The sequence below is a fragment of the Varroa jacobsoni genome, unplaced genomic scaffold, assembly GCF_002532875.2.
Source record: "Varroa jacobsoni isolate VJ856 unplaced genomic scaffold, vjacob_1.0 contig00628, whole genome shotgun sequence".
NCBI lineage: Eukaryota > Metazoa > Arthropoda > Arachnida > Mesostigmata > Varroidae > Varroa > Varroa jacobsoni.
The window spans coordinates 1-132,500 of record NW_019214503.1 but is presented as its reverse complement, the minus strand read 5'-3'; the positions used below and the strand labels follow the sequence as shown (position 1 = coordinate 132,500).

The 132,500-nt window shown below is 44.1% G+C and overlaps 3 protein-coding genes and 1 long non-coding RNA gene across 4 annotated transcripts; 3 read left to right on the top strand and 1 right to left on the bottom strand.

The window, feature by feature from the left end:
* Window positions 1-20,374: 20,374 nt before the first annotated feature.
* On the top strand, window positions 20,375-22,065 carry LOC147751992 (uncharacterized). The gene is made up of 2 exons (XR_015315322.1): window positions 20,375-20,571; window positions 21,380-22,065. It is a non-coding gene; the product is annotated as an uncharacterized LOC147751992 (long non-coding RNA).
* A 9,792-nt stretch (window positions 22,066-31,857) lies between these two features.
* On the top strand, window positions 31,858-93,081 carry LOC111271453 (uncharacterized). The gene is made up of 2 exons (XM_022852253.2): window positions 31,858-33,377; window positions 87,355-93,081. The coding sequence occupies exons 1-2, from the start codon at window positions 32,624-32,626 to the stop codon at window positions 88,353-88,355; spliced, it is 1,755 nt and encodes a 584-aa protein (XP_022707988.1). The 5' UTR covers window positions 31,858-32,623; the 3' UTR covers window positions 88,356-93,081.
* A 19,076-nt stretch (window positions 93,082-112,157) lies between these two features.
* On the bottom strand, window positions 112,158-118,824 carry LOC111271454 (RNA helicase aquarius). The gene is made up of 7 exons (XM_022852254.2): window positions 118,112-118,824; window positions 117,496-117,744; window positions 115,626-117,327; window positions 115,021-115,215; window positions 114,552-114,724; window positions 112,992-114,335; window positions 112,158-112,524 (listed from the first exon to the last, which is right to left on the bottom strand). Exons 1-7 carry the CDS (start codon window positions 118,532-118,534, stop codon window positions 112,327-112,329), a joined length of 4,284 nt encoding a protein of 1,427 aa, XP_022707989.1. The 5' UTR covers window positions 118,535-118,824; the 3' UTR covers window positions 112,158-112,326.
* A 215-nt stretch (window positions 118,825-119,039) lies between these two features.
* Window positions 119,040-132,493, top strand: LOC111271455 (phosphatidylserine lipase ABHD16A). Its single transcript, XM_022852255.2, has 13 exons — window positions 119,040-119,613; window positions 119,825-120,037; window positions 120,763-120,831; window positions 123,266-123,369; window positions 123,880-124,071; window positions 125,049-125,262; window positions 125,537-125,755; window positions 126,378-126,537; window positions 126,672-126,859; window positions 127,179-127,439; window positions 127,766-128,009; window positions 128,366-128,571; window positions 131,981-132,493. Exons 2-12 carry the CDS (start codon window positions 119,963-119,965, stop codon window positions 128,374-128,376), a joined length of 1,737 nt encoding a protein of 578 aa, XP_022707990.1. The 5' UTR covers window positions 119,040-119,613; window positions 119,825-119,962; the 3' UTR covers window positions 128,377-128,571; window positions 131,981-132,493.
* Window positions 132,494-132,500: the final 7 nt, after the last annotated feature.

Here is a 132,500-nt window from a genome sequence, read left to right as displayed (position 1 = left end):
GTCAGTACATGCTTATGTAATAGCCCCAAAGGAATCTCTGCCTCCCTCAGATGACCTGACCCCCACATGTTCAGCCTCATCTCTTCATCTTTTGTAGTTTTCCAGCTTCGTGAAATAACCACGATTCGGAAACGACGCCAGTGTTTGGGTCATCGTATAATTCTAAGACAAGCTGAAAGAAAATGACAGCTTTAATCGAAGTAGTCCATTACGTTGACTGGCCAAACGGACTCAGTCGGCCTTTTGCATAGCCACACACATACACCCAACTACACGTTCCCTTTTGCGTCAACTTCCCCTCAATGATCTCCCGGCCTTATAGCCTTTTGCTGTCACACTACACATTCATCAATAGGAGTACCGCTGAGCATAAGAGCGTCGTCTGCCAAAATGTCATCTTGTGCATGCAAGAGGATTCGGACATCGTTCAGACATCATAGCCGAGGCGTGGGCGTGTGAGACACCGGAAAGGGAAATGATGATTTCATCTACATCTGTCGACAGCATGGGATAGACATCGCACGCTGGCCGTCGTCAAGCCTACAGCAAACGCACGCCCTTCGAGAAGCAGCGGCAGCAGTTGTAGCAGCATCAGCAAGCTTCCAGGAACTGCACGAAGCAGATATATCCAGGACCATTGGTCGTCGAAATCAACGGTGCTTGACGCTCGTTGGCGTAATACTTGACCCCTGGTAAAGAGAAGTTTGCGAGATGGCGGGAAAAAAGCGGCAACGCTTCGGCAACACCCATATACAAATCATCCTAGATCATTTCCCCAAATGTTTCTTCGGCCTGTGGCCACACAGCCTAATGTCATTGTAGTTCTATATGGAACTCGTTCGTCAGTAAGGGCAAATTATGCGAGAATGCAATGTACATGTGCATGTCCGGGGGGCAAGGCACACGAACTAAAATCGATGAATGGATACAATCTTGAGAAGTTATATTCGATCGCGATATTCATTTGTGAACTGGCGGTAAATTAAGATCAGTCGTTTACCTAATTCCAAATTCACAGCTTTAATCATTGCTATATGAAACATGATAACGGGGACGCATTTGAAGTATAAGTAACATACTGTGTTGTCCAACGTAATGCCGAACGTGCAGTACCAGCCAGTAGGCATAAACCTATTATACCTACTGGTTATAGACCTACCTATATATCAGATCGATACACCACGCGTCTTCCAAAATATGGTGCTCAAGAAGCCGGAGATGAGACCCACGATAACCGCATTAACATATATTAATTAAACTTAGCGCAATCGTTAAGTTTGCGGGAACTTTCTTACGACATATGTATGGGTACATTGGCCGTACAGTATCCAACAAAGACGTGAAAATTGCGCTAATGATTTACAAAACGATACCCACCTTGTATCAGGACGCGCTGCTAACCATCGAATGATCGTTATCTTTCGTTACATTATCGTTCGTTTTGCAGTTGTCGCTAATGTACATAAATCTAAAAGCTTTAATGTCATTACTATGGAACCTTGTACAGAACATTTCTGCTCCATGACTAGTGACAAAGCACCGATATCCAGAATTTACTTTGCTATCTAATTACAAATCACACCGCCCGAATTTCCACCAGACTCTAGCAGCACATGTAGCTCGGCACCAGATAAGGCGTCAATGCAAATGTTTTCCACAGGTTTAATTTTTCCCGCCAAGTCGTTCGAGGCGGCTCGATCGGATAATGACAGCCGCCTATGCACGCCTCGTGCTAATGACAACCTGCTGCTTCCTAGTCTGTCCTCTGGGGCACGGGTCAACCGCAATTTGATTAACTCATTGCGCTTGATTCTACGGGAGCGCAAAACGAGAAGGGCGGGGCCCTCTGCAGGTATTACTATCGCTTGTATCTCCTCGTTCCACTTAGAACGCGCACCGGGCGCCCTGTTATCAGTAAATTCGACCCCGATTCGATTGTGTCTGCTTTGGCCATCCTCGCTCTCTGCAAGATCTTCGCCAATCAGCAGCCGCATGGAGGGTTAATATAACTTAGTACGCGTCTTCCATACGACTAGAGAAGACACTCAAAGATTGTTCCGTCGTGTATCTGTGTAACTTTGAGTAGGAACTCCCTCAAATGTTGCTTGCTAAACAGGCAGCTCGCAGGCTCAGAGGGTTTCGGACTCACTTGTAATGATAACAGTGCTCGTGCTTTCTAACAAATGGCAAAAAAGGGGGACAAGTAGAACGCTGACAGTGCCAGCAGTTATTCTGCCTAGCCGTTACCCTAACCACTATCCGTCATAATACCTGTATTGTATCATGCCATCTGCGTTAAAGCTTCGGTGACGGCATTAGAGACACAACGATAAGTGTATCTTCTCTCCAAGAACAAACCTTCTGTTATAAGTGATTGATTATGTTGTCTAACGTTACTCTAACGCTATACCCGCAGGTACCGCGATAATGTACTTATTATTAATGCTATTATTACGTATGGTCGCCTTGTACCCCTTAGCACATATCTTTCTCCCTCTATCCTTTCCCACCGCTGATGTGCCCCATCTGCACCAAGCACAATACACTCAACCTACAAGTACGCTATGAAACCCAGAAATTTTAAGTCAGCTATCGGTAGGGTAGTAGCTATAATATGACTAAGGCTGAACTAGGTACAAGATATGACTGCCTAGGTGTTTGTGGTCCACGATCTGGTCCAATACACAAAACCACAGAATGTAGCAGTAAAAATACGATTCAACGATAGAAACTGAGCGAGACACGCAAGCAGAGACATAAAGAGGAAGAGCAAGTAAGAAACGAAAACGGGTATAACTGTAGACTCGTCGCTGAAGTGAAGTGAACTAGCCTGAACTAACGCTGAGCAAACGGGGCCTATGTAGGGATAATATGGGACAGCCGGCCACGGGTCATGAGCTAAACCTATGGTTTGCACGCACAGCGGGCTTTTAGTCTAACAAACCCGTCTCCAATGGTCTCCTGAACAGAACCCCTGACACCCCTTTTGGCTTATTTTTTTCACGCCTGGCTCGCCCTCGTATCTCCCCTCGTGGGGCTTTCCAGGGGCCTTATTCGTCGATTCGACCTGCCCAGCGCTCCCAACCTACCCGTGGTGCCGTCATGGCCATCGTCAACCCGATAGCCCTGAGGGCCGGGTGGAGAAAGGACGTTATAGCTAAAGGTCCCTCCCTTTCCTCTATGGCACTCTTGACTGGCCTGCTCTGATCGCCAGCGTCTAGTACGGCAGGAGCAGTAGCAGTAATAGCAGCGAGAGTAGCAGGCGCCGAACAAGGAAATATGCTGAGAATAGGAAATAGACAGAACGGCGATGGGGAGAAAAGCGAGCTCTGCGCGGGTGACCCTGCTCAAACGGCCAATAGGGAAAAGCGACTGGGTTATGTAGGCCTCGCGTCGAACATTCGCTTGCGCTCGCAGTTTTCATTGTATCAGAGTGCTTTTTGCTGTTTGACTTCAGCCCGAGTCGGACCTGCCTTTAGGACTGGCTGTCGTGGACGCGGCGAAAAAAGCAAAGGGAAACAGTAACTACAGTAAGCGGGAGGACGGTTTGCGTGTGGGTTTGTGTTTGCGAGTCAGTGGCCATAGGATTAAAACAGGAAGGGCAAGCTAAGAAGGGATCCCGAAACGGGCTGGCTAAAAGTTGCTACAGACAGGAGTTCGTGCCACTGGCTGATAGGATGCGTGTGTGTATGTGTGATGGAGAGACCTCGTTCCTAACACAATATTAAATGGCGACGGGCATAAGTTGGTTGGCGGAGCACGATGCACAGCAATTGTACATGTGTATCGCATTTGCATAGCAACGCCCCCATATATACATATTTACATACGAGTGATCATATGTGTGGTTAAATATAGTTGAACGGTTTTAAAAGAAGATTTCGTGCAAGTTACTTTATTCTATGTCATGCAAATGCATAGAATTGGGTTTTTTTTTCTTTATTTTACGGCAAAAATCGAGCGCAAACTATACGGAAACATTGTCTTTAAACTGCATAAAAGTTTGGTCTAAATGAATTAAGAAATTTCAGCCAGTAGCTTCCTTTATCTCATTTTAAGATAGATTTAATTATCTGAAATCTATAGTTTGTCTAATAGTTTCTTTTTGGACCGCATAGCTTATAATTATAGCTAAATAGAGTAAATAGAAATCTCACTAAGAGCTTAACAAAACAGTGGTCGTAGTGTAGTAAACATAATCCAAATAAAACTCTAGCGTTGAAGGATACTTTCAACAAAAGTCGTCATCCAGCGGGAATATCATCAAAATCAAATTTACGCGCCACAGTCTAGTAATAAATAAACTATTCCTTCAATAGCAATTGAATACACTTCGTAACGTTATTAATCATTAAATGTTATTTAATAGGCACATCGTATATTTCTACTATTGGTATTATCACACGACCACAGAATGCCGTTTAACACAAATTATAATCGTTTTTTGTCGTACGACAGAGGTTCACATATGCCGGCTTGTACGATTTGTTTTTTTCGTTTCGCTTTATATGAGCTTTAACTGGCGCTACCGAAACCTAGGGACGACGAAAAACCTGGAAGCTGTTAGGTCTTTGTCGTTTGCTGGCAAATCTAGGCGCTAGACGCTTACGCGCACGCCAAGCCAAACGCATTAGCGTTGGCGTAATAGAATGTCAGCTACTCCAACGATAGTTAATAATGATTCGTGTTAGACGTAACAGAGCAAACTGGACTCGCATGGAAAGGAAAGTGAGGCACGATGGGAACAGCTAATTAAACTACAGATCTTTGTGCAGAAGAGGTATCCGCATGAAGACGGAATGTGTATCTTGTATGTCTTCAGGTCGTTTGACGATTCGATAACAAATCTGTGTTAGATTCCGTTACTATATAATAATAATATTTATATGGTATACGATGACCGCTTGAAAGCGGTATTCGAGTACTAAATCCAAGTCATCCTGGTTCGAGTTCGTCTACGTGCGTATATTCGCATCAAGGCTCAGTGAAACAATGGAAACGAGAGAGTGCATAGACCCAGTGCTGAATCTATCCAAGACATTTAGCGCGATACAACTCACCACTGCCCAACTCCAGCCTTCTTTTCTGCTTAGGTGCAGGCCTATTTTACCATACTATAACCGGCTAAGGCTATAGAAAAAAATAATAGCAATTCAATTTCGACGAACCCCCTTCGATTCGGGTGCCCACCGTTCGAGATTTCTCGTCGATCAGACTACACGCAGCCACTGCTCCGGCCGCGATGAAAACCGCAAAAGTTTATCCTTCTAAGTGCTGAACTAGAGCAGTTAGTCAACGCGGCCAGCAAAAACTACCTCACCGTTGCTTGGCTAATCCACCGAAAAAACAATAGTGCGTTCGTGACGCATGAAGAGAGGCGCGTTTGTGAAAAGACCAATAGAACAAACCTGCCTGCAAAATGTTTTTGTTATTGTTGTTTCTTGGGTCAGATTCATGTGTGGATATTCTCGCAGGTGGAAGCAGTAAATCAAGATAAGCAGCTGCAGGAAGACAAGACCAGGCAGCCCATGTAATTGTTTAGCAAGCCGTGTTTCTGCCCTTCGTAACGAAGCCAGCCACAATTTACTTGCCATACGATTTCACTCAAATGTTTCATACTTAACGAAATATGTGCACTTCAGCGCTTAGTAGCTAGTTGTATCTAGAGGAAAAAAGACTTTTATCAGACATGACTGTTTTTACCGTGCGAGGTAGTAGCTGATCGGTCTGATGTCCAGTGTCACCTTTGAATTTTATGGAATATTTGCATTGGGAATTATTTAGGGTTATTTTAGATCCTATGTATATACATTACCTTTATTGACGATAAATGTATTTATTATGCATTTCATTTGTTAACTACGGTATGCGTTTGGACCAGTTACTAAATGCTCCTATCTCCATGAACTCTTCAAACAAAATATCTCGACTACCTTAAGTCCAATCCACGAGTTTCGATATCTCCTACCATCCGATACGTACTACTGAACCCGGGTAAACAAGCCCGTTGCTAGTATCTAGTTTCCCATGAATTTTTGCGCCTATTCAATAATCAACCATGCAAGTGCTTTAGTCAACGTCGTCAACGATATTCATATATTAGATGATTCGCGCCTCATTTCCACTTACCTCCAACCTCATCCACCCCTTTAAAACTTCTTCATCAGGAAGCAATTCCTCCTTCCGCTATCGTTCCCCATCCGTACCGTTGACTTGGCTTCTCTATTTCTGCCCACCCGTTACTCAGGCAACTATTGCCACTCATCGACTACTCCTCCATTACTCCAGCGACAGCTCAGAACGGTTCGTGGCTCCCAGCCAGAGGACGTGGGTTCGACTATCCCTTCCTCTTAGCATTACGCTACCCCACTCGAGTCTTCCTCAGTTTCCCTTGGCTCCGCTCACCGGCTTTTGTCAATGGGCTTGAGCAGCGGCAGGAGCAGTAACAGCAGGCAGACAGACAAAGTCGGGAAAGTCAAGCAGCACGAGACCGGACCGGAGCGTGACTTGACGGTTTCGCACGACTCGTTGTGACTTGGCGGCAATACGCAGTACCGGATGTGCCGCCCCGGAAGTGCCGTTTCGTGGATCGGATAATCTCACGTCGACGCTAGAGCTCGCGTTAGTTGGAGAAGGTCACGTGACCTTCTTTGTCGTAAATTGGAAACAAAGCAGTAAGATGCTTCGTGTAGAAGTCAGACGGGCGAAAGACCGCGAGTGGAGCACCTCATCGTCGCGTTTCAATGGAAACGCCCGCCGATTCGAGCAGTCTTCTCGTTTCTAGTGATTAGTGTATGTGGGCGTTCGATCGTGTAGATAGAATGACGACTTCGGCAGGATAATAAATTGATACTTAACTTTATTATACATATGTGTTGTTGCTTGTTGTGGTGGCAGTAGCTTAGTTGACTGTCTTACGCTGACATAACGAATTGGAAAGCTTCGCATTGAGTAGTACTGGGCGATCCGTTCTCGATGTCTAAGTCCGTCACAAATTTTCCAGCTACAATGCAACGTCACACGAGTCGTGTGCGTGAGCACCGAAAAAGGAGAGCGGCAGCAGGCTTCGAATTTGAAATTTTTTGAAAGGCAAGGTGCCCACAATGACGAGCTAGCACAGCAGCTACTCAAAATATAAAAAAAATAAAAATGCATATTATTCGAACCGCAACGTCGCCGAAGTAGTTGAAGGCCAACGTCTTCTAGGAGGCAAGTGCCATCGGCACTCCCCAGCCCCTAACACTCAGGCGTTGAAGCTGAGTTAAAAATTGTTTCTGGCAGTATATTTTAGCGCCTGTAATGCGTCCTAGCTGTGTGAGAAAAATCATAGCAGTAGACGTCGTTTTGAGTCATCTACTTTTATAAAGCATTGCGAATTCTGTTATCGAAAATAGATCAAATTATTCTCGCATTGGACGCCATATTGAGCCAACTTTATAAAAATCCTTAAACCCTCAGATTCATGTACAACATCAAACTGTCTGAAAATGATACTACTCGCTGCTTGACCAAACATAAGCGTAGTCCTGGTAATCAAATGCCACACGCCCAATTCGTAGGCACGATTGTAACGTGCCGCTTTTCGTCTCGCTATCCAGTCTTCCTCCGTGACTGAATGTAGCTATTAAGGCAGCCCTTTCTTTCCGTGGTAGCAATCCTTTCAGCTGCTAAATATATTGTTACAATAAGGCTGAGCGGCAAATCATTTGCTACCCGTCCTGTGATAGCAAACTAATTTTATCCTTTTTATGAACACATAAAAAAAAAACTACCGTTATTTCAGTTATGTCACAGTCCTATAGTTTTATGTTTCTAGTGGCGTTCAGCCATCCATTCGTCTTCTTGGTAGGCCAAAAATTGTTGGACCAATATAACGCAGTTGTTTCGTATTATTGACATGTTGGAAACATGTTCCCCTCCACTTCTCGCTCGCGGATGTTAACTCATCTCCGATCACACTTACTAGATAATGTATTATACGTGCATAGGCAGATCGATAAAACTGTCAGCTCGCATAAGCCACTTCACTGCTAAGCCGGAATCCCTATTGAAGCTAATGTCCATTTGATCCCAATTGATAATCTACAACTCAGCTTATCAGAGTTCGCTGATTATCTATATCGTTGGCTCTTCGATTTTGCATCGCACCTTATTGAAAGCTACCTGTACTTTCTTGTACGTGTGTATGTGGGTTCGTGGACCCCCGATCCGCCGGGATATCGCGACCTGCAAAGTGAACCATGTATGACTTGTCTTCGGGTATGACGTCGAGGCTCGGGCCCACTTCGGTGACAGTGAGCACGATACGATCGGTAATCGACAATTTCGATCATCGTTTTGTGTTCTATCGAAATTTCAATAACGGTCGAAAAGCACACCTCAAATTCGATAAATGGGCCTCGTCAGAAGAGGGGGGGGGGATCTACGATGCACCCCGCTGTGGATGAGCCAATTGATTTGCATGTTCAAGACTATCAAGTGAGATTTCTTGGGAATTTTTAAAAATGTTGGCCGATCGCTACGCAACGTGTGGTGCGTAACAAGCTTCATTACAACCACCCAGTGAAACTGGCTTTAATTCGTAGACACTTTTTACTAAAATATACTGGCCAGAGTAATTTTATAACACCTTCTTGATACGATTGTCGTCATCTATCTAGCATCAATATGACAATTGCGGTTTATCTTATTAGTTACAGGGTGCTACGTTAACATGAGGTCGAGCTAAGTTCGCTTCTAATGTTCGCGATACCCTGTATAATTAGTAATCCCTTCGGTATTTAGATAGACAACTAGGAGCCAGTACGCATATAAACTGGAAGCTCGTACATTTACAAAAATAAAGATGATTTTGACAAATTCAACTGAAAACAGAAGTAAGAGAGAACATTTTCTATTTCGGTACTTGTATTTTCAGGAAACATCATACTCAAATATGATTTCTCTTCAAGACTAACTAACTGTATGATGCACGATTTTGCACGATCGTATACTAACATGAGGTTGAGCTAACAATCGCGCATCTGAGTTGACCATTACCTGTCCACATACGCAATTGCATGTTTTATGTACGACGTGGCAGATGGTCCATGAGACTGGCATTAGCTCTGATCAATGGCTTGTCCGTACTGTGATTTTGAGAAAGGACAATGTCACCTTCTTTCATTTTGTCTAAGAAAAGACACTGGAAAACATTTTCTGTGCTTTCCCATTCGCGTTCTCCGACGCTCTCTCAATATCACGCGCTTCCTCTTTAACGCAAAAAGGTGTAATTACTTGTCCTCTAGCAAGGCACGCACGTGCTTATGAAGAATGAACTGGTGCACAAAAGTCATATTATGAACGCCACTAGTTGTCTGACATGATGTCGACTCAAACAAGCAAAATGAGGTTAACAGTGGCTCCCTGCCTCCGGTATCAGGGAAACGATTCGTATTTACCGGCATCAAAGAAGTCGTTGCCCTTTGCTAGCGGTTCTGTGCGCGGTGAAATGCGGTCCCACATACATAATTCACAGCGACTGAATAAGGTATCAGCGAGTCGACCGAGACCGCCAGCTCATCATCTCCTTATGACTAATCAAAGAACTGCCATACCGCCAGAAGCGTAGAGCTGAGGGTGCCAAGTGTGTAAGCGACATCCGTGTCACGGCGCGATGGGAAACTCACTTGTATTTAGTGGCGATCAGTATTGACTGGACTCGTGCTGCTATCAGTGCCATTGCCGCGCCATCAACACTTATTGCGGTAGGAGATCTGCGGGAGGTTTTGGCTAGTCTGGGGTCAGGTGGGTTCCGAGCGTGCGAGTCGACTTTGCAGGGAGACCCCTAAGAACGTTCTCGTCAGAGACAATTGCTCCTTCGTTGTAAGCGGGGCAGGAATACGTCTTTAATCGGAAGAGATAGAAAAAAATGGCGATGTTTGCCATCGCAACGCCGATTCGTCTAAGCGTAGGTAATATTATTTGAATTTTTTTATGTTTGTATATATTGACCTTGTTGGCAGTGTCTATGTACAAGGTATCACGTTAAGACCAAAGTTATCGGCGCATTCTTATCTCAGTTGTTTCAAGTACCTTAGCGGTACTTGCAGGCCATTCTAGGGACGTGTTTCACATTTTGCATAATGAGACCGACGCCTTAATTGCCTTAGTGTTCGCCACAGCACGCTTCTCCTTGTGCGCGGATAAATAAAATACATTTTGAAAAAAACTGCTAGAACAAACATGCCTCCCTCTTCAATTATCGCTGAATTCATTCAATGGTCATCACGATCAGGCAACTGGACAGATTGCTAGACGCTTTTTGTTCATCAGTTTGTGTTTTTATTAACGAAATGAACTTCATGCACATGTTGAGGGGCACTGGCGAGGTAGTAACAGTAAATAGAATGAATCGAGTGCCATGTAAAGGAGATCACGTCATTATTATTGATGTTGCTCACCGTACGAAGTTGGCGCTCCGTTCCGAATGAATCGGGGACCGCTAAATCGGATGCCTATTAAGGATTTCACCAAACAATTATGCCTCTTATTGTGCCTGTCCATATGCGTCAGCGGTGTCGAAGCTGTAACTGTGAGCATTATATGCATTATAGCCTTTATAAATGTATCTGTTTATGTATGCGTGTGTGTCTCGATTGTCAAAATTTCATCTGAAGTTTGCCGATAGCTAGGTTAGGTCAAAAACCTTGTTCGTTCATTAATCCTCTGCACCGAATTTCTCTAAGCAGAAGAAAGAGATTCCACTTCAGAGTGCGTACACATTGGCGCTATACTCGCGGGCGCTATAGGTGTCCACATTGTCCAGAGACATCGCTTTTACTATTTGTACTGTTATAGCCAAGTGGTGATAATGGTCATAGTAAAAGTAAGAGTTTACGCGCTAATCTACTCGATCGAGCCGTATTCTTTAGGATCTTTGCGATTCCTTCTCACCCCACTCTGCTTCTATCAGCTATCATTGTGTTTCCACCTCTGACTCACCCCGGACCGCCAATAACAGCCCAGTCGCTTTGTCGTCGTCGGTCGTGGGCGCGAGCTCTAGATATGGACAAAAAACCCCCGCTAGCAGCCTATGGCAGCGGGTTGAACACCATAAAACGAATCACCGCCGGTGAACCAATTCAAATAGCAGACGCGACTGCTGCTGTAGATGATGCACAGTAATCAGCGCGCCTGTTTTGTGTAAACATGGCCGACAACGTTATTGTCGACGACGGCAGCTTATTGGTGTCGCCTTTACGAGCAGACTAGGTATTCTCTGCGCGTTTAGGCTTAGTTGTACACGGCGAGCAAAACATCGTTGATAGCCATAGACACAACAGGCAGATCAGTTAATGGAACTGGCGCCAAATTTCAAGCGTCTTTCTTGACCGTCACAGGGACAGAACGGGAGCGATGCACTGCAGGGGGACGAAAAAGGCCGAGCGGAAATTAAAGTCTGATCGTCGCCAGCAACATCATGTCAGGACGCTGCTTTCTCGATAATATGTATGTATGTATATGCGTGTATATGTGAACTTCTATATTTAGGCTGCAGAATGATGTAGACAGAAAATCGAACTTTTGACCCGCGTCCATTGGCTAAGATCCCGAGCAGGTGCCGGCAAAAACTTCTTGAAAGCACCTTTGTCGGAGGCCGACAATTTTGAGATCTCGTCCGAAAATTGAAACGAATGCATTGGACCGTGTTTATACTATAGCGTGTGGAGGCAAAAAAAATTAAAAACCAGCTTAATTTAGCTTAAACACTCTAGCGACAACGAAGGAAAAAGCTGTGTTAATTATTTTTTTTTTTCTTTTGATTAGTTAGCTTTATTGAAAGATATTGCGACGAAACTAAGCATATGCTTCATACACAACCTAGTTATTACTATTATTATAAGATTGTTATCTTGCAAAGAGCTTGGTTCGTTGGGGTTGGCTTATAGCTGAATCAAGCAGCGGACTTTTACATTATTTAATTTCATGGGCTAATTTCTTTTTCAAAATGCTTCCAGGTTAAATGCTTAGTGTCAGCTTGTTGATAACGACGTTTCCAGGAACAGGACTCGATGTGCGCATTGAGGTTTTAGTTTATCACCAGACGAATCCCGAGTTGTTAAAATAGGCTCACTCAAAAAACCAGTACATATCCACCATGTTTGGGGTTCAAACAGCGGAATCAATGGCTGTGAAACGATTAATTGGGCTGATCGTTTATCTGTTGCACAGATCCCACAACGTACGTGTGAAGATAGTGTAGCATAACCATGTAATTGTAAAGGTAAATGTGGCATTATGTAAGCATCATGCTCCGCAGTCCCATATACGATACCTGAAAGCCTCTGTGCCTGAGCATTTTTCCACCAGCTGGGACGAAACGTGAGATTATTCAACGCATTGAAAATCTTGATTGCAAAACAAAATAGAAAATATGGCCTCGCTAGACTAGATATAAAAAGAACGAGCGATAAACGTCCTATTTCGTCGACGCTGTCCTGTCGGCGCTGACTTGTCGAGCTTGGGAAAAGTTCCAGGTGAAACTTGAAGCCGGCCACGGTGCATTTATATGCAATCGTATGGGATCGCGTCGCTTCGAAATTTATTCAGGTCAGATGGATGAGTTCTCCACTTTTTAGCAGTTAAATGCTGTAGGAATATGGCAAGATACGAATATGTCCACACCCGTTTAGTCTGGCTTCTGCGACCAGCACCAGGCCGACAAAAGATGACCCGCTGGGTCGTGTATAGTGATTCACTTTCACTATTAGATCATCTCATCGTTGTATCTTTGCAATCGGCTTCTCCCCTGCGGTGCCGCGCAGTGTTCACAAGCGAGTCGTATCACAACTTCGAGCAAGGGCAACCGGGTGCGGTCTCACCTAATGGAAGCCTTAGTTCACTCACTTCTAGCCCCACTCTTCCATGCTGTTTTGTCTTTGTGCTGAGCAAACAAGCACCTATCATGTGCTTCATGTGCAGTGTCCTCTTGTGCATGTCCGACTGACGATCTGTGTTTTTTTACGTTGCCATATATATAGCGATTGCTAGTTTTATTCGATAGTCCTGAGAAGGGACATAGTCGAGTTAGGGGCAAGGTAGTCGTCTCCAGACCGCACACACACACGCACTTAAACGAAAGGGACTTTCAGGAAAACTTTCGTAAGCTGTTGGCTGTATGATGGGTACTTGAACTAAGGCTTCATGACGCGGGCGACTCATGCTTGCTGCGGTCGTTATTTCGTCGGTGTTAGCCGTCGCTGTTAGTATATAGCGTAGATGTTATGGAGGAAGATCACTTCTCGTGGAATAGAGAAAAGCATTAGCGTCGACAGAGAAGTGACTACTTCAAAGGTGTTGTTTTGTTGCAACTCTAGATCTCACTTTACACCGCGTACGGAGGCATACAGGGTCTAGATATCGTTAAGGGTATCCGTGTCAGCGTGAGCGGGGTGCACAATCCATTGTTCAAGTTGCCATTGTATTCGTCGGAGCGAATCCACGAAAACATTGATTCGCCACCACCACAGCAGCTTAAAAGATAGCAGTAACTTGAAGTTCGGCCATCACTGCCACCTCTCTAGCGAAGGCAGATCGAGCGCAACCTCTCAAGAAACAACTCTCTCGAAAAGAGAAAAACAAGGCCAGCCAGAAGGCGAAAAGCTACACGAGAATTTTCGAACAATGAAATTGTGTAGTTTTTCCCGTGAAGTGATTTCGTATTTTGTTTTGTACTTTTCAAATGAATGCCCTTCGCGCAGGCCACGATTCCCCCATTTCTCATCATCTACACTTGCTGACTACCCGCAAGGTACTTGCCTGCGTCAGGTTTTCACCTTAAGTACAAGCCTGTCGACTCGGCCTGATCGAAGACGATCGCTTCGCCGCTGAACGAAATCAACGTTGAAAAATGCAAGCAAAAGGGATAGTTCACGAAAATTGGTAGAATTATTCTGACTTTACTATTTCCTGCGAACAAGTATCAAGCACAGCATATATGAATTGATGCAGTGAATATACGTGTTAGCTCGAAAATTAGATGCATTTAGTGAAGGGTTCTTATACAATCTTATTTTAATTTGAAACATAATCTTTGTTTGTTTGTTTATTTCGGTAAATTTGCTAAATCGACCTAACGCGCATGAAGAAAAATGGGTAAAAATACTATTATTACTATTAATATTGGGTTTTTTTTAATCAGTGTTATTAAATGCAGAGACCGTGTTTGCTGGTTAACGAAATTGCAAAAGCAGTAGAATAGATCGTTTAAAAAATATCCGCATCTTATAATAAATCTAACATCTATCTAACCATAAGCGAAGCTTGTAGTCTTCCACAGTTTTTAGGTGCCTGAACGTCTCTAACGATGCTACATAGCGTGTACTCTCTATACTGTAACATCGATCCATGTGTAAAAAATGTGTTATAATAAAAATATAATAAGGTGGCACACTACCATTATAATGGGGTAAATGCGATCGGGTGAACGGGGCTATCCAAGCTGAGAAAGATCTTCGGTGAGTGCAAGAACATAGACCTAGATAGGTTAGTTTCATCTTGGACACGAAATGAACCGAATAATATCTCAAGCCAAAAAAAGGTGTCAATCACACAAAAATTTACATTACAAACAAACGTAGAGTACATAATTGCGCGAATTCGTTAGCTGTTTCCCCCTTCCCCTTCCCCTTAACCTCCTGTAAAACCCTCTTTCATTTACCTTCAGCGGGTAGTTAAAGGTGACAACAACAACAACAACAACAATGACTCAAAGCACCGCCGATATTATCAAGATCTTCTAACCTCCTATCAGCTAACCATGAACGCCTGTTGCATACGTAAAGGTCAACGAAATGATGATTGCGTCGAGTGCATTCCGAGATACCCCCCATTCAGGGGGGTAATATTTATGAGGTTGCTGGCACCATTGCGTTTCGTTTCGCCAACGCCGCCGGCCTCAGGCCAACAGCGCGAATGGCAGCAAACCGAGAACAGGCTGAAGGTCGAAACGATATGCTAGCTGGTGGCAGTAGCAGCACGATGTGGGTGATAATGATCTATGTAACTTGTATTGTCCTCTCGAAAGGCTATTGGCTTTTGTTCAAGCGGGCTGTGTTCAAACCTCCACCGCTAAGACCTAGACCTGAGTCGAAGTCCTCATCGCACTCGTTCCGAGAAGAGCCGTAACGCTGACGGTGGATAGCGAACTTGGCCATTTCAGGTTCGACGTCTATACGGCGGTGACGAGCGCGACCCATTACGAAGATGCAAGCGAGAGCCACAAGGTGAGATGGAGCAGGATTATTTTAGATGCTGTTGAATTTGATGTTCCTTTCCTTGGTGCGTTACCTGTTTCGAGAGGCGTCTGGTACTTAAAGCCTTCGTTTCTAAAATGCTCAAATTTATTTCATCTAGGCTATAATAGCCATACCAAATAACGGCTAAAAGATAGAATTCGCGACGCACCATCCACAACTTTGAATGCAAGTGTCTACTTGTCGCTAGCCAAGTCCCCCTTCGGATGAGACTAGTTTATTTGAGACGGCGACTAAACGATTGCATTTACGTTAGTTTCCTACCTGAGCTTCACAAGCGGTACCAGAGAATCAGCATGATGCCTTCAGTAAGAGGTAATACTATTTTGCTTTAAAGTTGTAGAACTTTACGCCTCAAATAGATTCGAGTGTTTTTGCTTTTTCTCGAAAGGCTTGACTTTCATTTTCTATTCGATCCGACGTGCCAAATCAGTTGTCTAATAGAACCCTATCAAGAACACGGAAGAACGAGCGCATAATTTAAGGGTAAACAGGCAGTCTGCCGAGCAGAGATTGCGGTAATATTCCTTGACACAAAATAACCGTACCTAGTACGCGTCCATGTATATGTTGGACATATATTCGCTTGCAGCAAGTTCGAGTAATGTATCAAAACGATAGAGATGTGACAACGATTAGCCTGGAAAATGTGTCCGGAACAGGAAGCTACATTGTGTTTGCCTTCGTAGCAGCCCATCTTCAGGGGTTTGTTTCAAACCCGTGGGTGATATTTTTATAGTGACTATTTTGCCCTAGCCGTATCAAAGTCACAGCATCGTGGCACAGTCTCTATGTAACTTTTGTCATGTGTATGTTGCAATGGGAAACGAAAGATGCCCGTTCTAAACTGGTTAGACTTGCTAATCGAATCTGTTATACCACACTTTTACGTAGTCGCCGTTTTATCCCATGAGCAACTGGCCATTTTTATAGCAAAATCCATATTTGAACGAATACGTTGCCGTCAGTATTGAAAGCCATCATTGGCGCCGCTGGGTAGATCCGATAAATTGGCTCAGCCCTTCAATCCCTGTTGGTTCGTTGTAGTTTTTTTTTTCTTTATGCGTTTGCACTACCTTTAACATCGACAGCTCCGCTTTCCAGATTAAAATGTTATCGAATGTTCATGCTGAGGTTATCTTTGTCGTAGTTGTAGCTACCATTAATAGTGGTGCCATCTAACTCGGCCACAATGGAAAGCCTCAACGAGCCTCGACCAAATAAATACAGCTTTAGGTTCTAACAACTTTTACAAATAACTTTCTTCTCTCGCGTTTTTCATAGACGTTTAGCAGCAGTCCACTGCATTCTGCATTAGCTGCGCAAACACCGCTGCAGAAACAGAAATATAAAAATTGAAGGAGCATAACATGAAGACGACAGCAGCAGGAAGTCTTTTACTGGTGCCTATGCAGTACTTATGCCGATTACTGATGGAGAACCGTGAGGTGTGCGATAGTATTGGCGATCGTCTGTCTGTCTACTGTACCTCGGCGAGTCGGTGCCTGCCCCATTGGGTTGGATAACGAAAGAACCCATACTCAGTTAGATATATCGATCGGACGAATCGGTTGGCGATGGATCGGCACGAGACAACTCGGCAGCCGCTGGCAGCCAACGTGAGTCGCCAGCATCGACCGTTCCGAAACGGCAGCAACTCTTCTTCATTTTCGACGTCGCTACGAGAACGCGCAGCGACAAACGACAAGAAGCGGTCGCGTGCTCAGCAGATTACGTCTCCCAGCGAGATAAACTCCCGGATGCGGTCTGCTTCGACGACAAAGAGCACATCGTTGAGCAGCGGCCGATAGTGGTGCTGCAACAGCTTATTCGGCAAACGGACAAGACGATGGACAGCAAACAGGGTTGGAGAGAGACAGACAGAAGTAACGAACTTAGACATGGGAAGGTCAGCGCACGACGAAATGGCGAACCTTCGAAACACGACGTTGGAAGGCAGCGACAAACGCATCGAGGCGTAGAGATTGCGTAGAGTAGGTCTTCGTGCTGGCCTCTGATGGCTCGCTGTCGCTTGTACAGAATCGGCGTTGCTGGACATCTTGCGCCGAGGTAGAGACCCTGATATTGTCAGTGGTGGTGATGATGATGATGGTGGTGGTAGTATTAGCATGAACTGATCGTGGCCATTGGTGGTACGCTTTCTTTCGTCGTCAGCGCAGGCTATCGTTTTGGTCGGTATCATTGTGGTCGTGATCGCGACTGAATGTATCAGTGACGAATATGTTTGATACAAAGTTCACATCGCATTGCATAACGACGACACGAAGGGGTTGCGGTAATGTGGTCGACGTCCCCCTTGTGTCAATGAAAATAGGTAGGCTACTAACGATAATGGAGTATCGGCGGTATTTAACAAGGCCTTGGTCGATACTGCAATACTACATATCTTTTTCAGTATCTACTATGTACGTTCTTTTGCGCTGTTGTTGAAACCTCTTCTTTTTTTTTTTCTGTCAGTACGAGCTAATGCTGTCGACCTGTGCGTGTGCTGTGTTCCCTGCTTTTACTTATAATGGAAGACGTTGGTTGTTCTCTTTTTTCGTCGCCTCAAATCATTGAGCGAGAAGAATTAGGAGACATAATTCAAACGGCAAAAAAGGCCATCGTGACACGGGGGACACAACGAGAGCGGGCGGGAAGAAGGGGAGAGAACCAGTTCTACGTGGAGCGTCTAGGCGTAGCATATATTAACTAACGGCATTATGTTGCTCGTCTTAGAGCAGCAGGCCTGTCTGGCAATGAGCGGCGTTTCATTTAACGGAACTTGTCCCGCATGACCACATCGTGTCACGTTGGCGTGTAGGGACTATGCACGCTTTTTAGGATTTTGTTCGTTTCGAAGACTGTGAAAAAGTGAGCTAGATGCTCGAAGGAAGAATAATTAATAAACTGACGGTCATTTGTCTTTTCAGTTGGTTCGTATAGGCCGAGGCTGTTACGATAAACCCAGGTAGTAGTACTGGTACAAGAGCGGGGATCCATAGCCATCAGATTTCTCTTCTTTTTATTCGCCTCAGGGATGTCTCTAAAGGTTTTGTTTAGGCATTCGGAGATTTGTAAAGAATATGGTACAACCGTATTCTTTCGTATTCGAAAAGCCGCTCATCAAGCTCGATAACATGCAGAGGTACTCGGTTGTTGATTTAGTTCATTGGAATCTTGATTTCCTATTGCAATGATCTGTCGTAGCCGTGCGTTGTGAGGAACGTTGACGCAATACCGATTATTACATTGACTAATCAATTTTAGCCGAAGTTTGTATTAGACATATATAGCTTTTTTGTGGAAGTCATGCAGGTCTCGAAGTTCCGATGCTTCATGATGTGAGTTCTTATCTTATCTTAAAATGTTAAATATTATCGATTCATTATTATTATTATTATTACATAACTTTGCACTCAGCTACAATGATGATGAGTTCATGAATTATTAAATTCATGTATAGTTTTTTTTTTTTCTATAAATCTTTAGGCCGGTCCTCTATTTTTTATTAGTCGAACAGTGGTACGGTTATCACTGCTCACAGATAAAACAGTGTCGATATTCTCACTTTACTTTTTGTCTGGCAAAAACAATTTGAGCAAAAATTACTTACCCCACGAGACGAGTTGGGTTTTTTTTTTACAAAATACGTAAAATTAAATCAATCGCAAAACGAGTCAGGCTTCCGATAGAGATCGAACAGTGCTAAATTGTAGCGATCATGTTGAGCACATGTTTCAGAAAATCAATAAAAATATCTCTTTCGAAGTATCTGGCGTACAACCTCGATGTCGATTTCAATCGGCCTCATTCGTTCTTTTTTTTACCTCCACCCTTTTCTACACGTCATTCACGTAGATCAACAACAGATCTACATGTGGGTTATATAGAAATATGCTGCTCACTTTGTTTTTCTCTCGCATAAACATTGAACGGGATCTTCACGAGCGGCGTTAGCGTTAGCGACGATTTCGTTGCTGGCTGTCATTATCGTGTCCGATCGGTTCAACCGATGGGGCACACTGTCGCTAGCGAAAACGCTGTCGTCACCGGCCTGAGCCGCGTTAGTCTGCATCACCAGAACCATCCATATCTCTCGGCACCGCTGTAACCACACTTGTGGTTCTCATGCTTTGCGACTAATAATTTTATATCTACTACGATTGGTCATAAAAATCGTTAAGTTCTACACGCTACGCATCAACAGCAGCAGCAGCAGCAGCAGAAAAACAACTGAAGTAAAAGCACTTCGATAAACGTCTGATGAACGCAGTCGGCTTTATCAGCGGTGGTGGCCAGGAATCACCGGTCCGTTGACGCCCGTCGCCATTTAATCATCGCTAAACTGTCGCTGATGAGTTACACAGCAACTCGTAAATTATCGACTGCGAACGACTGTCTACACATAGCGACGTGTGCTAGCGTGTTCCTGAGTACGTAAACATTTGTTGGTTAGGCGGCTGACGTTGTCGTGCCCGGAACGGTGCCAGTTACACGCGGGCTATGCGATGTGTCAGTGCTCGTTGGAGAGCCAAGTCTAGCATCGATCCGAATTTCGTTTGTTTACTTTTTCTATTGTCAGCCGTTCGCCGACGATGGCCGAAGTGGCTATCACTGAGTGTCTTTCGTCTGCGCGAATTTAGGCCACAGCGTTGCATGGCGATAGGAAATATCGCATCGTATGACAAGCCCTTTGCTGCTTGCCTCGATGGTCCTGCATTCGCTGTTAGCTATCTGGATCTGGACGCGTGTGATGATCAATGAAAATACGAATATTTAACTGCACCGTGCTTACATTTTTGACAACGTCAGTGTCCATACAAGGGATAGTAAACACACGAAATTATACTACTCGCCAGCGAGCGTCCTTATCTCAGGCAGAAAACTCGTTATAGCGTCATGCAGTCCACCATCATCACTAAAAGCAACAACAATTTTAATGTCAGTGACTGCATACAACGACTGGACGGCTGTTTAGTCGAGTGTCGGATACACACGTACTCCAAAAGGCAATAATCGCGGTACAGCCGAACTTCTGCTCGAACGGGTGTCAAACACTGTAACTAAAGTTTTTTTTTCAATATGGCGCTAACAACGAAATGACGATGAGCCAATTGGTCGTGATCGCCAATGGGTCGTAATTTCGGCAACGCGATTACCAGCTTGCCTTACGAGGCGAGAGTTGGATAGATGCAAGGGGAAACAAGTGAGCTAGATGACTCGTGTGAAAGACAGACGATTCGGCAAGAAATGATCTTGAAAGCTTCCAAACGTGAGTTAGAAGAGTTTTTCTAAGAGTTGCTAGGAATATTATCCTCGTGGAAACTAATTCCAGTAGGTTTCGTCTGCAATAACATCAGCTTCAGCAGTATCTACTAACAGTGAATAATTATTCCTCCATAAATTGTACCACCACAAATGTATCCAAGTTGACATTCTTGCCAGACAATCGTATCATGGCCGTTTCCATGGCGGGCATGAAAGGCCCTTTAACAGACGCTTATGGCTGTACGGGTCTGAGGTTGTGGGGTTTAAGTAGAGTCTTTTCAATTATAGAACTTCGTGGATAGAAGGTAATCCGGGCGTAGGAACATGATCCAGCAACAGATGCATAAGAGAACTGACTTATTGATGATTTGTTTCAATATATCGCTATGAAGACCCTACATGTAGGACAAAAGGCGACACATGTGCAAGTGACTGCCGAAATTATAGTGTATTTCACGTAGATGAGCACGTATCTAACCCTAAGATCTCTCTATAAGCACCCGTAATAATGTTTTTGTAGTTGAGTCCTATTGTAAGGATCTTTCTGTTCACTTTTTGCGTATACGTACAAGCAGTCAAACGAACTCCCTTAATAATCATGTTACTATATGTTATATAGATGTCATATAGATGTTTTAGGTATTAACAGATGCCCAGTTGTAGCAGTATTTAACGATGACTCAATAGTTAGGCGGTATGATAAGCTATCTGCACAAACTACGTAGTATTTACGAGTTGGATGGTTTGACCGAAGTATAAAAAGGTAAAATTGATAATGGTATTGAACAGTAAATTCTAGCTCGCTTTTTTAGATTTATTGCCCTCCGCTCCCGTATTCACTGCAGCGTAACGTCTACGGGCTCTTGGCCTACTCTATCAGTTTGTATTGCTTTTGCGGAGAAGAAGATGGACATTCTAGGAAAAAAAACAAAGTGCTCCTTAGCACTCTGAGTTTGTATTCTATTCAAGACAGCAGTCCTCTGCCTTACACACGAGAAGTATCATGTTGAAGAGGATTGCCCAATGACGTTTTGCGGATTCTCAAAATGGCTGTTTAGAATTGGAGGATGCACCCCCGACAAATACCCGAGTTTGGCGATAATGCTGCTAAGATGGGTCGCTCTCAGGCGGCAATCCTTGTTCAATGTGGAATATACGCATAAAACGGGTTGTTGGGTGTTCCACGTTACAACCGGAAACAAAAAGAAAGGGATGCCAAGTGACGTCTCCAGCTGACAAAGGCTATAGCATAGAGCACTGTTTCTATATAATCTATCAGTTTCTATACAATGATCAGATTAACTTAATAGATAAAATCAGGCCACCCTTTACCATGTTATTATAATTAGGCATCCGTTACAGAACAAACGATGGTTAAAGCAGCGCTCCAAGCAATAAGTTGTCTTATACCTGCCGTACTGATTTACTTTTCCTGTTTATTATCAAAAGTTTACTTGGTAATATCTTGGCCGCTGAATAAAATCAAAACTTGAAGTTAGGTTGGAGAACTATTGCAAACGGTTGCATCTCACCACACCAATAAGACGCCACGCGTAGCACCATCAGGCTAAATGCCAGCCTACACGATTGTTTCGAAGATGCGCGATTCTAGCCAAATCTTCATCATCGATCAGATAAAAGTAACACAGAATAATTTCCATTGTACCGGAACAGCTGTCGCTCGGCATATTGTATCGTTGTTTCTTCGGCAGTCTATTAAAAACTGTCTGAAGTTATGTCATAAATAGCCAAATGAACTTCTCTTGATCGGTAAAGCCGTGCGGCGACAATCTCTAACTTCGATTCTATAATCGTGATAAATTAACCGTATATTTATTTTAGTTCAATATTAAATCTACCCGTACACAACCCGTATTATTTTCGAAAGCGTAACAGATTAGACTCACGGCTCATTGTTTTTCGTATTAACTTTTCATAAGAAGTTACATATAAACACAGCATATTTAGTATGACCCTAAAGACGCCATGCGCCCTATAAATACTATTCGAATAAATAAGGGAATTCGTTTTCTAAATTATCACGCGCTGTTGTACAGTTCCGTGAAGTAAGATTCGGACCAATTAGATAAATAACTGTACAAAATGCTGGATGGCTTTATCTTGCAGCTATCGAAAATCCTCGATTATTACGCTCGCTACTAGGCACGAGCCGGTTGTCGGCCGGACAGATAGATTTAGCAGAGCTTTTATAGACCCAACTCACACGACTGTTCGCAGGCTTAAGCGATGCTAGTATAATCAAATCGTTTTAGCCGAACGAGTGCCTATTCAAGTAACTCTACCAACTTTAGTTTAGACAACTTCGATAAATTGCAGCAGGTCCAGATTTTAACTCACCTATAAATTCACTGGCGGAAAAAAGTTCATACTGTCTTACTTAGGGACTAGCTCTGCGAAAGGTCAGTTCCTACCAAACAGCGACTGTCTTTGTCGTCGTTGTGAGGATCTGGTATTGACGCATGAATGAGATCTACGAGAGAATCTGGACAAAGACAAAAACATAAATTTGATCAAACGTAGTGTCAGTGGCGCGGACGACGGCGACGGCAGCGGCCGACCCAGAATGTCTTCTTCCTGCAGTGTTGTAGCAAAGGGCTCTGCTAACCGTTTATCGAATTCATGATGCCTTCACCATGTCGTCCGTATGATGCTGCCATTAGAAGAGTTTCTACAGTTCGAGAGAGACACCATGCGAAGAAGACGATGAGACGAGTTATCGTTCTGGTCAGCAAGTCAATGGGGCTAACGGGCAGACCAACAAAAAACCGCATACGCATGCTATAATGTGATGCAATGCAATGTTTTATTCTACTATAGTCTAGTAGAAGAAAGTTCAATCTGATCGACTCCCTGCCGGTCACTGACCGATGGCAGCGAGAAATCCCGACGATGAGCCGACGGACCCCCCGCCAATACGCATGACGCCGATCGGGGATATCTCACCCGATAGCAAAACGATGCTACTATTACACTTTCACCAAGGTTCGGTACGTTCGCCGCAGCGGTGATACAAACAACGACAACTTTCTCAGTTGGTGACATTTTTATTCGCTTTTGAAAGGAGATTCAGAGAAAAGACGAAGCCACCCCTTCTCATTAACTGCGGCAGAAGAGCCCAGATTGAGAGAAGTCTATGAGTGTGGGTGTGGGCCTGAGCGTGGGTAAGTACACACCTATTTACAGTTTAATAGCTTCCGTTGGATTCATGGGGGAATATCATCAATACACACCATAGACAAGCGTATTATTACAGATACGCACTACAACACCGCAGTTATCGTTGATACTGAAAAACTCGACTTTTATATATATATATTGAGATTATGATACAACCGGCAACGGTTTTGCGGAAAAATAATTATCGACTTGACGCATTTTGGGGATCTATCGAGAAATGCTGCGCTTAACAAACGTTCGAAAGTATAATAACTATAACATGTGTAATGCTTAGGGCCCATTACATAAAGACAAAATATATATGCATTTGACTGAATCTTATGATTATGTATTTCACACGTAAAAATCAAGTTACCTAAGACTCTTCAGTTGGAAGTGTTTATCAATATAGAAAGTTCCAAATTCGTCGGCTGCTTTTCCATAGTTTACTATCCGAAGGAGGGGACGAAGGTCAGAGGAGAACTTTTTCTTAACGTAAACTGCATCACCAAGTTAGAATTTTGAAGCTGGTGCCATTTTTTCTATGAACCGTAAAAATTCGATTATTTGTGTTTAGCTTATGCGATATTATTTTTCTTTTTAGGAAGGCTTACATGTACAAAATCCGAACCGTGAATCCCTTAAAGACGTCGTGTCAGTGACCGGCCATCAAAAACGGAACGTAATTCGCGTATTAACGTAGTGAATTTATGATACGCAAGGCAAAATTTTCTTAGTATTGTAAGTAATTTAATTATTTTAAAAGTATATTAAATCACATGAGTAATTTAATTAATTAAGTATACATAATTACCTAGGCAATCAAATATCTGGATCATTTCATAAATATGTCTAGGTATGAGAAGGCCAGTCACTCTCAATCATTTTTTTTCTATAGTCGTAAGAAACATAGTACTTCGGAAACGACCCTCTACAACGGTAGCTGTTCGCCATTTTCATGCAGTATTCAGAAAAACTCAATTATAAACAATATATATATATATAGTGTGAAGCTGCGAAGCTGAGTAGCTTTTCAAAAATTGAAGCCATGTTGTAGAAAAACATGAGTTCGCTGTGGGTCAGGATCTGATATTCTCAAATGTACAATCGAGACAATTTAATACGTAGATATCTAATCGTAACGTATACTATTATAATGAGACAGACTAAACTCCTAACTAGGAAACGGGAAGCATCTGAAAAATACTCATCATGAGCGTAAAAAAACGTACTGGATGTACAAATAGCAAAAGGAGCCTGAGGTCGAATTGACTTATTGCATTTAGGTAGGTGTTGTATAGTTGGTGTGGTGGCTGATCTATTAACGTGCACGTACGCAGAGCAAGATTTCGACCCGTACGAACGACGCTCATTTATTTTGTTAGTCATCATTTCCTATTTTGCTAGATGATATACAGCTCCTCACTTACCGATAGCGACAGCAGCAACAACAACAACAACAATGGGATAACCTTTGTCCCGAACCTTTTTTTTTTTCGAAATTCTTCTGATCTCTACGCATTTTTCCTAGACTACGACTGATGAACTGAGATAACCGTTTGCCTTCTATTTAGGTTCGTTCACTAAACCTGTGTATATAGAAGCGCAATCAGAGTGACTCGATATGTCAGCGAGCGTGCCACCCTGGTCCCGTGTTGAAGCCGCCGACGCAGACAATAAATACTAAATAACGAATGCTATACACTTGGTCAGCTATATCGAAGACTAGGTATTACTAGTATTTCATTGGATGAACAGTGACCCTGCCAAAGCTCTATAAGATAGTTAAGTCAGTACCAAGTACGCAGGCCGTATCGCACCCAGCCGAATGGCTAGTCCACGATCCTGTACGAAACTTGGGAATGTTCGGTATGTGTCAACGCGCTAAGCTTTAACCGTCTCTGCTTTTGACGTGGTTATCGTCTTGGTTTCTGTTGTGCTGACTTCGGTATTATTGCTCAGGGGACGCTATTTAGTGCTATGATTCTTCTAGTTGAAGAAGCTAACCGTGTCCTTTGAGGACAGTGGGCTCGGGAGAACGAGGAGGTGCCGACTAGAGGGGGAGGTCGCAGGGAAAGTCATAGGCTTCTTGGCCATTTCGTCAGCATTGACTTCGTCTCGCTTCTCTGTCACAACGTAGAATGGTCTACCTATATATGTTAAACAGAGCCTGCTACTGCTGCTTCATCATGCCGTTGGCCTCGTCTTTTTTTTTTTATTTTTTCTCCAAATTTTTTTCACTAATTAAATTGGGAACGCCTCTTCTCTGAACTCTGCGGTTGAGAGGCGCCCGTCGAATGATGATACAAACGTAATAGTTAGCAAGCATGGATTGACGGCCGGACGATAAGGGTCCTTAATTGAAATGCGCATATCTTTCAATAGGACATATCTGCATATGAGAAATACTTGTGAACTGATCAATCGAAGAATGCGTAACAAATTCTCGTGCATATGTTATAGTAGGGATTCGTATCACGTGCAGAACTTAAGCCGAAGTGAACATTCTACATTTATTGTTTTGCTGCACAGTCTTTATCGCATACAAGTTCATTAACTTTGCCCGTCACTATAAAAATAATTTAATCGGGTTAGTTCAAATGACGAAGCGGTTACCTGGCCAGTTGGGTGCCTGTCTCTATTTGACTAGACACGACCCTGACCAGGTTCACTTATGGACACACGGCTTCATGTGTCTATTTTTCTCCGGACTATAATCCAGGCTACATACACAGGAACGAACGCTATCAGACTAGCCTTCCCAGTCTAGCCTATGGCAAAGCTCTCGTTGCGGTTCATTTCTTACCTTATCGCGCTGTTTACCTTATTCCCTCACAATTATCTATGTTGTTTTAGTTCAATGCATTTGTGAGTCTCTCTAACTTAGGAAACTTGCCTGTTAGCTTCTTGCCGCTTATTACACGTACTCCGGTACTATTCTACGTTAATGTCTTACCTTATCTCAGAGATTCGACTCTTTGTATCAAATGTTATTCAGCTATCTTCATCAACTGATTGATTGATGATGTTGTGAACGTAGCTGTTTGATCCGTTTGTCTAGTCAGTCCTTTAGTTTGCAGTCATTGTACTGCCGCTTACCATCATTATGCCCTAAGAGTCATTCCGCTTTCAAAAAACTGGAACCGGCCTAAACTTTAAAATGATTAGGCCTAGTGAAAAACTATTATATAAAAACTATTAAAAAATATATTTTACCATCTTACCCTTTAATTTTTCCTCGCAGTAGATTAGGCGAACTTCTATCCGTTCAGTCGACGGTGACGTTTATGAGACGTAGTGGGTGAAGCCTATATTGGCTCTAAACCGGATAGTAAGCAATGCCTTTCCCGCAACGATGCGCTCTCGAAGGTGTTCATAATTTCCCCTGCTACTCTCTGATCCGGGGTCACATAATATCAACTTCAACACTGAATTGGCGGTACAAGATAAAAAAAAATTGCGTACATAACTCAAATGTTTCTGACATTAGATGCTATCCGAAACAATGGTATTGTTACTTTTGAATAATACTTTTGAATTAATTTATGATTAGAGTGAATATCTGTTACCTTTCCCTTGTATTGAAGAAGGAAGGGCTCAGTAGACTGGCGGCCGCCCGCAGGGTGTCTGATCGGCGCCATGTCCTGCATCTCACCGAAGGCTGAGCGCATCAAATCGGAATAAGTTATTCGTACGAGCACAGACAATTACGTTCCTCACAGTGGCGCGCCATTTCGAACTGCTTTAGGCAATCATAGGTGAATCATGTAAAAATTGGCACCAATTAATGCTCTTACTAAATTTACATGTAACAACAAATAGAAACGAATTACCTTATCATACTGTTGTATGTACGTTCTTTATGCACGCCAGCAGTACGGGTGTTGGAAGTGGCGGTTGTCGTAAGCGTATCAGTGATTTGATGTTATTACAGATCAGCTGATTTTAACAATGATGTTAAATCATTTCATCATACTCGGAGTTGCTGTTTTGCGCCCCGTTATACCGCTACGTAGCCCTTGTTAGTTATTCTTTTTCCGTGGGTGATGCCGCCCCTCTCGCGAACGTTAACGCCAACTCAAACAGACATGGAGCTGGTAATAACGCTCATTCTTTATTTATTTACTAGCACAGCTAAGTAGAAGGACCATGTTACGGCCTATGATCTAGGGACGGGCGATCGTTTGTGGCAATCTTTTCATGTAATAAATACACTTTTGGCTTCATGAAGACGAAATTGGATTGGACGCAGAGAACGTGTGGGCGGATGTAGTGGGACCGGCTGAGAGTTCGAGACCGAAAAGACAAGGCGTTGACGACGAAACTGGATGCAGTCTATTTAGTGCAGTCTATTTAGCACAGGTTGTCTATGTTGAGCGCCGTAGGAGACATCGATTTACCTGCGACGGAGAGAAATTTAACCGACTGGGGAAAAGACAAATGGGTTCGTCTGTCGAAATATTACATCAATTCAATATAATGGTGGTAAGCTATAGTTATGTTCCGGCGGATAGTTGACAATTGCCGAACGATTATAACGGGCTTAAATTCGAATCAGATCTAGAACTTGTTCGACTCTGTAGTGTAAAATAGTCCCACATGTCAGTAGACGATAATGTTTCAAGTCGGACCTTTTTTTCTTATTAACCTATCCAAATGCAATACTCGTATTGGCACCTTTTTACACTTCAAGTGTTAGATATAATAGATACATGATAACGGTAATAAACGAACGAGATTTGCACGATTCTGAGCGTATCTGAGTAAAGGATACTGCCATATTGCGTAGGCAACAACATCGACCTTGCTCGTGCTGGTAAAGCTACTGACTAAATCGAAAACTGCCCCCTGGCATCGACAATTCCGAATCCTATGAACGCCGCAGATATGTTCGAGACACAACGCAAGTCGATCGGGAACTTACCACTAAGTTCCCGATCAACAATAGTCAAACGATAAGGCAGATGTAATTGAAAAAAACAAAAACTCAAGTTTCAATGAAACAACCATTTGATTAGTACCTGCCCGTCTCAAAGCACCGATTATTAACAACATCGCCTGTCTATGACGCGCACAACATATTAATCTAGACGGTCGACCAATGCTCGCTCGCCTCGTGTTAAGTTCATAACAAACGAAAGTTAGCTTGTATTTTCGCTACTAGATGGCGGCGGCGTCGCCGGCTCGTTCCTTACCCATTGGTCATCAGTTGCGGCCGTTGACTGGCTCCTGTGCGCGCACAGTAAGAGACCTGTGTAAAAGTTGCTTTGTTTGGGCTGGGCACCCCGGTGACGTAAAAAAGCAGACGATATATCAAGAACAAGATGGTCAACAGTCGAGATGGTGGTTGCAAGGATTCCTGCTGTCACAGCTATACGCCCCCACTTACGTATACGCAGACATGGCTGTGTCACCTCTCTTGTCAATTGGCACATTATCCTACTTCGACCCTGTCACGTCACCCTGATCTTTTTGTCCTGTTTCGTCTCTTTGAATAAAGCAGCTCTATAGAGCATGCGTTACATGACCGCGATTGCTGGCAGACGTTATTTGGGTAACATTATTTGATGAATAATAGGACAGAGACTTGGCGTCGTTTACGTAATCGCGTCATTCAACGGTACGATGTAGAGTTGCTTAATGCTAGCCGGCAAACGTGTGAAAGCATCTAATTACGAGGACAGCTATTCTATTCCGAAGAAACATTTGGCCGACTGTACGGATTCAAAACGTCAACTAAGTTATTGACCGGTTAGTTATATTTTTAAGTTAAATGGACTAATCAATCAGGATGTCTCTGATTTTTTTCTAACCATTACTTTTTTCAATCACGCCGTGTATGTACTCTGGGACTCAAAGAATCTTTCAGACGCTCTATGATAGTCAAAACATAATTTGTGTTTAAAGGCATCATTACAAGCGCGAGCTTTGAGTAACTAGGATCTGATTTGAAGAACTGTTTATCTACTACCTCTCTTTTGCAATAGATTTTTTGTAATCTAATTTCCCAATTGAAAAGCTAGTTACGATTGTTGACTAGCACATATTAAAATCCGTTAATTACGACAAAGGATCCCAGGTCGGAGCAATCAAAACGAAAATGGTGCTTGGGAAAGTGTTTCACTTCACCTATGATCTTTGTTCAGTAGCTGTTGCGCGTAGCACGTCTCCCATCGAAGTGAACCCGTCTGACTTACAACCTGTGCCCATCCTTTACTTTAGCGGCGACCTAAGCATTAGTCACCTAGACAAGGTCACTTCCGTCATACGGAAACGATAGTGTCTTTCCTTACCCGCACGCAAATCGACGCTATCACAGCGTTCGGTCCCAGTAGGCCAGCGTCCCTTATTTTCTGTTATAGGTGTCGACGTCCTTGTTCACAAGAGGTCTCGTTTGCCGCCGCCCATGGCGACATGCCGAGTGCATGCTTCTCGGGTCCGTAGCTCTATTACAGTCTTTACGAGACAACAGGAGAAAAAGCTGATTCCATTTACCCCCATGATCCTACGACCGACTGATCATTCTGTTTGCTGCCGCGCCACGAACAACTGACTGACAACTTTACGGCATGGTGGACTACGGGGGAGAGACTGGAAGGCCAACGATAAGGAGAACGTCTATTTACCTATCCATCCACGTAGTGCTCACCCACCACCACCACCACCACCATCACAGTTACCCCTCTCAACAGTTTCATTGTTCCGGCACGGAGCGGCGCCGACGGCCGCCGCTGGCGTGCCGTTCCCGATGTTGCTTCATTGTTGTTCTTTATGACGATCGTGTCGGTGTTGATTTGCGCGCGATCGCGCGTCTGCATTGATCGCCATCGCCGTCCAAGTCCCTGATTCGGGCCAGCACCCCGCCGTCAGGAACAACCACCGGGGGTACCAGTGTCCAACAGTGGAGAAGCACAGGCCCGTTTTATTCGTTCGCTCAGTGATCACAACTCGATCGCTGATGCATCTCTACGACTGGTCACAGCCCAGACGCCGCCGCCGCCGCCGCTGCCGCCGCCATAGCTGTCGTGGTTGTTCTCGTTATCGTTCGGAGCAGCAGCGTTCTCTGGCTCAACGCTGTCGTCGTTGTTGGTGCCGGTGTCTCTTCAGCTAGCTGCACGAGCGCCACAGCACAGCCGCCGCGTCGCCCGTTGTAACTGCTGCGCATAGCTCGAAGGGTGCCGTTTGAGCAGAGTTCTTCTTAGTCCAATCATCTTTGATAGTGCCGTCGAGCTCCTCCTACCTAGGGGCGGTCGGCTGGCCAGACTCCACCCACGGGAGAAGGTCACATCGGCTGCGAGAGCAGAATACAGCGCCGAGCTGAGAGGAACTGACCCCCCGAAGCGAGGTACATAGATTCGCCCTGTGTGCTTCATTCAGTGTGCGGAACATTGGCAGCATCGTTGTGGTTCGTGCTGTGTTGCTGCGGCGTCTCGATAGCGATAGGTTTTTGCCGTCTACTACTGAACTGTTGTCGCTACGGCGGCTATTACAGACTGTGGCTTTTCGCAAAATGCTACGGATGCTGGCTGCCCAACACTGCGTCGGTGGTAGCTACAGCTGCCGCAAGACCATACGGCTGCTATAAGCTTAGCACAAAATTGACAACAATAGCAATCCAACCGGTATTGGCTAGATACACAGCCATTGCTGGCAAACCTATAAAACTGACATAGCCTGCGGGTAGAAATCCTGTTATTTTGATGGGCCGAAAATGCCCACATGATCGGTGACGATGCGATCGGTACTAATGACAATTTGGTATTACCCTACTGTGTGTTTTAATTTGTGCGATTGTTGAAAGTGGCGACAAGACGACACACAGGAACAACCAGTTCTTACCATAAAACCGATCAACGTTTGTAAACGATCCCTCCGTTACATTACCTTGTCACTTAGTTCCGGTGGCCGGAACATATCCGGCAGCGCGATCAGCAAATCAATTCATAATCAATCAACATCACTATTGTCTTCGTACGTCGTTTTAGGCATACGAAAAGGTGTTCGAGTGATAACGTGATTATTGTGACGCTTCTCTTAACGGTCGATTTTCAGCCTGCATACGGACATTGTAAGAGGGAACAAGCTGCGCTGACACTTTTTGAGTGCGGCTGAAAGTCGGTCAGTGTCAGCCGTGATATGACCTGTCGCCACTTGGCGATGTGGCGGAGGCCGACGGTGGTGTAAATTGTGAGTGTTGAAGCGCGCGCGTGTTCGAAGACACGTTATGTCATCAAGGACAAGTTAAGCAGGACACGTTATGTGATTAGTAACCTCAACGAGTCAGTGATAGGTGGCCGTTTCTGGGTTCGCGATTTTTCACGCTACGCGCGCAGTGTGCAGTTATCTTCAAAGCAGTTTGTGTGTATGTGAGGCAAGTGAACGACGTATATTCTTTGTATTCTTTCACTGATCTACTTATAACTATCACTGAAAGAAAAGACATCAGAGTATCAGAACCAGCTTCAACCAGGATAACAATAACATTATGTATCAACATGTGTCTTCAGTAAGTCGACAACAAACAAGGCGTTTGACCCACACCCAGTGCAGGTGATATACTATCATTTTTCGATAGACGCCCTAGAATTCATCCGCCTGTTTGAATTGACGAGCAACCCATATATGTTTCATCTTCTCAACAAACTCAGAGGATCAGCTGAGCTTCGACCGACCCGCCTCGACACCCACGTCGATAACAGGCCGTAATATCTCGGAAGCTGTAAGCCGCTGCTGGTGTTGAGCAGGCAGATCGGGTTGGCTTTAGAGGCCTCGTCTTGGCTTAGTTTTGCATATGTCCATATCCAGATTCACGCATCGGTCACACCCAGTAATCTAGATCCACGCGACTGATTTCTGTTCGGAAATCTTTTGCCGCAAAGATGTTGTTTCACGTGGACGCGCCCCATCCACATCAGCTGAAGCTGTCACAGGATCAGTATCAGCCACAGTCTTTCGCCATGCCCTCAATGTATCCACATCCTCTACGGCGAGAAGACGCTAGCTGCTACGAATCCTCATTCTTCCCTGTCGATCAGGTGGGCGTCGGCGGGGGCGGCGGCACGAATCTTGGCGGGGGTGTGGGCTCCCACCGGGGGATGTCTGGTCTTGATCGAGACTATCGACCGACGCCGACCGAAGCGACGACGTTCGAGTACGAATCGCCATCGAGCGGTGCGTTCATGCGCTATACCCCACATAGTCCATCGGGGTCGTCCTGCTCGGCGACATCACCGTCGAGCGGAACGGGCAAAAGTGAATACGCCTGCATGTGGGTCGAGCCCGAAACGGCCACGTTCAACCCGGGCTACCCGCTCAGCAGTGTATCATCCTCTAGTCAACGAAGTGCGAGTGGCGCGGGCGGAACTCGCGGTCCCTGCGGGAAGACATTCCTCTCGATGCCCGAGATAGTCAATCACCTGACCGTCGATCACGTGGGCGGTCCCGAGTGCACGAACCATACCTGCTACTGGGAAGACTGTCCACGAAACGGGAAGCCATTTAAGGCCAAATACAAACTGGTCAATCATATTCGAGTACACACTGGCGAGAAACCATTTCCCTGCATGTTCCCCGGCTGCGGCAAGGTGTTCGCGCGAAGCGAGAACTTAAAGATTCATAAACGGACGCATACGGGTAAGTTAAATGAAGGTCTATTTCGCCTAGGTACATTACTGCCACAGCTAACGCACTAACAAAAGCGTTAAAAACTAATAGGTTAGTGAGTTTGTGCGACACGACGAGCAAGCGTAGGCCTCACGCCCTTGTCCAAGAGAGCGTTTGGTCATTCGTAGAATTGGATCCTGCAAGACCTAGAAAAAGGATTTCATTCTGTTTCTTTGCATGTCAGACCAGTCGCACGCTAGCGGTTTACGGAAAAATCTGTTTTCTCCTTTAATAGAGGCGAGTACAAGATATCAGTAATGATAACGCCAGTCGTTAAAGGACGAGTTCACATGACGGTTCAATGGTAACATATCTATCTATAAACGTACGGAACACGTATGATTTGTACGTTACATGTTAATCCTGCAAGTGGACATACTCGTGCTTTGGGGAACAACTCCTAACTGTAGCGTCCGACGGCCGCTTCGGACGATAAACTCGGGGCATTTTGTTTAAACCGGTGTGATGAATAGGTGTGTAAGTATATAGCTACTGCTCTCTCCTGCGTTCTGCACGAACGCTTGCCGGACAGCAAAACACTGCAAAAGCTGGGATTGAAGAGTCGCTCGCAAATCACCAGCGATCTATCTTCTTTATGTATTCTTCGTTGCTACTGCTGGGTCAGCTTGGAAGCTTGACAAATTGAATGTGAAAGCAAGCATTCAAAGCCATCGATTCATAAGCTACAATACAATTTTTTCAGGTTAGTAATATTGAGTTAATGAAATGGTATTCAGGTACACAGACAAGCGGGTGAAGTCAGACAATACATATGAAGCGCAATATATTGATGAACCGTCTGCGGTACTGCAGCACAGGAAGACTTGCCTTGGACAGAAAATAAATCTCTGATTACATGGGCAAACATTCAATCGATCAGCATTAGCTTCATAAACTATTGAAGACCTTCTATATATTTACATTGTTTAGACAATCGCCTGTAATTCGTTCACATACACAGATGCTCGCAGACGTTACTTCTATACAAACGTTCGATGCGTTCCGGCATAGTCTATCATGTCAAGCAAAAACAGATCGATCCAATTAGTAAATACCAGCTTTTGTAGTTCTTGCTGTTGATGCCATCTTTATTTAGCTAATACTATATTATCACATAAGTGTTTTCTATCATAGTTGGCTCACTGTTTATTTAGGACGTCTTGGAAAGGGCCTGTTTTCCTTGTTCTGCACTGTGCAAACAAGCAGCGAGCCAGTACGAACACAATAATTCAATTGAAATATATAATGATCGACATATATTCGTTGCCGGTGGTCTGAGAGGTTGCCATGCAAATCAGCGAAAGACGAAGAAACTGGGATGAACCAAGAATTGAAGTAATCTACCCTGTCAGGCACTCCGAGAGTCGCCGTTGTTGCTACTGCCTCGCTCGTCCTCTATGGCCTATTGTGACGCTCACAAATGGAGGTACATCCTAACAATGCCATCGCTAGGCTTATAGACCACGGAGCGCGCTCTCGTGGCGTCTGCTATACTCATCTTATTGTTGCCGTGTACTAAAGTTGGCCGCCTGCACCTGCAATGGCAGCTTTAGTTGTATAGCCGTCCGACTTTTGACTTCTACAGCGTAGCGTTTAGCTTTTTCAACCGTTTTTTTTTTCTCTATTTCTATTCCTCCCCCGCTCTGTGTCCAGTTTGTTCTTCCTGTAATCGCTATCGCCATGTTTCTCATTCGCCACTGCTGATAGTTCCTTGAGTTGAACAGGACGTATCGAGCTTGTTACACTCGAAGCCTAGCTCTGCTTTCTGTTGTAGACTGTCCCCACCTTTTCTCTAGATCTCTCAATAGTCAGCGGTTACCTTACAAAATTGGCGTTGCTGGTGCAACGCCACTGTAGCAGGGTAATCGTGATCGAGCGAGGTTCTGTGAAGTCGACTCTACCGCTTTCGTTGGCTGCTCTCGGAAGTAGAACTGTCTGTCGTCTCAACAGGTAACAGCCTCCAGCTACCGGAAAAGCGAGTCTACCCTATCCGGAGGCATGGTGCTGGTCGTACGTCGACGCTCAAGGTAGCCACTTAAAATATCGCGCGCAATAGCCCACATCCTGCAGCAGACCTGATCGAAGTCGTTATCGTTGATTGTTTGCTTTCCCATGTTCATCTGGGCCGCTGCATACGGGTAGGTGGATACTATAGGTGAGTTCTTCACTTCACTCTTCGGAGAATGACCGAACGGCAAAATACGTGCGTAGTATTTTTGCGATGTATCTATATGTGGTGGCTATACCAAAAATAGGCAGTACCCTGTCTGGCACTCGTACCTCAACACCGTGGTTTTCTAACATAATACCTAGCGGAACCTACGAAGCGCGAGTAAGGAGCATCGCTTTAAGTATGTGTGTGTGAACTTCGAAGTGCACTTTCGAGTGGATAAACACTCTACAAAAGAAGAGCTTCAAAGCTCTTAGCGCTTAAGGGTACTTAATACGACATTGTCGCCTTCGGAAAACTCATATTGAATATATTGTAGGTCTGTATTCGTGTAACATCTAAGCTATACAAGATTCTGTATGTAAGTGCTGTTCTGAATTCATATTTATAAACTACTGAGCCTTAAACGGCGTTCTCTCCGACGCTCGCATCACTTACACACCCGACGACTGAGGTGTCCTTATATACAGGGGTATTGTTCCAACAAGCATTCGCTAACTCCGGTGGTTCTCGAGATTGTCATACTTGCGACTGGCTCGCTCTTTAACATCGCAAGGATCTTCATGTAGTAGACTGATGCTCATTTTTTTGTAGCAACTAACATGGGTAGACAAATAGAAAGACCGATCGTAAGAGAGTACAAGATAGGTGTAGTAATCAAGCACTCATTGATCGATACGACATTCTAATCTCGCCTGTGGTTGATCCTTATTGTATCGTAGGTATAAAAGTCGCAGTATGCGCCGATAGTAACAACAGATAGTGCAATTAACTCTGCACTAATGTTGAGTAGCTTTGGCTGACGACTGCGGTAATAAGTAATAAATGAAAAAAAAAAAAGCAATAAAATAATAGTCGAATTATTACAATTCGCGCATAATGTTGAAATGGTAAAATATTCTGATAATGTATGCAGCTACGAACACGTCGCATGCACAGACGATTACATAGATCAACGGAGATGAGATTTCTACTAGTAAATCCAACATGTGGATCTTATCGCATTTCGATATCCTTAACGCTTCGTTCGGTCTCCAAAGTTTTGCTTTCTGGTGTCGATCGGGGCTGGGGAAATGGGGTAAACTGAAGGGAACTCTGGCAGGTCCGCACCTGCGTACCCGCGAAATATGTTTCGAAGGTGAAAACGAAAAACGAGAAAATATTGCCCCTTGAATGGCTGCTGTTTGGGGTACGAATCGGCGGTTTAAATCTCCACAGATACACAAACAGATCTCTGCTCGTTAGCTTGCTTGCAGCCTTACGATGTTGCACCGCCTTCGCCACACCGCATCCTCGGCACAATGTTTTAATCCTTGTAAGCTGTCAAAGATTAACTCGTTCAGATACGGATACATATAAACACGAGTATGCAAGGTGACACGAAAATACCAAATAGTAAATAGAGAAAGACGATGCGCTCTCTAAGTAGTAGCTCATTTAATGTAGGGAAGTTACTGAAGCTCGCCGTAAGAGACTGCCTCGCTGTTTCTTCTTCTTCGACTGGGTTGATTGTATTATAATTTGGTTCGTCATAACCTGCTGAAATGTAGGTGTCCATCATCAGGCGAGACGAAACGATCCTTCCAACAGCGATCGTGTGAAAAGATCATCCCGTTGATCTATCCAATAAGGTATCGCTGCGGAGGCTGCCGTATCGACTATTACAACGATACGACAGGCAAGTAAGCAAGCAAGCAAGCAAGCAAGCCAGCCTCTATCTATTTGAATGTGGTTGTTGTTAAGTGTGTGCCTGCTGATGTGTATCTAGCGCAAATGTGGTAGAACATCGATAAAATACATAATATTCAGTTATGGGACTTCAATTCATCCGACTGTTATTCAGTGCGTCCTTAGTTAAGAACTCCCCTCTGTTGACGTTGGACAATCTGCGAACCTGTGGCTTAACACTGTTTTTGCCGGAGACACAGAGAATCAAAATGAGCCCCGAAAGCCATGCCATTTTGATTACCACCAGCACCAGTGTCATTACGAACGCTATTCCTGGTGGCCCCCCCCCGAGACTTGGGAGTGGAAAAATCATCTCACCTTTACCCCGCCTTGGAGACGCGCACGCACAAACGCTCACAAAGCGCCATAACCACTATACGATTGAAAGCTAGGCAGAAACAAGATGCACTTGCTTACTTACGCACAGAGACACATACATAAACTGTGCCGAACGGGCATACATACAGATACCTACACGCCCTTGATGGCGGCCGAAGGGGGCGACTCCCGAAGCTTTTTCGTTCTTCTCAAAAGGCTTCTACTGCACTGTTTCGCTCAACACGTACAGGCATATTGCCGTCTCCTCGATAGCTGCGCTATTTCGAAGGAGCGACGACGATGACGACGACGACGACAAGGGATTTCGCCCGTCTGTGCGTTCGGCCGTCAACCGACCGACCGACCTGCATAGTCAATCCCGTCGCGCGTTTCGTACGTTTTTCTTCGTTAACGAAACTCTCTATGCGCTCCTGAACTTGCGTCGCTTTCATTCGGTGGCATTTTTTATTCCGGTGATATCGGCGTCTTCCCCCCTCGTTCTCTGTATCTTTCCTGCGTTCGCTCTATCCCTCTGTTTGGTGTGGTCAATAATTAAACAACGACCAGTTTTTCATTACGACTTCATTCGATTGCGTCTGACGCAAACGTTCTAACTACGGCGAGTTGCCGATGAGGCTATGCGCCAGCCAGTGGTTGAGCTAAACCGCATTTGTTGCTAAGTTGAAATTTCTGAATCGACCGACGACCGGGAGCAGAGATATATCGATGGGGAAATATCTCTCGAGTTGTGTGAGCTCGTACGTGCCCGTAAATGTGCGTGCTTTCTTCAACCGCTGTCAAGTAGCAAACATCAGCTGCGATTTGTTGCTCGGCTGCATTTCCTGACTGGTAACGATGGCTGAATTTCTGTCGCCGCCACCGCCGCTGCTGCTGCAGTTGTAGATCTTCTATCAACAGTGGAGTTTCATACGAGCAAGCCTCAGCAACGGGCTGGCCAAAGACTTCAAACATCCGAACGAAACCATCACCGATCGGCGTGAGATCGGCGGTGGTGAATCGATCGCCCATTGCTATTTCTGCGGTGGAACCTGGGAGGGAGATACAACACACAGTTGAAATGGGTCCGTAATGCCATTGGTTGTTGCTGTCGTCGTCATCGAAGAAGTAGAAACGAAGTGAATAAGTGGGTAGGAGTGGACGGGGGAAGGCGGTAGGGTGAAATATCATCGACTTCAGTCATCCAACAGCATCGTTCCCCATCGTCGTCGACGTCCTCTTCGTTCTCGATCGGTGGTAGCGGTGGAGTCGACCGCAATTCAGCGTCGCGCATAGGGATCTTCGTCTGAGGCAACAACGAATAGTCGAAATAAGAATACAACCAACATAAACAGAGAATTATATAACAAGCAGCTGTAACGTAGCAATATTTGTATGTACGTGCACCATTCAGGAAACGCGTTTCGTTTCGGTTGTAGAGTTTATATATTGCTTTACCAGCTCTGATTTTTTTGTCACCTCTCATTTGCCGTTTGCTTATTTCTCGTTGTAATCAGTATCAACATTGATTCGTTCAGGCGTTAGTTAGTCGTCGCTTCCATACGAGTAATTGGTGCTAATCATCGTTATTTTATAAGATGATGAAGTAATGAGATAGCTAAAATGCAGTAGACGAGTAAAGAGTAACAAGCCATAATGGAACAAGAGCCGAAGAGAACGCTCCGTTGAAATCTGTCGAATACGGTGATTGACGCCATATACAGCTGCAGGCATCATCATCTAAACTACTGCCTATGGTCCTACTGTGCAGAGCAATACAATCGATGTGTGATATAAGAGTTGCGTAGGTAAGTCAGCGGTCGTGAAGCTTTCCGCAATCATCAAAAAGAAAAAAGGCTTACTCCGAGACACGGTGCGAACAACGGGCGTCGAGATACAACACGCCGAAAATATCCGCTTGCTTATCCGAGTTTCGAAGCAAACGTGCCATAAACACAAATACATTTTGTCTACTATATTCTATTGCTGTTTTGTTGCCCAAACGAAGGACACTAGTAGAAACACCTACAACAACAAAGGACATCCCTAAATAATCGTAGAAATGCTATGATTTTTTTTTCGGTGTTACAGCAGCAGATCGATTGATAATACATATCTAGGCTTCTAATCTTGTCTCCCGCATCTATCCGCCGTAGCTATCGTTACATTGAAGTTATCCCGCCTAAAGGACGACGATGCTTGCCTATACCGTGTATTCTGTATTGTATTCAATACATTACGTTGTACGATGCCCAATCCATTCTTGTCGTCAGGACGGTTGCGACCTAAGCACGCTAGATTCTATGGGCTCTACAACCAGACGTAAATTGGTCGATCCATCTATCTCTGTAACGACAGTGTTCGGCGGGTGTAGAAGTTCGAACGCGTGAACGGATCATTCGGACCCACTGCGAATTCCACGGATCGCGTGCTGATAGTAAGACAAAGAAGAAACGACGACTAGCAGCCTGAATGCCGAAGAAACGAAGCGACAATTCACGATGATTTTTTGCCACCGAAGGCTTGACATCAGCTTGGCCGATCCGCACTGTATTTTCAGTCAGAGTTAAATCAGCCACAGCAATAGCTACAGTTGCAGCAACGGCAGCCTGCCTCATTGCTTCTTCACAGTAAACGCTTCCCCGTCGGACGGATCCGCGTCCAGAGCAATAGATGTCTACAAGGTGCAGCGACAAAAAAAAAGGACACGATACGCTCATATAAGATTTGTAGCCAAAAAGAAAAACAGACAGACAGAACAGTCGGAAGTCGTTCATAGAACTTCCAGAGATACAAGAGAGGCACTCATGGTTAGGTTGGGAGAGGGCGGCAAAAGTGAACAGTCGTCACTTACCAGCTGCACGTGAAATGTCTCTTTTTTCAATGAAGCCAAGTGAACCGTCAACCGTCCGTATGACGAGGGGGAGGGCCGGCTCAGGACAACGAAATGAGCAGGGGAATATGGCCAACAGAAAACGTTTAGTCACCCCCGCAGACGGCTACACAATAACATGCAACAACAGCACGCAACGTTGCACAGAATGGAACTCAAAAGTACCTGGCACTATTTCCTGCCCGGGTACACACACACGTACACAGTAATATGCCTACATATATATGCACTCGTATTTTTCTCAAGGTAATCGCCCAGAGAATAAGCTGATACGTATTCGCTAGATGTGCATTCTTACTTGTAAACTTCATAGGAGCCTAATGAATATAATATAACTTGAGTCCAATGATTGATCGACAGACGTCACGATCAAGCGGCTACGACATACGTCGGCTGTGATTCGACTCTAGCGGCTCTATGAGGAAATATTGCAAGACGTCAACTGAACATGGCTAATTCGTCTAACGAGACGTTCCATGCCAGCTTTGTTTGAACCGCTACATCATCATATTTATAGTGAGAACAATATTTGTCTTTTACTGTCTAATTGTACAGCACATCCAAGCTTTCATACGTGTCAGTATCCATATAAATGATTCCGTCATTCACGACTGCGTTCGCTTTATGACTCGTGAGTAAAGTTGCAAGAGTTCAGGCACGAGAGCTTCTTTTTTTTACTATAGAACAGATTCATTAGCGAAATCTATGGGCGAAAGCCAGTTCTTAAGATGGCTTGATCGCGGCTAATTCGTGATTCTGAAAAGAAAAAGGTCTCTGGAGCAACGATTCGTCTTTCTTGGGCATTTCCTTTGGCATTTTGGTGCCCAACATCGACCAAGTGCTGCTATTGCTGTTTAGTCTGAAAGACAGTTTTTATTCAGGTTTAAAAAGAAAACAGAATTTTCGACCCGCCGCGATCGTTTTAGGGCTTCGATTCTGCTAGACTTGTTGTTGTTTCAGTTAGAGTTGACGCCGTCATCACTGTCGCGTTGACCGACTCTCCGTTCCGTATCGTATCGTCGTTCAAATAAAAGCGCGTTTTCGTCGCGAGCCCGCTTCTTACGTCTGTTGTTTTTCTTTTCCTTTCTCGCGCTGCTTCGCCTTTTCCTCAGTTTCTGATTGTATTCGAGCGGAGGCCGTTCGATGATGAAGAGCATCGCACAATGCCATCTATTGAGCATTCGTCGCGGAAATAAATTTGTAGAAGGACCAACCATTCAGCATCAGCAACATCAACGCTAAAATGGCGGGCAAGTGAAGCTCGTCGCTATCACAGAACGCTTCCATTCACTAGTTGACCCAAAACGTTCGCCGCCGCCGCCGCCGCCGCCGCTACTGGTGGAGTTGCAGCGACCGGCCGCCCAATAAATGGATTCACGACCAGAGTCGCAGCAAAGACAACAACTAGAAAAAAGATGACGACGTCGACAACGGCGGAAACAAATGAAGCGATGACCGGCTGGAGCGACCCTGTCGAGCTCTGTATTGCCGTTTCGCTGATCCCCCTATAGTGGCTGCTCATACCATTTACCAATTGTGTTATCGAAAGGATCAACATCGTGCTGAGGGCGCGAAGAAGCACGTTTGCCTTTCTGCACTGACGTCGTCTGCTGGAGGTCAGCTTGCGACACGGTCGTCCTTTGAAATAGGAAATGTGACATTTCGCACATTTCTTTTTCTTCTTTATGAAATAGACATTGTGGACACGATGAAGCTGGGTTTCTTCGCCCATGCAAAAGACAACAGGTCGAATGAGTGCTAGCTCATAGCTGACATTATTTTAGAGGTGTATATATATATGGAAAACGCGATCCAGTTGCGATATTTCTTCGTTTTAAAACTAAGAAAAACAGGTAAAAACAACCGAATTAGAATATAGAAAAGCTAGATTCGTTTCGTACACACGATTTCGCGCGGCACGTAGTTGGATACTTCCCTAAACAACGCTACAACTACACCCTGTCAAATATGCTACTAGCTTGTTAAAAGGATAATAAGGGAACGTCTGTGACAGATTAAACAGCTCCTGTATTTCATATGCCTACGTTTTAACTACTATTCAGTCTAGGAGGTTGTGGTTAGCGATGGATACGTATCACAAAGGAACGTACATAAGTCACTGGTAAAATGAAGATACTTAGATGGCAATGACAACGTTCGTAAATTAGCAGGTGCTGCGACGTTGATGGTCACTGGTCTTCCCGAAAGCGAGTCAGGTTCCTGGGAGGATACGCTCGGTGCTTGCCGCCATAAGACAGTTGGCATAAGACACACAGCGTTCGAATGAGCTCTTCGTACCCCAGCTTAGTTTTAGTTTCCTAGCTTTTCCTTCTTTTCGAATCTCACAGAATCAAGGGAAACTAAGAAAGGACCAAACTACTCGTACCTGTAAGGCAGTTACGGCTAAATAGTTAAATCGTCCTCTCGCCTTCTACCGCCAGTGATGACTGAGGTTATATTGTCCATAACGACGCGCGGCTGCCAAGCAAACGGACAGCGGTAACCGCAAACAACAACAAGCGAATACTTTCGAACGATATCCCTCCTTCCAATTTGTTGTTAGCGGTAGTCGCTTCGCTGAATTATCTCTCTTAACTCCCCTTCAGTATTTCGCTTGTAATACGTCGGTGTGTCAGTGTGTCTCCACGCCGCACGTTTCTGACTCGGCCGTCGCAGACTTCGACGCGGTGTCTTCGCCTCTTTCTGTCTTCCCGCTTCGCTGCTGTTTAGGCAACCGCTGCCGTGGCTGTTCATAAGTTTTAAATTTTATGGTCGGTAACATGTGTTCTTCGACAGGTTATCAGGACTTTCTCGTTGTCTTCTCGGCACCTATGCGCTTTCTGGCAGAATCGTAGCAACTTCTGGCATGATAGTTACTGTCTTGGTTCGTTCAGCTTTGCTTGCTGGCTCAAGTGGACATGCAGACGGATAGAGAGACAAACAGACCGGTAAACCAACAGACTCCTGGCTACGGTGTGGTCGCCGACTGCTGATAACTGGCTCCGCGGTGCTCACATCAGCCAGACGAGTCACTCGGTTATTGTAGTGTTGTATATAGTAACAAAACGAGGACAAAAGGAAAACAATTTTCAAGTTGTCGCCAGGTCAGCTGCTGTAGCTACCGTCTCCGTCAACCAGTGCTTTTTGTAGGTCCACTTGTCAGCCCTCACTCCTAGCGGCTCCTTATTGGCCTTTGAGAATCAACTCATTGACTGTTCAGGAACAACTGCAGCTTGTCACGCGCTCCAGCTCTGTCTGAAGCAAACACAACAGCAAACAGCACGAAGAATGTAGGACCGGTTGACTTGGCACCTCAGTGTTATGTTGCCACTTCATGGACAGCATCGCATCACATTGCTGCTTCGCAGCCATTGCTGCTACAGCGTTTGCTGTTATTACGACCACAACCACACCGACGTATCGTACCCATAACGTGCATGGATGGCCGGGCTCTGCTGCCTGCGGTCGTTTTACCCAGCCGATATCATTAATTTTTGACACTCGCAAACAGACATCACGGATACCTCTGCGGCTAGAGATTAGAAGTCAGCGTGCAGACAGAAGCTGCCTGGTAGATAACCTGGCTGCAAGTCGGCATCCTATGATGAACTATGACGTTCGTTGGCCAGCCAAATCTAACAGCGCGAGCTTTCGTATGTAGCAGTCCGTCGGGCTGAATTATACCATTCGGGCAGGACTGTCTTAATGTGCCTATACGTTTGTGTGCGCGTTTCGATTCGTTCGTGTGTCTCTTTCTCTCGTTGTGTCTTTTATAGTGTATGTGCGCGTTGTGTAACATGGACGGTCGCGTGGACAGCAGTGACCCAGCGAATAGGACTGCTGGAATCAGTCGGCCAGCAGACATCAGCCAGTCACCCCAACGACAAAGCCAATCCGCGCCCAGCTCTTTTCTGGTGTGGCCATGTCATCACTGTGCATCCTGCATCAGTTGCTTGTCGCTAAGTTCCGATTATTGTGATTATATCGCCATAGTAGCCGTAATGGACAGTGCCACCGAGACCATATATGATCTGGTGGTACGGATATCTATACACCCTATCTTACAAATATCATTGACACTGTGCCATTGTCATCGTCATCGACATGGGCAGCATCCGTTTCACCGGCAAGTCGTCGCTATTATGCAAAACCGATAAACTAGGACAGTAAAAAGCCTATTTATTTTTTGATCCTTGGTTTTTGGTAATCCCATTACGATGCTGTGGCATAAATGTACATATAAACGATGACAACAACGTCGAAGTGAAGGTCAAATTTCGTTATTATCTTGCCAATCAACGTCTACTATTGTTATTATTTTCGTACAAGAAGAAAGGAAGATTTTAATCTGATTGATGCATAGCTAACGTCCCATTGCCTCTACTGAATATTATATCCAGTTTAGCTGGCCTTTACAACTTCGGGCTATCTTTTTCCGAAGTCAATCAATTCTTCCGTAATATTCAGTTAGGAGCAACATACTGAAAATAAAGGCTGGTTATCGTATTGGTCAAATCATGTCGAAATAAAGCGTGTCTTGTGCTTGTATCGAAACGTTATACATCGATTGGGGTATTGCACGCGCTGATGGTGCACGTCAGGCCGTCGGCATATCACAGGTATTTGGTGGGTGCGACCAACATCCTATAGAGACGAATCGAAAAATGAGAAGCATCCCGTGCGCCTCTTGCGTCGGCCTCGTATCGAGGTCTCGTACAAGCCCTTACCGTATGTTTCCTTACCATGATCTCAGTTGCTTTCGACTTCGTCCGTCCGTGGATCCGACCAAACCGACGCTTAGGAGACCCGTGGATTTTTGTTTACGTCTTGTTACATTGTTTTCCGCTGTCTGATCGTCGTTGCTGTCGCAGTGGCTGGCGTATATATGGCGGATGTTCTGTTTAGATAGATAGACTAAAGAGGGTACAGATTCTGCTTGTTTCGATTGTTACTGCGGTTCCTCCTGTGCAAATAGCGATTGACTTTTTGAAGTATATTTACGCGAGATTGGTGACAACTAAGCAACGAAGAACGAAGGGCTCGACAAGCGGTTATATGTCGAGATGTATAGTAAATAAGATAGGAAAAGCTTCTGTGTGTGTCTGTGCTTGTGAGAGAGAAATTGACTATAAAAACAGTAAGAATGAGTGAAATTTACGTGTGACCGTCTCACAAATCCGTACTATTTTGACGTGTGCTTTTTGACGTCTTCATTTGCTGACATTTTTAATGAAACCACAGCCTATGTAGTGATGACGGAGGAAAAGCGAGGACCTTTTGTTAATAGTTTATTCAGCAAACGCATATATATATATATATATATATAGGCGAGAATTACTTAATTACACAGATACGCCTGGCTGAAATATATCTCCACGTATTACAGTCTGAAATATCTATTAGCGGATTCAAGTACATACCAAAGTTAACTGGCCAAATATCGTTATCGTCTAAGTTAAGGGCCTATATAGCCACATGTAGAACCGCAAGCACAATATAAATAATGGGACATACAAATTTGAATTTGGAAATCCGGAACGAGCTCCTGTTATTCATGTGCTTCTGTGTACGCCACCGTATGCGCTGGTAGTTATAAACGAGACTCACATTGATTTCATTGGTTGAATACTTATAGATAAACAACGAAATGTAGTAATATTCTTAATGGAGACGGACATCCCCGCCAAATAATCGCAGCTAGACAACCGCTATAGCTGGTTGGTTATATACTGCCGGTTGATCGGTCCTATAACGACGTCGCCTTTCTTGCCGTGATCATCCAGTTGCTGGTACCGCCGCCGCTGCTGCCGTTTTTCGTATTGGTAAATGTTCATGTTAACGGATGGCGGTAGTAATCGACCTTTCTGCTACGTCATCTCCCGCTTTGCCTGGCTGCGCAGACGTGTGGCTATCCAGCCGCTGCCCCCACAGACCGCTCGTTCGCCGCTGCCTGGCTGTCGACGTTCTGTGCCCTTATCGTCATCGCCCCTGCTGTATTTCTAGTGTCGGCTAAGCGAGCGGGGGAGGAGCCTTTTTAATCGGTCTCCCCGCTCCACGAAGCGGTGCTGGCTCCCTTCTCTGACCAGCTAACAGCAGCAACACTCAAGCAGCCGGCCTATGCCCTATCACACTTTCCCGCATGCGGCCGCAACAGCATCAGCCCAGGACAATACCGCGAAGAACGGCGCTCACACAAGGATGGTAACAAATAAAAGGAAAGAACTGCCAACGCATTCGGGTCAGGCAGGTTCGCATCGACGTCAACGATGAACGCATCATCTCACTTATAACAATCCAACCAGCGTTATCATCGTTAGCCAGAAAGCCGACGTAAAGCACGACCAACCAGCGGCTAGGATAACTGAGCGAGTGAAGAAAACTAAATTGAGTGGCAAGCGTTTCATGACTTGCCCATATATTACATATGTACAATACGATGGGTAGATCGATTAATACTCAACCGGCTGCGCCACACGCCTCCACCGGCACGACGATCGTTACACACTATATTGCCGTGAAGTCCACTAACAAATACCCTCGCATTTCGTGTTATTCCCTGACGTTCTCGTGATGCGGGTAATTCTGTTGCTGGACAACAACAGCAAAGAATCGCCGCACGTCTTGGGGTTGCGAGAGGACCAACCAGCGACACGGAGAGGAAGATAGGCAGTCAGTTCTGACCGCCCCCGCGTGGAGCACCGCCTTATCTCGATCCGATCCGCGGAGGCCCCTCTGAGTGGGCAGACTGATTGTTCGCCGAACTTTTCTGATAATGATGATGAGGGTGACGGCGTTATGCTCATTTAACAACAACGATATGTGTCCATGAATATGAGCATGCTTCGCTCAGTTCTGCATTAAACTATTGCAAATATAGATTTTTACATGTTCTAGGATAGGCACATACAGTCGATCCAGGTGTGCTAGTGTAACCTTTAAATGCTATATGTTCACCGGCTAGTGGCTGACGATAACTCGCTTCTTGCATAACTCGAAAACCACTTGGTTAAAGAGACGACTGGCATTCTAGAGGTTACAGAAAGAAGGAAGTGACCAATTGGGGCATGGGCAGTTGGCTGGCGTGGGTTTTACTACGGGTATGTGACGTAGTGTCGTCGACCTAGTGCCAAACGGAGTAGTTGGCTTTTCGTGTGCGATCCTTTCTGTCAGCTAGCTAATTAACCTTATCATCTGTTATAAACAATTGTTTTTTCAAAAAAGAGATACTTGTGCTATTTAGCCTCGTCCATCTGCTCTATGATCTATGGAAGTACGAACTCCGGCCAGACGTCTCTGAAGATCCACTTTGCATCGGTTTTGGGCTTTACTAAGATTACAGGATCAAATTTGGCGTTTAAAATATATAAATATAGAAACTGATAATCTATACAAATGTCGACCCTACAACGAGATCTTCTATAAACGTTTCGTAGGAATTTTTAAAGGCAACGCAATCGACAAATGGCCTGACTATCCTCTAATATAACTTAGCCAGTCTGAAACAGATATTGCACTTCCATGACCGCTACGATTAAACCCTATGTGCCTTTGCAAGGACGCAAATACGCGCAAGCTGTCACGTGCTTCATCCGCTCTTCTTCAGTCCAATATAAGACTTGGTCGTACGCACGTTTCGCGCCCACGTTAATATAGCCGTATACGGCCATCAGAATTACCAATAATAATAATATTGATAATGAACTACAAGTAACAGGACGCTGCCAGGCCAAGTGCTCGTTACCTGAGATAGGTGTCTATGGATCTCTAAATATAGCACACTACCACAGGTTCATCCCTTTGACCCACTGTTCTAAAGGTCAATCCCGGGACCGAAAGAGCCCCAGTAGCCCATTCGACACCGCTCAACACCACCCACCTCATTGTGCGTAGAATTATTTGAGTACCTTATATCATGGCTGGCCAATGTGTACCATGGTCTGTCGACTGCTTTGCTATTCTCATCGATGCGGCATGCTATATAATATGATAGACCATTCTGCTTTTGTTTTGGGCTGTGTTCCCACGTACAGAAGCCTGCCATTATCATGTTGTACGAATCCGATATTACAGACACACGTGTTATTTTTAATAACAGCGCGTTATTCCACGTTATAAATGTTCATCCACGAGGACCGCAGGTAAACTATCATTGTGATAATCATTTCTAGCATCAGTTCAAGCTATGCAAGCATAATTGTATCTGCGATAGGCCATTGCATAGCTAGCTTTTGGAAGGCCGCGAAAATCGGCACGGCTCCTGGTTACTAGCATCATCTGTTTGCTTAGATATTTCTGAATAATACATTCATAACATGTTTTGTAGTAGCTAGCGGCATCTAGTTCATCTTCCGATACCGAAGACTTCTGATGAGCGAGATTATACAATATGATCGAGGCTATTGTGCTCCGTTTGCACCACATGATACCACCTAATCCGGCTCGATGCTCGCTAAATAAAGAGCTAGCAGCATTTCAATCTTCAATGGTACCCTCGACATTTCTGCGGTCGCCATTGCTGCTGCTGCTGCTGCTGCGGTGATCGAAATTGCTTTATTTTTACACTCAAACATACAAGCCTTCCTTTTGTCGCAAGATATTTACAATTCTATAACGCGGATGTATCATCGTTTCTCATTGTGGTTTTCATCAGTTGTGCTGCTGCTGCCGCTGTTGTTGTGATGCAAAGTGGACCATCCCACTTTTGGGCTGGATCATCGTGAATCGTAAAACGAAACTTGAAAAAGCGCGCCACGCCCGAAATGTCACCGTAGCGGTAGTAGTAGTAGAAGAAACGATAACTACTTTACCTTTCTGTATACCTGGTACTCGTCGACATTCTCGGTGTTGCTCTGCCCTTTTCAGACAGATTTCTCCCCGTTGATGAATATAGGCTCTGTGATTCTTAATGCTGTTCCTTCAGTCGCCTCCCCCGGGAGTCCTGATCGTCTGCTCCGGATCGTATGTATCCGTCCCGTTTTTGCTAGCATGTAACGCGATCTTCTATTACATAATATTAACGTTTGTGTTGAAGTAACCTTAGGAATCAAATTTCAGTCTCATCACAACCCCCAAGCGGCTGAGCAACTCGCAAGCGCAATTTGTGAGACCCCCGGTTGCGACTAAACACTCACAGGCTCTCAGGTCAAACATGGCAATGTTGATAGGCTATGCTGACGAAGGACAACTCGCCAAGGGGAGTAGAGAAAACAAAGCCGTTGAAGTCATTGACGCTTATAGTAAAATGTGATTTTATCAGATTGCTGTCTTCTCCGAAACATTCTAGTTTGTCGGAGTTTCAATTGCGATGGGCAAACAGAGCTAAAATTGCCTTTCGTTATCGTTTTTCAATCACAGACAGAAGAGTATGATAGAAAGCCCAGTTGGCTGAGTGAAAGTTGACTTCGCCAAGGCTTTGGAAGGTAATCGCGCATAAATGTTTACTCAACTCATTATGACGATTACAACAAAGAGGCCTTTCTCGAGCCTATCAAATGTATTAGGGTGAGACGAGAGAAAAAATTTGCCGAAGTTAACGCGTAATTATCTGTCCGTTGTTCATGAGGTCCGCTGTTACCTTTAAAGCACATCCTGCTTAGTCTGTCCCGCGTCTACACCTGGGTAGAAAAGTAACTTACTTCCTCTTTCAAATGTAACTTGGTAGGTAACAGTCGATTAACATCGCTTCCTTTTTTCGTAGTTATCCTCTTCGGCATAACTATTCTATCCTGAATTTCTTGAGAGCTGCTCTGCGAATAGCTTCGACTAACAATACTAGGGGTTCAACGAGCGTTGAAACGTTAACGACAAGTGCGGTCAAGCTACGATTGAACTGGCAGCTACTGCGACATGCGTTCCTGACCCGTCGCGCTACCGCGGACCCATAGCTTGGCGTCCTTAACACGAGGGAACGTCGACGTGCTCTCAAAATAGTTAAAGTACTCATCAATTAAGCGACAGTAACAACAGCGATGGCCGTCAACAGAGCTGCTTGTCATATGGACGGCGAGACGATGGTGGCGATGGTGCTAGCAAACATTAGCAAAAGTAATAAAGCCGTTCGTAGACGAAGGGCACTTTTCACTTTTGTTATCCACTTGTCCACGAATAGGGGTCGCCTAAGCACGCTCTCTCGTAGCATCTGCTGCAATCAACCGTTACCTACATATACATACATACATCGACACGGGTCGACATAGCGGCACGGCAACGGGATGTCATTTTCGCCTTTGAGAGCTTCGCGTTTAGCTCGGCTCCGAACCGAAGCAGAAAAACAGGGACACGTTTTCCCGTTGTTGCTATTGTCAAACCGTATGGCCCAACCGGCTAAGTGATTTACCGAGTTATCCCCACACCATCCCCCCTCGCTCCCTAGCCGCCCGTGGTATCCAACTGCCTGTCGCTGATGCAGATGATGCTTTTCCCGCTGACCGACCCCGGAACGGGACGAAACGAACTGACAACGACAAGAATAACCTCCGCGCCCCCCATCCCCTCCCCCCAAGTTTTGTTGCTTCAAGCAGCTTGGCTCACCTCGTTCTTTATTTTGTTCGTTCCTTGTCTGTTATCTTCTTGCTGTAACTAGAAGAAATGCTGTTGGTCCTGGCGCTTGTACTGACTGGATCATCAATACAACGAGTTGGGTAATGTAATAGATATGACCAGTGGCTATGGCTCGGTTATCGGTGCCGGTTGCGCATGTTATTGCGGTGATTTCAGAGGCTTTCATCTAATCGGCGTTTCAGCTTCGGCTTATTAAATAAACACTTCTCAATGTCAGACTCTTTTGGTACAAGTAGCAGCTACAAACAAGCACGAATCTCAGCCGATAAGAGTCGCCTATGATGCTGCAGCTTCTACAGCTGAAAGCGGCTGCGACCGTCGGCGTCAAAACAGGACAACTTGAGTCCGGGGGTTCTCCAATACTCCAGCATATCCTTGCTTGTATTGCTACTGCTGCTGCTGTTGCTCCTGATGTTGCCGTTATTACTACAATGGCGCTTTATTTGTTGTCATTTTCGTTGCAGCATCGTTGTCGTTGCCATTGTTGTTGTCCTCGTTCCGCTTATCTACTTCGTCGTCCACATTGCGCTCGATTTTGTCATTGAGTTTTTCGGGGCCGATCTTCTTTTCGTCCACTACCTCTAACTTCTGCCGTTTTGAGCTGAAATACCGTCTTGCGCAGGCTCTTGGATCGTAACCGCGACCCAGTGTGCCAACAATGACTCTATTTCACGCTCAAATGAACAACCATTCGGAGGACCAACGTTGATTTTGCTGTTTAATTTATTGCTGTGTTCCGTTTCATTATTATTGATTTGTTGTTATCTGGAATTGTCGTAGCGGCTTTTCGCGGAAATATGTACTGCAAACTCCAGGGTCCTGCCACCCTGACGATCTGATGAGGCGGTCGTCGGAATCAGAGTAGCAATGTAGGTCACGGCTGTTCATTGATACCAACGAACACTGTCGAAAATTATGATTTTAAAAGAAAAACAGGCGTTTCCGTCTTTGCCGTTATGTATTTAGGGCTGCAGATAACGGTCACTGCAATGAAGCTTACTATTGACTCCTTTCTAGTTAGATTCCGCGATCGGTCAGCAAAAACACATAGAGACCAGCGCAATTGCACCCTGTCGTGTTTGTTTGCACGAAGCGAGAATGGGTAACACAGGAGGCGACAGTTTTTGCAACGTGCGTCTCCTGGAGTCAGCAGTGTTGTGGCAGAGGTAGCTGGAGTATGCGTTGTCTGCTCACATGCGTGTGAAATCTGCACGGCCTGCCAGCGGCTCGTTTGCCTGTCGACAAAACGATCGAGCTGTGCTGATCAAGGATCTGAGGTTGGGAGCCAGAGATAGTCGACGCGGACTGAAAAGAGTACCAGAAGCTTTTGTCATCTCGGATGCTGCGTGCGGGCACAACGAGATGTCACAATAGAAGCAGTCTAGAGCGAATATGCGCAACGACTAAGCGGGGGCCGTCCTTCGGTTTTTGCTTTCCGAATATAGCAAAGCACTGTACTACCTCACCGCAGCCATCCAGAGGGGTATAACGACGCCTCTGCTGCAGTTTGGCTACTGCAATTGAAATATGGGTTGTGGCTAGTCCATCAGTTGGTCCTCCTTTCCCATAGCCCACTGGCAGCGGGCTGCTACTACTCGCGCACCAGGGTCTAGTAGCAATGGGTGCTCCGCGACGCTTTCACAAAGAAGTTACCCACTGCCAGCAGCAGCAGCCGAGACAACGACGAATTGCAGATATCCTCGGTTCTGTTCACACTGCTCAGAAACGTACAGCAATAAGGATGACCCCAACTGTTTACTGCTGCTGCCGCAAGAGGTGTCATCCCTCGTAGAAGGATAGCGCAAGCAAGCACGAGAGACGATTCGGACGAAAGACGAGCGAGTGAGCGAGCGCAAGCGCACAGACTTCAACAAAACCGCTGTTTCACACCACACGCATAGCTACAATAACGCTGACGGGCGGCTGGCCGAAGATCAGAGACCCAAAATCGTCTCGTTCGATAGAGAAGAGGACAGGCAACGACAAAGCATAGGAAAATAGAGAGTATTTCGTAGTGGTGTACAATTGGCGTTGTAAAAATAAGCGGCGAATGAAGCCAGCGTTTGGTAGAGTGGCAGAGCGGTTCGCGCGCCCGCTGCAGTCTGTGGTAGGATGGTCCCCGTTCGTAGTTGTTATAGCTACGATTGAATAAGATGGGGTTTCCTGGCCACCCGAGAAGATTTCTTCACGGAAACTCATTAAGATGCCCTATGGATTGGTTAAGATAAGAGACATTGGAGTTTTTCCCATTACAGCAGTAACAACGTATGTCTTACATAGGACAAATAACCATAAGTACACCTATTTGTGATCGAGTTATGGCTCTAGCGGAAGACAGAATCATATTAAAACGATTCTTGATTTAATAATCGAGCCATTTAATCTAATCTTCCTTCTGATCTTCATCATCGTATTCTTGTGGCGATGTTCGCTTGTTTTGTGCCTTGTAACTGCTTTCATCGGAAAGCCGCATACGTACACGTTATAAGTGATGTTAACTAAAACAATGCATCAGTTGTAGGTGGAAAAAATATCATCTAATCGCATTTGTGGGTCATGGTTTGTTCTTCATTCAGCTGTCTTTCACACAGATGCTAGTCTTATTTAATAGATGTAGTGAACCTGTTCATGAATTGCCCCCTCCGTAGCTTCCTTAAGGAGCGTAATCAGATCGAAATTGCGATCTGCTACAGTCCGCGGAAGACATCGAAAGCTGCGGGCCAATTTGCTGAAGAGCTACTTCCTACCGGGCGACCTCAATGTATCTTATATATATATATATATATATATATATATATATATATACGATTGAAAAAACGAGTACACCCGCTTGCTGATTATCTGGGCAGCCAACAGTTTCGTCTCGATGACTTGAAGATCAGCGAAGATTTGGTAAAGGTTGAGCGATCGACTCGAAGCTCGCATCTTCAGCGTATTCGTCTCATGTAAGCGTCTTCCATACAATACCTGCGAGACTGTCCGGCAACAAAAAGAAGCCGTTTCTACAGGAACCACTAAGCTGTAACTCTGTCTCAGTCGACGGTAACTCCAGCTGGCACCAGACCAGAGCCTGTATGAAGTTGCTACCGGCTGGTCCCATGGTGCTCGTCATTGTCGATGGTGCTATGGCCGTTCATCGCCGTTACTCGAGTGTTGATCTGGGTTAACACATAGGCATCCTTTCTTGCTCTCATCGGAAAAGCGCTCTTTAGGTAAGCTTTTCCTCTAGCCGCTTCTTCTTAGGGCTGGCCACTGGTCGATAATCTCTCTAAAGCTTAAGCTGGGCTCCCGGCTCGATTGGGGTGCTAGCTTCTATCGGCTACTCGGGACCAATGCAGTCACTCAGCTTGCCGTTCAGCTCACTCAGCGAGACCGCCTTACTCATCAACGAACGCTGTATTCAACGGGGGAGACCTAGCGCATGCTCGAGTGGTCGATCAATCGGCGGAGCGCCGTATCAGCCCGTACACTGCTGTCGCTGCTGGTCCAGGTATTTAGTCGGGCATTGCAGGCGCGATCCATTCAGTGGATAAGTGTTATGTTAACCTCTCCGAACGGCGGGGTCGTCGCTCTTTCAACGCAGTATCAGTCATGACGTATACAACATCTACTTGGCCACTTGAGTCTTTCTTCCTGTTCAGCAATGGCCACTTCGTTCGCTGCGGCTGTAGACCACTTAAAGGGTCTCGAGGACTCTCACACGCGCGAAGCGGAACAACTTCAAATTGACGATGGCAATGACAATCACGACGATGGTGTAGATGCGCGAAAAAAATGGCCATCGCTGATCGTTGCGAGTTCTATTTTGTAACAAGGCAACGACGATATTGGCAACGGCGATACTGTCGATAAAATGACGTCGGGATCCTGAGAAAATATTGTATGATATATTATAAGGTGTCATTTGCACTCCTCCATGGTCATGTAAGGATCCACCCCACTTATACTAATGGCGGGAATGCATCGATTCATCAGTGGGCCTATATTGGTCAGTTTAGTCTAAATAAGCCTTTTATTTATACGACTAGGGTAGTTAGTTAGAATGCAACGGATATTCTTTTATCACGAAAATAGTGGCTGATTATAACTTACTCCATTCGAGCGGTAGCTGAAATGACCGACACGATTCCTATACTGAACCTCGCTGCCGGTGTTTTAGGGTATCGTCGAATCCTATCGACGCAAATGTCTTCCGGAGGTGATATAAATGCGTAGCGTAGTTGAGAATATGGCGTTTATGCTGTGTAAAAGTACGCTTGTCCTACCATTTTAAACTCTGTTCTTTTAATTAAAATATGAAAGCCGTCCACTTAATGGGCCGTACGTAGGCCGTCACCAATATTCATTGTTTTTATTCGAAGCAAAAACCACAACTTCCGCTGTATGGCCTACTTATCTTTCTTTTGTCACTGCACCTTTCTATCCGGCAGAACTTTCACGGTTCTTTATGTGCGCCATTATGTCTATTCGATGCGCGCCATTATGCAGTCACTTAGTTGTCAACAAGTTATCTTTAGGTATCGTACACAACATGGCCACCAGTCGTGGCAGAACCCAACGAATAGCGTTCGCATGTACCGATCAATACAAATCGACCAACCGGCCCAGTTACCCAGCAGCATAAGAACTCTGTACCAAGTAGTCAAGCCAATATCTTTCGCTAGCTCATCTCCCTTTTCTCCCCCACCCCTCTCGTCTAGCTAGCGGATTCGCCCTGAAGTGATTTACTTTGAGAGCGATCAGCGATTAGGAAGAATCCACGCAAATGCTTCACCGAGCCGCTTGCCGCAGAGTCCATTTTGTCAGGGATCGCCTTCTCTTTCGATCGCACTCTCTGGGTTAAAGCGCCCAGTTTCGTCCTAGCATGCTAGTGTATCGAGCGCACAAGACGCAACATAGTGCAAACTAAGCCCGAACCCCTGCAGCATTCTGCGATTAGCGAGTGTCGCCCAACTGCAACAACTAGTATGGACAGAAAAGAAACGGGGGGTTGAGGGGTTGGGGAAGTGAAGAAAAAGGATGGCTGGGGTATGCAATGCAAGTCGCCGCCGCCGCCGCCGCCACTCACTCAGGGGAAGTCGTTTAACCTGCGGTACGAGGCGGAGAGAGGCTGGCGCAAGCGAATGCAATCAAAATACTATCTAATATACTCATTGCAAAGAGAAGTCCAACCGCAGAGGCGACCAGTCATCACCTCACCACTCTAAAATAACACGACCAGAGCAGATGGTGGACATGTTTGGGGTACAGCGGCTCTATACCGAGCCAAATCGAAGTAATAGGGCGGTCTGCAATCGCCTATGTATTATGGCAACTGTGATGAACCGCTTGTGTCAGGGATCGACAAAGGCAATAGATTTGGTGAATTGATGGTATTGCAATTGCAAAGTGCAATCTACGATTTTGATCCTCGGCCGAAGGTTGCAAAATCGAAATAACTTCTATGAAAGAATATTGCAGGCTGAAAAAAAACGAATGTTTGTAGACAGAATAGTTGAAAACATCTGATCTGAGTTGATGGAACGGATGACTCTGGAGTACCCGTCTGCCGAGCTACCCTTTCAGAAGTAGTCAGATTTGTGCGACACTTTGTCACGCTACTCGATCGTGTTCCATTGGTCTGTTAATGGGTACAATGCGCCTCGAAAATGATTCCGCTCGGCCAAGTCTGTAAACTCACTTTGGCTACTCCAACCAAAAGAAATCTTTGAGAACTTTCCGCTTCTTGCTAAGTATATGGCTCAGATCACCTCGGAAATGTTGATAATTCGTACGTTACGCTCTCACCGCCTGTATGCCTTGTGTACCTATCGCTTGTGGTGCCAGAGCGATTGCACAGTCTCGAAACCCCGCACTTATCGCCTGCTCTTGCTCAGAAATCCTCAATTCATCAATCAATCAATATATTTATGAATATATAGAAAATACAGCTGCTTGCGTCAAAAGAGAAATCGCCACCTGTCACAGTGGTACTCTATAGCGTGGTAATTCAGTGGCTTCTGCTTTATCGTTTTACCACGACAGGTCACAAGTTTATTGCTTATTTCTCACAGTAGCGTGGCTCTTCTCTCTTCGAGGTCGCTCTCAGCCTTCTTCGCTTACCCTCACGAGCCAATTAAGGCGTTCTCCGAAAATGTCGACCCTATTTTCTCCCGCCATTTTGCTCCTTGTCCTGTGATTCTACAGAAACCCGAACCGCTGTTCGAAACGGTCGAAATGCTAAAACAGAAATCGGGTCTACAGTGAGCGGAACGTTTAAAGCGAAACGGTCACCTATGCGACAACAGATTTATATGCACTCGTTTGGAGTGAACGCGTGCAGGCGAAAATCATCTTAGAACGGTGTCGACTTCTGTTTTTTTGTTTGGGTTGTTCTGTCAACTTTATTCTATTTTGCAACACCTTATGCTACTGGTATCGCCGTTTGTGCTAGTAACAACAATAATAGCCGGACCTGAGGAACTCGTTAGTTCCTTTTCAGCTGGTTCTCTTAAATAAGTTTATGACCTCTTCGATAGCAACTTCCGCCTTATCGAACATGCCCCTAAAATCGCAGTGAATGAATGTACCATGTTCTCGTCCGTATGGGCATATAGAACGCGACACCCTATAAAACAGTCTGAAAGAGCTACGACCGTTCAGTCTTTTTAGCAAGCTACTTTTCTGTGTTCTCGAGCCTTTTCTATCCTCCCACATAACAGAAACTCTAGGTCGGTGTTACGGCCATCTTAAACCGATTCGTTGTCCCTGCTAAATCAGCGTCACCTATCCGAAACGCTACAAGTTCTGTTCCATTCAAAAACTGTAACAACGTCAATAATAAGTAGCATAGTCATCCGAACCCCCCTGACTCATCACGATCCTACGAATACACACACCCCGTGTGCGAAAAAACTAACTTGTTGGTATTGTGCCTGCTATACTACTGCTGTTTGTTGTAAGAAGTGACTGTTTGTGCGTTATGTCCGCGACCAATGTAACGATTGCCTCGCCCCGTAAACATTTAATACTGTTTTCTCACATGCTCGACGCTGGAAGGAAAATAAGTGTTTATTAGTAAACGTTTGATGTGTTTGTATGCGATCTTATATGAAGTGTCGAGTGACATAACCGCTTTCGGATCAGCGTTATCTAACGGATGACTCAGGTTGCATCGCCGTGATAATCGACGCACACCAGCCGGCCGCCATTCGCACCATTGTACAGACGTATAGACAGACAAACACCTACACCCACACATGCATAGACGTTATACAATCGCGGTGACATATACATACAAGTAACAACGTACAGATGCTGTATTAAAACTGGTAGATTTTATACGACGGCGAACGTTGAAGAGGTAACGATCCACGACTGTAGACGACGACAACAACACGGAACTCATCTGTGTGTGTCTGATTGGACGTGAACGTGTGTACTATGTGCATTCATGCATGTGACTGTTTATTGAAAGAGGGGTGCGGGTCAATCTCTGATATGGTGGACCTCGTGGCAGTCGCTGCACTACTCCCTGAGCGCGCAGTCAAAACAAGCCCCGATTTACAGCCAAGTGTAAATACCCGAGGAATTCATACTCGATCTCATCGTCCTTTCGCCAGTTCGTTGTCTGTTCTAGTAACAGACTCGGACGGCCACAGCGTCCTACAATACTGTGATTTTGTTATTTTCGCCACTGACGCTACGACACTGTATTATGGTTAGCGCTTCTGTTCCCCGCTGAAAAGCATCAGGTTCGCTTTACGATAGAGGAAAATGAACTCCCACAATGTAGATCAGTGGAAAGAGAAATTGAAACGACCACTTATACGTCTGTCTACGCCTCTACGACAGTACCTCACTATGAACATCATCATTTTTGTGACACTCACTAGCGGGAGCGAAGACGACAAAACAGATGAGAATACCTGTCTGGGATGTACTCCTTTGCCCCATCGTTGGATCGTAGCCAGTCAGAGCCTATACCCGACATTAACGTAACGTATTGATCCAAATATATAGAACTTTGCTTTACAAGAGAGACTACACTGTCACCTAAGCTTAAGGTAGTTGAGATACAGCAGGGTTAAGTGCCGCTTAGTCTCTACTGTTCCGCGTATAACGATAACCCTCTGCAGGCACATATAGGACGTGTTGGCTGAAAGACAATCTAGTCCTGGCTAATCTTTCAGCGCCAATTTCTGGTCATTAGCTACGGTTAGTCGGACTTTTTTGGTGGTACAACAGAAGCTGTTACCTCCATCGCGTTATTCATCAGAGCTTTGTTCTTGACTTCATTACTTGTTTACGCACATATACTAGATTTTGATGCAATCAGAGGTATTAGACGCAAAGATAATTGCCATAGATCAGGATTCGATTACAGAGGCTGCCCATAGGCATCGCCACGACGTCTATGTTTAGGCAGAAACAAGTTGGCGCTGTTCTTGATGGATGCTTCGTCTTACGTTGCTGCAGCAATCCGTGCGCGGCTCACCAATGGTAGCAGGTCTTTCGTAGACGGGCGCTGTAGTATGAGTAAAACTGAGTGCCTTTTTCCCCCTGTCGCTGCCCGCTGGCGTTCGGGCCTTTAGCTTGAATCCACTGGAAGTTCCAAGGCGTATCCCTTTAGATGTGGATCGATGGCACGCGAACCGCAGAAGTACGCGGCGACGACGAGCGTCGTTCGACGGACGTGTGCCAGGCGCTCCGCCGATCAAAAAGCGGGTCCGTTAAAAACGGATATACCTAAGACGAACTGGCCGGTGGATCGACTACAGGGGAACACAAAGAGCAGTAGCAAGGATATGACGTAGTGGTAATCCTAGCGACGACAAAGCAAAAACGAAAACCTGAGTCAATTAATCAATCGGCTATGGGAGTCCCGAAAGGTGGACGAAAGCATTCCATTTCGATCAGTCATGGCTGATGGTGAAGAAATAACTCAAAAAAAGAAATAAACCACAGAAAAATGACAGAATAACAGTACAGCTATTGATGTTGGCGGCATTTGAAAGCAACGCAATGGTCATGACAATAGTGATATAGATAAATAGACAAATCAAATTTTAACACGTTCTCGTCCACGTGTCCCTTTTACTAAGCTGTTTGCGTTCTTTCAAGATCTGTTAAATAGACAAATTATATATGGCAAAATTTTACAGAATTCCCGAGCAGATCAAGTTAGAATCTAAGTAGTTTAACTTCGATCATTCGTAACATCGTCATACTAACTGGCATTGCATAGCATTATAACAACAAATGTGGTTCTGTCCGTGAGTATAGCTGAAGCTCAATACTACGATGATGATTATTATTGCTATAAGCCGCCAACGGTGATTGAGTCGATATTTTTGCTTTTTTCGTGCTGTTATTGCTGGTGCCGCTGCTGCTGCTGCGGTTGGTGCAGTTTGAAGACTTGAAGTGCTTTTCACCCTTTGACCACTTACCTATACTGGGCTGGTGTCCAGCATGAAGTGGCCGCTGCTGTGCCATGTACAATACGACGTACGAAAAATCAAAGAAATACAGCTGTGATTCGAAAAATACGTACGGATACAATGACGCCACCAGCGGTGGCATAGACGATAACGACACAGAACGAATAAACAGACAATGAACGGAAGACAAAATTATGAAGCGATTAAAAGGAAGGCTCGTAAATGCACGACATCGATCGGCCGCTACGCCACGCTACGTCGAGCCGGTACGGCTGCAGGGACGCCATTTATAAATTGTGCTATTTATAATAGCAGATTAGTTGAGCCTTTCGCCGTTAAGGGTTTCACTTCGTTCGAATGTCAGCCGCGATCGTCGTCGATGAACAAATGACGCAATGGCCAACTTCGGTACTCCATGCGCCGCTATGTTTATCGTCCCCTGCTACTTCGTTGTCGTCGTTGGTTTTTTTTCGGCTTTTCGTGTCATATAGCTTTTTCTCGCCAGTCTGTCTTACCAGTCGCCAAAGCAATGTACTTCATTGGGACCTGCATCGACCTCACAGTTAACGAAACGATGCGGTACTTCATCGTGGACTGTTTGCAACAGCGACCTGTGACCACAATAAAATTCATATAGCTGTCGTTGTTGTTGTCTACGATTCGTAAAGTGGTTGTACTAAAAAGCAAAAAAAAAACGAAAAAAATACGCAAAAAACTACCGACCAAGCGTCGTTACGGTATTCGTTATCTTCCCGCCATTCGGATCATATTGTTCGAGCGGTGTTCACACAGCATAACGTTTTGAATTTTCGTTCGCGTGTTATTGGCCGTTCGTGTGTTTATATATATATATACACACATGTACAGACGTGTAGCCTGCAGGCGACCTGTATAATGTAAGCAATGACGGTGATAATAATGACAGTGTTGGTAGCGGCTGACGAAAAGCACCCTGGATAGTTCACGGTATATTTTCCCTGTATTTTTATTTTCACTATTAAAATGCCACTAAGTGCTGTGGTTTTTTTCTTCCTCTGGCCTTCTAACTAGACCGACCGCTTATGGCAGACTTAAAATTAAAAATACTCGGTGTTTTTGGGCGGTTGCGATAAATGGCGTGGTGGGGTCCGCGGCCAGCGTCCTGCATTTGCTCAAGTATAATGGACAGCACAGCTGATTCACAGCCTATGCACGAATACAATTCTGAGTGTAAGAAGATTATAATTGTCTATTGTAGGAAAATCACTACGGAAGAGAGCTCGTCATTTCTCAGTAGAAGAACATTGGATTTACGGTATCGAGAATCTGAGTTTTCCCCCGAGAATTGAACGACACTCAATGTACATCGTCACCACCACCTTGTTCATTTGTTGGTCTTCCGTCGACCTCAGATACGATTAAGCACTGTAATTATCCTCGAAAACATTCTTTTATTCTAAGACTCGCACTTTTCGTCCACGATCGTACACGCCACCTCGACTGGCGTAGTGATAATAAAAAGCGTCTACATATTATCTGATACACTTGCAACTGTATGGAAAAGGCCTCGATTTTGCAGCATATAGAGCATATGATAGAGGTACCTACAAATACGTGCGATACACGACATGGCTTTTACAAGTCCTACAAGCATAGAGCTCACTTCAAAACAAAAAAGGAAGAAACAAATCATCTTTCAAGCTATCATTGTTTCATTACTAAGAAGAATACTTAACTGGCACACTGAGTATATGTACCATGTACTCGACTAGGAATGCAACACCACTGGGTCAACCATTCAGACGAACCTTATCACAATCGATTACCTAGAGGTGCGCCATCAGGCTTTCCTCAGACAGACAGACAGACAAAATTATCCCTGCATCGTTGCTTCCACTGTGAAGAATTAAACTTCGAGACTCATCGGGTCTTCAGCGTAGTTGTGGCGAAGCCACAATTGTTTTTTCTTCGAAGAGGAGGGCGCTTCTTGCGGTTGCAATCCACTTCAGTCAGTGCGATCCCAGATGCCGCTGCTGCTGCCGCGGTCCATGGCCGCTTCTGCCGGTGGACGGGCCAAACACATCGAAAGCAACGACCGCGTGGCAAAGTGCGCGGGATCAGCGCGATCCTTAGCCACTCCTTTGGGAGCGGTCATTATTGTACCTCTCTGGTGATGCACCGCACCGCAGCAGCGGCCGTCGGCAATAACTTCGTCATTTTGTTCGACGCCGCTCCTCATGAGAGATCCGGTCCAGATCAGTCCCACCCCTCAGTAGTATTACATCATGCGGGACTTACGCACCAAGACACACACACACATATACAACACAAATGTAGGGACATACGTTTATCTAGCAACTATTGCTAGCCAATAGTATTAGTAACGCCTTCGACGATATTACTATGCGTATAGCCTCATTTTCTAAGCGAGCGTGGCCCATCTGATTCGTAGTGTTGCTTGTGTCTGGCACTGATGTTGTTTGGATCGTCTTCGGAGCTTCTGCCCCCATAAATGTGGCTGTCGACTCAGCCCATATGAATAGGACAAACGATGGGAAAAACGCCTGTGCGGGAGAGTGTGTACCTCTTATAATCATTGTTAACATGGTGACTTCAATGTAACAGTAGCGGTTGAAGTCAGTCGGTCGATCGGCTGGGCAGGACATAACGCTAGCGTCGGAACGACATCATCGGAGCCGTCTGAAGACTACCGTATTGTCTCTCCGTCTAGCCGACTTATTTGAACCTGGTCGCTGGTCGATTCGCTCAGTTTAATCGACGACCTCGGTGACTGTCATGGCGGCGGCCGCGTAGAGAACGGGCGGGGTCCATATAGACACGTACACGTAGGCATATACACTAAGACATGCCCGTTGTATATGTAGTATACAAACAACAGCTGCAACAGCCGAGTGCACGTTAGACGGCTGAGATTTCTGTTCGAGTATGGCGCCGCTCGTTTTGGTGATATATATATATATAGCTACTTGCTAGCCGTTGTTGGAGCAAAGCGTGTTGCTGCCGCAGTGGGCCACCAAGACGCTATAACAGCAGCAGAGTCTGCAACAACGTAACATATTATACAACAGATAAACAGGGGATGGGGTCCATGGGGACGCGTATGGCTGGTGGCAGCGCCGCCACCCCAAAATTGGTTACAGGAGCAGAAAATGATGGCAGGCACCAACAAAACGATCAGCGAAATATGCCAACTGGTCACTACCAGTGGTAACATCAGCAGCGTCAGCGCGGTCATGGCGACGATCAGCCATTCCGTAAACGGCAAGCCCTCGGTGCCAACGACAACAGCGCTACTATGAGCTTCCTTGGGCTTGCCCGCTAACGATGGTTCAGCTTTGGCCAAGCCTCGATCGGCAGATGCTGTTGTTGTGGCTTTTAGTCTTCGGCCACTGGCAGCGAAGACTATGACGTGCTGGACGCCCTCGCTACAGCCGCCGAGCATGCACCAAGCTACGTTTGCGTCTGGATACTAGCCGCTGTCATAATATTACTTAATTACCCGTGCTAATTATAATAATGATAATAACAACAATAGAGATAGAGGAGATTATACGAGCTTGAAAATGGCAAAGCGGACAAAAGCAGCGATCCTGCACTAATGAAGCGACGGGCCGGCTTGTTACTGACATAAGTTACCGCTGTTACTGCTATCATTTGCTACAAATGCGTGCATGTATATGTTTATAATATAATCTAATTATTATCCTAAGGTTCCGAAGGACTGACTTAAATTGCGAGCACAAAAAGAGATGAAGTAAAATTCATAAATATTGAATGCGCATAAATAGTATGTTTTGGACGGTCATGGCAGATGAATCCAGGAACCAATAGGTGGATCGGGTTAGGCCAAGTTATCGATTTCTGTGATTAGTTCCGCATAGGCGTTATCGAATAGAAAAGCTAAAAAAGCTTGACCACCACAAATCAATGCAGTGTCTATTTTCCCTTGGGTCATTCATACGGGTAAATATAATATGCAATTTTTTTTTGCTTTACCAACTTTGTAGAATAGCCTTTCAATATTTATAAATATTTGTAGCGCTCAATTGTATAGCACAAAGAGCGATGTCCTCACTAGCGGCAACACCGCAACTTACTCTGATTAAGGTTCCTCCGTAGGTAATTAACATCAACATCCTGATTACTATCAACCCAATTCCTATTTAATGTACATTTTATTACGATGCCAGTAGCCGGTGTACTCGGATCGGACCTAAATATCGGCAGAAAACCGGCTCGAATCCAGAGAGATAAACCAATCGGGTCCATAAGGAAATTTTTCTGTTACTGCGTTTCCTTTTCATACTTGCTTCTGGCAGCATCGACCTAATCCAGCGATTCCATTGCAAACGGCAACCCATAGAAGAAACATTGACTCGCAGACTTCTGCTCCTAGCAACAGCAGTAGCGATGCCAGTGCACTTCCGCACTTTTGTCTATTATTTCCCCGTTTTGTTTTTCTATTCTAGCTGCCACTGTTTTTGCCCACCCATATAACGTAGCGTATGAGCGACGGCGATCGTTTTTCTAACAATATGGGTTTGTATTGTTATGTTCGGATGAAGTCCAAGATTGTTTGACTGCGTGTGTGTGTGTGTGTGCGTAAGTAACTAAATTTAGCTAGATAGCTCCGTTGATACTGTCAACACGAACGCTACGACTAAACTAAGGTCACCTAGCCACTAGACGATGGCGACAGGGTGGCGTACATGCGCCCGTGTTCTTAGTCCGACGTCTCCTCAAGTCAACGTAATTGTTGAGTTCTATTACTAAGGTAATGGAAGCTGTTGAATTGATTGTGAGCTAACCTAAATAATGCAATAGGGATTACGGTTGTCCCTTCGTGTTCTTTTGAAATAAAAATAGCAGCAAAGTTGCGATGCATATTTGGACAATAATCCTTCCAGAACACCATACATAGTCGTTCCCATTAGGTATTACGTCCCATTATTAGGTCCCATTACGACGAAACGGCACATTATAGATGATGGAACACTGTGATTCTACGCAAGCTATGCTGGACATACTGTATGTGCAGATTACTGCTCAAAGACGAGGCGCATCGTTAAACATAGCATATACTCATCTATAGGTCACTCAATATAGGTGATCTGAGTAAAGGACCATCTGCTTCATTTGCTAAAGAAGCGGAGTGCAGAATGAACCATCGTATGTTGCACGTTTCCTATTAATAGATCGATGTCGTAGGCATTCGCGTGCTTAGTGACGATTTCATAGAAATCGCGCAAAAGGTTTCATCGTTCAGATCGTTTCAGATCTGCGGTCGCCGTCATCGTGAGACCACTCAACTCTGCGAATCCGTGTCGAATATATGCACACCCGTATCGGTGACGGCGAGTCGATCCCATGCCGCATGCGACGTCCGTCCCAATTCTGGGTCGTTTTCAATTTGGAAAAACGCCCCACGTTTTAAACTCTCCTTCAGACACGATTAGGATATATGTATATATACATATAGACGGCTGAAAGGTGTAAATCTTGGGCGAATCAGGACGCGGACAACAAAGATACTACTGCTGATGCGCCTTTTCATTAGTTATCATATAATTCGGTAAATTGTCGAAGTATTGTAAAGCAAAATTACTGTTTTTCCAAATCAGAGTTTTGGCTCGATCATGTGTATGGAGACAATGGGATAAGTTTTGACGTACAAAGTAGTCAATGTCTAAATAGATGACCATACGTAGAGTGACAGTTCTCGCTGAGATAGATCGTTTCAATTGAATCGTTAAGTTTTCAAATAATTTTTCTTCTATCCTCGATAGCTGCAGAAGCTGCTACTCTCGTGCATTCTTCTGAATTTGTGTTTTGATGTGATTATCACCTGTTTGGAGCCCAATGGGTGGCGTAGTATTGGCCATACGCGGACGTTAAACAGATAGGGGCATATCCAACGGTAACTACCGCAGTGGCACCGGGGCAACCGAGGGGAGTAGGCGGATCGCATTCCATGCGAAGTGAACAAGCGGGCTTTGCTAAGCGGGAGCCGCCCACTTACGCCCATCTACGCCTACCGTTACGAACACCAATATTGGCGGTGGCGGTTGCTTCACTACTGTACAGAGAGCTCATCAACTGTCGGGTCATGACAGCGCGGCCTGTTTCGGTCGAACGATCCTACATGGCCTAACGTGCTCCGGGCAGGCTATCGGTCCATACGCTGCTTGACTCCTCTCGTGAGGATGCCCGCAACCCCCTCTTCTTTCGCGTTCAGATTCTCTGTCTTTCTCTTCCCAGCTTATTTCGTACGCCCACGCTACCCGACCATATTGAAGAAGGGTCATAGGTAGGTCGATAGGCCTTAAAGTATCGCCTGTTTCATTGGTGGGTCCGTCTTTTGGCTCCCGACTTCGTTGGTTCGATTCGTTTTCCGTGAAGTGAGCAGAACAAAAACGACTGATTCTTCGCGTTGTCATCGTGAAGAACACGAGCACGAAAAAATAGAGAAAACCTATTTGATCAATTCTCTTCGTGTTACCGTCCGGAGTGTGGTGGTGACTGGTCCGATGGCTGCTGAATATGACTGATATTAGACGATGACTCCTGTCCTCGAGCCGGTCTAGAAGAGAACTAAAGGGCTCATCAGTCTGCCTGCCTATCTACAGGCAAGAGCAGCGTATTTTCTCTAGCTCTCACCTTTGATTTTCAGTAACTTCGTTCTTCTCGTATTTTCAACCTAGATAGTTCTTTGTCTTTTTTTAGTGCGCAACAGCTCCCCTTATTTCCCCTGTCTGTCTCATAGGCATTGCTATGGCTAAGAATGATGTTTTTGCCACAACTGCTGTTGACTGCGTCGATGCTAATTTCCGACTATTTTACTTTTCTGCTCAGCATCGCTCCTTACATTCGTCCTTTTCCACTGCGAGGTTCTGCTCCTGCTAAGATATTCTCTTGTCAGGATTCGAATCTCATTTCAGTTGGTTGGCCCATCGATCGCTCGCTCGCTCGTTTGCGGCAGGAATCCTCGCTTGTCGTTGCAGCCTGTTCCCGCCACTGCTGCTGTTGCGAACGCTGATGTTGTTCGCCATACAGACGATCGAAGCGATCGGCCGTTTGTTCTTGGTTCGTTCGTACGCTGAAACAGTACAGATGTATGTAGAACGAGAGAACTATGCGGAGATGGGACGCCCCGCGGTGAGGATGGAGTTTCATTAGACATCATCATCATCATCATCATCACGAGTAGCGTCGACATCAACGGTGGCAGCTCTGCATGCATGCATGGCAGTACCGGTGGAACCTAGCAAGGACGAAGCTGCGTTTGGCCTTTGTACCTACACCACTCGCTGTGGACTTTATATGTGTGCGCCAATGGACGCTGGAGCCAATGGTTGACACCGATGGGCTCCAATGGCCGCTGATTTAGCGGCCGCGAGGTAGTCCGACTGAGTTGGGAATAGTCGAAGAACATAAGAAATGATGTATGTAGATCACACGAGCGTCAGAGACGACCCGCGGTCCAGTGCTTAATGCTCCATCGTTTGTGACATGTTCAACATGAACTAGTTCACAGGAAAGTAGATAGCGCTTGCATATTGAGCGCTGCCGACAGCGGTAATGGGTGACCTCCGACATCGAAAAAAGAAGAATATAAGACTGTCCTATCGGTTGACTGGTCCGTCTGTTTATCTGAATTGTCTAGAGCAAGCAAAAAGTGAGGGGACGCAGTTCGATCTGCGTCTAACAAACCACCCGGCCTGACTAACCCGGGTCTCCTCTGCTGCGCATAATCATGTAATGAAAATATTGCCAGATCAAAAAGCCAGCATATAGTGGGACGGTCGGGTCTCGAACCCAAACTGAGGCTGGAACCGCCCAACACACTCGACACCACTGGGGACTCACACGTCGTATTGCCACTCGTTGTCTTGTTAATGATTTTTCTCTTGTTTCAACCCACCCTGTCTGTTCATTTCGGTATCATTCTAATGATATTGCAGCACATTTTCTAATCAAAATACTCGTACATAGCCTGTGTGCGACTGGATAGGAAATAGGTGGACTCATATAGGATTTCGTTAGTGCTCTATAGCTAGAAACGGCATTCAGAAACGTTGTGTACTATGCGTTACCTAATTTTATAGTCTGATCTATACCATTATTATTATTAATAGAAAAACCGCGAAGATTGAGTATTAGGTTTTGTTGATAATGACATAGAACTGGAGCGTCTCAATCTGTCTGTTTATTCTGATAGTTATTCAAGGCTTCAGCGGTATATGTGAATTATAGAAGATCCACGGGTACCCCAGGAGAAACCTCAGGCATCATGACACATAATATTATAATTCTATACAAAGGCTAAAAATCCGGAAGTGGTTCGGCATTTAATTTACTTTTCATAGCTTTTTTTACTGTGTGCTATATATATATATACAAGAAATAGCTAATCTATGGACCATCGTATCGGGCACAATCAGCTGCTGCGATCAGTCAATTCTATTTCAGAAGGCTCCATTTTAATCAGAGGTTCGGCTAAATGCCACCCAGCAACGTCATGACCGTTAGCGCTATCTATCTGTTCTTCTTCCGTTGCTTTTTCCCTGTACAGTCAACCATCTACCGATCGAGCAAACCCTCCATATAATACTGCTATATACATGCACGTTTAACTTTCGTACGCCGCGTACATACCAGACATAATTTAACATCGAAGTCCAACGGGACACTGTTTAGCGCGGTAGTGATTGCTACCGTCTGTCTCATTTCCATCCCACGAGTTGAGAGGTCCCCAATAGCTCTTGAACCCACTACCGACTGTAATCACTGCTAGTAAGCAATATCGAATGCTGACATCCTACAGTTTCTCGCTACTGGTTTTCTCCTATCAGGACAATAGTCGGCGTCGTACCCAGCTCCAACAGTACGGCGCCACCGGACTCGTCAACCATCATACCATTGGGGGAAGCTGAGCGCTCTAGCCGAGAACGGCTTCTTGTGCCCCTCCCCTCCATCTACCCCAGAGGTCTCCTCCCCCCAGCGTCGACTGCGTCATTCACTAAGCGTTTGTTGCTGCTACTGTTGCTGTCGTCGCTGCTGCTAGGCCGTCTAGCGGATTTGCTGGTTACTTGACTTTGATTTCGACTCGGCGAAAGCGTTCGATTTGCATTCCTTCTGTATGGAGCAAAAACTTCGAGGCGCTATGGGCGTCAGTGGTTAAGAATCCGGTGAGCGCGGTTGGATGATCTGATATATGTGGTACGCCAGGCGGTAGTATTCCGCCGATGCACGCAGACCTGACCTGTGCCGATCACAGAACTATGCGGCCTACGCATTTGCCTTAACAATTTCGACATCGTTGTCGACGCGGCTCGCGCTGGTGACTGCCAGTTTGTCTACCTGGTTATTGATCTCGGTAACCCAGTTACTCGTGAAAGCTGCGAAGCTACGAAATGCCTGTATAAGTTAATTACCTTTAAAGTAGACTATGGTAACCATTGTCAACAGATAGACTGTGTTAGCGGTTGATTGATAATTGTTGCAGTCGAAATAAACAGCACATATTTGAAGTCTCCATAGTTTCTTCTAGACAACTCGGGATATTTCTACATCTTACTGTCGACGATCGGTAAACGAATAAGCACAGCGGCAACAATAAGGATCACGAGATCCTTTACGATCATTTATTTAACGACAATCCTATACGTCAATGATCCACTGAGCTCTTCGACAGAGAACAACAATCATAGTCGTTCGCGGATTCCTCTGCGGATGCATAATGTTCGCCATGGGATACACTGTGGCGGCAACAGTTTTATTTCCATTGACATCAACAACAGGACATTGTTTGTATTTGAGTGGAAGCCTTCCTGATCCTGCGGTGCTACTTCCGTCCTTGATCTTCTTCGCGATCTCCACGAGAACGCAGTGGGCAAACGACTCGGACGATGCGACTGCACGCGTCGCTGTCGAATCCGCCGTCAGCTCGGTTGGGCTTGGTAACATTCAGTTCCCGCCTGATTACGCGCAAGTTATTTGCCTTTCTGATTGGTCGTTAAAGCAATGGCTTTTCGTCTATTTCGGAAGCGCTATTTGTAGTTCTCAGGCTCTCCTGTCAGTCGTGGCCTGTTATTATCTGTTATTATCAATATTATTGCCGCTTACGACAAACGGCAATGGTATGGTGATGATCGTTTGATGCACACTTATTTTTTGACAACGTGCCGCTCGTCTTGCCCCGCTTGTTACGGCGGCGCTTGCCGCGACAGTTGCGGCTGACACTCATCCACTACGTTGATGGAAACAGCCCCGGCTATTGCCGTTCGCAAAACATTGTTGTTACCGGCAACGGTGGGTCGGCGGCCACAGTACTACATCGAATAACTTTGACAACAACTAATGTCTAAAACAGTATTAACGAAGGCGCACTTATCGTCTGTCCCTACAGCTGTTGGCTGACGTGCATAGGACAAGCAAGAGCTACCAGGGACATAAGCCGCGACCATTCGTTATGTTAACTTGTCATTTGGCTCTTAACGGCAACCATCAAGCAGGTATCGTTGTCTAAAACTGTTTCTCAGGACGGCGCGTCGCTGGTAGCGGTCAGCGTTGAAGTCAGCGTCGACGTCGTCGACTGGGCGAATCAAAAACTGAGAGCGCACTTCAGCCGACACGAACATTTTAAGCGTACTTGTCCTCAGAAGGAGGTACGTTAGGTACTTACGATAAGTGATTGACTTTTAAGAGTTTTGGTTCTTTTTTCTGTCTGGCACTGCACATCGTCATCGGACATCCACTCTGTACCGTGCGGTTCGCGTGTCTATCAGTGGCCTGGTGGGTTTATTGTTAATCAGTTGTCCCACTGGTATACGTAACGCGCCCATTGAGTGTTGTATTCGCGCACAGCGTCCAAGCGACACGGAGAGAGCGCTCCGTATGTGGTAAGCACCGACGAGCGTCGGTGACGCTAAACGGAATCATCACAAACCGTCAATACGCGCATGGCCAGGCGACAAGATGAAATGGTAACAGTCAGTGGCCGGTGAACATCACCGAGAGAGCAACATTGTATGAATCAGCTGCAAAACAGGACCGAATTGGCCTCTATGGGTTCCGTTAATAACCAAAATGCACAAAGAAGCTAATGCACAAGAAGGTAAGCAGTACAGCTTTATGAGCTTCTTTTTTTGATTATCGAATGCCACTAGTTAAACGTGAGAGTTAGAAGAAGGGGCTCACGCATATTGTGGTTACTATAGTACGTGCCAGCCCGTATTAAGTAATGTATGGCCAATTGAATAGCTGGAAAGTTAGTCCGTCATATCCGGTAGGTTAGAAAAGACAGAATTAGCTTTAATGATTTTTTCGTTGGCATTTGAGGTAAGTTGACGTCTTGGATTTCACGTGACGGTGGCTCCTTTACTCGACAGTGTTGGGATCTATGATCCCTTATTAAGTATAACGGACTCATATTTGACCAGAGTGGATCCTAAAATTTTAAATTATTAGATTTATTTATTTATTATAAAGAACTATTAGATTGCGTTGACGTATTTACGCTGGCACTCTAGCAATGTCGAACCGTTATTTGTTATCGTGTGCATTTTCCCAATGACCGAGATGCCAAAGTAGCGATGTTTTCGCATGTTAAGCTTTAGATTCTACTCTTCTTTTACTGTTCACTGGCCGTCTAAAGAATTCTATTGGAAATTAGTCAAATGCTCGAAGTTCCTCTTGATTATGATCTACCGGATACGTGAATATAAAGCGTACGTCGTCGCCCCAGCTTTCCATAAGCAACTCATCTGTCTGAGCTGGTGTGCCAGCGATTCTTTAGTGAGCTGAATTGGCAAAAGTCTACCAAACTACTGTTGATATCTTCCTTTTGACGGCCTCGACTCGTTGCTCCACATTCATGTGAGCTGCCCGCTGCTGCTGCTAATACATGATTCGCGGTACCCGAATTCTTCTAGAGTCTGCCTAATCCTAGTGAGGAAGATGGGTAGAAACTGATAAACAAGATGCGTACGATACAGGAAGGCAAAACGTAGCTAAACCGTGGTACTACTGTGTGTCTGTATGGTAGAGCGGGCGCACGCGGATCCTGTCGCACGTTCCATGCTGACGGCAGTAGCGGCGCTAGCACGAATCACTTTCTGGCGTTGTTTTTGTTATTGTCACCACCGATTTCTTGATCACAGTCAGCCCTATCGTGTGAACGTAAATCACTTTGCGACAAATTTTACTAGCGCCGCTGCTACCATTGCTGTTGTGAAAAGGACGCTTAATAAATAAAGGAACGTCGAAGCAACTTCATTCGACCTAGTGCTATTGCTAAAGCAGTTGCGGAATTGTGAGGCTTACGTTGAAAAAAAGCTGATCCGCGATTAACGACGACAGAGAAAGCTAGTCGGTGATGGCACGCGCCAAGATTTGAATTCGGTGTGGAATCGGCTCATGCACGACATTCATACCCCCTATTGGTAAACAACGATTAGAAACAATAGGCAGAGCGCGCCTCTTGGCCTATGAGAGACGAAAAGGTTTAGGAATGTAGCGGCTGACCGCAAGGTGTTCGTTCCTACTTTGTTTTTTGTCAACATTCAGCAAATGCCCGAAAAAATAGAGAAAATATCCATTCGATGTTTACATTCCACGGTGCTTATTTGGGCTGAATAGAAAAACTCATCAACGTACAAATGTCTATATACCTGTATGCTCGAGTTCTGTCCCCATGCTCAGAGTATGCGTTAGGCCTCAAGTATAGTTGCTCGTCCGCAGTACTTACAAATGTCGTTTTGCGAATCATTAGAGCATGCTGGGGTTTGTTCCAGCTATGTAGCGTCATAGGTGGCTTACTTGAAGGCACAGACGTTTAGTAAAAGAAACCAGTTTCTTGTCTTATTCCTCAGCTGTTCGAAGGTGTCGTTTATTAACGTTACGTTGTTAATCCCCCGCAATACAAGAGTTGTTCAAATTGCTGGGTCCTATTACTTTATCGTGCTGCCAAAGACTCCTCATAATAAATAGTGTCTCCCTCCGATTAGGCCAAACGAAAAGGTCAAGCTCGTCAGACAAGCTGATGTTGGTCTTCAAGAGCTGATTATAGCCAGAGGGTACAAGGTAAATTGTTGTCTATTCGCTTGTTCCATCTGTACGTGCATTGATATGTAATGGCCGCTGAGCTCACTCATCTAAGATGATTCGAGAAGGATTTTTCATCGCTACACATCAAGTGTAATCAGCATCTCATGACAAGCCCACGCGAACCCTAATATTTTGCATTGGACCCATATTATGCGTTTGATTCATATCTGTTTTCGCTAGCAGTCTCGTTTCGTAAACAGGCCTGTTTATCACCCACTCGGTTGTAGTAGTTCGCGAAAGACAACAGCGTTTGGCGTTAACAGGACTAGACTGAAATCAGTATCTAAAAAAAAGGCTATGTATTCAGTCTGTACTCGGCTACTCTGGCTGTACAAGTATTAAAGTACTGGTCATCCTCCTCCCGTCCAAGGTTTTTCTGCTTGGAAAGAGGCTCGCTACACCTCACCGGCACTGCAGTTAACATCTTCGTCGTTGAACTCTGGCATCACTCTGTCTCCCTAGTACTGACGGCGAATTACTCCCCGTTTTAAAACCAGCTAACACCGATGTTCAATTTACGATAGCTTACTCATGGCTGATCTTTCCGTCATGAGTAAAGGGCGTTGTTGGGCTCTGGCCAGGCTGCACAAACATTACGCACAGCGTTGGCCAGTCAGTGTGGACACTAACACAGTGCAGTGCTTCGAAACAACGTGCCCTACCATCAACACACGCTAGCATCTGTCTGGGGTAATGCATATTTCTATTTTGATCATGCTATCATTTATTTGCTGTGGTGGTAGGAACGCGCACTGGATGGCCGAAATGACGACCACGTTGAGGAAAAGGTCGTAACACAGCGGGGTCTATTCTACGCATCTAGGGCTACAGGCTATGAATACTGGTGTGTATGCTGAAATCTTGTTGTTGGCGTCGCCGTAACATTTAGGATAGTTTGGGCTTCTAGTTGGAACTACTCTTAACTTAGCGGCTGTGGAAAGAAACACGCTTCGTCATAGGCGACAAAGACGAGGTGACGAAAGATGCTTGTACATGTGTTCGTTTACGTTCATGATACTGACGCATTCATCAACAGCGACGACCAAAGCCAACTCCTAGTAATAGCAGACCCGACTCGACGTAATGGCAGCTCTGAAACCAGTAACGCTCGAAGCTTTCATATATGCTGCGTCTACAGGGAACTAACTGTAGGGTATAAGCTGTTTTCTTTTTTTATTTTTGATTTAATCGATCGGTTGACGTTCGCTCCTTAATTCGCTTAGATTCGATCTAATAAGTACCGTTCTGCCAGACCCAGATTATCCAAGCCTGTCTTTTTCTGCTTCAATGTTGTTGCTGGGGTGGGTACACATTGGTTAGTTGAAATCGAAAAGGATGACCAGCCAGAATTCCTAACCTGACGATTCGCTGCACCGTCGGTACGTCACGCCGCGATGACGAGCTGCCTGCCGTGATGAAAATAACTAGATTTAAATATTTTCATTTTAGCTTTTCTATATGACGATATTGTATATTTGGCAATAGAGCGTCTTGCGGCTTTTAACAGCGTTAGCTGTCTTCATATGGCTCTAGTCTAGACATGACTATATATTTGAAATTCTATCATACACCGTTAGATCTAATACCACGATGAATCTAGCGGAGATTATCCTGCCATAAAGGAATTAAATTATGACTAGTCATATGGCTTTTCTCTACAATAGATAATCAGGCCAGGCGCACTGCAAGCCATGATTCGCTTAACGGGCAGCGGCAGACGCAAAAGGACAAAGCGAAGCAAACTAACCGTTTGCGTCGCCCTCTTTCTTTCATCACCACTTTGCCCCCTTCTTCCAGCCCGTTCAGCCTGGCTGGCTGGCTGGCTGCCCGTTTCGCGTCATCTTCATTCATGTGGGTCGTTTTGGACGCCGTCGCGTTGCCATCCTCTTTTTTCTCATTGCAGTCCTTTTGACGTTCCTCTATCACTTTTGGCTCACGACGCATCTTTGACTTGGCTGCATGAATGGCAGTAACTGCAACTTCTGTGGGTAGCGCTAGGAAGGGATGGACGGCACGAACAACTTCGTCAGCATTGCAGTGCTGTCGTGATGGTAGCGCTGTATCCGTTGGTCCGTCTGTCGGCCGGTCATTTCCGTCATTTAGCTTAGCTAGAAGCCGCTGTCTCCCTATCGCTAGCTCCCAAATTTGCCCGACTGCTCGTCCTCCCTCATCTAAAACTGCGGCTGGACCGTGGATGGTGCTGCATGGCAGTGGCCTGTTCATTTCGCTGCTGCCACCGCAGGCGTGTGCGCGCGTCGGTTGACTGCCAACCGTCAGCTGATATCTCTCCGTGGCTAAACCCTTACCCCCCACCCATCCTGCCGCTTTCCCCATTGAGGGAGAGAGAGAAGGAGAACGGACGCAAGCGGGATTCAGCTAGGCAGAAGGCAGGCACGAGTGTGGCTGCGAAGGCAAAAGAAACCATAAACAACAGAAAGGAACAGCAATGGAGGAGGCAAACCATCGGCCAGACAATCCCCTGAGCACAATAGCTGGAGAGTTACCCGGGACCCACATGCGTTACCAGTCCTCTTCGGGGCTTATTCCCCCGCGACGCTTTAACTTTGATCTTCCTTTTCCACACAGCCGACACACATCTGCCCAGCCGCGCTCGGATACAACACACAGGAACACACAGGCCTAAGCAGGGCACATCGCCTTAGCCTTCTTGGCCGTCGTCTCGTTGTCCCACTGCCTGTTAGTGGTGGCAGGGTGACTCAAAGAAATCCCCCGCCTAACTTCATAGAAAGGGTACGTCGAACCTCGCCAGCATCGCTGGTGTCACCATAACCTCTTAAGTCGTTGCGTAAGAACGATGAAACTGCTTTTGCGGTCGTCTATGTAGTTGATCATGAATATTACCTACTTGTTTAAGTCGGCATACATCTACGCTACTCAACTTATGGAACCAAACAGTTTTAAAACGTTCGAATTCAGTCGTTGCTGAGTCGATTACCGAGTATTCGAAATTCCGGACCTGGAAGACGCTTCTTGACCCTGTGTGCGTTTCGCCAATGTTGGAATGATGGTATTGATGACCATTCTAGCGTAGCGTTAAGCTGGTTACCCTGTTATTGCTTTTTTAATGTCTGTGAGTAGGGGTATTACTTTTAAACCCATTGTGCTTACTTTAGAAAACAGGACAACGTTCCGAACATGCTGCAGAGTTTCCGCTACTTTTTCGAGTCCTCGCTGGCGCAAACGTGAACGAACGTGGTCGTCGCTGAGATCGGACGAATGGGTTTTGTGCTGGGCCGAGGGTGTGATGCGGCCGTGATGTGCGGCGTAGTCGTAAGGGTAGGCTGGTCGCGTGGGGTACACAGGGGAGAGGGTAGAGATCTTTGGAGGTTTGCCGCCAGTATCTGTGTGGCGACTTGCTGACTGACTGGCTGTCTGTCTAGGATAAAATAGTAGCGTGTCCGACTGTTCAGGGGTATAGTGTGGTCGCTCGCCGACTGCTACTGTTTGGGTGGAGTAGAAGTGCTTGCCATCCCGCAACTCGCGTCAACGAGTCGAGTCGAGCTTCTTGGTTTCCCCATAGTCTGTCCTAGCGGTGTCACCATGGCAACTGATCCCATGATCCTTCTCCCGCTGTGCGGCGCCCGCCGCCCTCGCTCGCTGCCGCCAATGCTACTACTACTGTTGGCTCGGTCGCCGTTACCCAGTGCCAACGTCGGTGAAGCGCCGGGACGTGTGCCCAGACGGACCAGGGGAAAAGCTAGACGGTACATAGAGTTTGGCTGTGTATGTGTCGTATAAGTGAGAGGTGCGCACGAATAAGGGCGTGTGGGAAACTTGGAAGGCGCCGCACTGGGTTACCGTAGTGGGCCACGGGCAAGGGACACAGATTCAGAGGGAGTAGGCTAACAACAAACCGAGAGAATAAAATCCACCACAAGCTTCATTCCTCGCAAGGCGGCGTCAACGCCGGCTCAACCCACTACCGGTCGAACGGCCAGTATAGGGACCGAAAAGAATAGCCGTCGCTACTACGACTAAGAGGCAGACAGTTTACCCATTGCAGACACTATGAAGGAAACACTGCTGCCGCTGGAGCCAGCAGGAAAACAAAGCGAAAAGCCGCACGCCATTTAGATTGCGATTTCCCTCCACTGCTGCTATCACTGGCTGTCGCATTGCTTCTGCTGCCTTCACCAAACAGCAGACGCCCGCTGGCCCCTGAGCACCAATCTCTCCGTGGCCTTACTTCAATCCGTTTGCATGGACGAGTGGTAGACCTGCCGGCGAAACCGACAACAGCAACGACGAACGACCTATGCACGGGGCCGACCACTCATGTCAACGTTGTGCGTTGCTACCCGCATTCTCCAGAGTAGTTGTTGTTGCTATTCTCCGTTTGTTAATGATGTTGCAAGTCTTAGCGGGGCATAGGACGTTTGTCCGAAAATTTGCGTATTCAGAATGGCTGGTGGCGCCTTCGGAACTTATAAATCGAGGTAGTTTAATGAACAGTTTGCAGAAGCCGGAACTAGTTTGCTTTAGGTTTGTCAAAAGACGTATTGCTACGATGGTTCAAATCGTCGTTTAGGGCAACGGTAAGTAGCAGTCAGGTTCGTTTATGGCCTAATATCTGTACGGACACTATACTCGATAATATTCAGTCCAAAAAATGGGGCGGATCTGCGTCTCAATGCAATCAGTTGATACGTATATTTTTGCTAGCATTCGCCGCGCAAGCGCTGGACAGGTAATAGTGTTTTTCATGATATCTGCCGTCTGTTTAACTAGGAAAAAAAGGGTTGATTACTTGACCTCGGAGGCGTCCGCAGCTACTGGTATTTCTGATTGCCACTCACTTCACGGCTCGGCAGTCTTCACGGTTACGAAGTAATTAAGCTACCGTCAGACAGAAGCCAAAGCCAGCCCTCGTGCTTTTAGCATCGCTTTCTTGTTTATGCTGCACGAAAGTTTAAAGCACATGATAGTCCTACGACTTCTAGTTGGTATAGCTAGCTTCATAAGCTGCGTATCGGTCGCAAGGAGCCTTCATAACAAATGACAGAACAGCTGTGGGTAGGTTCGTCGTCGTCTCGACGAATCACGAAAGGCGTTCGAATTACGATGAGCCAAAGCGGACAACGATAACAATAAACACAACAGCGACAACGCTAAAATATTTTTCACTATTACCCTGTTCCATCATTTGCGTAAGAAACGGTCTTTTGCGCTCGAATTCTTCTTTGGAGGTAGCTAAATTTGGCTTTGCTAGTGCTGCGTCTGTGTTCAACCACGCTCAGGCACCACCAGTCCTCTGCGCTAGTGAGTAATTAAACGAAACGAAAAATCGTACGCAGCTAGCTATCTATCTTTGTATGGGTATCACGCGACAGGGCGGATGCACACATGGGCACCGGAATTCTGTAAATAAAAGCGAAATTTATGATGACTGCTTTTGCTATTGCCGCTGTAATTCGGACAACCGTCGCCGACTACGAGAACGACGCGCGCCCTCTGCCGGGTCGACAGTGTTTTGCTGCTACCCCAGCCGTCTGTATTCTATCAATAGCCAGATCTGTACATCTGTGCGATTCTGCTCTTTCTGTATGATGAACAAATGCGGAATGAAAGCACAATTATATGTACAAATACGCAATGTATTTACGACGCTTTGACGAGAGAGAGAGAGAGAGAGAGCGCTGTCCGGTGGAATGGTTAAAGGGTCAAATGTTGAGAAACTATCAAGGAAAGTTTTTTTAATTGTTGCTGTTGAAGTGGTTTTTTTTTTCTTTCAAAATGTTTAGTATTTCATAAACAGTGGATTTGGCCAAACCAACTGCATCATCTCTCATCTAATTTGTCTAACTTTAATAAATTTATAAATCATTATTCAGTTGACTCTACCCGAAAACTTTTAGGGAAGCTGATCGTTCCTTTTCAGTGTCTGTAGAGGTTGTTTAATATTATATGCGATAGCTCCTGGACTTTAGGGTGCGATTTGTTCTTCACGCTCATCTCAGCTGGGTCGCATTAATGCCACGATATGGCTCTTAACTAGCGAATAAGAGCCATTCAGTAACTGTCGGACCTTTCTCAGTGACATCAAACCAATAGTTTCGCCCATTAATAATATGTCGACAACTTGTTGTTGTCGTTGATAGATTGTGCGATCGAATCCATCTGGAGCCTGAGAAAATTTCGCTAAGAGGAAAGAGCGATGTAGATTGATAGCGGTACGTGAAGACCTCCAAATCCATAGAAGTAACCTACCGATTCGAACTTAGTGACGCCAATTAATAGGCGAATGCCAAAAAATGATCAAAACTTAACTGATCAGACTGATATAGTTCAGCTTTTTGAGTGAGAATCACTCCGAAGCAGAATTAACCGATCGGTCACCCGGTACAAACAGTTCGACAGACTCAGCAGGTCACCTCCTCGTAAGATGATGTAGATAAAGGGGTCTGGTTCCGTTCAACGGTCCACATATTCCTTCCCGCCACAGCGAGGATCTTCATGCTAATGTTATAGGCTAACTCAAGATCAAGACAAAATATTAAGCAATTCGGCTATAGCAACGCCAACATTCGGAAAACATTTCGGTTTCTAAAAGGAAGTTACCCAAGAAACGCATGCACTACCTGACCTGTGTACAACCAGTTGTCTCCCATTTGGGTTGGCCCACTACGACGTACGACAGTGCACAACGTACGTGTTTACGTGTACGTCAAACGTAGTACGCCAATTCTTCTTCTCTACACACTCCGGCTGCGTTTGCCATCCGATAGTGGCGGTAACTTTTTGGTTTTGTCTTTTCCCTCACGCGTGTTCTCCGCTCCCTCGATCGACAACACATCGTCGACCAGTTTCTCCGATTTTTGACGTGTTTGAAAAAAAAAACAAAAACAAAAAATGGCATAAGAATTTTGCCTTTATACTCGCACACCAACACTGACTTGCCCTTCGCACTTTGCCCGGCTGGTGGCGTTTACGATAAAAGCCATGGTCTGATTTTTCCTGTAAATTTATTTCTCATCGATGTTATGTCTCCTCCCGCTGTAGCGCCAATCCACGTTTGCTGCTGGTCCTGATTGGGCCAGTGGCCTGAACGATAGGCCTGGCTCGCCGTTTCGTTTTAATATTCGTCTAAGGTCGAGACGTTTACGAGGAGACTACGCCGCCGTGTTGATCTTCTGGTTGTTGTTGATGCTCTGAGTGAAGGGCACACCCAAAACGCTCAGTTCAGCTTAAATTCCCATTAAGAACTTGTCATGCGTGTCGTCCGCCCGTCGATGTCAACGGCGACAAAGGCAGCAGCCGCGGTGGCAGCACTCGTCGCCGTAAACAGAATGAAAAAGGAACGTAGCCAAAACGCGAAAGAAAACTAAATGTATAGTGCGACAGTGATGTGGGGACGGGGGTAGTGGGGGAAAAGTTCAATATGGAAAACAAGTGCAACAACCAGCACAACAAAACGTGACAGCGCCAACAATTGTAACATTATTGCGAGAAATAGTAAACAACTGCTGCCGTTGTGGGTCTTAAAATGGGTAACGTTGTCTCCGACTTATATAATAATAATGGTAGTGACAAAAGGGGAGAACAGTGTTTATTTTTTGTGCAACGCTTTTGCTGCACCTATTCGAGAGAATGGTTACTCTATTTTTATGTGATAGTCTTTCCGTCTAGTGATGTCACACGTATGTATATGCCAGACGTGAATCAAAAACATTTTTTAGATGCTGATGTAAGGTTAGTCAAGTAGCTGGATTATAAGCTAAATGTGGTAGTAGGAGACGGAAATCGTCAATTCTATCAACAGATACAATATCTCAATACGAATGGCTTATAGGAAAAATACCTATTCGCTGTACAACGATAGGGTCATCAGCTTGTCTTGGTCTCAATTGCTTAAAACAGCGTTAAAGTGCGCCCTTCTAGAGAGTTGAATCGAAATACCACCGAAAACATCGTCTATTCGTCAAATATAATAGCAAACCTTTACAAGGCAAGTTTGTGTCTCTTGTTGGTAGAGATTTTCGACTGCCCCAACCGCTACTGGACCAGCATCATTTCGTTGCAGGGGGCTCTAACCCACAGTAGTTTCGTATCCGAAGTGAAAAAAGGGTCTGCGATGGCTGCAAAGTCACTCAGCGGAGTTGGGAAGCAGTCGTCCATCAAGATTTGCAATATTCGCGTGTCACCCCCATCGACTATTCCGCTTTGTCGACATGGGGGGGGGGGGGGACACGAATGTGACGTTTGCTTAAGGGAATGCGGCTGGCTGAGGAAATCTTCAACGCTTTCCCGTTGCAGTTATATTATGTCAACGATGTACTGCTTGTGTTACTAGTCGTAATATATGCGAAAGGGCTGCGCGCTACACTGACTCGCCACCGTAACCACTTTGAATGGTCTCTAGACAATTCGGACTTCCCTTACCCCCTGCCAGTGAGTCCCCATAACTTGGACAATTGAATCGACGGTCCCGAGATCGCCGTTTGCTGTAGACACAATCTTCTGCAGTGCGTTCGTGAGAGTCAGCGGCAAGTTTAACTTTATCAAGTTAGACGAAATCACTTGTGTCCAATGCGGCAGCAACAACGACGACAGAGGCAGAATTCTTGCATTGGCAGTCGACTCGGTGACGTCCTTCTATCTGTGATAATTAAATGAGAGAAAAAGCACTTAGCTAGTGGCTTCAATTGAGGCAGGTTTACAAGGGCTTAGTATCACTCAACCGGGGGTTCACTTTAAATTCTTTCTATTTGAAAACGAACTTCATCGGGAGTAGCATTATCCCCACTTTCTCCCATAACACTCATAAATATTTTGTTTAAGCTAGACCGCCATCAGCTTCTCATCCTTCGCCCCATACCGTCGGTGAGCGAAAAGTAGATTTAATGTTACCATATGAATATACACGACCACTTCTCCCATCCATGCTCCATATAGTGGGGTTTATTTCGAATAGAAGAACACAGACCCTAAAGGGGAGAGGCAACGTGTATGGCCGTATGCTGTACACGCGGTCGAACCATGGATCTAAATTGTTGTTCCATTGTTGTGGAAATCACGAACCAGAGACAAGTTAGCCTTGGACCTTTTTGGTAAGCCTTAGTAGAAGACGTACTATACATATAGATATATGTGTATGCATATGGCTGTAATAAACTCGACCGCATAATATGACTGATTAGAAAGAAAGGTAAGGTTGTATATAGGACAGTAATAAATGAGTGACGACAAAAAGGTCACCTTTCTCAGATTTCATTTTGCTCATTCTGTCACTCTGAGCACAACAACACGTGGTAGCTATATAGTGAAAGGCTTGCCTTCCTTTACTACTGCTCTTAGGAGTATCACACTTCGGGCATGAAGGATTAGTCTGCCGTACATGGGTGTGTAACTAGTTTTTACAGTCCCCTCCAGCTGTTCTCGAATTGCGTGGACGATACGATTAGCGTGGAGCTAGGATTATGTCTTGGTATCTCATTATTCGCAGTCAATATAGACAAATGGACTTCTATACGCGATATGCACAACGTATTAGGCCATATGACACAAGCAATGAGTTAATACTCGGTCAGAGAAGCTTACACGACGTGACGTGGCACGAGTGACCCAGAGATGTGTTCAAAGCTCGTTCGACTGCTGAGGAGCCAACATGAAGATGATTTACTTTGTGTTTATTTTGTCCAGTCGTGATCCGTGAATCTGATACAGAGAGCGAAGTGGAAGGGACTCGAACTGTAGCCTGATGATGCGATTTTGCTGAAGACCTGAAGACTCGAACTACTAGTATAGACACCCTTCTTCATGTCTTCAGTTCATATTGGTCTCTAGGGGCTCGCAAAAGCTGTGGACCCACGTCCGCCCACGAGGCCCCTATTGGAGTTAACACCAAAGAAAACAGTCATTAACGAAATGGTTATGACGGGGTTAGATGACGTGTTGATCATGACAAAAGACCAAAAGCCAAATAAAAGCCGGTTCACTCAGTAGAGACCAGACGGCGTCTGCAATCACAATCTGACAGCTGCTTTTAGCAATTATTAACATTATTATAATGAACTTAGAGGTCCTCTAGAGATTAGGAGTAGAGCATACATTAAAAAAATATGTACACCTATATATTATGATCACCATCCTGGAGCGTCAACGTCCTGTCCATTAATGCGCGATCTACGTAGCTAAACGAGTGAAAAAATAAACTTCATTCAATTTTTATTATCATCTGGCTATATCGATAGCATCAGGTTTGGGTTTCGTACATGTTTTGATATGTATGCATAGACATACATGTGTACGTACAAAGCTGACGAAATGAGGGCGGGCTACGTAAGAAGGACGGAGGGGAGAAAAAAGCCGCAATGAAGACCAGTTAAACTTCGAACATCTTCGCCGTTGCTTGTCGACTTCGTATTTGCATTGTCTTTGAGAGCGGTACTGTCCGTCGCATAATAAATGTTATAGTTATCGTTTATTCTTCCATTACGAAAACGCACTGTCGGCCTATATATGTATTGTATCACGTTAGGTGCTGTTAATAGAGTAAATCAGAGATACGACTTTTTTGTTTTGATATATATATATAATCTGTTATCATATGAATGTGGTGCATCATGAACTTGGAACCACTTCGAATTCATCGAGTTCGCATACAAGTGCCGCGTTAACCTGAGCAAATCGATATATTATTGATTTAGGCTGACGTTACGAAGGCAAGCAGCTCTGTCCCTCTGATCTTCCCGCGTGACTATCTAACACGCACCTTTTGCGTTTGTGTCGTTCGGTCAAATACATTATGAACATTTCTAAAGATTATAATGATCTTCTATAAAACGATACCGGACATACTGTTGGCCTATCAGCGTAGCCTGCCTCTTTATGTCCTTCTTGTCGAAGCTGTCTGATCGTCGAAGCCATCGATTTTGGTGTTACTTCCTGTTTCTTTCAGGTCTCAGTCATCAAGCCAAGTATCAGCTGACCATCGCTAGAACACTTTTCCCCAACAAATGTTGTTATTAAATAGAAAAAGTATACCCTTTAGGCAGCAACATTAGTTCAACAAGGAAAACGAAGCAGGGTTGTGTCATCTTAAATCGATACATCTATCAATAATAGCTACGTACAAATGTCCCACACGATAGGATATTACTGCTATTGCCATTCCTCCATAGCGTTTCACATTGTACTGTCTTCAGTCTGTCTTTCTCACGAGACAAACTGGTCTTGTCTTCCCTACAATAGTTTAACACATACGAACAATCGCTCCAGCCAACCGGAACCGGCCAAAGCGTAGGCGGGGGCCAAGGGCGGTGTTTCTGACGCTGTTTTCTTCGCCGATTGGTCATTTTTTTTTCTATTTTTCTCTCTTTGTCTCTTTCTGTCCCTCTCTCTCCCGTCATCGTTGTTGTCATCGTCTTTGGCGTTTGTACGTTTTCGTTGTCCGGTAACGTGACGGCGGTTGACGGCTCTTGGCCGACGCTATCGACGTTCACTCCTCAGCGGTAACGTTATCCTTTCATCTGATCGATGCGGATCGGGAAAAGAGAATAGCTAAAATTAACGCAAAGATGGCACAACGACAGTAATAACTGAATCAATATATAATTTTTGACCCTGGGCTTTAGAAAATTTTTTCCTGCAGCTGGCAAGTGGTTTGGTTGCTATCGTTGCTAGAGGCTGTACGAAGGCATGGGAGATGGCCAAGTGATGTACTAGACGAAGACGACCTTTCTTGCAGATGATTTTGGACGAGAACTGTAGAAAAAGAAATTAATGAGATCAATATCAAACAGAAACGAAAAACAACGACTGCGGCAAGGAGAAAATTTATGATATATTGTAAACGTGCTTTTTCTAATTGTCATTTTTTCCCTTAATCCCTTTTATATGCAGCGTTTGTTGATACATTACGAAGACTGTATGTGCTTGTTTCACTACATTAGTACTGCCTCAAAGCCTAACCTGCGATATTGAATAGAAAAAGATATTGCATGTGGGCAGCTTCGCGAGTTATTTCTCATCATAGTTGTGCCTTGTCGCTACGATATCGATGAATCGGATTCGAAGTTAATAGCATTGCGAACTTTTTGTAGTAGGCCAACACATGTCCTTGCTTTGAACATGATCAGTATTAAATCATCCTACCTGATTCTAATAAACATCGTGTGCTAAACACATTGTTGAAAAACCAATATATCCCAACACACAGGTACCTCCACGCTGTCGCCAATGGCTAAACCAAGAACATCTATCGTTTCTTGATCCTGCGTTTCCGCTCATCCTTTATTCCCTGTCGATTCTCTAGAATAGAGCTCTCAACTGCCTTCAACGCTTCCTTGTCTTCATCCACCGGAAGATAGATTCACTAAACTCCATTCGTATATTTATGTATGCGTGTGTGTCGTGTTTATGTATATAAACAATTACGCTTTTCGTTTTTCTCGTTTTTTCTGCTCTCGTCCGCATCTAATTCCATCTTTAAATGTCCCACTGTTTAGCGGACATCTCGTTATCGTCCGTACTGACATCGATTCATTCCCTCGTGCCTTCGTTGTCAACTACTTGTTGTCGTTCACTTTTTACCCCCTATTCTCGTCCTTCCGGATCCGAGCCCTAGCCACCACCCAAATACTTCAGAACTTCTGGTCGCGCGAGCGTTGGCTTGCTCTCCGAGCTTTCGACAGCTTGAAGTTATTGTTATCACTGTTGTTGTCGACGTCATCGTCGTCGTCAGAACTAAGTTAGCTATTGCTCCCTGTGATCTTGTGGATCTTGATCGTCATCCAGAATTGACGCCGTTTGTGGTTAGCAGCTTTGCTTCCGAGAACAACGCCAGCAACAGCAAAAACAACATCGCCGATGACGGCGTTATAGGTAGTCGAGTGAGAGTAGGGATAAGGAGACTGACGCAAAAGACTCGAGTAGATGTATCTAACGATGAGCAGCTAGTAGCTGTTCTATATACTCGGATATCTGACGGGGAGTGAGGAATGAATAGCTGGTGAGAGATCGGCCCTTCAGAGCTCTCAGACAGTCTGTTAGACAGAGATGTACAAACATGTAGAGATAAGGGATAATACTAGGTAGCTCTGTAGATGGAACACATCGATATCGGACGAAAGGACCACATGGGAAATCGATATAGACGAGCAGCGTGAACGACCTGTCGACATAGACGCGAGCAGCTGTTCCTATACGTAATTCCGCTTCGACTGAAGTAGCTAGTAGGCCCAATTGGCGCTGGCTTGATAGCTTTTGAAGAGCATGCGTACTTCAAATTGGTTAGATATATTAATGTGTTGTCATGCTGGAGACGATGTTAACTTGTCCCAAGTTGTTCAGCGACTTAGATGAAATCTCGCTCTCGGTTACCGCAAGACAACCTGTTGAGCACCCAAGGTCGTCAATCGATGATAGGTAGACGTTACTGAGTTGATAAAGTCTGCACTGACTATAATACGTAGACGTTTCAAAAATTCATACAAACCTCGATGGGTCAAGGTAGATCAGTCTTTACATTTTTAGATATGAAGCTTATTTGAACATACTCATTTGAAGTCGAGCCACCTCCTAATATAAAGAAATAGACAAACCAACAGGCATACTCATTGCAAAATTACACTAGAGTTAGGCAGCGTAGCATCAGCAGAATTTCCTTATACTCACTCATTCACTCAATACGTTATGCAATATATGATCATCTTACAATCGATACCATTTACTAATAAGTTTCTTTTGTTTTTGCTTTGTTTGTTTCTTCGAATCTCTTTATTTCCAATATTTCAGGCGAGAAACCGTTCAAGTGCGAGTTCGACGGCTGTGACAGACGTTTCGCCAACTCGTCGGACCGCAAAAAGCACTCGCACGTCCATACGTCCGACAAACCGTACAACTGCTGCGTTCGCGGCTGCGACAAGAGCTACACGCACCCCAGTTCGCTGCGCAAGCATATGAAGGTGCACTGCGGCAGTGGCAGCGTCGCTGTCGGCAGTAGCGGAACCCCTCCATTGAGTCCGGGGGGGTCTGACTACTCAGGTCCGACATCGGATACGGCGTTCCCGACGCCGGTTGTTGGCGGTCTCACGTTGCCAATAACTTTATCCGAACGTGACCGAGAGCTGCAGGCTGGACAGGCGCACCTTAGCAGTGGGCGCAGCGCGACCGGGGTTCCGTCGGGGGCGTCCTTAAGTGGAGCGCCCCCGAGCGTGTCTTCTCTTCCGCAGCTGCAGCAGGGACTGACTGGTCAGGGTGGTCTCAGCTTAGCTGGGCAGGGTGGCGGCAGTGGTGGCAGCGGCGGCACCAACGCTAACAGTGGACCAGGAGTTCACCCTGGGGGTGGCGTACCCCCTCCTCCTAGCAGTGCAAGTGGCCTCATTGGGGCCTCGCATGGTCTAGCGACGTCCGGAGGGCTCAGCCAAACCGGCCTAAGTCATGGGACCTTAGGCGTCGGAATGGGTGTCGGTGTGGGAGTCCCCAACGTGCCTAATCCCTTACGGCCACCACCGCCTACCGGCCTTAATCAGCTGAACAACCTGAACAACTTGAACAATCTCCCGAACCTGAACCTCCTGCCGTCAGCCGGGAACGCGAATGGCCTCATGTCACCAGGTCTCCCGCTATCGTCCGGTATCTCTACCCATCATCACCATCACCACCATCATTTGCCACCTTCGAATTATAACGATTGGTATCATCCGCAGCAATGTACCAACCCGCCACAAACCATCCTGCATCCGCACCAAGCATTGCAGTTTCATCATCAGCTAGCACCACCCACGGCCTATTAGTTGGATAGGATACACCATACACATGTGCTTACCATATTGACTGACAGCCTAAAGCGTACAGCCAGCCAGACAAAGATAGAAGCGGATGAGATTGTGTATTTGTGCGCGTGCGCATGCATGCATGTGTGTTAGTGTGTGTGCACGCGCGAACGAGAGAAAGAATTTAAATATATATACGCGCAAAGTCGAAATAAGTGGAAACGAAAATATGGGACAGCGGCTACGAGACCTATAGAACTCTAGATATGACACAGCAAAGACGTACGAAATTATAGCATTGATAGAATTATGGCTCCGATTAAACAAAACACCAGTGGTGCTAGAGATGTGGCGATAAAATAGAGAAAACGTCAGTGAGCTAGCGGCGATAATAGTAGTCCTACCGAAAGATACACAAGGCCGGTGGGTGGCACATCAGCAAACGGCGATGGATGACAAGGAAAGGTTGTAGCGGATTGCGTAAGACAACCTACTTGGAACGGTAAAGAAAATTATAGGAAAGAGCGAATCGAATAGGGTAGATAAATACGAATAGGAACAAGACAAAAGCAGAAACAACCAAGGCGGTCACACGAAGTTCTTGATTATGTAAATTGTGACCAGTTCTCGGGTTGTTAATTCTTGAAATGGAAATCTCTTCAACGGAAGGAGACCTTCGTCGATATAATGAAGTTGGCAGATATATGACGCAGATCATGCATGGCGTGTGATGCCGTCTGAGAAGTAGGTCAACGGTAGCGAGAGAGTTTGGCTGATCCATACATAGAGAGCATTTACTATTGAAACAGAGCGATTCAAAATGAAAACAGGAAGCAGCAACGGCAAGTAAAGCAAAGAGGATTGGTGATGAACAAAGGAAGGCTGCGACGACTGAAAAGTAGAAATTATGATTTATTTATACCCCTCCCCCACCCCCCCCCCTACCCCCCAGCCCAAGCGAGCACCCTCGAACAGGTTGGGATAGGCATAGAAAAGCCCCTGACTACACACACATGTGGTTATCCATCACGAACTCTAATCACCGCTAATACTGCTAGTTAGTACAGTTAGTATAAGACCCAAGTACAGACCCAGAAGTCGCGTACAGCCATGCATGTACCAGTACATATATCGCATGGCGACAACAAATTTAGATGAAATTACACACGAGAATAGAACTGGCGCTGCGGTTGTTTGTCGGCGTCCTTTTTTGCGTGACTGTTTTTCTTCATTTACTTATTACGGCGAAAGTAGTTGACGAAAAATTATGATCTGCGTTATAGTGCCTTTGGGAATTAAATTCACACTTGAATGAAACGCCAGTTGTGTTGTTTGTATTTTTTGTACTCCTCTAAAGCGCTAGCTCTTCGTATGAGAACGTTCTAAGGCCAGTTATTTGTCCACGTCTAACATTGTAACTACGATGTAAAGAATTTCTTATGTAAATAAATAAGTATCATAATGTATATAAGTGCGATTAATTTTAATGATAATGCATAACTATAATTTACGGAGGGCACGATTTGTGCAGATATCGACAAAAATATCCCTTATCTATGAACAACATTACTATATGGAGCTAAATAGAGCATGACGACGTTCTGGCGAATTTGTGCAGCTCCCTGTAGAAATTAAGCGGACTATGTATTGTCAGTATTGCTAATTGTTGCTAACGCAATAACTACGATAATGAGTTAGCGATTAATTATCATTGCTGTATTGTGATGATCTCACTTTTATTAATTATAGGTTAGTATTTTTTTTATCTATAATTACTACGATTGTTTATGTTCAATTTTTTATTTTTGTACTATAATATATACGATACCGCAGCGCGCCGCTAACAATCGATTGAGCAGCTATGTGCGATTTTTATAGAAAATAGCAATCTATATTTTTAATGCTTTATCTTTATAATTCATAACAACATTTACGATCGAAGTCAACATAGCTAACGGAATTCTCCGTTTTTAAAGGCCATGTCAATTCGGCAAAAAACTAAGGATAAATTAGCTAAAACTCCAAGTTGAAAATCGAAGCGGAGATTTTAGCTGGAAGCCCGGCCGTGCTTCTCTACCTGGAGATAATTCCGGCCCCAACACCGCTTATAACGGAGGTTACGAGTCTATGCAAATCCAACCTCAAAGAAACTCATTGATTCTCAGACCATTGTAGTGGAAAATAAGAGGAAAGAAGGTAATAATAAGAGAGGGAGGGAGGGAGCGAGTGAGATGAAGTGAGGGAGAAAATAACAGTGTCCTCTCTGTTAAAATTTTTCAAAAGTAACGACTGAAGCCTATCACATACGTGCGGGCGAGACCATTTATTATTTTCCGAGCAGCGGAACATCCGATACTTACGCGCCAGGGAGGTCACCGCCTCTGAATAACACCGTATAGAAAGGGGAGAATCGGCGCTGGTAGCGAGACTTTCTATAAGTGATTCGAACCTCGATAAGTCGCATACAACAATGGTACTTAGTTCTATGCAAGTTGGCTTAAAAATGCAAATTATCCTATGATTGGCCAGTTCTCCTTTTTGTGCCACTCACCTTCTACTTCCAAGTCTATATGAACTCCATCATATATTGGCTGCGTCTTTAGACTCTGCTACTCGCTGCAAAATCACATCTGTCCTTCGTATGCCTTTGACTTCGCGATCGTTCTGGTTTTCACCCAGTACTTCTCTAGCGAGATATGAGTATTTCTATTCGGAGAGGATAGCAAAGGGGGTTCGGCGCGGTGGGCGAACGAAAAAAATGCGTTGTAGTTCGCCGGCATCTGATCGCACCTCGGCCGCGTCACTGGCTTCGTGTCCGACTCCTGCTGGTGACGACGCGTAATCAATCAGCCGAGGCAGTCTGCATCTGGTTGAAGCCAGTGCACGCAGGTACTTAGGTTGACAGCGACAACGGGCGAGTGACTTTCAATCTCTGCACTATCGATCTTTACCTATGTAGAATGTACGGCAGACATTATATAGAGTATTTATCCCTAAATTTAATTATGTCCCTCCTTTTTATAGTACTTCATAACTGTTAGTGCCCGCTCGAAGTATCCTGTCGAAATTTCGTTTAAATGTCTCGATTGATTATTTTTTCCGAATAGCTACAACAGCCACAATGAGGACGACAAGGACAAAGAGAGTTCCAATTGAAGTTCTAGCTGACACGCACAGAAAAGCTATTAGTGGTGGTTACCTAGCACACAGCATATACACACATATTATACAAGCAACAGCGCCAGGTTTAACACAAAATTAGAAGGTATTTACATCTGTAACTACACTACCTCAGGCATCGAATCCTAGATTGGCTGTACATACGCGTCACTGTATTATATAGTAGATTAGAGAACGACTGTTCATAACGAGGCAACATTACACGTCTTTGTTTCGTATTAGATAGTGTTATATTGTATTTATCCGTTCACATCATTACAATGCAAGCCTACTCCAGCGAAGTAAGCGGCAATGTTCTGGTGGTCATTTTTTGACTGAAAAAGGAAAATCTACAACCAAGAGAAAAATATTAGACCAAAAGAAAATGACAAAAAAGGCAATTTCGTGTTTCTTATAGTCTATGAGTATTACATAGAGTTCATTGCGTGAGGCCTAAGAACAATAGACAGTGTTTCGATGATAGCATGGTATAACTGCTGTTCCTAGCCACGTAAGTGTAGTCATACGAAGCTAGCAAAGGAGCAAGTATGATTGACAACTCTTTGATGATTTTTTTTTACCAGCTACCAATTATGAACCGGCCATGTTACTAACTACCACCGTGTATAATGGACATTCTCAGCGACGATAGAAGACCAATGCAGTGAGCGACCGATGACGATTATGAACGAATGTCAATGATATAAATTATAGATGATGATATATATGGATATTATAAATATAGATATACTTAGTGTTCTTTCTGTCTACACAAGTATAGGGATGGATATAATAAGTATATATAGAATTGCGTACAGCAAGTGAGAGAGGTCGAGTATATATCTAATGATTATTTGATGGAGGCGGCTAGTAATAATAAGAATAATTTTATTATGCTATTACTGGTATTTGGTAAAAGCTTGCTGACTGAAAAAAGGAAAACACATTGAGAGGATGTTTTTGAGTGAGGAGCAGGGAAGTTCAAGGGTCGAAAATCTGATCTTTTTGCTTTGTGGAATCACCACGCTGTAAGGCGGTAGAATTGAAAAGACAACGATGTAGAGCTGGCAGTCGAGAACGTACGTTGACGTCAATGAACGAGTTTGTCGTTAGAAGACCAGTAATACGAACAGTCATTCTGACATAGCTAAAGAGAAAATACAAACGAAATCTCGATGCTATAACGAGGCAAAACAATCATAACAAATAATGAACGGCAAAGGTGGTAAAGCAATAGCGGAAGGTGGGAAAATACGACGATCCTGTAGATCCTCAGAATGATGACAAGCACATTGTGCTATGACAAATGACGAACGACGAAGTAACGAATCTCTGAAAGACACAGAACTATACACAACAGCACAATAAAATTCGTGCCATTTACTGCGAAACAAAGATGATGGCGTTGATGCGGAGATATCGAAGAAGCAGAGGTCTATAATGACGACGACGACGACGACGACGACGACGACGACGATAATACTAATTATTATTATGATGAATGGATTATTGAAATGAAACAAAGACAACTTAGAAAAAATGTAAATAAATAAAGAGAGAGATACACGACACAGTACTTAATTTAAAACTGGGCCTATTTATTTAATACCGATAGGAATGAATGCTTAGACCACCTAGGATAATTATTAATGATTTCTTGTCTCGTATTGCTTCCTTATTTTGCTAACTACTATAGTTAGATAATTGACGGTTAGCAAATATATTTTAGAAGTAACGGAAAATATGACGTGAGATAATATCGCAAATATTATGTTACGTTTGACAAGTGTTAATTTTTTTCTGATTTTAATTCTAATTTTACTAGAAATATAATTAGCGGGCAAGGTTCCTTACAGTAACACATATCCTACTTCTAATGGACGCTGACGTGCTTTATCCGTATTTGTCGATCAGGGATGCGACAAAACTCGATGTACACGGTGCCCATCTCTTATCGAAAAAAAAAATGTGCAATATGTTTTTCGTATATGTAACTCCGAGACAAGTTTGATACCTGACAAGCCAAATAACAAGATCCCCCAGTAAGTTGTAGCGATAGAAATGATAGAGTAAATATGTGGGCGCGTCAATGCTGCTAGTCATTAGGCCGGGCCGGGTAAGGCCGAGCAAACAGGCCGAGCCGAACCAAACGAAGTGCGGGTATCGACTTGTTAATTTTTGTATTAAACAACAGAAACGGGTCTTCATTTCCGGCAGATGGCTCAAAAAATTGCAACAAGATAGAATAGACGGAGCTGGCGGTTCTGGCGAACGAGACGACTGCAGAAACGGGTGCTCTCTCCCTACAAATAGTACTGATAACAACCCGTAATAATAGCAACACGAGCTGCTGCGAGAGTTGTTGATTTTGAGGCATCTCGGTCAATACGTCCCTTTACGCGAAAAAGAAAAATCGAAGGAAGTAACTTAATTGAATTCAAGTTGTTCGGCCTGCCACATCTAAACAGCGGATAACTAGACTCATAGAAGCAAACGTACTCGCAGGTATCTAGCATGCAGGTTATCTCAGGTAACAGACATTCAGTCCTATCATAGGGGATGTGGTTGCCACTCAGTCAAGCGACGCTCAGAGCGACTGTCGGTTAAAATGATGAAGCCATTTACAACTAGACGCACCAACGAAAAGAACAGTAAATTTCTAAAGAAAACATTCAACTATTGCTGTCAACATATAACAACATGTGGGCAACATTCCTTACGTTGATGGGTTTTTGATTTTCTGTCGGAAGCAGTAACATTCTGGATACATAGAACTTCACCAGTCTGAATACGTGGTGAAGAGCAGGACCTAAACCTTAAAAAGTGAGAGCGGAATCGAAATGTGACCCGAAATTTCTGCTCAACTCTCCTTTTAACTATATTTTAACTATAGCGTTGAGTATTATATAATTTTCATGTTCTATTGAAGTGAAATAACAACTGTAAGCGTTTTCAGATATCCTTAATACCCTCTACCGCCGCATAATCCAACATACGGCGAATTTGACATGTAGAAGAAGCTACTTCACTCGCCTTTTGTTTCAAGATGCATTAATATGATATCCATCCTGCAAATTACACAGCACCCTATTGCGTTCTATAGAGTTGGCTGGCCGTTAACTCCGCACGACATTTCTTTAGCACGATCTGCCAGGGACATATTTCCCTAGATCCTTTTCGTTTCCTGCCGAGGAACTGAACACCATCAAACTTCTTTTAAGGACGGCCAAGAGGCAAGCAGGCAGACGATCAAGTAGGCCAAGATCAACTGCCAGCCGCGGCTACCAAAGCCACAAAGCCAGCGTAGGAAAAGGCACTGGCTGTGGTGACAGGAGAATTGAAGTACAGCAGCAGCGGTCGCGGCAGCAGCGTGACGGAAAAGCATTTTCTTCAAAAACACCTATTTTTCGTTTAGGCTTTTCTTCTTTTCTTGGAGCATGTGTATGCCTTGCTTTGCTGTCTGTTATAGACCTATCGATAGCCGTCTCTAGTCGTCTAAGCAAAAAGGGTCTCTGGGAAAGAAGAAAATGAAGAAGACAGAATAAGACCATTGGCCAGGAGCGGTATTGGACTATGGGGCTTCTCGTAGGGCATTGCCTCGGCGCATCGTTGACAAAGAAGCTTGAAATCCCCGTCGTCCAGCCCCACAACCTATCTTACACAGACACATACAAGCGACTCACACTTCGCTGACTCTGAATGAAAAAACCGCGACAGCTAAAGCTGCTCCTCTTCAAGTGAAGAATCACAGGGCAGTGTTGGGTAATCTCGGCTGTAGGGTGAGTTGAGACGAACCATAAGGTACCTCACTCGCAAGACTTCTCTCGCCGATCTCTTTTTCCTCACGGCTACCGCACCAAACCGTAGGAAAGAGGTTTGCACCAAGAAACCCTACACAGTGACAAAGAGAGGCACTTTTTGTGCTTGACAACGGACGCCAAGAGTCAAACGCTACCATGGACACCACCAGCACCATATCTAGGGCCTCGTGGCCGTACAGAACCGCTGGCAAGCACACTACAGTGACATCAACTACAACGACGATGATGACAACGGCATCGATGGTAACGAAGCGCAATAGAGACTATCCTGGGAGGCAACGGCGGTGGCGACAGCTAGAATAGCTAAATCAATAAAACCCAGCCGGTAGAGAGGGAAAAAGAGGCGACGACCAAAACAGTACCAGCAGCAGCGGCAGTCTCATGCGATTCAAGACTAACATTGTACATCATACATAGTGAATGAGTAAGCAGACGGGAGCAGGACACTCGCATGTACAGGCTACAGACACATTCACTTTCACACATACATACATACATACATACGGTGACACTTACCGCCAGGGTACATCCATATAGGCGCATATAAAGCAGTAGAAAGGAATGAGTGAAAGCCCTCCGTTAAATCCTGTTCAAATGCACGCGCGGCTTCTCCTTTTCTCCCGGTGTTTCGGGGCCGCTACATACGGGCCAATCGCCGTTGTCTTCTTCTTATGAACAATCTCTCGAATGGGAAGAAGATCGCAGCCGAGAAACTTAGGGAAGCAGTGGTGGTATAGCAGGGGCGAATAAAGAGCGGGACCAATGAAGTGTTGGGCCATTTCTTGGCAGGGAGTTAGCGTTCGGATGGCCGGTCAACCACTGACGCACACCAATACAACAGCCCGCCTGTATACACTCACACATATATCGCACACATCTACACATAGAACACTCACAGAAGGAGAAGCGGAAGAATGAGCGATAGGAGCTGGTGGTAGGCAGATGAAAAAAGGGCATTCGCGCAACTGAAACAGTCGCCGCCTTCGTCGTCTCCGCTATCCTGATGTCCTATCGTTTTGTGCAAGTGGCATGAATGAAGGGCAGAAACAAAGCAGTGTGCTTTCGTTTATCCTGTCCCAGGATTAATTGCTACAAGCAGACAAGCAAGACAAGGCTGGAATCCAACCAGGAATTAACGACAGCAGACCGCCGCTTCAAGTCAACAGACGACCGCCAGGGGCATCAGCAGCCTGAATGTATGTTTGTCGTCCGGTAGCTTGTTGTCGCCTACGTCGTCGCAGCCTTCGGTATTTAGTAGTTGAGAAAAGACTCTTCTTACAGCCAGCTGCAATGGCGCCACTAACACTGCAGGTGCCCTCGCCTGTTTGCCATTTGTGTTGCCTCATCGTTATTGTAGATAGAGTAGAGAATGTTGAGTGCAACGTATGTTGACATACAGTGGGGAATAAGGGTAGGTTTTTGACTAGAAAAAAGTATGTTAAAATACATTACGGCTCGCGCTAGAGACATATTTAAGGAACTACTATGAAAATGTTTGGTATGGTAGATAACCACCGTTTGCCCGAGCATACACCGACGTTGAGCATTGAGTAAACCGATCAATTGGTTGTTTCTAATTTCGCAGAATAAGTACATGAACGACCTTGAAAATTTGTTAGTGAAGTACATTATTGGGTCTGCGCAGCTGAGGGATTTACAATGCGAAGATGTTCCGACTATGATAAATTTAATTCCTGGTGGGCCTCTGCCCCAGGCATCCGACATTCACCGTAAGTTACATCCCTGTGCGTGTGTTGTAGCATTTTGTCTTCTGCCTAAGCAGCCAAATACTTACGATAGCATTCTATGTGGCGAAACGTGTAGGATCAAAAACGAAATGTGTCGAGTCTTCGTGTGTGTTATAAACGCATCGATCAAGCCGCAATTCTGGTTATTGCACAATACATTTTTTTTACTACTAACAGTAACGATTGCCTCATCCCGTGCCCATCACATCCTGTTCCTAATCCATTTCACGATAGCGTCACCATCTTGACTACAATGCCAACTAACAGCATGTACGTAAATCGAAATCTGCGCATCTAATACTTGCATACAGAATAGATTGTTTAAAATTTCCTTTATTCATTTAGTCTGCGTGTACACACAAGCTTAGGAGACGTGGATTACCTTTCACAGTTGGTATGTATTAGAAAGGCATATTTTAAAGCATTTTGCCAATAATGTATTTTCTCGATATAAGGCATACAAACCAATATTATCCCTTCCTTTTTCAAGTGTAGTACATCAAAGTGTTGCAAAGTTAATAAATTTCCATAATAACATCTCGATAACCAAAGATCGTTTGTTACCCTTATATATTATATAATGGCAGAATTAATCTCATTGTGTGGAACAACAGTGCCTCCATTAGACGCAAATTAGATTTAGCCTGGATCTCAGCCATATTTAGAGACATTCCAGTAGATTAAAATACCAATAACGACAGTAACTATGGCACCCCACGGAAGATCCTCTTATTATTTGTTCAGCGTAATATGTAATAGTGTGGCACGGGTCAACCCGATAATGCGTCTACCGCACAGAACTCCTGCCACGGGTGCATCGAGTTTGCCTTGCAATTTCGCCGGGAAGACAATTCGTTCTACGGTAATTCCCAGTGCGTCGAAATTCGGTTGTGCTCCACCGCCCATTTGCTGATATATAATAAGGAGGACATTATCCTTGCGATGTGCTTTTGCCAGTTGCTACCGCTGGCGTGACTTAATTTTCCTTCGTCTACGATGTATAATTGTTTGTAATGGCGGTTACATTGTTACTATTCATCATCAGTTCGATAGCTGGGGCGATGACAGTAACAGAATTATGACTGGGGCTCTCCCTCTGCCTCGAAGTAGAGTAACTGGTGGCAAACATGACCGAATGGTGATGCACTCGTAAGAATGATGTTTGAAATGGAAATAACAGCAACAGTGGCGCCACTGGTGTACCGAACGAATCGACAAGCTGGCAAGCCTATACTGCTTGGTACTTTTAGTAGTAGCAGTAAGCTGCTAATTGCATAGGACGCCTGCGACGAATGGAAGGAGGACACCGACCCAGGATCAACCGTCAATCTATAGCAAGCGGCAAGTGCAGTGCCCTCCCAGTGATGTTTCTATTGTCATGAAGGTCGACCCGGGAGCGATGGACAGGAAAACCGACAGATACTTTTATGATTGTTATTATCGAACACCAACATAGTACGCCCTGCGTAATGTCATATAATATTCGGCGCAGTGTTATGTAGCTATTTAATGTTAAAAGCGACAACAACAAACCATTATCATCATACAGACCTGTATCGAATCAAGATGCATTCTACTATAGCATAAATATCTTCAGGCTAATACAACAGAGCTCGGATGCCTACATGAAGCACAAGCATGTACGTGCGGCAGACCATGTTAAATGTAATAAAAATGATAATGAGCGAGTGAGAAATTATTTCCTGCTCTTATCATGGTTCCCGCCGACGTCGCAGCGCCATGTTGGCGCAGCCGGCGGGGGGACAGCGAGATAATTGCGGTTTAATCATCATAATTTGTATATCGTAGCTGTTGTTGTTGTTGCAGAAGTAACACAAGTAGGAATAACAATAATATGGGCTCTAAAGGTGGACAAACCGCTTGCCCTCTCGACAGAGCGAGTGGGAACACACTATTATAACACACAAGGCCTATTCATGGTAAACACTAGTTTACCCTGAATAGACCTCCTTTTGTCACGTTTCGTGGGTGGCGAACATTCGTAAATGCTAATGTAGCAACGCAATGTATTGTCTATAGTTGAGAGGAACCGCCGTCAAATCGGTTAGGATCGAGTCGAACCATTCCATTAGGATTCAGTCGCATAATCAACATACGGCAGTCCTGTGGTGTTAGTCGGTGCGTGTTTAGCCTCTCCGGTTAAAGAAAAACACGAACAAAGGAAGAAAGTGAGCCTGCAGCAAGTGGCAGCAAGCAACCTTTAGGACAACGAACGTAGTCACGATGAGCTGGACTTACGATGCGGCCATCGCTTGATGCGAACCTACTTAACGTTATGCGGCGGTGCGGTGGCAGTGGCAGAACAGCAAGAAGATGGTCTACAAAGGACAGATAGCAAATACGAAACGCGTGAGCGAACCAAAAGCAACAGCTTAGCCCCACTCAACCCACATCGTTGAATCGCTATAACGGTCCGTCGAACGAGAACAAGCGACGGCGTATAACGTACCAACTAGAAGACAACCATCAGCGCTCTCCGAAAGTGGGCGGTCCATAGGGAGGCTGCGTCGGGGTAGCGGCAGTGAACGATCGAAAGCTAGAGAATACTTGCCTCGCGTGGAGTGAGAGCCAGGCTAAATTTGATTGACAGAGAATAACTGGGACAGGCATTTGTACTGGTAAAGGCTACAGAATAGGATTAAAGCGAGAGTTTGAGTGTGGTGAGCACTTCGGCTTATGGAAAATGGGCATATAGGCCAGGGTTTGAGTGTGTAGCAGCGTAATAAATCGTTTGGATATCAAAGTTAAAGGGAAACTTGGTGTGGCCACTGTAGTGGATTAGAGAATATGATATAATGGATATGGAAAAATCATTTGTTCTTTCATTGAAATAATTAAACACGGAAGTGAAAAACGAAGACGAAGCAGGAGTCTAGTTATATGGATTGGACACAAAGAAGTATGACGGAAGATTATGTTTACTCAAACAAGGGATCATGATATTTCCACAGAGTGAATCATTCAAATAGCTACTAATCTAAGAAAGATTATGTAGCTACGATAAAGGTATATTTGCATTATCTTCACTTTATAGTCGTACCAAATTTATCTATTTTCGACTAGAGTTAGCGATTTAATAACTTCTCTTGGCCTAAGGACTGATACAAATATGGTGCCCGTTTATTAAATATCTGCCGTTCTGTAAGTTGCTCAATAAGCATTATATCGTGAGCGACGACCTGAATGATTCTAATGATTTTATCTGCTAGCTGCGGCACACAGGTTACGAGAATATGGACAGTTATCATTGTGGTCACGTTCAACGCACTTGTGTATCGCTCTTCAACATCAATCATACGCTTATAGCCTGCTATCTTGATTTGATGAACTATAGCCAAAAGTTAAAACATGTGAAGTTAGATACGCATCCATATTAAGCGGTTCGCTCTGTGACGTTGCCAGATCCTCTACAGGTCATGGGCGTTTACTCGCCTGTGAGAGCGCAATCAGCTGAACAAAATGGACGTTGATCGTTTACCTAAACCTTCCCTTAGGATGCCGCCTACTCAGGCATGGTATATGTTTTCGCATTACATTGCAGGTCAAGGTTGATGCCTTTCACTTATTGGCTAGACGGTCGGATAATTTAACAGACAAGCGAAAACGGGTTCAATATTTACGAGCGGGAGTCATTGTGATCACACATATGATAATTTATATAACTAACTCCTGCTTTGCCTTCCACATAGTCCGAGTTGAGTTACAATGAAGCCGCTTATCTTCTGCTATCGGATATAGGAGTAAACAAAGCATTGGCTAATAGGATGACTGTGATTGTGTCTCCTATCTTAATTAGGTCCTCGTATTAAAACACGGCTCTATTAAGGATATATTAATAAAAATTTGCTGGCAGTCAATTAACAGCACATTTTTCATTGATTCTATCACCCAAAAATTTACCTGTCTAACTAAATTGTTTTACCCAAAAAAAGCGGGCTTTAATTACCTTAGTCAATAATCACTGACGGTGATGTGAAATATATTCAGAATCACACTTCACCATTGAACGATATATGTTCATGACCTCATCTTCAACTGATCAATTTAATTTTTTTATGCCGAGAAAATGGGGTTGCTTTTCCAGGAGAGGGACTGCTTGAAATGCTGACCTGAAGTCCTATTGAAGCCGGTGCGCTGATTTGTCCTACCACCCACTAAGTAATTAACCATGCGTCTTTTGCACAAAGTTAGTGTATGCTAACGAGCTGATTACCATTAAAATCTCACCTATCTTACCCGATACATTGTATATCTTTAGTTCAAAAGCGTGGTAGAAATAACGTGTTGTCTGTACGAAATTTCTCTAATCTTTAGCGATTGGGTGTCACAACCTATTACATTTCCCTATACTTACATCCCCTCAATGAACGAGAATTCGAACAGCCGTAACTGCTATCGCCAGTCGTACGACCGCAAAGATGGCACAAAACTGTATAACTGCATAGACTACTGCACGTTAAGCTCATCGTGGAGCGGCACCAACGCCGATCGTAGACATGGTAAATGCTGACGAGCAAATATCGTACAGGGCACTTCGCAAGACCGGTGTGTGTCAGCAGCGTGTCCAAAGAACCGAGACGAAAGTGATTTTCGCCTTTTGGTAAATCGCTGCCCAACCCGCTGGTAGAGAGATAATAATGGCTGTTGGGTGTAGTGGCCAGGGGTTGACACGATTATCACGCCACAGGAACAGAAGAAGTCATGGGAAAAAGCAAAGGCGGACTATTGATAATGGTGGTGGCGGTGGTGGTGATAATGGCCGTCAATAGCGGCGACGTTAATGGTACCATGAAGCAGTAGACTATACGAACAGCTGGTACTAGTTTCAGACTCTATGTTAGAAGTGACTGTCGTTTACCCAGTAGTTTGTGTACAAGAGTGTCGCTGTCTACGAATATGACTATATACGCATAGGCACTCTCATGCAAAGCAATATATGCATTATTTCTGCAAAGTGGCAGTACTTCTAGCACACACACACGGCACAAAATACGGTATTGCCAGTGATAAGATCGCAGATCGTTATTTGATTATGTTCGATTGTCATATTAACGGATCCTTGCAGATTTTTTCACCATAATGAATCAATTGCGCCGTTTTGCGAAGGGTAAAAACTGTAAACAAGAACAATGAGTGCAGCTTTTAAATTCGGTTAGTGATAAACTTCATTCTAGCTGACGAAAAACTTGAGAGACGAGTAACATTGAGAATATTTACATTCTGAAACATATCAATTTATGACAGATCAGTTAGTGGAACATCGACGAAGCAGCTATTGTGCTCGATTGCTAAACATTTCCCTATCAAATCTTCTAGTGCTGAATTAATAAGGTCCTTGTTGTGTAGATGCTTCAGACGGGCAAGGCATCGATAGTTTTTTGGCCTGTTTTACCTGTCATGTGTAGTCTATTGCGTTTAGCTGTAAGCAAAGAACAATCAGGCTTTTGCTTAAAGCCCGCCCACAAAAGCAAAACAAAGAGAACTGCGTCAGAAATCGTGCGTTGAAAATCCAATTTCGAGCATATCAAGTTAGTGACAGAAGTTCGTCCGCATTCTTGCGCCCGAAGGTACAAATCAAGATCAGTTCTTAATTAACAGTAGCGATAAAACCAAACTGTACCTAAAAGCGTGTCAGTTATTTGACGTAACCTGTATCGTAGTACTCTATGAATTATGTTTGGTTTGCGTGCACGGTTCTTATCGTCCATTAACCGTTTTTAATCGCCCGTGTACCCATTTAGCCACCTGTTTGTTCGTGCTAACTCTAATGAATTATAACGGAGATACCTTAACTCTGCACTCATGTTGGGGTAAGAAAAATATAAATTAATGAAACATTAGCATTGAACTGTCGATGATCACCTATAGAAGGGTGCCGAGCATATTAAGGACGGAACGAATATACTATACTGTTACCGTTAAGCGTAATACCTCATTCCACAATGAAACTAAGCGTATTTTACAAAATAACAAAAAATTAGTTCGTCATAAGGATACATGTCTACATAACTAAACGTTGGTACATAATGCCTTCTAGTAATTTTGAAAAAGCGCAAATGCCTTAGCCAAAGATGTTTAATAGCAGGGATATTGCTCACATCTGTTCACATTTCGCCAAACAGCACTACTCTCTGTCGTAATACGTGTGTCTGAAGCACTAAACAACGTCAAGCTCTCTGGATCCTCGAACGCTATCTCGAAATCGATAGCACTCAACCCTTTCTTATTTCCGCTTTTTTTATCAATTACATAATTCTTTTTAAAACAACTCCCTATCCCCTCTCCATTTTCAACCCATCTCTCGTTGTCTTCTGAAAAATTACCCGCATCGTTGCTCAACCACTATCTTATCAATCGGCCCATACAAACATACATGATTTTCCACTTACAGGATGACAGAAATCCACCGACACACCCTCTCATGCGGACTGACACACACATACAAAGGCAATATCATACCAGTCCTGCTTATCTTCTCTCTCTCTCTCTCTCTCTCTCTCTCTCTCTCTCTAAATGACATTCGATACAATTCAAGCGACCCATTGAAAATCAATTGACCAATTGAGGCGTTTTTAACCTGTGACGATAAACCCCAGATCAGCCATTCGCTCTCCCCAGCATTAGACAGTTGCTTCGTCGGCCGACCACAAATCGACACCAGCGTCAGCAGCAGCACCAACACAAGCAGCAACAACGATATCAGGTATCAACTCGTTGGGGGTAGATCGGTGGAGATCCCTCTTGTTAGTCCCCTGTCGTACTCCGTCTGCGCATCCCCCCACACACACACACGCAGCTTTTTTCGTTCTATCTTTGTCTGTCAAAGTGGTCCATGTCGCTCTGCCTGTCGATCAAGCCAGCTACAAATCAGCATCTTCTGTATCACTCACTACTATTTGTCCGCTAGATAGATATCCATGTGAGTTTGTGTACTATTGTGTGTCTGCATATGTATATATGTGAATAGCCCAAAGGGCCGTAGCGCATACTCTGCAAGCTGCAAGTTCGTCACTCGCATTTAAAATTAACTCTTCTTTTCATCTAGTTTAGGCAGTTTAGACAGCGCTTCGCTGCTGATGCCGCCGCCCAGCTTTCATTTCATCGAGTACACTCAGCCACAGGCCGGCGCAGCGTCCTTAATACAAACCCTGTCTGCTATCTATTTCTAGGATGCTGACATAGGTAGTCACCGCGCACTACATAGTTCGTGTTGCTCTACTCGCCATATTTCTCTCTCTCTTCCTTAAGTTGCCAGGCTGACGGTGACTACATACACTACCCACTGTTCCTAACCCATCTACCCCTCCAACCTTACTCCTTGCGGGAGTCCTCACCCCTACGAAAACATCTGCAAATCAAAGTGTCCGATTTCAACAAACTCAATGACGACGAAAGGCCCACCGACCACTACGACGATAAGAGAGAGGTCGGCGATAAAGACGAGGACGGTGTTTCCTCTCAATGTCTTTTCCAAATTTTTCTTCTCTCTCTTCACTTCTTCGTTGCGAGAGAGTGGAGGCAGAACGAGCACGCTTCATGTCAATCGACTGGTCTCCGTTGAATGAATACAGGGATAGATAGTCTCGTAGAGTCTTCATCGTAGTCTTGACCATCGCTGCCCGCACAACCATTATTGCTGATGCCGCAGTCGCCACTGTTGCACTACGAATCACCACGGGTTCGGAGATCAAACCCGATCGAGTTCAATGCGGAACGATTTGATAGTAGAACAACTATTTTGGGGACTTTGCGGAGGCAAGATATTGGAAACGTAGAACGAACACTAACCACGTTTCCACAAACTGTAGCTAGGAAAAGGGGACAGAATACTAGGTTACCTCGCCGACCTTACAGGCATTGAACAGTAGCATCTAAGTAAGCGTGAAGCGACCGACTTCACCTCATTTCGAGGTATCGCCAAAGCCGCCCCTTCAGCTGTGGGGTTCGCAAATTGACCGTATCCACTTTAAGGATGTTCGATACTGCTTATACATTGGAAGTATACATGCGTATAATGTTCGTTTGTGTACTGATCTACTACCAGTGTTACGAAGCAATCTATAGTACATTTTGATGGCTAAACCGTTATAAGCAGAGGAACTCTTGAAATCGCGACCGGTCGCTACATCAAGACTTCATCTGATCGTACTTCACAACAGGGTCGCAGCCTTTAAACTCTCATCCCTAAACTTCCCTGCTCCAACGTACCGTAGAAGTAACAGCGTTGGTTAACTGGAGCGAAGCGCGCACATTCAATCTCTACCTCACCTTGATGGCCATCAACAGGCACGTACGCATATATCCACCATTTGATCATCGCTTTGATGATTTAAATGCCGAAGTGGGTTTAGCGACAGTGAGAAAAGTGGGGGAAGCCACACGATCCAACGCAGTTAGTTATCCCAGTTAGACACAGTGACCCTCGCTAATACCGAGCAGTATGAAAAACCACATTGTGTGCATATAACTGTCGCAGAGCCACCGCTCTTATAAAGAAAGCACTCCAACCCTTACCAGGTATCGATTTGCCTCTTTGTTAGCTGTAGCCAGAAGGGAAGGGAGTAAAAGTTGACAAGAAGATGCAGAACGAAGCAGTCGAACCCCCCTACGATCGATTTACGACGACTGCTTGTTGGCTTGAATTATGTATCGCTTCCCAATTTAACCCGTTCGCTTTTACATATAGCCAACAGCCAGTCAATGAACCCTACAGACCTGTTCGCCTTCTTTGGGCTATAGTTTGTGTCCTTTACTGCAATGAGGTATTCGCACTGTCACTGCAGTGGAATTGAAAAATTGGCGAATTTTCTTCGAGGAGATATGGAACCCCGGTTAGTTGAAATTGGCTGCTGCTGGGCTCATGACTGTCGGGCACAGCTGACATGACGGGCGACTAACGGCGACGCACACTTACATTGAGAGACTTCGCGCAGGTAACTTCGATGAAGGCTCCTCGTGTATGCTCAAAGGCTCGCGCTTTTGTCATGGCGGAAAGGGGGACCCGAAAGGCCAAGTGAGCTACAAAGTATGCCGCTTGTTGTGACAGAATACTGCAGATACTTTACTAGACTTCGACTGCTTGGCGCACTGTGTAGTGCTGCTTGTCCGAGCAGAACCTATAATATGGATGCAGACTGAAAGGGGAAGCTAAGCTGGGAGCAACAGGCTAGGTAGACGCACAAGTTACGGGCCTAAGTCAAACGGCAGGGGAAATGAGATGAGATACAATGTACATAAAATACGGTTATGGAAACCAGATGTATGTATTGTAAAAGGCAATAACACTTTTCATATTTAACCGATAGAAGTATACTTGAGGATTTCCTAAGGATTGAAATATTTAAGTACAATAGTAATGTCGACCCGCGATTTCATCGTTATCATGTTGGTAACATGGTGGTACTGCACAAACCATTATTATTGGATTAGACTAGAAGTGTAAAACACGCCGGTGTGTGACAGCCGCGATAAGATTTATTAGCAAGTATCTTCAACAAAAATGGACGGTGTTCTGCAGTGCATGTGCCTTTCAGAAAGTTTTTCCGACAATTTTTTCCATTACTATTCAAGGCAAGCACTTCCTGGCACATCGATCGGTAGCGACATATTTCAGCAGCTCGAGGGGAGGGTAAATCTCAATCGAAACGAAATATCAATCCTTCGGCAATATACATTACCTAATACTGCGAACGTAACTCGCTTATTTTCATAGGCGTTTCAGTCTTACCAATTACCTTCTACAAAGGGCTATACAACATCGTGGCCATGTATCTTTAGTATGCAACGTTAACTTGAACTTTCTACCTGCTTGACACTCGTTAAAGCGACGACATTGTGTATCCCCAAAAACCGAGCCTCTTTCATCAGGTAGGGACTCACTTGGTACTTGTTTTGTACACAGACACTAAGAACATTTCCTACCAGTGGACAGCAAAACATGACCGTACGGTGTCCAACAGCAACGATGCGCTAAGACAGCAAGGTGAGTTACGGCGCAGAAAGGCAACCTGGTCTAATGCTATCGGCCAGCCAATCGAGATAAAAGTTCTTAACATCTTAGAGTCGGTGACATATTTCTTTTCACTAAGCTATCTGCTAGAGCAAAGCAGTAGCTTAGAGCATAGCTGACGATTATCGAAAACATCGAAGCAGCTCAAAGGATCGAAAGATTACCGTTTTTACTGGTCGAAATATTTCGAGCTCAACGGAACTAATACGAAGACGAAGTTTGCGATTACCGGCAAACCTCTGTTGTGATCAGCATATAACAAACGGCAAACTTTCGCTAGCCAAAAAGGTGTACTAACATTTTGCGTAGCGGTATACCAACGTACATTTACATAACCACATTAAGCTTTGGTTTTCCTATTTCTTGTATGAGAACTTCTATTTAACGCAAAAGTCTGATAATAGCCACATAGAATTTTATTTCTTTTTCGCTGGAACGATCGTATGTAATGCGCGCACAATACAAGCAACGAACTCGTATTTTTTGCAGTGTCCAGAAAATTTAATAGATGATAAAGACAAATTTAGCAGCGCGTTCGGACGTCAGTTCCATTGCAGTAAGGTTCGACCCGCGGCCTACCTATCATACAATATGGTACAACCGTACATCTAATAATATCACCAGTGGTTCAGCCAGCCAAAATAAAGTTCTCTTCTCACAAAATCTTTGCTGTTTACCTTGATATACATATACCATTATAATCTTTCGGAGATCATATCGTTTCTGGTACTAGCAAGTCCTAGAGTAAACCTTGAAAAAAAAGCATAGTGACAACTTCAGTGGCTCCTCGCGCTCCGTTCCAATTTGCTGTAGAACTCAAGAGGCTTTTAAGCCGCTTGACTAGTTGTTCATGTCGTATTTCCTACGAAACTAACGGGTCCTCGACCATTTCCCAGTCGAATGTTTGAGGACTTCAAACAGCGCGTTGACAGTCTTCAAGCACACCTTAAACGCCGAACCAATTGTCATATGCGGGATACAGAAGAATAGCATATCGCCATTAAACCTCTCAGTACACTCACTTTCAAAGTCGACAAACTAATGACGCCACTCAGGTGCGATATCGTACATTGAAAGCATCCAGTAGATGCAAATGCTGCAGGGACAAGCCTATGTCTAGCAATAATAACTTTTAGAGATTACAATTATGATGTTGCACTTTGAAGGAAATGTATTACAATTAATTAAGAGCTTCTTTAACGCTATTAGTGCATTTCGAAGATCACCAATGGCATCTTGTAGTGTAGATTGCTTAAAGGTTTCATCTATCTTAGTCAGTTTAAATTTTGTCATTAAATGACTAAGTCACTTGTTTGCACGAACTTGATAAGCCGGTTCGTAATACCGAAAGTTAGCATCAAACATTAAAAAACAATGGGTGTCGAATCGGACGTTTAAGAAGCAATTATAAAGAAGTTCTATTTCGACCCACTCCGTTACCAACAGCTACATAAGCTAAAACCATCACATCAACCATTAAAAAGACTACAATTGGATCTATGGACGATGTCCAGATAGGTAACCCCTCTTCGCGAGACGATTCTCACCGCGAAGAATCATCATGACCTTTATTCTAGCTTCACAGTTCATTTGTCCTTATATATAGTCGAGGCTCCCCTCCGTCATCTCCTATAATTCATTACAATCACGTATGCTGATTTATTAACTAATCCGGAAATAACCTCTGGTACCGAGACAAATCACCCACTCAATTATTCGTATTCAACATACAAGAGCTAAGTTAGATTCGTCAGGTCGATCGATGCCGACCGCAAATCATGATTGCCGAACCGCCACGGCAAGATGCACAGCAGTAGCAAACAATTTCTCCCAAATCGAATTAGTAAACATTCCTAGCACACACACAACCGCCCCCTCAAAAGGGCGCTTAGCCAAGGACCACCCATTTCTCTTTTTCTCATGTCTCAATGCTGGGATTGTTTCCTCGATCAAGGAACAAGCCAGTATACAGGCTGATCATACGTAACAAGATGGCCTCATATGTCCTAAGCAAGTAGGCAGCGCTAACCTCGTAGAGCGGTATTCGTTTGTCGTCGATCGAGCATCGTGTCACTCCAAAGCAAAAGAATCACTTATATCTTTTTGCGTGAAAAACGGAGTCCACGGGTAACTCGGTCTCTATTGATGGCCTTCACCAAATCGCGAAGACGAGCGCAATTGGGACACATGCAAAGATTGGCATAGCTGCGCTTCTTCTCTTGACGGTTAGAAGCAGTGGAAACGAATCAGAGCGTTTTAGAACATCGGCTGGTCGGGGACAGCGCAACGATAAAGAGGGTGGCGAAGCACGTGTCACAGTTCTTGACTGGCACAAGCGCGAGGTGCTGGCTGTGATCGTCACTTCATTCATTAGGTAGGAAGCGTTTAGAAAACTCATTCGGAGGAGCACGAATTCGGCAGAATCAAATGTCAACACTTTGTCTGAAGGAAGGATGCTCTCAAGCGATGCTTCAGCTGATACTGGCGTTGTTGATACTCGCACCGTTGATGATGATGACAACTGTGATAAGCGAGGTGTTTCCTGAAGGGATGACCGTTAACTTGTCAAAAACATTCACTATTGCTATTGCTCCAGTGTGTTAACTGAGCGAACGGCAACTTTGCTGTTTGTCAGAGAAAAAACTTTGTAATGCAAGTAGATCAAGATGCTTTACAGTGTATTATAGGACATGTATAATGTGCAAGTCGGCAGGACTCGTTTGTCATCTTTTTTGATTTGTCTTGAAAGGCACCGTTTTTGATGGCTCGGATGGGTGAGCTTGTGTCTTTACTGTTCTGAGCACGGTTAAACTATGAGACACAGATGAAGATTATAATGAGATGCCCGTAAAAACCTGAAGTAGACAAAGAAATGCGTTGTAAGCAATAAGAAATTAGAGGAAAGAAATGCTCGGAGAACCATTGATTAAAATAAACTAACTGTTACAGGTCAAGCGTTCTGAGGATTTACAATAATAGGCCGTCAGGGAGATTTTAAATTGGTACCTATATTCGCGATTGGCTAGAGCAACACAGAGTCACCTACTGTACAGTCAGCATAGATCAATTTTTTTTTTACAAAAGATATATCTATATCTTCGTATTTTAGGGAAAAAGTTTGTAGGTGTCACGGGAATCCTATTTGGTTTTTAAAATAGAGCAAAATGATGACCGTTTGATTTCGCAAGACTGTCAAAGTAGAAGCGCACAAGCTAGTTTAACTATAGGCACTCCCATAAAATACGTTAAACAATTTTCATGTGGTACTAAATCCATGTCATTCTAGCGTTTTATACCTTTTTCCATTATACACTTTTTTACATGTATAAAATTATGACGAACAGCGCTATGGTGAATTAGTTTTTCAATTATTGATCGAATACATTTATGACACTTAAGCGTGCATAATAGTAACTTTATTCAATAAACGAAATACATCGTATTCATAAAACATGGCATTCTTCATTGTTGTGTTACTGTTCAATATGTTTTTCGTTTTATATGCTCCAACAATCAGTAGAATTCTCCTGACATCTTCATCTCATCTTGTTATTTTATGTCATCTTTGCATTCACCTTTAGTCTGCTGTGGTGGCCAGCGCACTCTTGTCTATGTATGTATGCAGTTCTATACGTAGATTTTTGCAGTCTTCACTGTCCACTCGTAGAAGCGGATTGGTCAATGCGATGAAGGTACGTGTGTCTCTCATACAAAGGCGGTTTGTCCTTGCGCGTAGAGTGGGTTCGACTGCATTCACCTATTCACACTTGGCCGGTCACCCACCTATTGGTATTGCCTCGTGCCTCTTGCATCACCGATGTTGTGTCGGTTAGCTTGGTTCTCCTTTGTTCTCCGCAAGTGGCGGGGTAGACGGGGTATGGCAAGTGTTCGGTGCGGTTCCTCTAAATCGTATGACGTAGAGGGTACATGTTAATATTGGTTTTTTGGGAGTCGGAATAACAACTGGAATGAAGACAAGTTGTGTTGACATCTAAAATGTCATTAAACTCATTTTCAGTAGATATTGTGACGCACTTTCTTTATTGATATCATACATAATAATGGAATAAATATAGGTTTCTCATAAGCTTGTTACTAATTTATTATTTAGAAGTTATTTTAGGTCATTATGGTAATTCTCTTCGGGTTTCATTCGGGTTCTAAAAATCTGCAAGGGTCTACCTAACAAGTTTCTTGTAGAACCTGCCTACTCTGGACTGTCATCTACAGAAGCAGATGATAAGCAAACCAAAGTGGGAGGGACCTGCAATGGCAAGACAATTACAAGGACGCCAACGAGGACGCATGGCTTATTTGCGTAAGCAACGAACAGGCGAACACGAACAGGAAACAGCACAATTACTGTTTCCATGGTCAGAGTAACTAACACGAACAAAAGCAGCACCGTAAAGATTGTCCAGCACGACCACTGGACACTATGAGCCAACGTTCGAACAACTGCAGCTTATGCTATAGCATATAAAAAGTAAAATGATGCTGACAAATCATATCTCGCTCCTTCAAGGGTACATTAAGGAATAAGCTGAAAACACAATGTATATGCTAGGAAGGATCCCAACTAACGTAACGCACGCTTAAAAATAAACTATATGTTTTTGCATCCACTGCTTTGAATTTGTAGGTGAAAATAAATGATAAAGTTACTTAACTAGATTTATTTCCTAATGTAATAATCAAAAAAAAAGCTCTTTACACCTTTGGCAAGAAATTGCGTTCTAATGCGATTATGCCTCATAATCTGGTTTGTGACAGTCAATTAAGATGTTAACATGTATAGCACTGTGTCCTCGGTCTAGATTTTAGCAACGTGGTAGTGCTAATGTGTTCGACTACTAAACTTGAACGCGCGTAACGTGGCCTAGGCTTCAAATTGACTGCAAACATATTGCTTTTGTATTTGGGGCAAGCCTTCTGAATCTATGTTTTATTAAAGTAGCATTGGACGTAAAAATTAAAACACTTACATTTCACACCCCAACAGTAACAGTTAAATTGAAACATAATTAATTCATTATTATTCTATAAATTAAAAGGTTTACAAAAATCCTTTGAATATCATATGTTTATTTTTCCGCTTAGAACCTTCTGGTTGTGTACACGGTAATTTTTACATTATTGGAATTATTGACTGTATGACACAACAGCATCATCCAGTGCATTCGTTGTCTGTTTTTACACAACAGTTGAACAACTGAGTTGTCTTTATCGCTAGTTTATTTTTCAGATATATCTTCTTGCGTTACGGCATCATTCTCCAAATGTTTTGGCTGGTCCTCCTGAGCGTTATCCTCATCATCGTTAGTGTTCTTCGATAATTTACATCGTTTCGCTGATGGTTCTTCAGGTTGTTCCGCGGCGGCTTCGGCCTCTATGCTCGTCCCTGCTGGTTCCCCTTCGAGTTGCTTCTCAGCCTACAATTAATTTCATCACAAAGAAGAATTATGTACTTAGGTGTAGAAATACAACAATCGCCCAAACTTTGGCTCGGAATAGTGGCAGGATATCTACAGATAAGCCCACACCACTCAGGGACTGTCGAGCCCATATGAAATACTACTGAGGGAATAATTGACAGGCGAATTACGCTGCCTATAATTAGTCTCACTCTCGACTTAGAATGCATGAAAAATAATTCCTTACCAGTAGTTTTTAACAGAATGCGCCGCTGCTTTGCATAGCGGTGACCACAGCGCCAGTTACATTTTGGATCTGAATCTACTACTATTAATAATAACATTGAATTTCGTATAGCAAATACGTGTAACCTGGTCAGGTTTCACTGTTAAATAAAAAAGCAATTTCTGTAGGCACACATAAGAAGAAAGTGCTAGCCTTTATGTCATATTTGGTCAGTGGAGAAAATGTAGGCAACACTCACCAGTCGAATTATTTCAAAAGTTTTCGCCATCCCCTTGATGTGCCGTTCATGCATTTCACCAGCTTTCTCGGCGTACAACTCAAATACGATTTGAGCCATGGCAGGCATATTTTCAACGGCATAGCTAGCTACTTTATCCGCCGCTTTCCTTTTTGTAGGAAACAACTCATCCCGAACGAGGTGAAGTTTCTGCGGTCTTTTGAGCAGAATGTCGAACGACTTCTTGAGCTCAAAACAGCTGCGAAATAGCGACACTCTACCGAAAATATAGAGGCCAAGTCGCGCTCGCGAAAGCGCTACAACCAATCTGCGGACATCTCGAATGTGACCGATATTCTTTGTTCTGACCAGCGACAAAATTATATAGTCATTCTGCTGGCCCTGGTACTTGTCAACAGTAGTAATCTTATGAGGTTTTCCAATAAGTGGATTGTTGCCACAGCGTTGCTCAATTACGTCGCGTAACAGATGTTTTTGTCCATTGTATGTGGTTAGTATTGATATTTTGTCAGCCGGATAGCCCAAGATTCTCATATACATGAAGAGTGCAGCACAATACTCGGCTTCAGCGAGATTCTGATAGAAGTATGGATTCGGCTCGCTCTCACCAATTCCGTCAAAGTCCTCAACATTGATCAGCTGAAAGTCGAACGCGAGACCTGCGTTGGCAGTTTGATATTCAGGCCGTTCAAAAACGTGCGGCAGGTTACCTAAGTTGACGTAGCGCCAGTTGTATAGCGAGCACAGTGATGGCCTTGATCTGCCCTGACCATCGAGTTGGACGACTGGTACCCCCAAACGGACAAATCGGGTAAACAATGATTGTTCCATGTTCGAGTATTTTTGGAACGCCATGTTTTTAATGACAGGTGGCAGTTGGTGATGGTCCCCAATCATAATCCATCGTTTTAGGCGGTTGTAACCGTCTTGTGGATTCTGGAGCAACAGTGGAATGAACGTTTCGATCTCGAGAATTTGGGCGCTTTCTTCCATAAGGATGTTATCGTACTTGAAGCCCAACCTCACCAGTTCATGCCGTTTGAGAGCAGCGTGCGTGCAGGTCATGGCAATGATTTTTGCCTCTTTGACGAGCAAATACCGGGAACGATCCAGCCCGCTTCGCATCATTTCGAACGAGCGAAACTCTTCCAGCTGGCTGAACATGTCCTGAACGTAATAGAAACACTTTGTAGCGATATCCATGTCGGCTTCATAATTTTTCCCGTGGAACAGCGGATGGAGCGACTGGAAGAACCTTGCAAATGGGAAGTGTTCCTCGATTACCGCAGGATCTTCATTGTTGTGACGGAGTTTGTCCAAAAATTCCTCCCATCGGGCAAGAACCTAAGCATTTTGAAAATCAGCACATGAGGCAATTGTAAAGAATAATAGGTAGACTATAGATTTTATTAGAATCTCGGATAGCTCTAATACTTCCAACAAGTCACGTCGCTATGGTACAGATGGTGTATAGCGCTAATTCATAGGACGGTTTGTCAACTGTAATATAAACGTCAATTTTTTGAAAGCGCTAAAATCTCGCTGTACAGTAAGGCTTACGTGATGAAGATAAAAATAGGCAGCTGTCTCGCAAGTGTATGCCACGTCCCCGGTTACGCCCAGGCTTTGCTGTAACTGTCCAACCTGCGAAAGTAGATAGAGTCTTCGGGCCAACACATAATTCACTCGACCGTAACGTGAAAAGTCCTTTTCGGTTTCAAGTTGCTCTTCACCTAAAATAGAGAGACGAAAAGGTTTAATATCTTTTCCCACTCTTTGCTCGTAATTTTTTTTTAAACTTTTTTGTAACATCCATGTGAAAAACAATCAGCAGCTGCCATTAGCTTACACATTTAGAACATGTTTTCTCAAATCGTTATATCTTTAAACCTTCGGTTCGAGTTATATGGTTGGACATGTGCCTCTCGTACGATTTAGGCTTATTGACAAGTAAAAAATAGAAAAAACTAAAAATATTCACCATCATATAACGAGTGTGTATAATCGAGATTTTTAATATTCAGCTTACCGTGACCCAATCGAAGCAAATGTCGCTCATCAATGTCAAGTGCCATAATTTTCTCAAAGAGTTGATTAAGGGCCTGATTTGAATGCGTAACGATGAGCGTGCGCTGATCGGGAAAATTGTGGTAAATGTTAGAGATGATCTGGACTGCTACGTCCGTCTTGCCTGTTCCTGGAGGACCTACCACCATTGTAAGACCTAACACCGTACAAGGGTTAGGTTACAAGAATATGTGAGTGCATGAATAAAAAAGTTACAAGACACCAAACAAATTTGTTAGTCACAGATTATATTATACTGGTTGCCTTATAATGGTGAATATAGATTCCACTTTTAACTTGGGACAACTTCGTAAAGCAAGAAAAAGCTCTCTCGAGTCTACCATAGTACGAACAGATTTTGTTTATCTAAGTTCTATATGATTCCATAACCTCCATTCCTGCACAATACTCACCAACGTCAATATATCGCACGATGGACCATTGGCCGGCAATCGTGATTCTTATACAAGTTCTGTTCATTTTTTTTAAATAAGGGCAACCTATATATTGTATTATGTCTAAAACTCACTGTTATGCGCATGAGGTTTATTTCGTGTCGTAACGTACCTGGTTGCATGCCGGATTTAATGGCCTCAATCTGCGTTGGGGTGAACGGGACCGTGTTGGCCTTAGGTTGTTTCATAAAAAACGGATTACGCGTTTCGACCTGATATGGTGTAACCAATAACTTGTTAGGCCCTGCAGGCTTTTGTCTCGCCTTGATGTTACAAAATTCGATCTTGAACGGTCGCTCAAGAGGTAGCCCTTCGGGATTGTAAATCTCGATTTCGTACTCAGGAAATGATGCCTCCACGTGGCCAATATTTAGGAATGTGTCATTCCAGTTCATTGTACGAATCTGCGAAGGCATTTTCGAGTAGTGGGCCGAACCTGGGTCGCCGTAACCAAGTATGATGTCCTGAAGCCAATTCGGCACCACAAAATCTGTGTTCATCAATTCACGAATCGTTTCTAGAACGGCCTTGAAATTATTCTCCTTTGGTTTTCTTCGCAGGAGAATATTATAGCTTTGATTAACATCGTCACCTCCCGCCGAGAGCTTCTCTATGTCCTCCCTATATTGATTACAGTCTAACAGCACTCGGAATGTCCTATCATCTGTGTCGTACTGTGGGACCTGCTCAAAATCTTCGATGACTTTACCGGTAGGATCAAGTAAACCCTCAATTTCGCAACCACGAACGTAGGTGAGGCCTACTTGAGGAACAAAAGGCTCTTTGTAGTCAAAAGGCGAGCCAGGAAGTCTCGTTGGTCGCACTGTGATTAAAAACATAACATCGTGCCTGCGTAAAGATTCCCACTCCGTTTTGACGTCTCGTTTCAAATTCAAATGCACAGTGATATCGGCACGAACAAGGCTCGGTCGTTTTTCTCCAAGTCGTGGTTCGCCTATCTCAAGAATGTTAAAGTTTGTTACAGGCGTTGCCATGCGCGACCAGCCACCAAAGATTACCCCGCCATCTTCGGCTGCCCAAGGTTTCATTCTCAAAATAGCATCTTCAATGTTCTGCCTAATTTCGTATGTGGACTCAAGTCGAAATAGCTGAAAATTTCTTAGCAAGTAATCGTGCAAAGTGAGAAACTGAAGATTGAGTTTGGGTAAAGCAAGGCAGCCTTCACCGTTGAAGTAGGCGGAAGGTACAACGTTCTCATCCCAAATAACGTTCTCCGTTGGATACAGGGGCATCTCGTTGAGCGTCTCCAGTTGAGATTGACGCCGCTCGTTTCTTGTAATAAGCAGTTCAATAAGGAACTCTTTATTGAACGGAGACTCCTTTCCTTCGTCCAGGGGTTCGACGAGTTGAAGGAACGCGGCAATCGGATGCAACTCGTTGGCGCTGAGGCCGCCAATGTGTTCAAGAAGAGATTCGCGTCGATCAACGTTTGCTACATTACATAACGCGAATCTATTCAGTTCAGGGAAAAAACTGAACGCCGCCTTTTGAAGTTGGTCGATTTTTGCATAATGCAACGCCGTCATATCCTTATCTCGCAAAGCCTCTCCAGTTGCATCATCGATTTCGAATCTTGCATAAAATTTTAGCATGTCAAGAAGCTGAACAAAAAGCCGACCTTCATGACGCTTGGCAAGATTCGACAAAGAGCATCGTACAACAACGTGAGCGTCATCCAGTACTACGTTGAAAAAACGCCGAATGGGCAATAGAGCCTCCAAGTCCACCATAAGCTCGATGAAACGCTCACAGTATGTTACAATTTCCAACGTCGATTGTTCCAATTCGGGTGCCTAACAACCAGACAATTCAGCAATGTTAAAAATGACTCAAAACTAACGAAATTCTTATATATATAAGTATATATAAGTAATTTGAGTTCTTGATTGGCATGCTTGCAAATATGAAAAAAATATTAATCGGAATAAGATAAAAATACAACAAGAATTTGTGTTTTTTACCTCATCTTTTGACGGAATAGAATCAAGAAGTTTGAAGAAACGTGCTATAAGTTTTTTGAAATAGGCCCGATCTAAATGAATCTGTTTGAGTTCTTCCTCACTCATACTTTTGTCAAGTCGTACGTAATGGGCCCAGTATCTTTTGAGTGAAGGATTTTTCTTCATTTCAGCTTCGCGCCTTTCTGGAAGAATTTCATTCCACATCCGAAGCGAAACTATTTTCTGGATTTCCTTGCGAATGAGTTCAACCTAACAGCAAAAAGTTACTGAGTTACTGTTTTGTATTTCCCATAATAAAGCAAAACATTTTTTTTCCAGAATTCTTTGATTAATATTTCTGTACCATTTGCCATCATACTAAGGTACCCAAGCTGCAAATATAGTGAAGTCCTTCATGCTTATCTATGGAGTACATGTACATTAGTATTAAGTAAAATAATCAAGCAAAAAAAAGCAAGGTAAAACATATTCAATTCTCTCTGACGATATTCCTGTTAAAAACATACAACATGAAAAGAAAATTGCTGTATAACATTATTCCTCTATCTTTTCCAAGGCTCAGATCTAGTTGCGCCTATATAAGAAGTGCTTTAAACTTGACTTCGCACTTACTTACCTCGACTGAGTTGAAACAATGAATCAGGAAGATTAACAGGCTTGTATGTTCTTTGCTGCTAAATTCGAATCTCTCATCGAGCGTAGCTTGCATAACGCGTCGAAAGAAGCCAGGGAACTGTGCAGGGTTTTCAAGAAACGCCCGCCATGCAGGAATTCGCTCACGAAACTTTTCGTTCACCATAACTACAATTGATATCAAATGGCCCCGGGTTGAGGTTTTCGCGTTGAAATTCGGCCACAGAAAATTCTCAAGGAACTGCGAGAATTCGAGCGCTTGTTTGCTACCGGCATTGTTTAATTCGTTTTCGTAGATGCGTTCCACTGTGGCCGTATCGAACTGATCACGGTTCTGCCAAAGTTTTGCTGCATTTTCCACAATACCAATTACCGGTGGAGGCGGATTTGCCTTTACCAGCGCCATTTCGAGGCTTCTCAAATACTTTCACTCTAGCTGAGGAGCGACTCTGTCAATCCTGGGGGTTCCGCACTTAATTGGAGAGGTCTCGATACAAAATCAGAGTTTCATGCATCCATCTCACCCCCTTTATGTGAGCTTCATGCGTCGCCAGCGCTTCGAGTACTTTAAGACGCAGCTGGCCGTGCTTATCTTGCCATAAAAAGCGCTTTCTTTTTCTTTTTGGATACATACACCTCCTCCACACAAAACACGTTTCATTCTCTGTGTATTTCTCTCGGTGCTTTTACTAGGTTTCTCGCAGTTGTTGTTATTATTATTATTTACACTTTTAGCGCCGCTGCGTTGATGTGGCGAGGGTATGGGCAGTCGGAACAACGTCGGTGGCAGCAGCATGCACTCACCATGACTGCGCTTATTGAGCAGACGACGTTCTCTTTCCCAAAACGCCGTCGATTAGCGGTAATATACGCAGCCTTTACCGAGCAATATCAACCTCCTCTTAGCTATTGTGGCCTGTCTAGCTTAGTGAGCACCCTGCCCTGGTATAAGCGCCACTACTGCTGCTAGCGGTAGTGGTACACGGTAAAGCTACGCAAAACGGCGAACTCGCCTTCCAGTTATTCCTTCTGCTACTGTTGCTTGCTGTTAGCGAGGGGCGCACAGCCAAACCACAAGCATATAAACGCAACTCTACTCGGAATGACGAGTCATTGAAGCAGCAGGAAGAAAAGGCAGCTTAAGGAGCCGGAAATCGACGAGTTAAGCTGTTGTCATAACCTGCCTATACCCATAGCTATACCGGACTGCTGTTGTTGCTGTTGTTTCACCTCGATTTGGTGTCCAGACGCTTCAAGAAGCAACAAATAAAGCGAATAAGGTTTACATCGAAGGGCTGCTACGCTACCTGAATCTGACGTGGAGCGCCAGCATCGGAAAAGCAGTAGCTCGCTCCGCTGCTGCAGGGAAAGCAACACCTGTCAGCTGACATTTCACAGGGAAGTGCTTCTTCGTTAACGGGCAAGCGCAGCCACTGACCGTCAGATTGTCAGCCCTTGAAACGGAATTCTGCGATGCCAATCTGTGTAAGACTGTGTTTTACGGTTGATGGTTTTACCAGTTGCTTGAAGGTATTGCGAGGGATATCGCCGAGTGTCAATCCTGTGTTACCGATCTATTTGTTGTTTCATATATGAGAGTGCTACGTGGTACCTTTTTGAGGTAATTGATGATCTACTAAACTTGTGGGTGTGTGTATGTGTGTGCGTGTGTACTGTACTATGTCATGCGCTGCAGCGTGAACGGGCCCCTGACATAAAAGAGTGAAAGACGGCGATAGACGAATAAAATCGCCACAGACAAGTTATAATCTTCTAGTAACTGGAAAAAGGACACGGCTTCAGTCGGCATTATTGCATTACGCCTGTGGTCGAGATGGGTATCGGATGGATCCTCAAATGCATCTCAGGCCCACGCCTTTACAGAATTTACAAAACAAATACCTCACAGGTTTGTATTAATAGCAGCAGTATGCAGGAAACATTTAGCAGTTTTCAAACGGTTTATGGTGTAAATCCTTTTAATTAGTGCGAAAAAAGACAATATGTCGTCCACGTGATAAGCGGTTGGACGAAAAAGTAAGGCGTGACAAAACAGAATTCATTTTAAATCTAAAATCTTGACATGGTTCTTCTCGGCCTGTCGATCAGTTCCTCCCAAGATTTCACTCTTTTATCATGGAACTTTTAATGGTGTAGGAGACAGATACCCTTCCAGAATTCATCTCAGACAACGCGTCATAATGGCATTGCGCGTATTAACGTCGGCAAGCTGACTAAACGCCTAGGCCGATTTCCTTCGCACAACCGAAAGCTTCCTCTAAAGTTTTCCAAAAATCAAAAAATTGTTTCAATGATTAGCCACGGGCTGTTGCCTCCAGAGTGAGTGTCTTGATACAAACACCATCCTTGTTACGCGATATACAAAGAGTGGTTTTCCGATCGAACTGACAATTTGCTTAACGCATTAAAGCAAAACTTTGCGTAAAACATGTCATGTCAGATTTACGTATCTTTTTTGCTATCACAATCTTAACGTAGCGTACAAAGGTAGTACTTAGCTAATTATGAACTTACATTATGTAAGCCAAAATATATCACCGTACCCGACGGGTTCAAGTTAAACTTATTAAAATTTTATTTAATCATTACAATTACGTTTTTTTTTTATTTCAGGGGAAACTGTACGAACCGAATTGCTTAGAGGCGTACTCGGACAACATCATCCGTTCTCTGGGATACGCCGTGAGTGCTTTATGTTATAATACGTATGATAACAATAAATTAAGCATACGTATAAGCCACGTGTAAGTGTGGTCATCTAGGTGGTTAAAATCGATTCCCTGGCAAGTCAGCTGAGTCGGTGACGTAACAGGTGGAAACTACGTTTCCTAAAGTCAAAAACTAACATCGATACATGTGTTATCTATGTGTGGTAAACGAAGCACTTATGTTTATTTCGTATGGCGGTGCCTTGTTCTCTCTTCTTCCTTACCGGATACAACGATAAGTAGCTTAATAAGCGGTAATTTCGGCGTCCGAATAAAGAGACGCTGTTTCTTATACAATTTCTGTCTATTAGCTATCAGACCTCACGCTGATGTGATACTCCACTCCATTGTTTCTTATCTGCTTTGAAGTGCTTGCCAACACACTAACGGGGATGCATCGCCGCTTCTTAATCCACAGTTCATCATTTGAAATTGACAAATCAATTTGTTTTGTTAAAATGATGAATGATATCGGCATGAAATTCTATTTCGAGTTAGTCTCTGCTTATCTGTATTTTCTAGAAACACAAATGCTGAAAAGTACGTTGACCTTTACTATATGTAGTCAAATAGCAATGAACATTAAACAAATTCCAGCTTTTTGAGTTAAACTTGTGCTTGAGGATGAACTAAGCTCATCCTTTACTACAATATCGATAACTGCAATTAGCTACTCAAATCCCTGTAGCTGTGTAGAACGTTACTGTGGACGATGTTATGCGGGTGCTATTACTCGTCTATTTCTGACATGCTATCCAGATATCGATACAGATGATTGGGATCTTGATTGATTCTTTTGGTAGTGTAGAAGTTGTGCGTTGTTTGCCGTTAATCTTGTTATCTCTCGCACTTCCTCCAAGAGCACTTAAAGGCGTGTCAATGCTTTTTGGAGCGGTTGGAGTAATTATTTCCAAAGGTATCCTGCTTTTCAAAGGTTATCATTTCTTTTGACTAATTGATGCGCATCTTTTAGAAATACGTGATTTCTAGAAGTAGATGAAAGACAGATTGAAATAGCCAATACTATCTATGCTAATGGAATTATGGACTTTTCTATCAAGAACAATGTTTAGCAATTAAGGTCTTCTTTCTTTGAATTAAGAGATCATTGCCATGTTAACCTCCTCTTGTATTAAAAAAAACATGTGGAAATTGGCGGAAAATTTTTGATTCAAGGCCTAGTTGGGAGATTGAACGACTTAACATGAAATGGCTAAGGTAAATAAGAGGCTACATAATGACTAATGATATGATGTTGTAAACAGTTTTTATTTTTTTTTTCAAACAAAGGGATCCTTATCGTACCTGCACTCAGCATAGAGGTCTATTACAAGAACTGCTTCAAGAGATACATTCTATGCGACACATGAACGTCAAGCTATACAAACATTTCCGTTTTCTTGCATATAGAAACTTTTTTTTGTTACTCGTTTTTTATACCTACCAGTTGTGGTTAACATTAATGCTCGAAATTAAATTGATCTTAATAGCCAGCACTGAGTATATACCACGTATAGCTACGAACAACTTAGTGAGCACAGCGACAGACCAGGTATGACAATCAAGCCACGGTGGCTTCATCAGCCGAATGACTCTCACTAGTTATGTGCATACCCCGATGCCTAAAGTCGCGCATGAAACCGCTACGTGTTAAAATTGTTTTTGCCTTTTGAATTACATAATAACTTATCTAAATCGGTATTCGAAATTCTTTGCCTCGGCATCTGTCTTGCTTCGACATATGCAAAACAAAGTAAAACTTCTTCGAATTTTTTCCACGCCTTCAGTTAGCTTTGTCATAATTTGCTTGTAGCTTGAAGTAATGTTTTCTATCTATCGACGAATCTACGCACATATTGGACGGAAGTACACATTTTATTGAAGCAAGGGTAATAGAGATCTTTTTCTATGAACACAAAAACGATATGTATATGTCGTGGCACCAATTCAAACGATTGTTTAAAATACATCAATAAAAACTTAAATCACCCTAAGTTTCTGACACATACCTCGACCGTCTTTTTTCAATGCTATAAACTGTCTATCTAAAGTGCATCGTTACAAATAATAAAACTATGAGCATTGTTCGGGAATAGGTCAGTGAAGCTTTTTGGTAGGTCACGGTTTTGATTCAAGCTAATTCGGTACATCCTAACTAGAAACGTTGCCTCAGCGCAATCATATTAATCATATGTAAGTTAAGTGTTACATTACAGCCTACATCTAAGTTTCGCTACGTAGTCACGCAATCGATAAGTTATTTTATTCCGTATGTATTCATGATTTACTTAGGCACTGCACGTAGATATTACAACCGGATCGATACCATAAGAATAAGCTTGCATGTTTCAGCTCATATACTTATGGATATTTAAGCGTAAAAGCGATTTTTTTCTGTGACGTTTCAGCTTTCGTTTGCGTGGTCGTTAGCCGCATTCACATCTCCAGTGATTGCATACGTCCTATATCGTCGGGGATTCTGCACTCTTGAAGGATTTTACTACCTGTCGAGGTACAGTAAAATAAACGACCAACAAATATTCTTTATTGACACGAATTATTATTTGACGTAAAGCGTTTGAAAAATTCACTTACAGCGTATCCACGTCAGTCTACTCAGATTTTCCGCCGGTCTATAATCATACCAAGAGTAGTTTATAGGTTTTATGTGTAAGAATGTTTCTAACTTAAGTTTTCGGTGAAAACGCGTAGCTTCTTTAGTGAAGCTTTATCTTATCTCCAATTTATACAGATATATCTGCGCCTAGAAAATAACAATTATTACAAATGCGTGCATTTAAAGCGCGTAATATAAATTAGAAATAGTGTAATTCCTAGTTAATTAGAACACACTGTAAATTAGAATACACTGTAAATGTGTATTGCAGCAGCAGTGTAAATATTTTTCTTTCGAATATGTAAATCCTACCTACAGGAGCGCGGGCCCGCTAGTGTTATTATCCAGACTGCGCCATGTTATTGAGTACGGTTGGTTTTTGCTGATGTTTATAATGTAACGCAGGTTGGCATCGGTTGTTGTAGTGGTGTGGGTGGGAACGCTGTGTCTTCGGGGGATGGGTCGCTGTGCAAATCGCGATTACCTAAAATTTATCGCAGCGCTCGATGAGGCTCAAAAAAATAGGGCGGCTTTATGTGCTTTTGACGGAGACTTCGACGCTTGGCCTGTTGACTTCAGTTGGAACGACGTCGAAAGGTGCGTGTGTATTCATATGTGTATGAAATCGAATATATAAAAAATATTAGCTTTCTTTACATTAATATTTCTTATAGATAAGCATATCGATGCAGTATGTATATGATAAAAAGGATATATATGTATATGCTTCCTATTCCGATACACTAAGTAGTTGCCGTATTATTATGGTTGCTATTAGGATTATTTCAATGAGAAAACTGGTTATTTATTTGTAAAGCAACAATGGTAAATTCAGGAACATTGTTTTATACCTAAAATGTATCAGTAACTTTGTCTCAGGGTTTTTGTTTACATATTTTACGTACGTATTCTATTATTGAACATATACTGATCGATTGCTTTTATGACACTACACATTCAAGTACGTTTAATCGCAAGACCGTGTCGAAGGGTGTAAATTACAATAATCGACTGATAATATACATTCGCATATTGAGCTCAGATGCTACACTACTTTTTTTTTTTTATTTGTTCCGTTAGAAAAATAGTCTAGATATATAGTAATAGCATCAGTCATAAAAACATAGTATTTCATTTATAGCCAGCGATTACTTGCCTTGTTAGTTATTTGTCCTTTATTTTTATGTACTGAAGCGCATTGCATAACGGAGTTTTGTTTAGGGAGACTTGTCCGATTCTGAATGACCTTTAATGCAAGAGCCAAAGTTTCAGTCAAATACAAAAGTACTTCACAGATATTACTGCCAGATTGTATTACTTATCTGAATAGGCAAATTGGGTAAATTGATTGGTAAATTCAGAAAATTTGGTGACATACGATAATCAAGTGTCTAACATCTAGCTGATCTATCATGTAGATTTTTCGATTTAGCTATAGGCATGCCGAAGGTTGTAAAATAATACTAAACTATACTCTTTACACGAAACCCTGCGCTATACGTATACGAAAAATTTGACGCGCACGTCAATCTGTGTGTCGGCTTTTCAACTGCTATTGTTAACATTGATTTCAGCTCAAAGGACAAACCCCGCGTGGTTGTAGCTCCGAGATCCCGTTCTAATTCGGGCGTTTTCTTGGTCCTTGTACGTGACCTGCCGTTACGTTTCGTCGGTTACCTGTGTATTCATTCTTTTGGTCGACACATGATGTACCCCGGGGCCGTCAAACTTTTCCAGGCAGCCATTGGGCCAATGTTGCTTGAGGGACGTGCTAAGCTTATGGAGCAGGTATATACAAGGTGCACCTTGACCCATCAAGTAAATCAATGTCAAATAGTTAAGAAGAGATAAAAGCACTTCCGTTTCTTTGATAAATCGCTGTTTAGAGTAATTCTGGCAATTTTAACTAACAAGATTCTAAGTTGCAGATTACTACCAGTGTGTATAATGAGAAGTCAAGATCGATGCGTGCAAAAATATAAGCTTCGACTCATTACTTCAAGTAACAAACCCTCTCGACATGAGAAAACTTATTGCTAATTGCCGGGCTTTGTTTATGTAGCATCAGGCAAGAAGATACAAGCTGGCCACAAGGGATGGGAATTTCATTGATACAGTATTCGTAGATCGACGCGGAGCGAACGAGGCACCACAAGGCCGAACTTTGGTTGTGTGTTGCGAAGGTAACGCAGGATTCTACGAGGTGGGTATCACAGCGACGCCTATCGACGCACAGTACTCCGTCCTCGGCTGGAATCATCCAGGATTCGCTGGCAGCACGGTGAGTAGTATTTGCGTAGATGAATTCGATAAGCTTTTACCATTTCGCTCAGTGACTGGTTCCTACAACCGCCATCACTGCATATACAACAGCAATACGTATACAATAGTTGCAGCAATAACAATTAGCACATGTTTCAAAACGTTACATTTTACTGTCTAAACGTATTAGATCATGGTTTTAAATGGCCTTCGCAATACATTAGGACTCACGTTCTGTTTACAGTCTATACAATTCGTTGATTATGCACATGTTCTGAATATTTCCAAGTTTCACATTTAGTAATGCTCTTAAACATTGCTTTAGACGACTAGCCTTTTCCAGCAGAAGAACTGTACACGTATTATCTATATAATAAGAACGATATTTTATCAGTGAATTCTCGAGTGCAAAGCCGCGTCGATTTGCATGTACCCAGTGTGTATTAAATTAAAACCTGAGGCCTCCTGGTTTCAAGTACCGAGCGCTACCGCCTACTTCATCCGTTGTAGTACTGTTGTTGTCAGAGTAACACGAAACATATCTCTAGACCACTTACCAAGTTATCCAAATTTAATGACGTAATAAATAAGGCTCGTTTGTAGTTATCGTCGAGATGTTCGTTACGGTCTATAATTTACAGGGGCTACCGTTTCCTGCACAGGAACAGAATGCAATAGATGTGGTTATGCAGTTTGCTATCTATCGCCTGGGATTCACACCAGATAATATCATTTTGTACGCTTGGTCTATAGGAGCATACACTGCTTCTTGGTGCGCCATGAACTACCCTGAAATCAAAGGTATTCACTGACATCTTTTTATGTTACGATCAACAAATAAACATACTAATTTACGAAAAACAAGCGTAGTGGTAAGTATTCAACTTCTCCCAAATTTTATAACTTTTAAGTCGTTTTAATCTGTAAACAATCAGGTTTGATTCTCGACGCAACGTTCGATGACGTTGTTCCCCTGGCTGCCTCGAAGATGCCAGGCTCGATTGGACCGATAGTGGTCCGCACCGTAGCCGACTACTTTAACTTGAACAACGCCGAGCAAACAAATCGATATTCAGGACCTATCCTTATGTATAGACGAACCAACGACGAAATCATCTCAACGGTAAGTAACGTAAAAATATGTCATTCACCTAGCTAGATTAATTGGCTTTGGTGTTTAATTCGCAATTCGAATTTTTGTCGGTCGCATAGGAAAGAGGCAAGGCACGTGACTATCAAATGTGCATATCATTTGTTTATCTCTGGACAGATAAATTCTAATTAACAATTTCAGTTCAAGACTTTGACCATTTTAGATGACTCACGGAAGGTTAACTACGTACTATCAATTGTTGAACTAAGAGTTACGCAGCCACAGATGAATCAGGCCTAAAAATGTTACCAGGGTATCAACATTTTGATTTACCGTTGTGCTGAAACAGGACATCAATAATCGACTAGGCTCAAACCGTGTGAATGACCTCGTGACAAAGGTTCTTCGGCATCGGTTCCCAGCAGTGATCACCGATGAAAGCGCCTGGGTCCTAGCTGAGTGGCTTTCGGGGGATAGATCCCATCAAAAAATTCTTTACGAAGAACAACAGGTGGATGATGCCGAATGTGAGCGATGGCTTCGCAAAGCCGTTGACGCAGGAGACAGCTATCCGCTCGATTTTGGCGCACAGCTCACCTCCGAGCAAAAGGTTTGAAGAGTACAATACACAGAACATATAGATAAAGCGTACGTAAGATCAATTGACGTATATATCAATTACCGACGGGGTTTCATTCTTAAGCATTTCTCAAAAGTGAATTATGCGCGTCAAATAAACGACGGTGAAGGTTGTGCAGGTGTTTTAGAGTAAAAGAAGTAATTTGTGATCGTCATCTAGGGATAATTATGGTATATTTCTGAGCATTTTGTAATGTAAAGCATCGTCGTATCGATTTTGAATCGACTATTAGAGATAAACCTAACTCTCTTTATATCGTAAGAGGTGTTACGCTTATTTTCTTGTTTAATTTACAGGTAAAGTTAATCCTTTATCTCGCTCGGCGACACTTGTTCGACTTTAACTCAACTCACTGTGTACCGCTGCCAGCGGCAAAATTTCAAGAGCCGTGGGATATTCGAAGAGTTGGTAAGGATGCAAGCTCACAGGACTCATTAGAAAGACCATTCGGCGGTAGGGCAGCACTCGAAGAGACTACTACCCGAAGTTCATCTAGTGAGAGTGATTTTTGTCAACTCGATCAGGAATCGTGCGACACAGGTCCGTACCTTTGGGTTCGATCACTCATAGTTGTGCAGCAAAGTAAATGACAACAGGCGAAAAAAGAACGACTTTAGAATGGTTTGACGCACAGTACGTAGGTCTTAACTGAATTTCGCCGGCTAACTAACAACGCATCTATTTGCATTGCTGATTTCACAAATGATATTTGCGCTTTTGCTGGAGATCTCGAACGTTTACCTGGGATAAAGTTTCTCTTAGGTTATCGCAGGGCTTAGCTTAAATTAAAAAAAAAAGCTTGCTTGTCGAAGATAAAGATATTTTTTGATGTACGGCTTAACTATTAAAACGAATGGTCTAAGACGTTTGTACTTTGCTGCTTTGTTGTCTTGCAGAAGGCAACTAAAACAAAAAAAAGGATGAAATAGGTTCTAGCTGGTGACTGTACATAGGGACCGCAAAGTTTGTCTTAAGGCAGCCAACCGGCCATGTGTAGTTCTTGCGCTATGTAGCTAACTGAGGAAAAACCCGAAGAAGAAACAGTTCAATGATGATGCACGAAACGGCGCGTTGCCACCCCAACGAGCTATTTAGGATAAAGGTAGGATTAACTTCGGCGTTCCATCTACTATGTACATTTTGCCTTATCAAAACAAATCATTTGTTAGGACTAGACTTAGAGGGCTAATTGTAAATAATATGGTTTCGTATATTTGGCAAACCTGTGAAGATGGATCCTCATAAATTTTCACGATGCGTAAACACGATTTTCACGACAATGTCGCTAGCTATTGGTAAACGCTTGTTTTGATTTGTAGCATGACTGATTCTTTAAGTAAATTCGTGTAAAAACAATACCATTGGGCTAAAAGGGCAAACTGCGCGAGATAGTTTCCAAAAAGGTAGCTTGTTTCGTTCCCTACAAATCAATTTTAAGTGAGTGTGCTGAGGTTATTATAGCTATGTCGACACACATTCGTACTGCCCTTCTACTAGAAGGAAGTAATGCGTGTAGAGCATGTAGTTTCCTTTTTTTGATCAAATACAGGGTCAAACTTAATGTCTAGTGACAAAGAAAATGATAGCAAACACTTCTTCAGGATAACCCTGTATACGGCTCTATTGGAATCATAACAGCGTGTGCTCTTAGCACACGCTGTTATAATTAGAAATTACTATTATAATTAGAAATGACCCGTTAGTTTCGAAATGGCCTTGTGTGGGAATCATAAAAAAGCAGCTTACTGTACGGTCCAAGCTTCAGAGTTTTAATGAGATTATCACAAAGTTTGTGACTATTCTGGGCCGAAGTTATCAAAAGACTTGTCAATCGTTCAGCGATCGATTCGGCAAAGGCGGCTGTACGAGTCCGTTCGGCACATGAGGGAATTTTGCAGGTTACAGGGCATCAATATGAGCCCGTCATAAAGAGGTCGGCCTTGAATCTCTTCTATCTGAAAAACAAGAACACCGCTTTTAATCTAACTACAGATAAGTGCGTATTTTGTTGGGGATGATACTTGGACTTGATTCTGCATCCTTCGGGGTGTATATTTCTTATCGCTTTTAGAACAGTTTACGTCGCTCTAAGGCGAATCCATAATAGGATACTACCAAGATCCTTGCCAACTGTGATCACATTCTTGAAGGGGTTTAAATTCACAGTCGAGGATTTCTCCGGTATTCCCATTGGCGGGGCGTCCATGACGAAAAAAATGAGATCAGACGTCGCCAGAAGATCGACGAATATATTTCGTTTAGCTTCATACATGGCGATATGCACCTCCGCTGAACTGAAACATTAGAATCAAAAGAAACAAATGACGTCGAAGTCGCGTAGCTTGTTTCTTTTGGTATCTCGACTTAAAAAGCGTCTTCGAAACGAAATACCGTTACTCTTTGGCGGTATCTACGGCTGAGTATTGTCAACCATCTCAGGAATTTTCAGGAAGATAACACGCTCCGCTACGGTGCATGAGCTCTTGTAACTTCGGCAGCAACTCACAAAAAAGAAACTCCTAGTGTTGCTAGTTTCCGTCATCGAGAGCAAATGATATGGAAGTGTTTAACCTAGAAACTCTCTTTTGTGACTTGTTGAAGTGAGATGTTATGAGCTATTTAGGTCTCTGCAAAGACTTTTCTCCTTTTTTCAAGGACTTTCTTTTTTTCTAAAATTAACCGTCAGCAAAGATAGCAGTCATTCTGGATTTAGTCCATAATCGCAGCAGACTCTCTTGGCATAAAGGCGGCTCTCTAGGAAAGGCAAACAGAACATCCTGGCGTTTTTAACGGTACGGGCCCACAATGTCCCGTTTTGCAAGCGACATGTTTAAAGTCCCGCAATTGGACTGACTCAAAGACAAACATTTATGTATAGAGTTGCTTTTTGCATTGACGAATCCATCGTTAGCACTCCCCTCGAAACGGTATAATTCAAATAGACTCAGTGCAACACCTTAAAAGAGGCGCTGCTTAAGACGCCCTTGTGCCATTCATTTAGTACATAACGACTACAACTGAGCAACTGCAACCACGTTGAGGTCATATTGCGTTGAGCTTGTCAAATCCAGTTCGCCGAACGATCGGTGCCATTGCAGCGACAGCGTGGGCGTCTTATTGGCATGAACTATAATTTCATCGCTTACATCAAAAGCGTCAATTTTGAAAAAAAGGATGTTCTCATTGTGCCACAGTGGGTCAGTCTTCAAGCGAACATTTTCGCAGGTAAATATATATATGACAGGGTTGTGCGAAAATTGACCATTTAAATTTATTTAAACTACGTCATAATAATCCGTAATTGTTTATTTACATCCCGTCAAATGTGTTATTCTTTCCCTCAAAGTAAACTTGATCAACTATACTACATAAATATCCCGAACGAAACGGCGTCATAGCATTATTGTTCTCTATATGCTACATCTTAGATCTTGGTAAATGGCTCGATCGCTCGTGGTTTACCTTCGCTTCATCAGTATGTTACAAAAAATCTTCTTGGTGGTTATTCTTTACTACCATTTTTGGCAATATATTCCTTCTTTAAAACGATTTCAAATCTTGCAGTATTTGTCAAACGTTTTATAAAAGCGTCATGATTATATCGTTGTTGTACAGCGTTGTATAAGTCATTATTTTACAAGCTCTTCTTTTTTCTTTCATGTTAGAGTGGTTCAATAAGCTTTTATAAATAAGCTCCTTGATTTCCCCGTATCTCCTTAACGGGCCCGAAGTAACTATTGCTCAAGAATACGAAATTCGAAATTCGCTATTGGCCTAGTAACGGGTGAGGAATAGCCGGTATTGATGCGACCTCTACCGACTTTATCTGCTGGGAAAACAATAATAATGATGATGATTACAAAACGAACGAAAATTAAATAAAAAATGATGTGTGCTCGCTGGGGCGCTGTTGATTTATTACTACAACAGTAATTAGTTGTACACTGACAAGTGAGCGAAATCGCATTACTTAACATATTTACACGTATATGGCAATGCCCGCAACTGTTATCATAATGCCGTTATTTAACGTTGTCACAGCAGCGACGGCGCTAAATATTTGAATGTCGTTACCCGAAGCGACGACAAAACAGCACAGTCGCTATATACGTTAAATCGTTTACTATAGAAGCAGACATTGTTTAGGTTGCGAGCATTTAATTGATATAATGAGATATTACCCTGCAAGACCTCTTCGGGAAAAAAAGAAATCATTCGGTCAAGAAAATCAGTTCTGGCTAGCCAAACCCGCCAAAATGTACCTTATGCATATTGGCCACATCAACAACTTGTGATTTACATATCGTAACGTAACGACATAAGCATATTGAAGGCGCTTTTTTCCCAAAAAAGTAGAAATATAAAACAGCGAGACATTACATTTACTCCACAGTTAACTTTTCCAAAAACAAAACCAGCTTAGTATATACGGTATGTAACTTGAAATCTCAGGAGCTCAAACGTTTAATAAACTGAAAACAATACTAAACGCAGCAATCTGTTTCTTGCAGACCCTGCTAATAATGATGCTCGCACGTCACCAGTACAAACGCTCCGCCATCGGTTGAGCTATTGCATGTCTCAGTGCTGAGGCAGTGGGCGCTGAACCACCTCTCAGTGGCAACGTAACTTTCTGTATAGAAAACACATTTTTTTGAATTATGTTCGTTGGATGTTTACTGACGGTATGAGAAACTAATGTGCTAAGAGAAAATACTGGACAACGGTAAAGAGAGGATGCATAAAACGAGAGAACTGTTTCGAACGTATGAATATGCCGACGGTTACGACATGATATGACTTAACTAAAAGTATTGGCTGCATTAGCACAGAACTGCAGAGCAAGCACTCACTCTGTAACTTTGGCTCGGTTAACTTTCTCTCAGATTTTAAGCTATAATTATCATTTTAATGACAAAACTTTACAGGTTTTTGGTAAAAAATACTATTGCAGAAGCAGCGACTGCAATGATCACAGTAATGATGGATACAACAGCAACAAGAAAAACGTACTTCTAAAACGCTGTGTTG

Bases quoted from the DNA above. Each gene is read 5' to 3' on its own strand.
- LOC111271453 (XM_022852253.2), top strand. From the start codon at position 32,624: ATGTTGTTTCACGTGGACGCGCCCCATCCACATCAGCTGAAGCTGTCA. The intron at 33,378-87,354 runs GTAAGTTAAATG...CCAATATTTCAG, and splicing joins TCATAAACGGACGCATACGG to GCGAGAAACCGTTCAAGTGC.
- LOC111271454 (XM_022852254.2), bottom strand. From the start codon at position 118,534: ATGGCGCTGGTAAAGGCAAATCCGCCTCCACCGGTAATTGGTATTGTG. The intron at 117,328-117,495 runs GTAAAAAACACA...TCTGGTTGTTAG, and splicing joins CTATTCCGTCAAAAGATGAG to GCACCCGAATTGGAACAATC. The intron at 114,725-115,020 runs GTAAGCTGAATA...TCTCTATTTTAG, and splicing joins TTTGCTTCGATTGGGTCACG to GTGAAGAGCAACTTGAAACC.
- LOC111271455 (XM_022852255.2), top strand. From the start codon at position 119,963: ATGGGTATCGGATGGATCCTCAAATGCATCTCAGGCCCACGCCTTTAC. The intron at 120,038-120,762 runs GTTTGTATTAAT...TTTTTATTTCAG, and splicing joins ACAAAACAAATACCTCACAG to GGGAAACTGTACGAACCGAA. The intron at 126,538-126,671 runs GTATTCACTGAC...GTAAACAATCAG, and splicing joins GAACTACCCTGAAATCAAAG to GTTTGATTCTCGACGCAACG.